Source organism: Cervus elaphus, chromosome 4, assembly GCF_910594005.1.
Source record: "Cervus elaphus chromosome 4, mCerEla1.1, whole genome shotgun sequence".
Taxonomy (NCBI): Eukaryota; Metazoa; Chordata; class Mammalia; order Artiodactyla; family Cervidae; genus Cervus; species Cervus elaphus.
Window position 1 is genome coordinate 48,981,844 of NC_057818.1, and position 117,123 is coordinate 49,098,966.

The 117,123-nt window shown below is 52.1% G+C and overlaps 3 protein-coding genes and 1 non-coding gene across 11 annotated transcripts; 3 read left to right on the top strand and 1 right to left on the bottom strand.

Annotated features, from left to right (window-relative positions):
- The first annotated feature begins 22,141 nt into the window (after positions 1–22,141).
- ACP7 (acid phosphatase 7, tartrate resistant (putative)) lies at positions 22,142–37,214 on the top strand. The gene is made up of 13 exons (XM_043894967.1): positions 22,142–22,312; positions 23,360–23,634; positions 27,602–27,802; positions 28,099–28,281; positions 29,384–29,507; positions 29,734–29,796; positions 29,902–30,016; positions 30,105–30,212; positions 30,303–30,360; positions 30,455–30,522; positions 30,645–30,716; positions 35,021–35,158; positions 36,574–37,214. The coding sequence occupies exons 2-13, from the start codon at positions 23,514–23,516 to the stop codon at positions 36,637–36,639; spliced, it is 1,317 nt and encodes a 438-aa protein (XP_043750902.1). The 5' UTR covers positions 22,142–22,312; positions 23,360–23,513; the 3' UTR covers positions 36,640–37,214.
- A 12,653-nt stretch (positions 37,215–49,867) lies between these two features.
- PAK4 (p21 (RAC1) activated kinase 4) lies at positions 49,868–97,607 on the top strand. 8 transcript variants are annotated; one of them, XM_043894958.1, is made up of 11 exons: positions 49,868–50,018; positions 81,865–81,968; positions 86,610–86,683; positions 88,264–88,521; positions 90,865–91,326; positions 91,509–91,946; positions 93,022–93,155; positions 93,360–93,486; positions 94,582–94,707; positions 95,974–96,108; positions 96,628–97,607. In XM_043894958.1, exons 4-11 carry the CDS (start codon positions 88,318–88,320, stop codon positions 96,781–96,783), a joined length of 1,782 nt encoding a protein of 593 aa, XP_043750893.1. In that variant the 5' UTR covers positions 49,868–50,018; positions 81,865–81,968; positions 86,610–86,683; positions 88,264–88,317; the 3' UTR covers positions 96,784–97,607. The 8 variants fall into 8 exon arrangements, with proteins under 8 accessions (XP_043750893.1, XP_043750891.1, XP_043750899.1 ...); XM_043894959.1 differs by lacking the exon at positions 49,868–50,018 and adding an exon at positions 78,314–78,531; XM_043894956.1 differs by lacking the exon at positions 81,865–81,968.
- A 12,082-nt stretch (positions 97,608–109,689) lies between these two features.
- On the bottom strand, positions 109,690–109,762 carry TRNAE-UUC. Its single transcript has one exon. It is a non-coding gene; the product is annotated as a tRNA-Glu (tRNA).
- Positions 109,763–112,048: 2,286 nt separating this feature from the next.
- NCCRP1 (NCCRP1, F-box associated domain containing) lies at positions 112,049–116,257 on the top strand. Its single transcript, XM_043895288.1, has 6 exons — positions 112,049–112,520; positions 113,458–113,520; positions 113,609–113,660; positions 114,462–114,557; positions 115,148–115,286; positions 115,420–116,257. The coding sequence occupies exons 1-6, from the start codon at positions 112,229–112,231 to the stop codon at positions 115,558–115,560; spliced, it is 783 nt and encodes a 260-aa protein (XP_043751223.1). The 5' UTR covers positions 112,049–112,228; the 3' UTR covers positions 115,561–116,257.
- The last annotated feature ends 866 nt before the right edge of the window (positions 116,258–117,123 follow it).

Genomic DNA, 117,123 nt, shown 5'->3' on the forward strand with positions numbered 1-117,123 from the left:
CTTGATTCACCCCAGATTTGAAAAAATGAAAAAGAAAGGAGAGGAAAGGAAGGAAGGAAAGGAGGGAGACAGGGAGGGAGAAAGGGTAGAGGAAAGGGAAAACATAATTTTGAGATTATTTAGGGAAATCTGAGATAGGCCAAATAGAAAGTACTATGAATTTAGGTGGGGTAATGGTAGTGAGGTTGAGCAGGAGAAGGATATGATTGTTAAAATTGTTAAAGGATGGACTTCCCTGGTGGTCCAGTGGTTGAGAATCTCCCTGCCAGTGCCGGGGACATGGGTTCAATCCCTGGTCTGGGAAGATTCCGCATGCCGCGGAGCAACTAAGCCCATGAGCCACAACTACTGAGACTGCAAGCCCTAGAGCCCGTGCTCCACAATAAGAGAAGCCACCAAATGAGAAGTCCGAGCACTGCAAACAGAGATCGACCCCGCTCGCTGCAACTAGAGAAAGCCCTCACACAGCAATGGAGACCCAGTACAGCCAAAAATAAATAATTTTTTTTTTAATTGCTAAACGATACAGGCCCAAGTTGCACTAGTGGTAAAGAACCCGCCTGCCAATGCAGGAGACATAGGAGATGTGAGTTCAATTCCTAGGTTGGGAAGATCCCTTGGAAGAGGGCATGGCAACCCAGTTTTCATGCTTGGAGAATCCCACAGACAGAGGAGCCTGGTGGGCTATGGTCCATTGGGTCGCACAGATTCGGACATGACTGAAGTGACTTAGTGTACGGGCTTAAGTATTTAAGATTGTTAAAAAACAAAACAAAATTCAACTGAGCAAATTTAAAAATCAAGTTGGCTTTATTCATCAATTTGTGAATCGGGCAGCATCCCATCTGGCAAACAGAAAGGAGCTCCAAAGAGCTAAACAAAACGGGAGGCTTTTAAAGGCAGAAGTGGGCAGGTACAGGAAAGAGAGATTACCTCGTCATTCTTTGAGGGATGGAAGGGGCTATCAGGTGGATTACCTCACCAGTGCTGACCAGGAGATTCCAGATTGACTGGTTACGACTGCATCTCTCTTGTAAAATTGAGGTATAGTTGACTTACAATGTTGTGTTAATTACTGCTGTTCAGCAAAGTGACTCAGTTATACCTACACATACATTCTTTTTCATATCCTTTTCCATTAGGGTTTTATACAATGGATTACGACTCAGCCATGAAAAAAAAAAATGAAATAATGCCATTTGCAGCAATGTGGATGTACCGTTGAGTTCTTTAAATGGCAAATAGAGTGCACCTGTTGTCTGTCTTCATTCCTGACAGCATTCCTGAGAATTCTGCCCCTAATGCTGATCCCTAACTGCATCATTGGGATCCCGTGGTAGCTCGGCTGGTAAAGAATCCACCTGCAATGCAGGAGACCCCAGTTCAATTCCTGAGTTGGGAAGATCCCCCAGAGAAGGGATAGGCTACCCACTCCAGTATTCTTGGGCTTCCCAGGTGGCTCAGACTTAAAGAATCCACCTCCAGTGTGGGAGACCCCAGTTCGATCCCTGGGTCAGGAAGATCCCCTGGAGGAGGGCATGGCAACCCACTCCAGTGTCCTTACTTGGAGAATCCCCATGGACCGAGGAGCCTCGTGGGCTACAGTCCATGGGGTCACAAAGAATCGGACACACCTGAGCACACACACAGCTGCATCGTTATCTTTTGAAGCTTAATCAGGCCTGACTCAGCATCCCACTACAGATCACTTAGTCCTCTTAATCTGCCTTTATGTTACAATAAGGATATCCTTATTTTAAAAAAGGTTTTGTACTTGGGTAGGTTATATTATCCAAAAATTTCATTTCAGGATAGGAAAGGGAGCATATAAAAATATTTCTTTTAACACTAATCTAGGGAATTCCCTGGCTTTCACTGCTGAGGAGCTGGATTCAATCCCTGGTTGGGGAATTAAGATCCACATGGCTTCTCCCCCTCCCCAAAATACCCCGAAATAGAACACAAATCTATGGTAATTAAAAAATCAGAAAAGCATTTACCTGGAGTGGGTGGGGTGGGTAGGTGGTGGATGGTGAGAGAAAGAACTGTAAAGGTGCACAAAAGAACTTTCTAGAGTGAAGGAAATGTTCTCTGCCTTGATCGGGCTGGTATGCAATTGTCAAAACTCATCAAACCGTGCACTTCAAGTGGGCGCATTTCATTGTAATTGCTATGTAAATTATACCTCACTCAAGTTGGATAAAACATAAATTTAGACATTGTACAGAAAAATTTTTTTTCTGTTTTTTAAAAAAATATTTATTTATTTATTTGTCTGCACCAAGTCTTAATTTCGACATGCAAGATCTTTGATCTTCCTCTTGGCATGTGGTATCTTTTTTCAGTTGCAGCTTGTGGGGTCTAGTTCCCTGATGAGGGATCGAACCTGGACCCCCTGCAATGAGGAGCATGAAGTCTTAGCCACTGAACCACCAGGGAAGTCCTTGTACTGAAAAAGTAGTAAATATATACTTGTTGCAGAAGGGAGGCATTGGATCTGCTAAGGCCTCGAAATTCATTAAGTGGATTTGGACAGGCATTTAAAAACAAAGGTACCTGGACCCCCTGCAATGAAATGTGAATACATTGCTTATTCTGAATTGTAATTACAAAAGTTTGAAAAACGCACCCTAAAATAGGAGCTGGATTTTCAAAATGATGGCCTGTCTTTCGGCACAGTACCTACTCAGGGCAAAGGTTTCACTGATGGTGGTGGATGAAAATCTGCGTTTCACATAGTTTTCTTGATCATTTCTGATTCTTTTTCAGCAACTTTACCACATGTAATTAGATCATCCTGGTTTTACCCAAGAAACTTGCTGGTCAGCAGCTGGTATTTGCAAGAGTCTTACATGTGGTAGTGTGAGTTCTAATCATGGAAATTACAGGGAAGTGGGGAAAGGGGTGATGAGGTTAGAAATATAAATTTTCATCTTTCATAACTAGGAGTTAATAGTTAATGTCTAAATTTGACCAATCCAGAATTAACACCAATAAAATAACACCAATAGGAAAAATACATATTGTATGTCACATGAAGGGCTAACTTTCCTAATATTGTGCAAATATTCCTGACTTAGCATGATCCAACCTACAATTTTCTTGGCTTTAAGATGATGTGAAAGTGATATGCATTCATTAAGTAGAAATTGCATTTTGAATTTTGATTGTTTCCCAGGCTAGTAATATGGAGTTTGATCCTTTCTGGTGATGCTAGGTGGGGCAGTGGGCCACAGTCCCCATGTTCTTGAAGGTAAACAACTGATACACTTACAACCATTCTGTCCCCAGACAACCATTCTGTTTTCTACTTTCAGTAGAGTATTCAACAAATTACATGAAATATTCAACACTTAGGGCTTCCCTGGTGGCCCCGTAGTTAAGAATCTGCCTGCCAATGCAGGAAATGCAGGTTCAGTCTCTGAGTCAGGAAGATGCCCTGGAGAAGGAAATGGCAACCACTCCAGTATTCTTGCCTGGGAAATCTCATGAACAGAAGAGAGTGGCAGGCTGCAGTCCATGGGGTCACAAAAGAGTCAGACATGACTTAGCAACTAAACAACTACAACAACAAATTCAACACTTTATTATGAAACAGGCTTTGTGGGAATTCCCTGGTGTTCCGGCGGTTAGGACTCCAAGCTTTCACCGCAGGAGGCACGGGTTTAATCCTTGGTCAGGGTACTAAGATCCTGCAATCTGTGCAGTGCAGCCAAAAAAAAAAGGCTTTGTGTTAGATAATTCTGCTCTACTATAGGCTAATGCAAGTATTCTGAGCACTTCTAAGGCAGGCTAGTTTAAGCTATGATGTTTGGTGGGTTAGGTGTATTAAATGCAATTTCGACTTACGATATTTTCAATTTATGATGGGTTTATTGGGATGTAACCCCATCATAAGTCAAAGAAGATCTAGATTTCTCACAAATCAATCAGGAAAAGAGCAGTCCCATAGTGGGGAAAATGCACAGAGAATATGAACAGATAGCTCCTAGGAAAGGAAATAAAAATGGCTCTTAAAAATATGAGAAGATTACAGCAAATTGGATGCAACTAGAGATGATCAAACTAAGTCAGACACAGAAAGACAAATCCATATGATATCACTTTGATGTGGAATCTAAAATATGGCACAAATAAACCTGTCTACAAAACAGAAACAGAAGCACAGACATAGAGATCAGACTTGTGGTTGCCAAGAGAGAGGGGGAGGAAGAGAGATGGGCTGGTAGTTTGGGCTTGGTAGATGCAAATTATCAATATTGCATTTAGAATGGATAAACAAGATCTCATGGCATAGCACAGGGAACTCTATCCAATCTCCTAGGATAAACCATAATGGAAAAGAATATTAAAAATGTTTATAAATGTATAACTGAGTCACTTTACTGTACAACAGAGATTGGCATAGCACTGTAAATCAACTCTACTTCAGTTTTAAAAATGATGAAGAAAAAATAGAAAATATATGTAGATACATGAGACATGACCTGAAGCAAAATAAATGCCAATTGAAACAACACAGACAACGCAATTACAGGTTATTGTACTAAGTGAATAAGGCCGAGAGACCAATACCTTATGACATCACTTATATGTGGAACCTAAAATAGGACACAAACGAACTTGTCCTAAAACAGAAACAGACTCACGGACACAGAGAACAGACCTGTGTCTGCCGGGGGGAGGGGGGTGGGGGAGGGAAGGACGGGGAGCGTGGCGTTAACAGATGTAAACTATTACATTTAGCGTGGATAAACAGCAAGGTTCTGCTGCATAGCATAGGGAACTATATCCACCATCCTGTGATAAACCATAATGGAAAAGAATATTTTAAAAAAAGAATGTCTATACGTGTGCAACTGTCACTTTGCTATACAACAGAGATGGGCACAACATTGTAAATCAACGATACTTCAATTTTAAAAATTAAAAAAAAAAACAACACCAACACTGAGATCCTTTTTAAATAAAGCACCTTGGTAAAGGACAAAAAGATTGGCAAAACCTAATATTGACAAGACTCTAGGGGAAAGGGCATGTGCTGTTGGTGAGAGTGTTGACTGGTATAATCTCTGTGGTGGACAGGTTTCAACATCTGTCAGAACTGGAAACTCACCTGTTTTTCCCTGAGAAATTCACGTGCAGGAGAATGGCACATGTGTAGGGTACAAAAAGATGTTTAACCAGGTCCTTCACCGCAATACATTTGAAAGAGAACAGCAGTTGTTGTTTAGTTGCTGAACAAGTGGTTGTTTAGTCGTTTGGTGTCCAGCTCTCTTGCTTTTTTGCGACTCCATGGACTATAGCCGGCCAGGCTCCTCTATTCATTCGATTTCCCTGGCAAGAATACTGGAGTGGATTGCCATTTCCTTCTCCAGGGAATCTTCTTGACCCAGGGATTGAACTCGCATTCCTGCATTGGCAGGTGGATTCTTTATCACTGAGGCACCAGGGAAGCCTGGCAAAAGATAGGGAACAGTCTAAATATCCCTCAGTAGGGGATTGGTTAAATCAGTCACCATACTCCTAACAAAGCATAATATGCAAGCATGAAAAAGGAATTTATCAGTAGCTCGCCATGGTCACCAATGACTTTCATGTTGCTAAACCCAAAGTTCAGTCCTTGGTCCACCAGCAGCATTTGACATGGTTGAGCACTTCATCCTTCCTTTTACCTTTGGCTTCCAGGATACTGTGTCTGTTGGCTCTCAGACTCTTGAGTTTCAGTCCTTGGTCCTCACCTCTTCCCACTGATGTTCACAGCCAGTTGCATGGCCTTAAACACCATTGATGAGCTGTTGGCTCCCACAGTTTTCTCCCCATGAACTCCAAACTCTATCCAATTGCCTGTTTAACATCTCCAATGGAATAAGAGGCATCTCCAGATTAACACATTAAAAAACAATTTCCTGATTTTCTTGCCCAGTTCTTTTGTCTCTTCCTTATCTCAGTGAAAGGCAACTGTCTTTGCAGTTGCTCAAGCCCAAAAGCCTCAGAGTTTTCCTTGATTCTTCAGTTTCTGTCTCATCCTCTATCCAATCTGACATCAAATTCTCTCAGCTCTACCCTCAAAATCTATCCAAAATATGAGCACATCTCACCACCTTCACTCCCCCTGAAACCTGGTCTTATTCACCCCTGTCTTTTGTCTGGACCATCTGAACAGCCTCCCCACTGGGTCTCCCTCCTTCTACTTGCCCCCTCTTTGTGTCAACCAGAGTTGATAAAAATAGGCCCTTCCCAGGATACATGCATGCTAAGTCACTTCAGTCACGTCCAACTCTTTATGACCCCATGGACTGTGTAGCTTACCAGGCTCCTCTGTCCATGGGATCTTCCAGGCAAGAATACTGGAGTAGATTGCCATTTCCTTCTCCAGGGGATCTTCCTGAATCCGGGATGGAACCTGCATCTCCTGCATTGGCAGGCTGATTCTTTACCACTGAGGCACCAGGGAAACATAGGATGTGTCACTGTAAAACTTCCGAACTCAGGACGGAAAGATTTAATAAGCTTTGGAAGGGTGGGAAGGTGACAGATGATGGTGATGGAGATGATGATGATATCAGTCAATTAAAATGGGAAGTTGAAGACATTTTCTCATGTGCAAGCTCTCAAAAATTTACATTCCTCATGAAGCTTCAGGATGAGCTCCACCAAAATGAGAACATCACCAGGAAGGAGGAAGAAATGGGATCCAAGACACAAGGAACCTGAGATAGGACAGAAGGGAGGAGAATTCCCAGGATGACGGAAGTCCCCAAATGGCAGCTAAGTATCGAGCTTAGACATCTTCCAGTCCAAATAGAACCATGTGACTCAAGGGACATTTGTGTTGATGAACCGTCACCACCAGCATGCCAATTGCCATTGTACTGTTTGCTTTGATTTTTAACCTGAAGAGAGAATGGCTGGCTGAAGGCAAACCATATTCTTATCTGTACTTGACTTGTTTCCATCATGATGGATATCTTGCTCTCCCTCAGTGATGGGATGTTGGGTCCACTGAGAATTCTCATTCCTCCCCCGATAAATGCACTGCAATGCTCCCGCACCTGAGAGCTTGTGGAAGGGCTGGGGCATTCTCGGAAGGCAAAAACACAGAGCTGACCGCATTTCAGCCCTAACAGCTACACACACTGATGGTTAGTCGTGTGCTTTCTAGGATGTATCGTGTCCTCGCCCACTGAATTCTTCAGAAGGGGTTTTCATAGACTCTCAGGAAGCTGACACCAGATTACAACCTGGACAGAGTTCAGCTCCTCTTCTCCACTTACGAGAGGCCAGTCTGCACTTTCCTTACACAGACAGGTGGTCCTTGCTCTCTCAATGTTTTTCAAAAAACTCAACTATACAGTGGAAAATTTAGATTAGATATACAGAGGGGGAAATTGGGTAAAATCCAACTAAAGTCTGTAGTCTCATTAATAATATTACACCAAAAGAAAGGTCTTACTTTTGACAAATGTACCATGGTTTTATAAGATGCTAACTTGAGGGGAAACTGGGAAAGGGGAATATGGGAACTGTTGTACTATATTTGCAACTTTTCTGTAAATCTAAAGTGATTTTAGGGCTTCCTTGGTAGCTCAGTGGTAGAGAATCTGCCTGCCAATGCAGGAGATGCTGGAGATAAGGGTTTGATCCCTGGGTTGGGAAGATCCCATGGAGTAGGAAATGGCAACCCACTCCAGTATTCTTGCCTGGAGAATCTCATGGACAGAAGAGCCTGGTGGGCTACAGTCCATGGGGTCGCAGAGTTGGACCCCATGCTGAGGATAACACAACACAGTAACAATACCTGACCGCAATCTACTATCACCAGTGACACTCCTAGTCAGGGTGAAGCCACACATCACAGGCATTCAATTCTGTGTTCGCAGGAAAAATCCTTCCTTTCGAAAGAAAGCCAAATCTCTAAAGGCTATTCCACTCAATAAGCATGTGTTTCATGATTTTGTTGTTCCTTCTCATAATATGACCGTTTTTCTCATAGTAAGTATGATCCTAACATATAATAATAAGGATTTGTAAGATACTGTGAATCCTGAATTCAAGCTAACTCTGTTCAATGGTCTTCGGTCATTATTCAGGGTTTTTTTTCTTTTTTTTAAGATGTAATTTTAGCTACACTGGGTCTTTCAGGCTTTCTCCAGTTGAGGCAACTGGAGGCTATTCTTCATTGCAGTGCACAGGCTTCTCATTGCAGTGGCCTCTCTTGTTGCGGAGCACAGGCTCTAGTGTGTGGGCTCAGTAGTTGTGGAACATGGGCTTAGTTGCTCTGTGGCATGCTAAATCTTCCTGGACCAGGGATCAAACCAGTGTCCCTGATGTTGCAAGGCAGATTCTTAACCCCTGAACCACCAGGGAAGCCCCTTAGTCAGAGTTTTTAAACTCAACGTGAGCTTTATTCAAATCACTATTCAGTGATCAACTCCAAAGTTTGCAAAAAAACAAAATGTCTCTGTGGTGGCTTACTCAGAGACAGGAAATTTATGCTTGGCTCTCCTCATTGGTGAAATGGGTATAATAAAATCCCTACCTCAACAGCCTTTTTAGAAAATTTCCTGAAGCATAGCTGATTTACAATGTTGCATTAGCTTCAGGTGTACGGCAAAGTGATTCAGTTACACATATACATATATTCATTCTTTTTCAGATTCTTTTCCCATGTAGGTTATTACAGAATATTGAGTAGAGTTTCCTGTGCTATACAGTAGGTCCTTGTTGGTTATCTATTTTATGTATAGTAATGTGTGTATGTTAATCCCAAGCTCCTAAATTTCACAGCCCTTTTTATAAGGATGTGTAAAGTGCTTAGAACGTTGTCCTGACACCCGCCGAGTGCTCCAGAAATGTTTTGTTTTTTACAGACATGTGAGAGTTTTTTTAAAAGCCAATTTTAAATAACATATGCTTTCAGCTCTTATATAGTGACTTTAGAATCCTCCCATCCCCTCAAAATGACTCTCATGGAAAATGTAGCCAAACAACAGGAGGACAAATAGTTGGGCAGATACTAATGAGAGCTCCATCTGTTGAGTTTACTCTGTCCCAGGCCTCCATTCTGGATCTTGCGGCACCATCGCTCCCATCCCAGGACTGGACAGCGTGAGGAGGTGCCACTGGCCTAGAGTTGAAACCTGAAATCCAGGATGTGATGGCTGATGTCTTGGGTAGAGGGATGAATTTGAGACCATGGAGTTCAGTGGCCAAGGCCCTGGAGGCAGAAGGCCCTGGGAATGAACCCCAGCTCTTTCCCTAAGTAAGTTGCTAGCTTACTTCTCTGAGCCTTGGCTTACTTTTCTGGAAAATGGGGATAGGGACTTACTTCCCTGATGGATAGGAACCTGCCTGCCAATGCAGGGGACACAGGTTTGATCCCTGGTCTGGGAAGATCTCACATGCCACGGGGCAGCTAAGCCCGCGAGCCACAACTGTACTGAGACTCATGTGCCTAGAGCCCATGCCCTGCACAAGAGAGGCCACCACGATGAGAAGCTCACACGCTGCAGAGAAGGGTAGCCCCCAGTCTCTGCAACTAGAGAAAGCCCATGCAAAGCAACCAAGACCCAGGGCAGTCAACAATAAATAAATAAAAGTTAAAATTTAATTTTAAAAAAAGAAAATGGGGATATGAGGAGAGCTGTGAAATTCACATAGTCACACTCGTGGGACCTGACACATAGTGAGTACCTAGCTGGCTGCGGCCATGATTACCAGGATGAAGCCCCAGGTGGGCGGGAGATGGAAGGCTCGCAGAGAAGGTGGAGGAGGCGGTTACCCTGTCTCTGTCCCAAGAAGCCTCCACATCCGAGCGGGTGAGTCACCCTTCCTTCCTGTGATCATCTGAGGTGGGGTGGCATCTCCGAGTAGATGAGCTGTGGCTTCGCCGTGCCCTTCACCTCTGATGGCTCTCAGGTCGCCTGACCCATGACGTCACAGACAGGATGAAGGCCAAAGGTCAGGGTGAGAGGAAATGGTTCCCTGCTCATCTCTTCCTTCCAATCTCTAATTCTTGGACTCATCACTTAGCAGGGTCCTCCTGGATGGGCGCTGGCCATGGTTACCCCAGGTGAGGAAGGTGGTGGAAATAAAGATTCAGTTCATGCTTTCAGTAGTCAATAGGATTCATTCAAGTATTCAATCATTTAACAAATCTTTATTGTGCACCTACTGTATGCCAGTCAGACAAAATCCCTGTCTTTTAAAAATAGATAATATTTCAGCTGTGTGGAATCTTTGTTGCAGTGCGCCTGCGGCATGTGGGACCTTAATTCCTCAACCGGGGATGGAAACTGTATCCCCTGCATTGCAAGGCAGACTCTTAACCACTAGACTACCAGGAAGGTCCCCAGTCCCTGCCTTTTTGAAGCTGACAGACTAGCGGAGAAGTTAGACAATAAACATAAGTAAATATTACAGACTGTTAGAAGGTGATGAAAGCATGTGAAAACATTGGGCAGGGTGGGCTTAGGACAGGGGTCAGCAAACTGTAGCACCCAAATACAATCTAGCCTGTCATTTGCTTTTGTACAGTTCCCAAGCTAAGGGTGGTTTTTATATCTTTTAATGTGGCTCAGAAGGTAAAGAATCTCCCTGCAATGCAAATCAAACCCAGGTTTGATCCCCATGTCAGGAAGATCCCCTGGAGAAGGAAATGGCAACCCACTCCAATATTCTTGCCTGGGAAATCCCGTGGACAGGGGAGCCTGGCGGGCTACAGTCCATGGGGTCGCACAGAGTCAGACACAACTGAATGACTAGCACTACAGCTACTAATGTTTGGGAAAATGAAATCAAGAGAATATTTTGTCACAACACTTAAATCAAATATAATCCACTACTTTTTTTTTTTTTTTTAAAGAGAATGTTTTTCTTTTTGGTTGTGCCTCTTGGCATGTGGAATCTTAATCTTAGTTCCCCAATCAGAGTTTGAACTTGCGCCCCCTGCATTGGAAGCTCAGAATCTTAACCACAGGACCGCCAGGGAAGTCCCTGTGATATATAATATTTGCATGAAATTCACGCTTCAATGTCCATGAATAAAATTTTATTGCAACATGGCCATGCCCGTTCAGTTACATATTGTCTGTGATTGCTTTTGTGTTATAACCAGAGTTGAGAAGCTATGACAGACAGCATACGGCTACTGAAGCCTAAACTATTTAATATCTTCCCAGGTGGCTCAGTGGTGAAGAATCTGCCTGCCAAGCAGGAGGCACGGGTTCTATCCCTGGGTCAGGAAGATCCCCTGGAGAAGAAAATGGCAACCCACTCCAGTATTCTTGCCTGGGAAATCCCATGGACAGCGGAGAACTGATGGGTTACAGTGCACGGGGTCGCAATAGTGTCGGACTTGAGTGAGCGACTAAATAACAACCACAACCACCTTTACCGAAAGTCTTCAGACCCCTGACTTAGGGGATTCGGGGTGATGTGTGGAGGTGGATTGTTATTTTCCATTAGAAAGTCAAGGAGCACCTCATTGATAAGGTGACATTTGGGTAAAGTCTGAAGGCAGGAGGGAGGGAGTTATGTTGTTCAGTCACTCAGTCCTGTCCAACTCTTTGCAACCCCATGGACTGCAACACGCCAGGCTTTCCTGTCCTTCACTGTCTCCCAGAGTTTGCTCAAACTCATGTCCATAGAGTCAGTGATGCCATTCAACCATCTCATCCTCTGTCATCCCCTTCTCCTCCTGCCTTCAATCTTTCCCAGCATCAGGGTCTTTTCCAATGAGTTGGCTTCACATCAGGTGGCCAAAGTATTGGAGCTTCAGCCTCAGTATCAGTCCTTCCAATGAATATTTAGGATTGACTGGTTTGATCTCCTTGCTGTCCAAGGGACTCTCAAGAGTCTTTTCCAGCATGTGGGCATCAGGAAAAAATGTTCAAGGCAGAGAGAGTAGCCAGTGCAAAGGCCCTGAGGTTAGAATGTGTCTGTTGTGCTCAAGGAGCAGGACAGAAGCCTCTGTATCTGGAGGAGACTGAGCCAGGGGTGAGCAGCAGGAGACGAGGGCAGATGGTGACTGGTGCAGACGGTGTGGGATGGGCCACAGGGATGGGCCACTCTCGGCAGGGGAGAACAGTGACCCGGCTCAGGGGTTAACAGGGACCCTGCAGTTCCATGAGGGGAAGACAGCACGGACAGGACAGAAGCATGGAGACCACAGATGGGGCTGCTAGGACAGTCCAGGAAGGAGCTTATGGGTAGCTGCTGGGGAAGGGAGGGAAGTGGGCAGACTCTGGATTAAACTGAGGGTGGCGTTGACAGTATTTCTCAATAGAGAATATCCTAACTGGGGAAAAGTCTCTCCTGAAAGCATTCACATTCCAGGCTATCACATCAGACACAGCATCTTAGTCCCAGCTTGACGATATACAGGCTGTATGATGTTGGGTAAATTGTTCAGTCTCTCTTAGCCTCGATTTCTCCATCTATAAAATGGGGCTAGAGGACTTCCCTAGTAGTCCAATGGTTAAGAATCCACCTCCAATGCAGGTGATACGGGTTTGATCCTTGGTTGGGGAACTAAGATCCCACATGCCATGGAGCAGCGAAGCTGAGGACCCAGCACAGCCAAAATGAAAATTTAAAATTTTTAAATGAGGTTAATAACCAGGGTGCAGTATCAATGAGATTGCTTATGCAAAGCACTCAGCGTGATGCTTGCACATGGGGAGTGCTCCATTTATATATGGCAGGTGTGATAATAAGGATCCCTCCCCAGGTGGGACCCCAAGACCTGTCTGCCCAGGTCCCTGTCCCTGAAGAGTATGCCACCCTCCTAGAAGGGAGCTGTCCGTCCATCAGTCACCTCCTCTGGATCCCATACGTCTCCTCTGCCTCCCATCAAGTCAGTGACCTGAAGGCCACACAGTGAGTTGCTAAGCTTTGCCAAACCTCAATTTTCCTATCTATAAAATGGGCCTCCTAGAGTCTGCATTACAGAGTATCAAATCATTACAGATCATCAAATGAGCTATTTCCTAGGCAGGGCGCCTGGCACACAGCGGTGCTCCTAGCAACTGCTGCTCTGTTTTCACCAAGATCATCAGTAGCAATAGCTACATGGATCTCCAACAAGTACTTTCCCAAAATTTATTATGAAAAATTTCAAACATACAAAAAATGTAAAAGAATTTTATAAGAAACCCACATATTCATCACCTAGATCTACCATTAACATTTTACTACTCTTGCTTTATTACACATCTATTGATTCATCTGACTACCTCCATCAGTCTACTTTATCTTTTATAATGAATTGTAAAATCCTGAAATATTTCTATTAGGATTTCTAAGGACTCTGTTTATGCCAAGCACTACTTTTGATACTGTTCTTAGTTCACTACAGCCACTCACTGGTCTAATTCTCAGCAATTCTCTAAAAACATGTCAAGTATGCAGTATGTTATCCCCATTTTACAGATGAGGACACGGAGGCACAGAGAGCCAAAGGACTTAGAGCTACTAGATGTGGAAGTTGGGTTTGAACCCTGGCCACCTGGCTCCAAAGACCTGGTTTTTCATCCATTAATGCCATTTCTCTTCTCTGCAGAACAGGTGAATTTCACCACACAACGAAATACCACACAGTCATTATAAAAGAATGTTTAGAAGAGTCCAGTAAAATAACATTGGTATGTCAGATGATCGTGATTCAACCCAGATCCAGTGTCTAAGAAAAAAGGCTCCAACGAGGGACACCCACTGTTACCAGCAGTAGCTTCAGGGTAAGTGAACACGGCGTGATTAAATGAAGCGCTTTGTTAATCGCTCAGCTACTATTAATTGAGTTCTTTCTTTGTGCCTCACCCTGTATTATAGGCTTTACATGCTGTATCTTTCCAAGCACTTATGACGTAGCCAAGGACTTCCCTTGTGGTCCAGTGCTTAAAACTTTGCCTTCCACTGTAGGGGGTATAGTTCCATCCCTGTTTGGGGAACTAAGACCCCACAAGGCTCAAGGCCAAAAAAAAAAACCCCCCACGAAACAGAAGCAATGTTCTTACACATTCAATAAAGACTTTAAAAATGGTCCACATCATGTACGTAGAGTCTATTATACAAAGTGAAGTAAGTCAGAAAGAGAAAAACAAATATCATATATTAATACATATATATGGAATCTAGACTGCTGAGAGTCCCTTGGACAGCAAGAAGATTGGCCAGTCAATCTTGAGGGAGATCAATCCCGAATATTCAGTGGAAGGACTGATGCTGAAGCTGAAGCTCCAGGATTTTGGCCACCTGATGTGAAGAGCCAACTCATTGGAAAAGTCACTGATGCTGGGAAAGACTGAGGGCAGGAGAAGAGGGTGTCAGAGGATGGCATGGCTGGATGGCATCACCAGTGGAATGGACATGAACTTGGGCAAACTTGGGGAGATGGTGAGGGACAGGGAGGCCTGGCGTGCCGCAGGCCACGGGGTTGCAAAGAGTTGGTTACAACTCGGGGAACGAACAACAACAACACGTAATCTAGAAAAATGGTACTAATGAACCTACCTGCAGGGCAGCGATGAAACGCAGATACAGTGAACAGACTTGTGGACACAGCGGAAGAAGGAGAAGACGGGACGAATTGGGAGAGCAGCGCTGAAACACACATATCACCTTATGTACCACAGCCAGCCAGTGGGAATGTGCTATGTGACAGGGAGCTCAAATCCGGTGCTCTGTGACAACGTAGGGGGCAGAGTGGGGTGGGAGGTGGGAAGGAAGCTCAAGAGGGAAGGGACATGTGTGTACCTATGGCTGATTCATGCTGATGTATGGCAGAAACCAACACAATATTGTAAAGCAATTCTCCTCCAATTAAAAATGAATTAAAATTTTAAAAACTGGCCCACATTAAAAAAAAAAAAATCTTAAAAAGGAAGTAGCCATTGCTGAACCCATTTTAGAGATTAGGACACTGAGACTAAGAGAAGAGTAAAACTAGCCCAAGGTTACCCAGCCGAGAAATGGCAAAACCAGGATTCAAATTCAGGTTTGTCAGCTGAATTTGAGCTGGTTATCCTTTTCTGGCTCTTTCTACTTTCTTATTTGTCAGTAATAAGATGATTTACTTTCATAAGGAAAGAATATTTTCGAAAGAAGTCCCCTTAAGAAAGCAGACTCGTTTATCTTTATTTTATTAGCCATGTGTATTAGTTTAAAAACATTAACAACCCTACCTCACACCATACACAGAAATCAGTACCAGATAGATTGCCACCCTAAATGTAATGCAAAATGATGAAGCTTTTGGAAAATAACAAGAGAATATCAATATGTTTCAGAGACATGGGGATATAGCTTTAATAGAATTTTAAAAAATCCATAAAGAAAAGATAGAGAAATTGAGTGGGGCTAAAGTTAAGACTTTCTGTCCATTAAAAAGTGCCATTAAGAGAGTAAAAAGATGTGATTTCCCAGGTGGTCCAGTGGTTAAGACTTCATGCTCCCAATGCAGTAGGCCCAGGTTTAGTCCCTGGTCAAGGAACTAGATACCACATGCCGCAACTAAGATCTGGAACAGCCAAAAAAAAAAAAAAAAAAACAAAAAATACAAAAATACAAAATACAAAAAATACAAAAAATAAAAAAATAATAATTAACAAAATATATTAAAAAAAAGAGAGAGTGTGTGTGTAAAAAGGCAAGCCAAAGTAGGAGATATTCAGGGATGTTAGTTATAGCTCATATAACTAACAAATGGCTGGTGTTCAAAACATGCAAAGAGCAAATTCATTTTAAAAACAAACAACCCACAGAAAATTGTGCAAGACACATGAACAAACACATCAAGATAAAGGATATCCACAAGATCAGTATGCAAATGAAAAGATGGTAAATTTTAATTGCTCATCAGGGAAATGCAAATTAAAACTATTGTGAGCTACCACTACAGCTCCACTAGAATGGCTAAAAATAAAACGCCTGACATGGCCAAGTATTGGCGAGGATGCAGAACAATGGAAATGCTCCAACATGGCTGGAGGGAGGAGAATAAATTATTACAACCACTTTGGAAAACTTTGGTAGTAATTCTCTATTATCTATCTATCTGTGTGTCTGTCTATCTCTCTCTCCCATGAGCCAGCTAGTCTACTCCTGGATTCATATACAAGATAAATGTGTACATATGTTCACAATATATTGTAAATGTACTAGAACAAAATATGTACTAGAATGTTAAGAACAAATACCATTTGTAAGAGACAAAAAATGGAAAGAACTCAAATTTCCATCCACAGTTAGTAAATAAATAAACTGTAGAGTATTCATAGGATGGAATGATACTTGACCACAAGAAGGAATGGACTGTATGTACAGACCCAATCTGGCTAAATTTTGCAGTCGTAATGTTGAGAGCTGGCTTAAAACTCAACATTCAGAAAACTAAGATTGTGGCATCCAGTCCCATCACTTCATGGCAAATAGATGGGGAAACAATGGAAACAGTGAGAGACTTTATTTTCTTGGGCTCCAAAATCACTCAAATGGTGACTGCAGCCATGAAATTAAAAGACACTTGCTCCTTGGAAGAAAAGCTATGACCAACCTAGACAGCATATTAAAAAGCAGAGACATTACTTTGTCAACAAAGGTTCGTCTAGTCAAAGCAATGGTTTTTCCAGTAGTCATGTGTGGATGTGAGAGTTGGACCATAAAGAAAACTGAGCACTGAAGAATTGATACTTTTGAACTGTGGTGTTAGAGAAGACTCTTGAGAGTCCCTTGGCCTGCAAGGAGACCCAACCAGTCCATCCTAAAGAAAATCAGTCCTGAATATTCATTGGAATGACTGATGGTGAAGCTGAAACTCCAATTCTTTGGTCACCTGATGTGAAGAATTGACTCAGTGTAAAAGACCCTGATGTTGGGAAAGACTGAAGGCAGGAGGAGAAGGGGACGACAGAGGATGAGATGGTTGGATGACATCACTGACTCGATGGACATGAATTTGAGCAAGTTTCGGGAGTTGGTGATGGACAGGGAAGCCTGGCGCGCTGCAGTCCATGGGATCACAGAGTCGGACACAACTGAGCAACTGAACTGAATGTTGAGAGAAAGAAGAGAGACACAAGAGTTCACGTGTATAGTTCTGTTTATGTCATGTGGGAAGCAGGCAAAATGAAAGAGGCATGAAGAGACACACTTGTGCGGTACCCTAAATCAGGTAGAAGTTAGTGAAGTGGGCACCTTCACGGGGAGGGAGAAAGCCGTGCCTGGGAGGAGGCTGGAGGGAATTTGTAGAAACCTGGGAAGATCTGTTTCCTCACCTGGGTGGTGGTTACACAAGTGTGTTTGTCATAATTCATTCAGTAGAACATTTATGTTTCACGTACTTTTTTTATGTATGTCATATTTTGCAATAAGATTGCAAAAGATTTTTTTTTAATTTGTTACTCACTTTATTAAGGATCACACTGCTGCAGTGAGGAAGACTCACGTGGTTTTTTAACTGAGACACTTCTGTTGTCTGCCAGGGGAGGAGATGGAGGCGAACATTTCCCTTCACCTACTTCTGCAGGGCCTTGAGTGACAGAGACGGGCTACCTTGTGGTCAGGGACACTGAACTGACATCTAGGAAGGCAGGACTCTTCAGGTAGAGGGTTTCGCTGCCCCCCTGATCTCTGGCCCAGGGAGTAGCGCCACAGTCATCCTATACGGGCACCCAGAGGGTACCAGCCTGCGGATCACTCTTCAAGGAGAGGTGACCCTCCCCAGGAAGAAATCCAGACTATTCTCTCCAGAGTCAAGTCCGTCATTCCCACTGAGCAGGCACAGGCACACCCAGCAGCCTGGGGGCTGGGGGTGAAGGATAAATAATTAAAAATGACTTTGAAAAGTAGGTTCGTCATAGCCTTACCTTACAAACTGGGCAGACTGCAAGTCTAGGGTATCATAGTAACTGGGAGGGATGTGTGTGGCACTGGTTCTGTGCTGGGCACGTTCTAAGTAGTTTATATCTATTACCTGATTTAATTGTCACACAACCCTCTAAGATGGCCACTATTAGTATCGCCGTTTAACAGATGGAGAAACTGAGGCACAGTGAGGTTCAATAATTTCCCTAAGCTGGTCAATGCTAGATCTAAACACCGGCCAACTCACCCCAGGGTAGATGTTCTGTTCACCACCACAAGATTATTCTCTCTAAGGAGAGAATCAGAAGTAGCAAAATGGGAGTCTATTTCTCAAAAGCACAAAAGTATCTAAAAAAAGAAACTAGAAATAATTCTATGGCTGTCCTGAGAGTAGGCAAGAGGCCTGAGTATGATCAGGACAGAGGAAAGGAGTCATAAGTGAGCTATGACCCCCTCATCAGCTACATCAGGGACCAAAAAGTACAATTCCAGTAGGGCTTTTTTCTTTTTTGGCTGCTCGGCTTGTGGGATCTTATTTCCCCCACCAGGGATGGAACCTGAGGCTCCCAGTGGTCAAAGTGAAGAGTCCTAACCTTTGGACTACCAAGGAAGTCCCCAGTGGGGTTTTTTTTTTTCCTTTCTTTTTTGGGGTTTTGGTTGTGGCGAGTGGGGGCTACTCTTGGTTGTGGTGTGTGGGTTTCTCATTGCAGGGGCTTCTCATGTTGTGGAGCACAGGCTCTAAGGGTACACAGGCTTTCGTAGTTGGGGCAAGTAGGCTCAAGAGTTGCGATTTATGGGCTCTAGAGCACAGGCTCAATAGCTGCGGCACGCTGGCTTAGTTGCTCCGTGGCCTGTGGGATCCTCCCAGAGCAGGGGTTGAACCCATGTCTCCTGCATTGGCAGGCGGACTCTTCACCACTGAGCCGCCAGAGAAACCCCCCAGTGAGGCTTTTTAACCTGACTCAGCGATGGAATTCAGGGGCCAGGTGAACTTGGACTGGAAAAACAACTTTGCTTTGACATCCCTTCAACTCAATGATCCTCAGCATGCGGTTTGGGAACAAAGCAATTTTCATAGGATATGTTTGTCCTTTCACTCTTTGGAAGCTACCTGACCTGTGATGACATCATCACTGTGATGGCTAATCAAACGTATGCATGTGTATTCTTTTTTTTTTTTTTAAACTAAAAGCTTTTAGACGGTTAGAAAACCCCATTATACAGTTACAGATGTAAGGCAAAATAGTCATTAAACCAAGTTAAAATCAAAATGAAAAGTCACACTATGTCCATAGTTACATCAGTCCATCTTAAGGTTGTTAGATGTCATCAGTTTAAGAAGAGGTATCACATGCGATTGTTGAAGTTATTTGCAGACTTAAGTCCTTTCCTTGAAGTGGAGATGTCCACCATGGAACGCCTTCCACTGATGAAGAGGGGAGTGCTCCGCAGACCCAGCAGTTAGACTGATTGTGGAATGCAGCATAGGAGTGAGCCCAGGACAGGAAGGCATTGTCTTGAGGATCAAACGGCAGACTCTGGAGTCAGCAGAAGTAGGCTCACATAGATTATCATAGATTATCAGGCCCATCTTGTCCTGAAGGATCCCAGACGAGCCCCCAAGATGAAAGGTTGTTGCTGAACGATAAGCTAAGACGCAGGATTCTTGGCCTCCGGAGGAGACGAATTCAATCCGGGGCCAGAGACGAGGCTGGATCGCTCAGAGCTTTTGTGTAATAAAGTTGTATTAAAGTATAAAGGAGATAGAGAAAGCTTCTGACATAGGCATCAGAAGGGGGCAAAAGAGTACCCATACATGTGTATTCTTGAGTTTCAAAAACTTCCTAGTTCTGGGAATCCCTGGAGGTCCAATGGTTAGGGCTCGGTGCTTTCACTACAGAGAGCCTGGCTTGGGAAACTAAGATCTCACCATCCTTGAGACATGGCCAAAAGGGAAAAAAAAGGAAAGAAAAGAGAAGAAAAAATTCTCAGTTTTATTTTCTTACATTCTTGTTATTGCTCAGTCGCTCAGTCGTGTCCAGCTCTTTTCGACCCCATGGATGGCAGCATGCCAGGCTTCCCTTTCCCGTACCATCTCCCGGAGTTTGATAGTGTTCCTGCCCACTGAGTCAGTGATGCCATCCAACCATCTCATCCTCTGTCCTCCCCTTCTCCTCCTGCCTTCAATCTTTCCCAGCATCAGGGTCTTTTCTAATGAGTCAGCTCTTCCCATCAGGTGGCCAAATACTGGAGCTTCAGCAGCAGTCCTTCCAATAAATATTCAGGGTTTCTTCCATGGTAAATATTAATAGATATAACCCCACATATAACAAAACTCTTTGGGGTCCTCAATAATTTTTAAGAGGGTTATTTACAAACTGCTGCTGTAATTGAAATTTACCAGGTGCTTCTAACATGGTGGGGGATTGGAAGGGCCAACCACAGGACACAGCAGATTTCTGGTTTTGTCATGAGAAGAAATTACAGATGTTTTTACACCCTATTATAGTCGTCCCTATTGTAATCGTCACAAGACTCAAACACCATCAATACACTCAACAAAACTTTTAAATTACTATAATTTTTGGACCTTGGAGTTTAATGCATTGATAAAGAAGTACATACATTACTATATCACATATACAAAAAATTTCCTGCATCTGTGTAACAGCATCCATTTCCTTTGTATCCTGTGTATTTTTTTTAAATGCATGTAAAAACATGATTCGGAGAAGGGCTTCACCAGCCTACCACAGGTGACTTTAGCAAAAATACTTCAGGTAGTGCTAGTGGTAGAGAACCCATCCACCAATGCAGGAGATGAAAGAGACACAGGTTTGATTCCTGGGTTGGGAAGATCCGTTGGAGGAGGAAATTGCAACCTGCTCCAGTATTCTTCACCTGGGAAATCCCACGGACTGAGAAGCCTGGTGGGCTACAGTCCATGGAGTCTCAAAGAGTCGGACACGACCAAGCACACACGCTCAAGAGGAAGTTAAAATTGCTAAGGGTAGGATTTCCCTGGTGGTCTACTGAATAGGACTCCACACATCGAATGAAGAGGGGGAGGGTTTGATCCCTGGATAGGAGAACTATTGGCACACAGGTCTTGCTGAGCGGCCAAAAAATTAAAAGCAAAAACAATTGCTGAGGGTGAGCAGGGTCTTGAGGTTATTCGAGTTTGACTAAAAGGGCTGCCTTTTTTTTTTTTTTTTTTAACATTTTTTACATTTTAGTAATGGAGACTCCAGGAGGTGGAGAAAAATCCAAGCAGTGCAAAAACCCATCTTGAACCACACCCCCAGTGTCGTTCTCAGAAAATGGTGTCCCCAGTCTGCAGACACATCTCTGCTTGAATTTACAAAGCCAAATTGTGGAGTCATTTTGTCAGCAGACGAGAAGAAACAAAGAAAACCTGGACCCTCTGACTTTTCCTGCTGCTCTGGGAAAATGAATGAATGAAAGTCGCTCAGTCGTTTGCGACCCCAGAGACTGCCCGCCAGGCTCCTCTGTCCATGGAATTCTCCAGGCAAGAATGCTGGAGTTGGGTAGCCATGCCCTTCTCCAGGGATCAAACTCAAGTCGCCCACATTGCAGGTGGATTATTTACCGTCTGAGCCAGGCTCTGGGAAAATACCCAAGGGTATCGTGGCAAACCACTCACAACCTTCAAACAGGTCACAAACCTTGTACAGAGAGAAGTCTCACTGTCTCCCACCTAGTTGGTTAGAGCTTAGTCGTGTCCGCCCCCCTGGACTGTAGCCTACCAGGTTCCTCTGCCCAAGGGATTCGACAGGCAAGAATACTGGAGTGGGTTGCCATGCTCTCCTGAAGGGGATCTTCTCCACTCAGGGATCAAACCCAGGTCTCTTCTCCTTCATTGCAGGTAGATTCTTAACCGTCTGAGCCACTAGGGAAGCAGGGTCCCACCTACATCCCAGGGCAAAGTTTCTGGAACTCACATATTAATAAGCATAAAAATAACAGTTGATTGTTATCCAGCCCTTACTCTGGGCCAGGCGCTGTTCTCAACATGCAATTTCATGTGTCAACTGGTTTAAACCTCACGATAGCCCCTAGTGTTGATACTGTTATCACCCTCATTTCACAGGCGAAGAAACCAGGTCCCCGCAAGGTTGAGTCACCAGCCAAGGTCGCCCAGCTCAGAAGCAGCAGTCTGTCGGTGGACTTCGATTTTCTGTTTTCAGCATGCGGAGGAGGGGCTGGGCGGCAGCTGCGAAGGAAGCTGCCGGGGAACTAAGCTTGGAGAGAGGAAGGAGGAAGGAACTGCCAAGGATACAAAGCCCGCGAGGAGGGAAAGGGGTGGGGAATCTCCCCACCCCAACCCAGGTCGCGGATGAAGGTGCCCGCACACCTGGGTACCTCGGGATCTGGAAAGGCCAGAGATGGGGACCAGAGTCTGCCCTGGGGGCTCCGCAGCTGTGGGGTGAGGCTCCTGGGGATGAGCACAGACTTACCAGTCCGGGCGCTCACCTGGTGGCCGGCTTGGAGGTGGCGGCAGTGGTTTACCAAACCTTCCTGGGTCCCCTTTCCTTCGCTCCGCCCTTGGTGGGGGGCGTGTGGGCGTGGGGCACCTGGGACCGGCCAGACCAGTGGGACGCGGGGCCCCAGCTGTCTGGGGAGGCTGTCACCTGGAGAAGGCAGGCTCTTCCGGGGCTGGGACAGCTAGCCGTGGGCGGTGGATGGCTCATAAATACCACCATCGCACTGGTTCCCCGAGACGCGCGCGCGTGCTGGGAGCTGGCGTCCCAGAGGGTGAGCCGGAGACCCGGAGGGAATCCCCAGCCCCAGGTTCCGGTCCCTGGATTGACAGTCCCCACCTGCCTCTGAGCTGGCAGCGAGGCCCTCCACGAGCAGGAGATCCGAACTGGAGCGGGAGGGGAAGGGCTGGGGAGAAGGAGGATGGGTATGCAAGCGCAGGGCCCGGAAATAGGGAGAAATTGGGGTCACTAACGGCAGGATGGGATGCTGAGATGGGGGCAGGGAGGATGGGGCTGCTCCAGGTGGAATGAAATGCTTGGGTGGTCCGGGGATGGAGTGGAGGTATCGGGGTCACAAAGATGGAAACGGAAGGTTGCAGGATGGAGGAGAGGACCGTGAGGTCTCTGAAGGCGGGGTGGAATGCTGGGGATGGGGTTGCCAAAGGCAATCTCCTACACTGAGAGCCCCGCCCCCAATCCCATCCCCAAACCTCTTGCACTGGGAGCGAGCGGTGGATAAGAGCGAGGGTTCTGCAGCCAGGACCCCTGGGTTGCAGTCTCTGCTCCCTCACACTTGAGCCGTGCCACTGAATCACTCCATTGCTCAACTTCCTCATCCATGATACGGGGCTGATGATCACAGAGGCCACCACACACAGGAATGTTGTCGGGCTCCCAGGAGTTCATCTATGCAAAGTGCTTAGCACCCAGTGAGGCTCAGAGGGCATTTGTCTTTCAGTCGTGAGTGATGCTTGCTTTTGTTTTCTCTCCAGCGTCTGGACAAGCACTCCCCGTGAAGACCTCCCTGCCATCCCTGCTGCCTCCCCCCCGCTGCTGGGATCCTCCTCCTTCCCCCACCCTCCCAGCCCCTCCTGCTGATGCCTGCAGGACCCATCCCCTTCCCCTGCTCCCCACCTTCCCTCTACTATGTGTTCCATTCGTCCCTGCTGGACCTGCTGCTGTCTGCTCCTCTTTTTCTCCCTGGAAGTCCAGGGGTCCCCAAAGCCTCCCAGCGCTGCCCCCGAGCAAGTCCACTTGTCCTACCCAGGTAAGTGTCTGTGACCTCTCCCTGGGCATTTCCCAGTGAGGACCAGTCGGTTTGGGGGCTCAGGTATTCCGCACTGATTCCCGAGGGAGTCTAGGCTGGTGGGTGTTCCTGAGCCTCAGTTGTCCACATCTGTTAAATGGGGATTATAAGCAGTAGGGTATGTGGCTGTGTGGGAGATGATTCTGGTTCTCAGCCTGTAGTAAGATTCTCCTTGGAGGACTGGTGGTGTCCTTACTCATTGTGTAACTGTTTGTTGTGTTGTCACAAAACTACCTCCTGGTCCTTGATCTTGGGGTGGAGGCGCAAGGGGTAATAAGACGCTGGACTCTGGACCCTCTGCACCCAGACTTCTGGGTTCTAACCCCAGCTTTGCTGCTTACCTGCCGTGTGACCTTGGGCGAGTGACTTAACCTCTCTGGCCTCAGCCTCCTCATTTGGACAGTGGGGTAATATTAGTGAGACCTCCCCGTGAAGAGTAAGTGAAATATTAACCTGTGAAGTGGCAAACGGGAACTTGGCATATGGCAGTGGTTCTCACATGTTTCTGTCTCAGGACACTTTGGCACAGCTGAAAAAATTATGAGAACCTCAGAGAGCTTTAGCTTATGTGACTTATATCCATAATAGTCGCCATATCAGAAACTAAAATGGAGGCATTTAAAAATATTGATTCAATCATTAAAAATGGACAATAGTAAACCTCTTCAGTGGTAAGGTAAATGACATTTTTCATGAAAAGTAACTACACTTTAAAAAAAGAAAAGCAATATAGTGAGAAAATTGGCATTGGCTTATTAAATCTTTTAAAGTCTCTTTAATGTCCTCTTCTATCTGCGACAGTGTCTCAGACTTTTCTTCTTTTTTTTGGATCCTTGACACTTTTAGGGTAGTTCCATTTATTTAGTTATTTATTCATTTATTTCTTTATTTGGCTGTGCTGGGTCTCCGCTGCTGCTCAGGCTTTTCTCCAGTCATGGCGAGGAGGCTGCCCTCTTGTTTCAGAACAGGGGCTCTAGGGCAGGTGTGGGCTCAGAAGCTGTGGTTGCCCGATGGCATGTGGAATCTTCCTGGACCAGGGATTGAATCCGCATCCCTTGCATTGGCTGGCGGATTCTTAACTACTGGATCACCAGGAAGTCCTAAGGTAGTTTCTTAAAGGTTAGCCACATTGAGAATCTGAAACCACATGAATGAAATGGCTTTGGCATTTGCTGGATAAGTAACCTTGGACAAGGCACTTTGCCTGGAGGCCTCTGTAAAATGGAACAAAAATAAAACCCATCTCACAGGGCTGCTGTGAAAACCCAGTGAGATCATAGCCATCCTTTGTTTGGCCTACACAATAATGATAATAATAATAAATATACTCTTAGAAGTGATTCAGATGGAAAACTCATTTAACCTCTTATTGACCTTAAGCTGTAGGTGCTATTGTTAGTTCCATCTTACAAAAGAGTAAACGGAAGCCCAAAGCAATGAAGAGTCTCACCTCAGGTCACACAGTCTGGGATTTGAACCCAGGCAGGCTGGCTTAAGAGCCTACCATATTTGGTCTTCAAACTAAATTTTGTACTAATTTTAGATACCATGAGATCTTACTAATACCAACAGTATTTCAGTCCACCAACAAGGGTGTACTTTAGCCTTCTTTCCTCATTTGCAACTTCTTTTTCCAACATTGTGAAACCAAGCTCCCTCTATCTACTATAGACTTACTCATTTTGTTCAGTGCCAGAGGAAGCATAAAGGGGTTGCTCTGTGGCATGTGGGGTCTTAGTTCCCTGACCAGAGATGAAACCTGAGTTCCCTGCATTGCAAGGCAGATTCTCAACCACTGGACCACCAGGGAGGTCCCTGTTTTTTTTATATACTTACAGCCCTTTGTTGGTGTTTCTATTCCGTATTGACTTCCCCCTACAACCTACGTGTGTGCTAAGTCACTTCAGTTGTGTCTGACTCATTGCAACCCTAGGAACTGTAGCCAGCCAGGCTCCTCTGTCCATGCGATTTCCCAGACAAGAATACTGGGGTGGGTTGCCATGCCCTCCTCCAGGGGGATCTTCCTGACCTCTTATGTTTCCTGCGTTGGCAGGGAACACTAGCGGCACCTGGGAAGCCCCCCTACAACCTAGCAAGGCTTTAATTTTTCATTTCTTGGGGTGTGTGAAGGAAATATGAAATAGGACTATAGCTCTAGGACTCAAGGTTTTAAGAAAAAGACAGACTCGAGAAGCATCCTACACCTGCATCCCGACTAACTACTCCGTTCCCATCCCCCTTTTTTCTACCCCTTCCCCATTCCAGCCCATGTGAGTAATACAGTTGTTCAGTGTCTGGTGTACTCTTCTTGTACAAATAAATGAGCAGATACTTGTGTATTTCCTTACACTCTCTTACATGAAGAGTAGCTGACTATAGGCACTCTTGTGTACATTGTTTCATTTAGCGTTGTGTCCTGGACTTCATTCTATACTGGTTCCTAGAGTTCATCCTCTTCCTTTCTGATAGCTGTGAAGTGCTCCGTGGTACGGATGTTACATAGCTCCTTAAGTCACGCTCCTATGTATGGGCACGTCTGTGGTTTCCATATTTTGCAGTTACAAACAGTGCTGCCATGGACAGCCTGTGCACGGGCCTTTTGCACACACGTTGCAGGAAAAGGAACCACCTGGTGGGCTTCCCAGGTGGCACTGATGGTAAAGAACCCGCCTGCCAACGCAGGAGACATGAGAGACTCCATTTCAATCCCTGGGTCGGGAAGATCCCCTAGAGAAGGGCATGGCAACCCACTCTGGTATTCTTGCCTGGAGAACCCCATGGGAGCCTGGTGGGCTACAGTCCATAGGGTCATAATGAGTCAGACACGACTGAAGCGACTTAGCACACGTGCACACACACCACATGGTATTTTTAAAACCTTGATTTTGTGGCTGATGGGTTTTGTTTGTTTGCAAATTGACTTTTTTGATCATGCCTTGTGGCATGAGAAATCTTAGTTCCCTCACCAGGGATTGAACCTTCGAACCCATGCCCCTGCATTGGAAGCAGGAGTTTTAACCACTGGACTGCAAGGGAAGTCCCTGGTTGCTGACATTCAAGAATTAGAAGCTATTACTTAAAAGTTTGTATGTGCTCTTGGGATATGAAAACCACCATATAAAGATTTGCTCTATCTCATTAGAACTGATTCAAATGAATTCTTTTTAATGGCTGAGTAATATTCCATGGTGTATATGTACCACAGCTTCCTTATCCTCTGCTGATGGACATCTAGGGCTGATTCATGTCAATGTATGACAAAAACCACTACAATATTGTAAAGTAATTAGCCTCCAACTAATAAAAATAAATGAAAAAAAAAATTTGCTCTAGAAGTTGACAGACTGGCTGGTACCGAGCCTGCTTCATGCACGGCGGCCACCTCTAGAGCTGAACAATGGCTTCCGCTCAAGACAGGGCAGGCTCTACGCTCGGCCACAGACTCCATCTCTCCCTGCTGCCTTCCTCCTCACAGCTGGCCCCTGTTCCCACATATATTACCTAACTGGCCTCCAGACATCTGAGTTTACAACCCCTAAACAGTGTCATGTGTAAAGTATGTGGCTCGTGCCTGCACACAGTAAGTAACACCATTTATAATCATATCCATTCACTCATGTAACCCTGACTGTACCAGACACTGTTTCAAGTGCTCTCCTCTTATTTATCCATCTAAGCCTCAAAGAACCCTATAGGGAAGATACTATTATTATTCCATTTTTACCAACAAGGAAACTGAGGCTCAGAGAGCTGCAGGAACTTGCCGAAGGAAAGCACAGCTTGGAAATGGTGAAGTAGGGATTGAACTTGGGAAGCTCCAGAACCTGTGTCCTTAACTCCTAAATGTTCAAGAGCCTCTCATTCTCTGCACATCCCTCCCCACCTCCACCCAGGCCTCACTGCCTACCTCCTTTGCCTCTCTCTCCAGGTGAGCCAGGCTCCATGACTGTAACCTGGACCACGTGGGTCCCAGTGCCCTCTGAAGTGCAGTATGGGCTGCAGCCTTCCGGGCCCCTGCCCTTCCAGGCTCGGGGCACCTTCAGCCCCTTTGTGGATGGGGGCATTCTCCGGCGGAAGCTCTACATGCACCGAGTCACCCTGCGGGGGCTGCTGCCAGGGGTCCAGTATGGTGAGAGGGGCCCTGGGGCCCAGGCGTTGAAGGGCGAATGGGAGGAGCAGTGGGAGGTGGGCTAACAGCTACTCAGGCGGGCTGGTACCCTCTCTGTTTACCTGCAAGCCTATTGTATGAGACCCTGGGATGCAAATGGAAGGCTGGAGACCTGGGGTGAGGTGGTCAGAAGGGGCGTGGGTTAGACCATTCAGTCCCCCCACCCGGTGAAGATGGATGGGGGTGGAGGAGACACCCTGGGGCGCTCACCCCAACCCCCAGCCCCTGCAGATGGTGACCCTTTCCTCTCCCCTCAGTTTACCGCTGCGGCAGCGCTCAGGGCTGGAGCCGTCGCTTCCGCTTCCGGGCCTTGAAGAAGGGGCCCCACTGGAGCCCGCGCCTGGCTGTGTTTGGGGACCTGGGGGCCGACAATCCGAGGGCCCTCCCCCGACTGCGCCGGGACACCCAGCAGGGCATGTACGACGCTGTTCTTCATGTGGGTGAGGAGGCATCGGCTAGGTATGGGGTGGGAGGTACGCCAGGACTGCAAGGGGCCGGGGGCGGGGCCAGCGTGGTTCCAAAGGGACGGGGGAGGAGACTGGCCTTGGAGACGACGTCGTGGTTAACCAGGCTCCCGGGTTAAAGTCAATCTGGCACTTAGAGCTACGTTCATTAGTTTTCTCCCCTGTGTTACTGCTCTAAGAGCGGGGACTAGGTTAGATTCGTCCAACTGTTGTGATGACGATACGGACTTCCCAGGGGGCGCTAGTGGTAAAGAACCTGCCTGCCAATGCAGGAAATGTAAGAGACACGGGTTCGATCCCTGGGTCAGGAAGATTCCCCTGGAGAAGGGCATGGCAACCCACTCCAGTATTCTTGCCTGGAGAATCCCATGGACAGAGGAGCCTGGCGGGCTACAGTCCATGGGTCACAAAGAGTTGAACACGACCGACGAGACTTAGCACACACGCACCATGATGAATAAGTCGGCATTGCCTGGCACGCTGTGGGTACAACAGAAGTGTTGGTTGTCATGATCATCTCTGCTGTGATCTGAGAGCCAGGAACCAGATGGGAGATGGAAACTGGGGCTATGATTCAAAGCTGTAGTAGGGGCAGGAAGCAGACTTCTGAGGTTTGATTCCTGGATCCTTAAGCTCAGCTCTGTGACCTTGAGTTAGCTCTCCACCCTCCGGGGCCTCGGTTTCCCCATCTGAAAAGGGGATGATAATAACATCCACCTCAGAGGGTGTTTTGAAGATTCGGGTGATCAAGCATCTGGGAAACCCTGCCTAGTACAAATCCAGTGCCAGAGCAGATCATGTCAGTCTCAATGTTGTCATTACTCTGGGAAGGGACGAGATGGGGGCTGGGGTGCTGGGGCACAGGAGACCAGCGAGGTCCTAGGTCCTGTGGGCGTGTCAGGGACCAGAGGCGAAGGAGATGGTTCCAAGTGCACCTGCACTTGGGTGTGAGGTAGGGATTGAAGATGCCTGAGCGGGAGGGGGAGCCAGGACTTGATCAACCAGGTCTCAGTTCTGGCGACAGCAGAACTGGGTCCTCATCCTCTCCTCCACCGCCCACCTCCCCACCCCCACCCAGGAGACTTCGCCTACAACATGGATCAGGACAATGCACGTGTCGGGGACAGGTTCATGAAACTCATCGAACCCGTGGCCGCCAGCCTGCCCTACATGACCTGCCCTGGGAATCACGAGGAACGCTAGTGAGGCCCGAGGGCTTTGGGGTGGGCGAGGGCCTGGCCGACAAAACCAGTCCTTCCTAGCGTCTCACCTTAGTCTCTCACGCTGCAGCAGCTCGTTGATGGACGTGAGAGGAGAGGAGATGAGGGCTGGGCCGGGAGCCAGGCTTGGCCTGGCGGTGGGAAGTGGTGGGGGTGGCGGGTGGGCACTCAGACCTTCCCTCCTACTCTTTTACTTCCTTTTATCCAGCAACTTCTCCAACTACAAAGCTCGCTTCAGCATGCCGGGGAACACTGAAGGCCTGTGGTACAGGTAATCTGGGGGGCAGGGGAGCAGGGACACCAGCCTCCCTCCCCTGAAGGATGGGGGATGCAGAGGAGACCCTCACCTCTGACCCCTGCCCTTTGACCCTTCCAGCTGGGATCTGGGACCCGCACACATCATCTCCTTCTCCACCGAGGTATATTTCTTCCTCCATTACGGCCGCCACCTGGTAGAGAGACAGTTTCACTGGCTGGAGAGCGACCTCCAGGTAACCTTTGGATGTCCCCTGGGATGTGCCTCCTCACCCCCTCCTCCACCACCGCCCCCCGCCCCTCACTCTGAGCCCTTCTCTGCAGAAAGCCAATAAGAACCGGGCAGTCCGGCCGTGGATCATCACCATGGGCCACCGGCCCATGTACTGCTCCAATGCTGATTTGGATGACTGTACTTGGCATGAAAGCAAGGTGAGCGCCCCCTCCCCAGGAGCCAGGTGCTGAGATCCAGGTGGGGGGCTGGCCTGAGTCACCCCTCCCCTCCTTGCTCATCTCGTTTAGGTTCGCAAAGGCCTCCGTGGCAAGTTCTACGGGTTGGAGGATCTTTTTTACAAATATGGTGAGTGACACCCCCCTCCACCCCAGGACTCTCCAGGCCCCGCCTCCCTTCGCTCCTGGATTCAGAGGCCTGAACCCCTCTTGCTTTGTCTCAGGGGTCGACCTGCAGCTGTGGGCCCATGAGCACTCGTATGAACGCCTGTGGCCGATTTACAACTACCAGGTGAGGGAAGCCCCCGGGGAGGGCTGAGACCCATGGAGCTGGTGGTGTCAGTGGACCTCTCAGTCAGATCCCCAGGGGCCTGGCCAGTGTGACGCACCCCCTCCACCTTGTCACTTCTCCAGGTACTTAATGGCAGCCAAGAGATGCCCTACACCCACCCTCGAGGCCCTGTCCACATCATCACAGGATCCGCTGTGAGCAGGGCAGGGTGGGGCGGGGTGGGATGTCACCTTTGACCTCTGATCTATTGAGGGTGGCACCTGTACCAGCTTGGTGTCTCCTCCTTTATACAGCTGGTATCTCTTAGAGGGTTAGATGTACCTAGTAGTGTGCCCGTTGCACAGATGAAGAAACAGAAGCTAAGAGTAAAATACTCCTTTGAAGTCACAGGTTCAGTAAGTGGCAGGGCAGGGGGTGCTTGCCCAGGTCTGCTGGTCGGATCCAGGGCAGAGGGCTTATTATTATTCTTATAACTGGACTCCAGACTTTATTCATGTTGCACCGTTGCACCAGCTTATCCCCCACTGTATTTGGTTATTGTGTCTCCTTGTGGCTCAGTCGCAGCCAACTCTTTGTGACCCCATGGATGGTAGCCCACCAGGCTCCTCTGTCAATGGAATTTTCCAGGCAAGAATACTGGAATGGGTTGCCATTTCCTTCTCCATTGTGTCTCCTTAGTCTCCTCCCATCTGTAACTATTCCTCCATCTTCCCTTGTCTTTCATTCTGGCCAGTTGTTTGTTTTTGTTTGGTTTTTCCCGAATGCCCCTGGATCTGGGTTTGTCTGATACTTTCTCAAGCCGAGATGCAGGTTATGCATTTGGGGCCAGACAGTCACAAGCAATGTTGTGTCCTCAGCACATCATACCGAGGGGTCCAGGTCCTCACAATGTCTCATTCCTGGAGGAGTTTCTCTGAATCACCTGTCTAAGGATGTTCTTCCACCATCAAGTTGCTGTATTTCCCTTTTTGGCTAATAAACATCTTGGGTGCTTTTAGACCCTGCAAAAGTTGTTTCTCCTCCAACTTTCACCCACTGTTTTCTTTTTTAAATTTGTTTGACTGTGCCAGGTCTTAATCGTGGCACATAGAATCTTTCTTTTCTTTTTCTTTTTTAGTTGCAGCACTTGGAATTTCTAGTTGCGGCATTTGAGCCCTTGGTTGTGGCATGTGAATCTAGTTCCCTGACCAGGGATCAAACTCAGGATCCCTGCATTGGGAGCTCAGAGTCTTAGCTACTGGACCACCAGGGAAGTCTCCACTTACTAATATTTGAATCCATCAGTGGGTCTTGCCTGCAACGTGATCACTGGGGCATTCGGCTGGGAATCGTCTATTTCCCTCATTCCTCCCTGATTTATTAATTAGCAACCTCCTGTGGGGAAGAGTTGTCCCTTCTGCCCCATTTAGTTGGTTGGTTAGTTATGGATTTGCACCAGTGTGGACTCATGGGGAGTTATTTCCTCCTGGGGGTCATAATCCAGTCCTCCTGATACTGATGCTCCTGTGTACACGCTCTCACTCTGGCCTCTGGGAGCTCTTCAGATCAGGTCCCACATCCTTTCAAAGTCCCTGTCATTTTGTGGGCTCTTTCTTACTTTTTGGTACCGCAAGGTGCTCCAGGACATCTTGCGTCCCCTCCACTCCCACCCCCAGCAGCCTTGGAATCAATCACTTCTGCAAGAAGTGAGGGCTTATTTTTTAAGCTGATTTTACAAATTAGTGGTCTTCCCAGTGGCCACATGTGGCTGTGAGAGTTGGACCATAAAGAAGGTGGAGCACCAGAGAATTGATGCCTTCGAACTGTGGTCCTGGAGAAGACTCTTGAGAGTCCCCTGGACTGCAAGGAGATCAAACCTGTCAATCTTAAGGGAAATCAGCCCTGAATACTTGTTGGAAGGACTGATGCTGAAGCTGAAGTTCCAGTATTTTGGTCATCTGATGCCAACAGCCGACTCATTGGAAAAGTCCCTGATGCTGGGAAAGATTGAGGGCAGAAGGTGAGGAGGGCATCAGAGGATGAGACAGCTGTATGGCATCAGCGATGCAGTGGACATGAACTTGGGCAAACTTCGGGAGATGGTGAGGGACAGGGAGACCTGGCGTGCTGCATTTCATGGGGTTGTAAAGAGTCGGACACGACTGGGTGACTAAGCAACAACGCATTAGTGATCCAAGGAAGAACTCATGATAAAAGTTCAGACAGTACAGAGGACAGGAGATGAAACCATCCATATCCTTCTTGCTAAGTCATTTCAGTCGTGTTCAACTCTTTGTGACCCCGTGGACTGTGGCCTGCCAGGCTCCTCTGTCCACAGGGATTCTCCAGGCAAGAATACTGGAGTGGGTGTCCTCCTCCAGGGGGTCTTCCAGACCCAAGGACCGAAGCCATGTCTCTTATGTCTCTTGCAGTGGCAGGCAAGTTCTTCACTGCTAAGTCCCACTCTCAATGGTTACGTCTCTTGGGTAGTATTTGGGAATATTTTCTGTGTATGCAAATTAGTCAGTGTCTCAATAGAGATGTATTACTACATCACCCACTTTTCATTTTTTTTGGCTACACTGGATTTTTGTTGCAGTGCCTGGGGCGGGGTGGCATTGCTCAGCATTGCAGCATGAAAGCTTTCTCTAGTTGCAGTGTCTAGGCTTCCCTAGTTGTGTCAGGTGGGCTTAGTTGCCCCACAGTATGTGGGATTTTAGTTCCCTGACCAGGGATCGAACCCACATCCCCTGCAATGGGAGGCAAATTCTTAAGCATTGGACCACCAGGGAAGTCCCATCACCCACTTTTTAAAAACATCTTGGATCATCCTTCATACCCTAGCAGTTCTCGGCCTTGATGCATGTTAGAATTACCTGGGGAGGTTTTAAATCTTTGATGCCCTGGCCCAACCCCAGGACAAACACCAGAAGCTGAGGGCTCGGTCTTGGCATTGTGAACATTTAACCATGCTTGTTTCAATCTCTACTTCTGTCTCTGTCTCTCTATTGATATGTGTGTGTGCATGCGTGTGTGTGTGTGTATGTGTGCGTACAACTTTACTATCATTTTCAGATCCAATGAAGAGTTCAGTTGCAGAAATGATGCCCCTTTATCCTTCCATCTGTGTTTCCTAAAAAAATTGAGGACATTCTCTTACATCAGTACAGTATAATAGATTCAAGTAGTTAACAATTGATAATATACCATCATCCAGTCTCATTCAAATTTAGCCAATTGTCCTATTCATGTCCTTTAAAGAGTTTTTTTTTTCTGGTCCAGGATCTAGTTTAAGATCATACGTTCTATTTTTGTGTCTTGTTTCTCTCCCCTCCTTTAATCAGAAACATCTCCCCTTCTTTCTGCATTCTTCAAGACTTTGAAACATTTGAAGAGTACAGCAACTTTGTTTGGTTGACTCTCAGTGTGGGTTTGATTAGATTGAAGTTACACATTTTTGATAAGAACACACAAAAGTGATACTGGTTTTGCCCGTGTGTGTGTTTTAATATTTACGTATTTGGCCTCGTCAGCTCTTAGTTGCCGCAGTCAGACCTTCGTTGCATCATGCAGGATCTTTTGTTACATGCTGTCTCTAGTTGTGATGTGTGGGCTCAGTTGCTTTGCAGCATGGGGCGGGGTGGGGGGGGGAGCTCTTAGTTCCATGACCAGGGATTGAACGTGCATCCACTGCATTGCTAGGCAGATTCCTAACCACTGGACCAGCAGGGAAGTCCCCAATACTATGTTCTTTTCAGTGTATCCTATGAGGAAGTACATGGTATCTCTTTAAGCCTCAGTTTACGCATCTCTTACACCATACTTATGATTTTCCCCTTTAAAGTTAACAAGTGTCTCCCGGAGCTACCTGGAGACTATGCAAATATCCTGCTATTCCTCATTCTTTCGCCGCTACTTTGACCATCCATTGATGGTTCTTGCTTCCATCAGTTACTACAGAGATGGCTGCAACATGGTGACTTTCTTTTTTTTTTTTTAAGCTCCCTCATCCTTCCTGCTCACATCACCTAGTTTTCTACTGCAAGGATAAACACTTCCTCTCTCCCAGGCAATGATGATTTTAAAAGCTTTCTTGGAGGGTCTAGTCTGCAGCGAGGGTTGAAAGCCACCGATTTCTTCTGTCCTGTGAATTGCATTTTCCTGTTAACAATACATCTTGGCCATCTTTCTATACTGCCCCTCTCTGTGATGGCTATGCTCTAATTTATTTAACTGACCCTTACTGATGGGCATTTGGCTGACTTCCAGCTCAGAGCTTTTACAGAAAATGCTTCAGTGGACAGTCTTGTGCAACCACGCACTGTTGTCTAAGTCCAAGATTCAGGACACAGAAAGCCTGACTGGGTCAAAACACTCAATTGTGTGCGTTACCAAGGTCAAGTCTTAACCAGCTTTGTCTTCCCTGGGGGTGGCAGGATCCCGCCTGGCAGGTCTTTTCTGCTCCCTGGTGGGTACTTCACCTGCCCCAGCCCTGGGGCTAAAAGACTCTTTCCAGCAGGGCTGTGAGGAGCTGCTCACCCCCTTCACCCTCTTCCCGCGGCCCTGGAGCGCCCTGCGTGTGAAAGAGTATGGGTACACACGGCTGCACATCCTCAATGGGACCCATGTCCACATCCAGCAGGTGTCTGATGACCAGGTCAGTGACAAGTGGCCCGATCACCTGCTTGAGAAAGCAGGCCCAGTGCGTTCTGGAGTCAAGTGGTTTAAAAAAAAAGTGAACTTGAGAGCTGGAGACCCTGGGTTCAAATCTTGCCTCTGCTACTTACCATCTGGATAACCTCAAGCAACTCTGAGCCACAGTTTTCCCATCTGCAAAATGGGGATGTTAGTAGTTTCTGCCCCAGAGGATTGAATGAGGGTTGAATGACTTATTATATAGAAAGTGCTCAGAATGGTTTCTAAAACATGGTCAGTTCTAAAGGGATTTATCAACATGAAGAAGGGGAAGAAAAAAGTAGGTGGTGGGAGGCAGGCAGAGGGAAACCAATATGATGTGTGTGCAACCCCACGGACTGTAGCCCGCCAGGCTCCTCTGTCCCTGGGGTTTCCCAGGCAAGAATTCTGGAGTAGGTTGCCATTTCCTACTTCGGGGGACCTTCCCGACCCAGGGATCAAACCCGAGTTTCTTGTGCCTCCTGCATTAGCAAGTGAAAACTTTACCACTTGTGCCACCTAGGAAACCCCATGGCTTAAGCTTAGGTAGACCCATATAATCATGGCTCACCTTTCTGTATTTTTGCCATTGTAGTTTTAAAATAGCACTAATAACTATGATTGATTAAACACCTATTGTGCACCAAACCCTGAGCTCAATGCTTTATATTTAGTCCCTTTAATCACCACAATAATACTGTGGGGCAAATTTTCTTTCCATTTTACAGCTAAGAGAACAGAGGCTCAGAGAGGGCAAGTAATTTTCCCAGGGTTGCACAGCCAGAGGTTGCAGAGCTGAGATGCGACCACAAAGACCATATTCTTTTTACAATAAATAGCTACCATTTATTGTGTGGCCCATACAGGGGCAGGCGCTTTTGTGTATTATCTGTTCAGTTCTCCCCACTTTTTATTGGGTTGGCCAAAAAGTTCATTTGGGATTTTTCTAAACATCTTAATGAAAACCACAAATGATCTTTCTGGCCAACCCAAACCCAGTAGAATATGGAAGTCAGGCTCAGAGTTGGATCATGTGCTGGAGGCCACAGAGGGTGGCTTTGCTGGAATATAAAGTGAATTCTGTCTCCCTCTGGGGTTTGTGCTCTAATAGTAACAGCCTACACTTACCCAGCCCTTGCCATGTGCCAGGCTCCCTTTTAAGCCTTTTCCAAATACCTCACTTAATTCTCACGGTATCTATGATGTGTATACTAGTACTATCATCCTCACTTTCCAGATGAGGAAAACTGAGGCTCAGAGAGGTCTAGCCACTTGTTCAAGGTCACACAGCTTATCAGCGACAGAGCTGGGATTTGAACCCAGGCCACTTGGCCCCAGAATCTGGGCTTTCAGCCCTCATTTCCTCCTCCTTTTTTTTTTTTTTTTTGTCCCTTGCAGGATGGGAAGATTGTGGACGACGTCTGGGTGGTAAGACCTCTGCTTGGCCGGATGATGTACCTCTAGGAATGGAGACAGCTCTCAGCAGGAACCCCGGACCTTGCTGCCAGGCCCGAGAGGGGAGTCAGGGCGGGCCTCGACTCCTCTGCCGTCCTTGGCACAATGTAGGGTGGATGCAGCCCCGAGAGAGCTGGAGCAGCCCTCACCTCCCAGAGAGCTGGGGGTCCCAGCCTGCTGGGTTGGGAGAGCAGGTGTATATACAGGCAGAGTGAAGCAAGACAGGTCATGGGTAGCACCACCCAGCCCTCCTGCGTACCAGTGACTCGGCGGAATGTTCACAGGGCCTCGGGAATAAAGAGGCTTATGGCTGTGTCTCCCTGGACTCTGAACTTCTGCTGGTGATGGCCCCCTCTGGGCTGTCTCCCCTTCTGCCCGCCTAGCAAAGGCCCTTACCAGCCCCAAGTCAGCAGGGTGGGCACAGCGGTCATGACAGCACTGTCCAGCAGGTGGCGCCGGCGACCTTCTCAGACCGGCCCTCTGTGCCAATGAGGGGCCTGGCTCCCACAGCCCAAGAGGAGCTAGCCAGTGTGGTCCGTGCCTCAGTCTCCCAGTCTGCCACCGAGTTATCCTGGAAGCGGGCAAGTGTTAACACTCCAAACTGCCAGCTGGGACAGCTGACAAACTTAGGAGCTCACGGACCTGCGGTTTTCCTCCCTTTGAAAATTTCCCCCTCCCTCTGTTTCCCTTCTACCTTTTGTGCAGTCAGTCGTTATTTATTGAGCGCCTGTTATGTGCCAGGACCTGTTCTCCATGCTGTGAACAGCACAGAGATGTCTGCCCTCATGGAGCTGAAATTCTATCCAGGGTGTCAGATAGCAAGCACAATAAATAAGTAAAACACATAACAGGGTAAATGGTGATCAAGCACACAGCAAAGGCAGGAAGGGGATGGAAAGTCATGGGAGGGGATGGCGGCAATTTTCACGAGGATGGTCAGGGAGACCTCGCTGAGAGGGTGATGTTTAGATCTGAAGGAGGAGTCACATGGGCAGAGCAGTCCAGGCAGAAGGACAGCCAGTGCAAAGGCCCTGGGGCAGAAACATATCAGAGCATCAGTGGAGAGGTCAGTGTGATAGAGCCAGAGAAAGAGGAAGAGTAGGGATGAGAACAGAGAAGTGACAAGGGCAGATCACATGGGACATTGTGGGTCACAAGGCGGTCTCTGTCCTTTATCCTGAGTGACGTGGAGACACAGGAGGGTTCTGAGCTGGTGATGGGCAGGACCTGACTCCAGAAGTCCTAGGCCAAGGCTGGGCTCCGGCCTCAAGGATGAGGGCTCTCCTGAGTGAAGCCAGTGGGTTCCCACCTCTGCAGGCTGATGGCGCATCGGTTTGTCCATTGTGTTCTGCAGTTTCAGCCTCCTCAGATCTTTTTCCCACCCAGCACCCACTCTGCCCAAGGCTCTTTGCAGTCTTTTTTTTTTTTTTAATATCTTGGCTCTATTTATTTATTTATCTTTATTTTAGTTTTTACTTGTTGGCTGCATGGCTTGTGGGATCTTAGTTCCCTGTTGTTGTTTAGTCGCTAAGTCGTGTCTGACTCTTTTGCAACCCCATGGACTAGCCCGGCAGGCTCTTCTGTCCATGGGATTTCCCAGGCAAGAATACTGGAGTGGGTTGCCATTTCCTTTCCAGGGGATCTTCCCCACCCAGGGATCGAACCCATATCTCCTGTATTGGCAGGTGGATAGTTCCCTGACCAGGGATAGAACCCACACCCTGGGCAGTGGAAGTATGGAGTCTCAACCCCTGGACGGCCAGGGAATCCCCTCCTTGCACTTTCTTGAGCACAAGCTCTCTCTGACTGTCGGCCCTCGGCCCTGCGCACTGGCTCTTCATCCTGTGAGTGCCCTCCCTCCGCTCATTCGGGGCTGCATCTGCTCAGCCTCAGGGGTCGGCCTTCCCCGACAACCCCAGCTAGAGGGGTCACGGTCACTCTCTGTCTCATCCTGTTTTACTTCATGTCCAACTCTTAGCATTCTGCCATTCTCTCATCAATTGATTGGCTACCTTGTTCATTGTCAGTTTGCCTCGCTGGGCTGGGGGCGGTCTATGAGGGTGGAGACCAAGGCCATCTTATTTATTCATGGGTCCCTTACCTCCACACTCACCTCCACCAATCCCTCCCAGACCCCTTCTCAGGGGTCTTCTCAGCCTTCTCAGGCTGAGTGGGGGCCCTGCCCCGTCTGGACTGTCACTGTCTGGGGGTGGGTCTGTCCCCCCACCCCCCCAGAATTGTCAACCCCACGAGGGCGAGGCTCAGGGCTCACTCCAGCACAGCCCAGCACTAGATACATTCTTGAGGTTAATAAATACTTGTGCCTTAATGAAGGCTGTCACATGTCAGGCTCCAGCCAGGCAATCCCAGGGACAGAGATGTAACAAAAGGGTGATCATACTTTGTGGGGTGTCCTTGGGATTAAATGAGGTTGAAAGCCTTGGTGTTGTCTCTGACTCCTCTTTTTCTCTCATCCCAGGTTTAATTAGGTAGTAAATGCTGTTGGCTTTTTTTTTTTTTTCTGACCGGTCAACATGTGGGATCTTAGTTCCCCGACCAGGGATTGAACCCACACACCACCACATTGGAAGCATGGTGTCTTCACCATTGGACCACCAGGCAAATCCCCTGGCTTTGACTTTTAAAATCTATCTAGAATTTGTTTTTTTCCTCCCACCTACAAGACTCCCACCCTTGTCCTGTCCCTTGTCCCCCACCTCCCGCCTGGTCTCCCCCACTTCCCCACCCCCACCATCCCCACTCCATAGTCTGTGGTCACTGGAGTTGGGGAGCCAGAGCCCTCCCCATGGCCCACCCCACTCAACCTACCGCCATCACCTCCCGGTCCTCAGCTCCCACCACTCACCCCTTGCCCACTCTGCTCCAGCCCCGTGCGTGCACGCATGCTGAGTCCCTTCAGGCGTGTCTGACTCTTTGCGATGCTATGGGCCATAGCCCACCAGGCTCCTCTGTCTGTGGGATTCTCCGACAAGAATACTGGAGTGGGTTGCCATGCCCTCCTCCAGCAGATCTTCCTGACCCAGGAATCAAACCCATGCCTCTTCTGTCTCCTGAATTGGCAGGCGAGTTCTTTACCACTAGCGCCACGTCGGAGGCTGGTCTCAAATATGTCAGGTCACCCTCTCACATTTGCACTGCTTATTCTCCCTGGGAGGCTGCCCCCAGGGATCTGCATGGCTCCATCCCTGCCCTCCTTCAGGTCTCTTCTCTAATCTCACCCTTTCGGTTCCTCTTGGACCAGCTTGTGAAAACCAGCATCCTCAGCCCCCTCCTCCCATCCCTTTTCCCTGCTTTCTTTTCTTTCTTTTTTGGCCACACCATGCAACTTGTGAGATCTCGGTTCCCTGACTAGGAACTGAACCCAGGCCACAGCAGTGAAATTCTGGAGTCCTAACCACTAGGCCACCAGAGAACTCTCCGTTTTATTTTCCTTCAGAGCACTCGGACATTGTGACCTACTCTATGGACAGATGTCTAATCATTTCTTCTTCTTTTTTTTAATATCTGTTTATCTATTTTTCTGTTCTGGGTCTTAGTTGTGCTATGTGTATCTAGTTCCCTGACCAGGAATCAAACCCAGGCCTCCTGCATTGGGAGAGCAGTCCTAGCCAGATCACCAAGTAAGACCCTAATCATTTATACTTTACCTCCTCCTTCAGAATGTGAGCTTCCAGGGTGCAGGGTTTTCTGCTGGTTCTGTTCACCCCTGTAGCCCCAGCACCTGATTCACAGTAGTTGCTCAACAAACATTGGTTGAAGGAAGGAAAGCAGGCAGGAAAAATACAGGCAAAATTCTATCATGGCACCTGATGCTGAGCGAGCAGGTGAATGACAGGAATGATAGTGATTTCGGTGAATCAGATAAAGTTGCTCAGCCCTAGGGGCTGCCACGGCTGGGTACGTAGGAGACAAGGCATGTATGGCTCATTGCAACACCTGTGACATGTGACCCACACAGGAAGTGACAGGTTGCAAGCCAGAGACCCTGAGGCTTCAAGGAGGCAAAGCTTGAGCAAGGCTCAAGCTACACAGATGCCTGCCTGGCAGGTGGGGGCAGAGAGGGAGGTGTAGGGAGGTTGAATGGGAAGGGGGCTGTGAGTGCTCCCAAAAAGAGCAGCAGGGCCTGGGAAGCTTCTGGGTTGTCTGGTTGTGGGGGGTGGGGCACTATGGAGAGATTCAAAGGAGGAAGCTGCAGGTCTCTAGATTCAGTCATTGACAAATGTTTTAATTAATAAAGTCCTGCATTGCTTAAATCAGCCAGACATGGTTTCTGTGGATGGCAAGAACCATGTGAGACTTCTCTGGTGGTCCAATAGTAAGGACTCCACACTTCCAATGCAGAGGGTGGGAGTTCAGTCCCTGGGCAGGGAAGTTCCACATGCCACATGGCATAGCCAAAAAAACAAAAACAAGAACAAAACCAAAAAACAACTATGCGCCTACTATGACCACGTGCTAGAGACACAGTGGTGGCCCTTGTGAAGCCTGACTTCTACTGGGGAGAGGGGTGTAGAGAAGAAATCATGAAAATCAAAATGCCATGACAGGATAGTTCCAGATGATGCTCAGCACTGTGAAGAAAATACACTGAAATTAAAGTGTGGGAATGGAATGAGTGCTTTAGATGTGGTGTCCAGGGAAGGCTTCTCTGGAGAGGAGACATTTGAGCCAAAGGACAGGGAGTCAGTCAAAGTAAAGACCTGGAAGAGTGATCCAGGCAGAGGGACCAGCAGGTGCAAAGGCCCTGAGGCAGGACTGAACCTGTGTGTTTGAGAAACAGCCACGAGTTTTATAATAATTAAATTTATTTATTTTTAATGGGAGGATAATTGTTCTACAATATTGTGTTAGTTTCTGCCAAACATCAACATGAATCAGCCATAGGTCTCCTCCCATCATGATGAGTTTTGACAGATGTGTATTCCCAATGAAACCACCCTCAAAATCAAGAATTAGAACATCTCTGCACCCCAAAGCATCCCCCATAGCTGCAGTTAATGCCTCCCTCTCTCTCTCAGCTTCAGGCAACAACTCATCTGTTCTTTGTCACTGTAGATCAGATTTGCTTTGCCTGGAATGCTCTGAGTGGAATTGTACACAGTTGGCTACAGTCCTGCATCCTTCAATTCAACCAACCATGGGTGGAAAATATCCAGAAAAAAAGTCCAGAAAGTTCCAAAAAGCAAACCTTGAATTTGCTGGATCCTGGCAGCTATTTCCATAGCATTTACAACTATTTACATAGTATTTACATTGTATTAGGTACTACAAGTAATCCAGGAATGATTTAAAGTATACATACCAGGGGACTACCCTAGTGGTCCCGTGGCTAAGACTCCACTCTCCCCATGCAGGAGGCCCAGGTTCAAACCCTGGTTGGGGGACTGGATCCCACAGGCCACAACTGAGACACAGCGCAGCCTAAATATAGTTTCCCAGATGGCTCAGTGGTAAAGAATCCCCCAGCAATGCCAGAGACACAGTTTCGATCCCTGAGTCAGGAAGATGCCCTGGAGGAGGAAATGGCAAGCCACTCCAGTATTGTTGCCTGGGAAATCCCATGGACAGAGGAGCCTGGTGGGCCTCAGTCCATGGGGTCATAAAGAGTTCTAAATAGAATTTTAAAAATAAGGTATACATACAGGAAAATGTATATAGATTATAATGCGAATAGTACACTGTTTTATAAAAGGGACTTGAACATCCACAGATTTGGGGATTTCCAGGGTTCCTGGAATCAATCCCCCACAGATCCAGAGAGAGGACTGTGGTATCTTTTGAGGCTGGCTGTTTTCACCCAGGCTAACACATTTGCAGTTCGTCCAAGCTGTCCTCCTTATCACGAATTCCTTTCTTTTCGTTGCTGAACCACGCAGTACATCTATGTTCAATGGAATGAATGTACTGCAGCATATTTATCTGTTTACCAGTTGATGGATGTTTGGGATTGTTCCCAGTTCGGGGTGATGATGAAAACTGCTCTGAACATTCCTGCACAAGTCATTGTGTGAATACATGTTTTCATTTCTCTTGATAAACACCTAGGAGTGGGATCACAGGAACCTGTGTCTTTCACAATCTTTTACGGCTGTCTGGATGCAACCTGTGACATATTTTGTGTTCTACTCAGCATCTTATTTTATGTTTATTATTTAATTGTTCGTGGGTTTATTATCTATCTCTAAAGCATTTGTTCTCTGAAAAAGAAGAAAAATGGTTAGGACCCTAGACCCTGCAACAAGGCTGCCTGTGTGACTTTGGAGAAGTTACTTAACTTCTCTGTGCTTCACTTTGCATGCTTGTAGAAAGAAAATAGCAATAGTGCATAGGGTTATTGTGGGGATTAAATGAAGTAGTATATGTGAAGGGTTTAGCACAGGGCCAGCTATACAGATAATTCTCCATAAGTGTTTTCAGTTATCATTATGCTTGGCACGCAGATGGCAACGAATATACTTACTGAATGAATCTGAGCCGTCTTTAAGAGCATCAGCTTTGAAGTCAGACATCCTGTCTAAAATTCCACCAAAGCTGCTTACAAGTGGTGGAACTTTGTCCCACTTCCTACCCTACCTCCATGTCTCAGTTTTCTAAGTCTGTTAAGAGGGGCTAAGGATCCCATCCTACAGATATGTGGTAAGGATTAGAGAAGATGATAAAGAGTCTACAGGGCATCTGGCATAGCAAGCAGTGAAAAAAACTAGAAGCAACTTAAATGTGCAAGAATAGGGGAACTGTTCAGTACAGTATGATACATCAACAATTAACAAACAATAGTGAGGGACTTCCCTGGTGGTTTAATGGCTAAGAGTCCAAGCTCCCAATGCAGAGGACCCAGGTTCAATCCTTGGCCAAGGAACTAGATTGCCCATGCCACAACTGAGAGTTCATAGGCTCTAACTATAGATTCCCCATGCCAAAACAAGGGTCGAAGATGCTGCATCCCACACGCAGGTGCAGTCAAATACATAAATAAAAATAAATATTGTTAAAATGATGATAAAAAATTCCTTTTATAACCTCAGTGAAAGTTGCTCAGTCATGTCTGACTCCTTGCGACCCCATATAGTCCATGGAATTTTCCAGGCCAGAATACTGGAGTGGATAGCCATTCCCTTCTCCAGGGGATCTTCCCAACCCAGGGATCAAACCCAGGTCTCCCGCATTGAAGGCAGATTCTTTACCAGCTGAGCCACAAGGGAAGCCCAATAAGACTGGAGTGGGTAGCCTACCCCTTCTCCAGGGGATCTTCCTGACCCAAAAATTGAGGCGGGGTCTCCTGCATAGCAGGCGGATTCTTTACCAGCTGAGCTACCAGGGAAGCAGCACGGCTTTTAACCTCATGGCTTGTAGTATCTTAGTTCCCCAACCAGGGATTGGACCTGCACCCTTGTCAGTGAAAGCACGGAGTCCTAATGACTCCATAGCCAGGGAATTCCCCCAAAATTATTTCTAAAATAACACTAAAGACGAATATCTTCACCTATACACCTTTGTGTATACATTTTCCTTTAATAATTACTAGAAGTAAAATTGCTGTTTGTCGTTGTGTAGTCACTAAGTCGTGTCTGACTCTTTTGTGACCCCGTGGACTGTAGCCCACCAGGCTCCACTGTCCATGGGATTCTCCCGGCAAGAATACTGGAGTAGGTTGCCATTTCTTTCTCCAGGGGATCTTCCTGACCCAGGGACTGAACCTGAGTCTGCTGCATTGGCAGGCAGGTTCCTTACCACTTATTAAGCCTCTGGATGAATATTGTCAAAACCTGTCCAGGATCATAGTTCTACATGTGGGCTATGAGAGTGGTTGTTATATTCTCATCAGCATTGATTATAATATTAAATAAATATTTTTGTGAGAGACCAAAAAAGATCTTTTTAAGAGTCTGATGTCCATTTTTATTAATTTCTTGTTCACCAATTCCGTTTTTCCTTATTGTCTGTAGTTTCAAATTTTTGTTCACATTCTTTGCTTACTTTTCTGTTGTATATTCACCTTTCTTGTTGATTTGTAAATGCTCTTTACATATAAAGGGTAGAAAACTTTGTTTGCCATCTATATATTGTCACTAATCTTTTTTCCTTTGATGTACTGAAATTTATCACTTTCATGAGGCCAAATCCGCTTCACTCTTCTCCTCTGTTTTGATCTCTTGGAGGGTCACCTCCTCACTAACCCCTCCAGGAGTCCTCTACTGGGGTCTGATTTCCCCTCTGAGGACACTGAAGTAGGGGAACCTGATTGCCCATCCTGGGGAAACCCTAGGAGTAGATCCGCCACTGGGCTTGTTCCAGGGCTCTGATTGCTAATGGGATCCCCAACTAAGTTGTAAGAGGGATTCCCCACATATGGGTTCTAGAACCTGACAGTCTTCAGTGTGGGCAAAGGCTGGATATATGTATAACTGAATCAGTTTGCCGTATACCTGAAACTAACACAACATTGTAAACCAATGCTGAGCTCTTCTGCGCTTAGTAGCTCAGTTGTGTCCGACTCTCTGCAACCCCATGGACTCTAGCCCGACAGACTCCTCTGTCCATGGGGATTCTCCAGGCAAGAATACTAGAGTGGGCTGAAATGCCCTCCTCCAGGGTATCTTCCCAACCCAGGGATCGAACCCAGGTCTCCCCCATGGCAGGTGGATTCTTTACCATCTGAGCCACCAGGGAAGCCCAAACCAACTATAGTCCATTATAAAATAATTTTTTTAAAAAAAGGCAAAGGTTGCACCTGGCCATCCTCCCGTCACTGTGACTTAAATAAAGTGCCATCATCTCAGCTACTAGACTTGTTGTTTTTTTTTTGGCTTGTAGGATCTTAGTTCCTCAACCAGGGATTAGATCGAACTTGGGCCCCATGCACTAGAAGCACAGAGTCCTAACCATTGAACCGCCAGGGAATTTCCAATACTTGGTATTAAACATGGAGACCCAGTAAGGCATAAAGATTTCAAAAGAGCAGAAGAACAGGAATGTTTAATGCTGGTGAGGATATTTAAAGAGGGTATTCCCTCTGAGTGCTGGTGGAAGTGTTAATTGGATGGAAAACTCAACATTCAAAAAAATTAAGATCATGGCATCCAGTCCCATCATTTCATGAAAAATAGATGAGAAAACAATGGAAACAGTGACAGACTTTATTTTCTTGTGCTCCAAAATCACTGTGGATGGTGACAGCAGCCATAAATTAAAAGACACTTGCTCCTTGGAAGAAAAGCTATGACAAAGCTAGACAGTGTATTAAAAAGTAGAAACATCACTTTGCCGACAAAGATTCGCATAGTCAAAGCTATAATTTTTCCAGTAGTTATGTACAGATGTGAGAGTTGGACCATAAAGAAGGCTGAGCGCCAAAGAATTCAGTTCAGTCACTCAGTCATGTCTGACTCTTTGCAACCCCATGGACTGCAGCACGCCAGGCCTCCCTGTCCATCACCAACTCCCGGAGGTTGCTCAAACTCAGGTCCATTGAGTCAGTGATGCCATCCAACCATCTCACCCTCTGTCATTTCCTTCTTCTCCTGCCTTCAATCTTTCCCAGCATCAGGGTCTTTTTCAATGAGTCAGTTGACCAAAGTATGGGAGTTTCAGCTTCAGCATCAGTCCTTCCAATGAATATTCAGGACTGATTTCCTTTAGGATTGACTGGTTGGATCTCCTTGCAGTCCAAGGGACTCTCAAGAGTCTTCTCCAATACCACAGTTCAGAAGCATCAGTTCTTCGGTGCTCAGCTTTCTTTATAGTCCAACTCACATCCATACATGACTACTGGAAAAACCATAGCTTTGATTACACAGACTTTTTTTGGCAAAGTAATGTCTCTGCTTTTTTGAACATGCTGTTTGGGTTGGTCATATCTTTTCTCCCAAGGAGCAAGTGTTTTTTAATTTCATGGCTGCAATCATCATCTGCAGTGATTCTGGGGCCCCCCAAAATAGTATCTCACTGTTTCCATTGTTTCCTTATCTATTTGCCATGAAGTGATGGCACCAGATGCCATGATCTTAGTTTTTTGAATATTGAGTTTTAAGTGAACGTTTTCACTCTCCTCTTTCACTTTCATCAAGAGGACAAAGAATTGATGCTTTCCAATTGTGTGTTGGAGATGACTCTTGAGAATCCCTTGGATAGCAAGGAGATCAAACCAGTCAATCCTAAAGGAAATCAATCCTGAATATTCATTGGAAGGACTGATGTTGAAGCTGAAGCTCCAATACTTTGGCCACCTGATGTGAAGAGACAGCTCATTGAAAAAGACCCAGATGCTGGGAAAGATTGAAGGCAGGAGGAGAAGGAAATGACAGAGGGTGAGATGGTTGGATGGCATTACCGACTCAATGGACATGAAGCTGAGCAAACTCTGGGAGATGGTGAAGGACAGGGAAGCCTGGCATGCTATAGTCCATGGGGTCACAAAGAACTGGACACGCTGAGCGACTGAACTGAACAGAACTACAGCACAACTTGCAATGTGTGTCCCAGGCCATACAGAGGCAGCAGAGGGCAGTTAGTGAGAGCCTTGCCTGGGAGTTAAAGCTGGAGATGAGCCCGGTGTGTGATTTTGAGCAAATGAAGTTACTTCTCTAAGCCTCAGTTTCCTCCTCTGCAAAGCAGATATAATCACAGTCCCTGCTGTTTAAATTACACAGCTTAGCATCGTGCATGGTGCATAGAAATGTTTGAGGCATGGGAACTGCTGCTATTATTATATCTTAAAGATGTACATTTCCTTTGACCCAGCAGATGCATTTGTGCTGATCTATTCAAAGGAAATAATTAGAGACGTGCACAAACGTTTAGCTGCTTGGATTTGGGGTGGGGGGGTATTTATAATAGCAAAATATTTATCACAGTTTAGATGTTCAATGAATGGTTCAAACGAATTAGAGTTCATTGACAGAATGGCATCTTATGCAGCCATTAAAACAAAGAACATTAAAATGTTCTTGAAGAATATTTAATGACATGGAAAGATACCAGTGGTATTTATAGTCTTGTTTTGTTTTTTTTTTTTTTTATAGTCTTGTTTTAAAAAGATACAAAATTATTTATAAATGTGTTTCTGATTCTGTTTTATTTTTTATTTTATCTTTTTTTTTTTTTAACTGATTCTGTTTTAAAAGGTAGGTGAATGTACAGGGCTTCCCAGGTGGTTCAGTGGTAAAGAATCCACCTGCCAATGTGGGAGATGCAGGAGACAAGGGTTTGATCCCTGAGTCTGGAAGATCCCCTGGAGAAGGAAATGGCAACCCACTCACTCCAGTATTCTTGCCTAGAGAATCCCACGGACAAAGGAGCCTGGCAGGTTACAGTCCGTAGGGTCGCAAAGAGTTGGACGTGACTGAGAAGGCACACTGAAAGTACAGAAGAAAAAAAGAAATTATGCATCATTCATTCACTGCTTTTGCAAATATTAATTAAATGCCTACTCTGTAAGACACTGTGCTGGGGAAAGGGATATGCACTAAACATTTAAGAGTACTTCTGCAGAGGTGGATTTACAACTCATCCAACCATCCATTCAACAAATGGGCATGCACAGTGAACAAAACAAAACTCCATGCTCTCATGGAGAGACATGCCAGCAAGGCAGATGACCAAAAAACGATAACTATGATTGCTAATTCTGTGTATTAGATAGTATGTTAGAAGGTGATCTGAGCAACAGAAAATAAAAGCAGACAAGGTAAGGAGTTTAGTAGCATGAGAGAGGAGTGTTTGTTGCATTAGTCAGGGTGGGCTGGAACAGTTCTCCTGATAAGGTGACATTTGAGTAAACCTTGAAGGAGAGAAGGGAGGAAGAAGCCATGAGGGTACCTCTGTTAAGTGTTAATGTGTTAGTTGCTCAGTCCTGTCCAACTCTTTGCTACCCCATGAACTGTAGCCTGCCAGGCTTCTCAGTCCATGGAATTCTCCAGGAAAGAATATTGGAGTGGGTTGCCATTTCCTCCTCCAGGGGATCTTCCTGACCCAAGAATCGAACCCAGGTCTCCCTCATTGCAGGCAGATTCTTTACTGTCTCAGACACCAGGTGATCCCAAATGAATATGGGATCTTCCCAACCCAGGGATTGAAACCATGTCTCTCATGTCTTCTGCGCTGGCAGGAAGGTTCTTTACCATTGGTGCCACCTGGGAAGCCCCATATGCATTGAGTGCTTACTAAATTCCAGGTACCAGCAAGCACCTTGCATGCATTATCATACTGATTTTCCCCATTTTGAAATGAGGGTACCTGGGGGAAGTCTATTCCAGAAAAAAGGAATAATCAATGTAATGACCTTGAAGTGGGAGAGCACCTGAGTTTTTTGCGGGGAGGGGGAAGGGCAAACCCACTGACTGGGCTTCCCTGGTGGCTCAGACGACAAAGAAACTGCCTGCAGTGTTCGAGACCCGGGTTCGATCGCTGGGTTGGGAAGATCCCCTGGAGAAGGGACTGGCAACCCACTCCATTATTCTTGTTGGAGAATTCCATGGACAGAGAAGCCTGGCAGGCTACATTCTATGGAGCCGCAGAGTCGGACACAACTGAGAGACTAACACACACACAAACTCATTGGCTAGAACCCAATGAGTGAAATCACAGAAAAAGATGTCCGAGTTTAGTTTATGGGTTTTGTTTTGTTTTGTTTTGTTTTTAAACAAATGCCTGCTAAAAACAAACAAAAAACTTACCAAAAGGATTTAGATCGAACAGTGTCTTGGTTCAGGGTAAAGTTCTCGGGCTCAGACCGACAGATGTCGTTCAAAACTCATTATTTACTTTCTGTGATCCCCAAGCAGCTAGTTTGCCCCCTCTAAACCTCAATTTATCTGTAAAATGGGCGTTAATATATAATACGGTTGTACTGAGCATTCAGCAAGAAATTTCACTTGGCGGGGTGTCTGACACATAGTACATGCTTCAGAGCCGTTTCTGGCCATCATTACCCACTACTGGCTTCCACTCCCTAATTCCTTTGGGTGGAAGGTGGGATGCAGTTACAAGAGAATAGTCATTTTCCCCTTTAAGAATCCAAGTGGGCTTGGAGCCAGCCTACCCGCACCCTTTCCAAATTTTCCAATCCCGGCTTGGCATTTTCCGCCCGAAGGTCTCCGATTGGACAACATGCACCAATCAGAGGCTGGAGCGGGCGCTGCCAGGCGTCCAGCTCCGCCCCTGAGCCGGCCCTGCCCCCTGCCGGGTCAGCCCCGTTGCTATGGGGACTGGTGGGCGGCGAGGGGGGAAAGCCCCGGATGTTCGTTGGGGATTCAACATGGCGGCGGCAGTGGCCGTGGCGGCGGCGGCGCCAGAGAGCTGAGGGCAGCGGGAGGGCGCCGAGTTCCGGGCCGAGCGGCCAGGCCGCGAGCGACTGCGGTGCCGAGCCGGTAGGATAAGCTGTCTGGCCAGGGGGTTGGTGTGCGCTGGGCAGTGCGGTGGGAGAGCGTTTACGCGAGTAGGGGGCGGGGCCGCTGGGGTCAAAGTTCACTCATGGAGGGAAGGGTCGCGTCCAGGGGGTCGCGGGTCAACGCTGAGCGGGAGGGAGTTATAGAGGAGGTCAGAGGTCAAACTAACGAAGGGGGCGTGGCGAGGGGGGCGCAAAATTCAAAGTTTGAAGCGGGAGCTCGTTGGAGGGGCACAGGGTGAATGTCAAAAAGGAGGGGGTCAAAATTAATAATTTGATAGGAGGATGTGCCCACGAGGGTCAGAGGTCACAGCCATGGGGGCCGCGGATTGGAGATTTAAGGCAGCAGCCAGTGAAGCAAATGAATGAGATTTGGCTTGGGGGGCATCTTTATGGGATCAGCGGTGGAACGTGACCAAATTGGAGAAAGATCACAGATGATGGTCCCAAGGGTCAAAAGTTAAAACCCAAATGGGGCATATTGCTGGAGGGGAGGGATAGGACACTCAAGAAAGAGGTCAAGGTGCTTTCTGATGGGGGAGAAGGACCCCCCCCCCCCCCCCCGCCCCCAGATAATGAAAAGAATAGCAAACACTCATAAAGCACTTACTGTGTGTCAGGCCCTGTTCTGAACGCTTTCCATGTATTTAATCCTGACCACAACCTTTTGGGCTTGGTGCCATTATTAAGAGGCTTAGTGTTTTGCCCAGGGCTGCCTAATGAGTTAGTTTTGCAGCTGAGATTTGAACTCTGGAGTCCTGGGCTCAGAGTTCTATGCTCTACTGACTCTCAAATACTCATTATGTTGGTTAATACTTAATGAGTCCTGAGGCTGTACTCAGCACCCTGTGGGCCTAGTCTTACTATAGCACAATCTAGATAGACCCACTTTACAGCCAGGAGAATGAGGCACGGAGAGCTTCTGCTAAGTAATGAAGGAAGATTCCCTGCTGGATCTGAATAATTCCAGAGCTCCGGCCTCCGGTCGCCACACAGTAAACTGCTGGAGGTCTGTTCCTGGAAGCAGGGAGCTGGGCAAGGCTGGGCCACTCCTTGGGCAGGAATAGATTGTCTCTTTGGCCTCCGTGGAAGGGTGTGATCTGGGAGGAGAGGTTCCCCTGGGCCTATGGGAAGCGGTGTTTATGGGTGGCCCAGAGCCCAAGTGAGTCTGGCAGGCTCCTGGCTAGGGAGGGTGTCCTTGGGTGGTACTCTGTACAAAGTTGGGTGTTCTCTGTACTTAAAACCGCAACCTCTCATCATGGTCCTCAGTCGCTCCCACCTCTTTTTCTGCTGCTCTCCCCATCCCTCCGGGAGGTCCAACCACGCTGGCCTCTTTGCTGTTCTTCAGCTCTGTAGACTAATGCCTGTCTCCAGGTCTTTGACCTTCCTGTTCCCTCTGCCTGGAATCCCTTCTCTGCTCTGTACCCTCTCACTCACCAGTCGCTCACAGCTTGACCGGGACCACCCTGCCCCCAGCACTCTTTATCTCCTTCACTCTGTCCTTAACTTATTTATCAGAGCGCAGTTGATCTGCCTCCTGCTAGAAGGTGGGCCCCTCACAGGCAGGAATTTTCCCATGTTCTTTCCCTGAATTCCCCCAGGGTTGGTGGCGATTGAATGTTAGGCATGGTGCTGGGTCTGCAGCAGTGGATGGGACAGCGGGGATCCCCTGGCTCCCAGGGGCCCTCAGTGTCCCTTGGTGGAAGTGGACTGGGACCAGACCCTTAGCCAGTGAGACATGGCTACATCTCGCCCAGGGTAATGTGGCCTGCGAAAACATGCTCGGGGATGAGGAAAATGCCCCAACTCTGGGCCCCAGCCTGGGCCGGAGACTCGGAAAGTCCCCTGGGCAAGCTCTGAAGGATGGGTAGGAAGAATGGGAAAGGCTGTGCCAAGCAGAAGGAGAGGCGTGAGTGGAGGTCAGGGGTGCAGAATTGGGGGCTTGTGGGCAGCATGGCGCCTGAGTGAGACCCCGAGGGTTCCCGGCTCAGAGCGGGGCTGGCAGTGAAGCAGGGCTGGCAGTGAAGCAGAGGTGGGTGAGTGGCCGCCCCGTGTGTGTGGAGCTCCCAGGCAGTCCTGGGGAGCGGTTCAGAGAGGGGATGCTGGGACAAGGATGCCTGGCTCACACCCAGCTGCATCACTCACAGGCTGTGTGATCATGGGCAAGTCGCTTAACTTTTCTGGGCCTCAATTTCCCCCTGTGCAAAATGGGCATAATGATAGTGGCTACCTCAGACCTGCTGTGAGGATGTGGCGTGTAAAGAGCCTGGCCCAAGGCCTGGCACATGGTAGGTGTTGTGTCAGCACTAGTCTTCAGGCCATTGCTGCTACTGCTGCCTGGGGAGGGCCTCAGAGGTGGTGGTCAGGCCCTCTCCTCCTGCCTCCTGGCTTGCTCTGGCAGGGTCACCGGGTGGGCACGTGGCCAGGGAGCCCTACCAGTCCTTGCAGTGGCATTTCTCGCGTCATCTCAGGGCTCTGCACAGATACAGGGGGGACTTTGGCGCTGGACACCCACATTTGGGCTCCCTCCCCATCACGTACCAGCCATGGGACCTTGGGCAAGTGATGTCTTGTTTGCCAGTTTTGTTCCTATGATACATTTTAGACTAGTGGGAAAAGTAGAGCTTCAATATAGCAAAACACCCACGCTTCCAGTGTCCAGCCTGGGACCATGGATACAGTTACAGGCCCCTGTTCTCTGCCCCGCCTTCCTGATGGTAGCCACGGGGCTGGATTTGGCGTCCAGCCTTCCATCGCAGGTTTTCCTACTGTTACTACCCTCAGAGGGATTCGCAAACGACAGAGTAATAGCTCTCAACCCTGGCTCCACGCTGCAGTCACTTGGAGAGCTTTCCAGAATGCTGCTGCCCCAGCCCCCTGCCCCCTCCCAGACTCTGGCCTGGGTGCCCTTGGTCTGGGGCGGGGCTAGCCTCAGCACGTGGTTGTAATGGCCGGCCGGGGTTGTCCACTGTTGCACAGGTCGTTATAAATGGCACCACGGGAAACAGCCTGCTGCTGCGTCTCTGCGTCAGTGTGGCTGTTTCTCCGTGTGGACGAGTGTGGATCTAGAGCAGGTTGTTCATTTCCCCTTTGTGTGTTTCTTTTTGTGATGGTGCCGCACCAGAGTTACCCATTCACGTTTTGGTGGCTGTTCAGGTGGTTCCCGTTGGGACTGTAACAAACAGTGCTGCCGTGAACATTCTAGAGCGTGTTTCCTTGTGTACTGCAGCCAGAGTCTCTCTTGGGCATATGCCTCACAGTGGAAACGCTGGACCTTCCAAATTACTCTGTTCAGCATTTGTACCAGTGTGCTTTCCAGCAGTGCCTGATGGTTCCCTCGGCTCCATGCTGCTTCGGGCAAGCTTGCAGTCCTGGCTGAAACAGTTTACTCAGCCGTGAGGTGGTGGGTTTTACGACACCTGCACCCCTTCCCCAGTCTGGCTGCAAACAGGGGTGCAGTTCATGTGATGAGCTTAGCTGGGGTCTGACACCTGTTGAACCCCCACACCCAGAGGAGAAGGCAGGCCGGGGAAGGCTTTGACCTGTGCCCTCCAGGGCATCCAGGACAGTGGCTATAACTTTGACCCACCTCTCCTAGGGGATCATCTCCCAGGGCTAGCCTTTGGAAAGGGAAAAATACTGACTTAAACCTCCTCAGGAAGGAGGCAAAGAGAAAGGAAGTGCCACTCAGAAGGGGATGAGCAAAACCTGGTTACACTGCTCATCGGTCCCCGTGTCCAAGCCCTGCCCTCAGGGGTCACAGGACCGTGAAGGGGACAGACCTGGCCCCAGACGGTAGCGTCCCAGAGAGGTCAGGCTGGGTAGGGATGCTCAAGCAGAATGGTCAGGGCTGGGACGAGGTAGGGGCTGAGGGAACCCGGAGGTGGCTCCTCACTCCACCTGGGAGCCAGCAAGGGCTTTCTGGAGAAGGGAGACGTCTGACTGACGAGAGGAAGCCAGGCCCAGGAAGAGCTGGGAAGAACAGAGCAGGTAGGGGTACGGACAGTGCGAAGGGCCCGCGGTCCAAAGATGGGCTGTTCGGGTCCCACCAGAGGGGCCAAGGACATGGGGAGGTCTGGCAGATAGGATACAGCAGGCAGGGGTCGACGGGCTGAGACAAGGAGTGTGGATTTCTTTCTGTGTGTGATGGGAGTCATCACAGGGCTTTAAGCAACATCTGCGTTCCCTTTTATAAAGATTGCTCAGGCTGCCATGTGGGGAACAGATCAGCGAGGGCGGGCGGGGGAGAGGGATAGTCCATGCCGGGGAGGGTGGGTAGCACGAGGCTGGTGGAGATGGAGAAGGGTCCTGAGTGCTGGCCAAGGTTTCGAGTCCTTTACCCGTATGAACCCATTTGATCTTCACAACAACCTACAGGTAGGTACCGCTGTGTGTGGGTGTATTTGCTCAGTCATGTCCGTGCAGTCCCGTGGACTGTAACCGGCCAGGTTCCTCTTTCCGTGGAATTCCCCAGGCAAGAATGGGAGTGGGTTGCCATTTCCTCCTCCAGGGGATCTTCCCAACCCAGGGATCAAACCCATGTCTCTACATCTCTTGCATTGGCAGGCAGGTTCTTTACCACTGTGCCACGTGGGAAGCCCCGTAGGGGCTGTAAATGTAAACCCCATTTACAGATGAGAGAATTGAGCCCCAGAGAGGTGTGTGACCTGGCTGGGGACACAAGCAGACAGGTGGCAGAGGCAGGCCTTGAACTCCAGGCCTCCGAGCTCCAGAGTCACTGCTTGTTTTCACAATGGCCCTGCAGTGATCTGGAAGTGGTCTTGATAAGGGCAGGCTACTTCCTGTTCTTAACCCAGGTTCCTGTTTGGACAGAAACTCTTCAGGGGGCAGCCTGGGTAGTTTCTGAGCCCTGGGTCCGCGCCTCCCTCAGGACCTCCCACAGCTCCTTCCCCTTCTGGTCCACTGCGTCACCCCTCCTTGTCCTGCTGGCTCCCAGTGAGCCAGACTTCCTGGCCAGACACCGGTCGGGGTGTCCCCAGCAGCTGTTTCTCCCATCACCCCAGCCAGGCAGCCACAGATGCTGCCAGCAGGAAGCGGTCTCCTTCCAAGTCATGGCCAGGGAAATGGGACCCTTCCCAGGCCAGCCACCCATCTGGGGCTGGGGCTTATTGTCTCACAGCTGCCGTGGCCCACAGGAAGGTTGAGGGGGAGGCAAGGAGGGTCAGAAGGGGAGCTTTCCCAGGTCCCCGGGGAGCCAGCTACAGCAGATGTATCAGAAGCCACCACTCACCGCTGCCGGTGTCACAGGGCCCTCTGGTCCCCGCCTGCCCTTCCCCAGGGTGCCAGGTGCTCTGCTGGTGCCGGGTGCTCCATCCTCGGAGCAGTGGCAGCTTCCCTGCCAGGGCCACACATTCCGGGCATCTCACAGCCCGACCCCCTAGCGGGGACCCCTGGGGAAAGGCAGGGCCGCCCTGGGCGTCTCCTCCCTCACGTGGTGCTCATGGTGTTGCTTCAGTCATGTCCGACTCTTTGAGGTCACAGGGACTCTAGGGATTCTTCAGGCAAGAATACTGGAGTGGGTTGCCATTTCCTTCTCTAGGAGAATCTTCCCGACCCAGGGATGGAACCCACATATCTTGCATCTCCTGCATTGCAAGCGGGTTCTTTACAGCTGAGCCTCTGGGGAAGCCCTCCTCAGCTGTTCAGTGAGCTATTGGGAGGGTTGGAGGAGACTGATGTCGGTGTGCCTGCATGTTGCCTGGCTCACAGTAAGCTCATCGGATGTGCCCCTTTCTGGGCTGCAGCCTCCTCTTCACCTGCTCCCAGCCCCTCAGGACACTGCATGAGCCCCCAGCTCCCAAGTACTAAGAGCTAGATGTGTCCTTTATAAGCATCTCGCAGCAGCTCAGCCCGGAGCCCTGAGGAAGGGGTGTTATTAACCTCATTTCTCTTTTCCTGCATTTCAATTTTAAGAAGGCCCATCTTTGCCCCAGCAGCATGTATAATCTGTTCACAGTTGAGAAACCGCACACAGTACAGAAGGGTGTGCAGCCGTAGGTCTCTTTCCCACCCCGGTGTTCGGCCCCTTCCCAGAGACAGCCTTGTTCCGGTTTCTCTTCTTTCTTGGACATTTGTTCCTGCACGTGTTCTCTGCCACTTTTGTTTTGCTCACATGGAGCTGACTTTTCACGTTTGTATTCTGTCCTGCTCCTTGCACTTTTCACTCAAGTTCTGTGTCAGGAGGTCAGGGGCGTCCTTGCACTGTGTACGGCTGGAGCAGGTTCCATGGTGTGATGTCTTCCTGCACATGCGTGTGAGCTGTGCACCCCTCTGGAGGTGCTCGGGGTCTGAGACGTGTGCCCGGTAGCCCTGCGGTCGTGTCCCGGTCTGCCAAGAGCCCGTGCCTGTGCGCACCCCCACCCCCAGTGCCCGGGGCGCCAGCGTCTGTCTCCTCCCATGCTCGCCCTGCAGACGGGCGTCAGCAGGTGTTTTGACCTCGGCCAGTCAGACAGGTGCCAAACGGTCCTTACTGTGGTTCTGATTTTAACATGAGCAAAGGGGAGCATCCTTGTTGAAAGCCATTTGGACTTCCTTTCCTGTCTATGTGTGATACTTTGCTTTCCTGAAAAAGAAGAAATGGAGGCATAGGCTAGACAGCCTACAGCGTGTGAGAGGCAAATGTAGGACTCGAACCCAGGCCTGCCCTCCCCAGCCTGGAGCGCTTAACCTGTCTGATGTAGTGGAGATTGAGAGCACAGACTCTGGAACCAAGTTCGCCACTCTTGGCTGTGTGATCCCAGACAAGTCACTTCACCTCTCTGTGCCTCCGTGTCCTCATCTGTAAAATGGGAATGATAACTATACCTCCTTTATGGGGTTGTTCTGAGGGTATAGATGCCTACTCATCAGGCAGAATGCATAGTCAATGTTCAAAGACTGTTAGCTGCTAGTGTTAGTCCTCATAGTATTTCTCTATGTTACTGGTATTAGCAGGTACCATTCTACGTGTTTTGAGTAAATGAACTTATCCCATCCTCCTAGCAACTCCAAGATTAGATATTTGGCGGGGGTGGGGGTGGGGGTGTTGTATTGGGGGGGGGTGTTGTTTTTTGTTTTGGCTGTGCTGAGTGGCGTGTGGTACCTTAAGTTCCATGACCTGGAGCCGAGCTTGCACCCCCTGCAGTGCAAACTCAGAGTCTTAACCACTGGGTCACCAGGGAAGTCCTAGGTGTACACGTTCTTGAGTGAAGTGAGTGAAAGTCACTCAGTCATGTCCGACTCTTTATGACCCCATGGACTATACAGTCTATGGAATTCTTCAGGCCAGAATACTGGAGTGGGTAGCCTTTCCCTTCTTCAGGGGATCTTCCTAAGCCAAGGATCCAAACCAGGTCTCCCGCATTGCAAGCGGATTCTTTACCAGCTGAGCCACAAGAGAAGCCTAAGAATACTGGAGTGGGTAGCCTATCCCTTCTCCAGTGGATCTTCGCGACCCAGGTTGCAGACAGATTCTTTACCAACTGAGCTATCAGGAAAACCCCGTGTTCTTCTCTCCCTTTTAAAAGGGGGAAATTGAGATCCCAGGAGACCAGCCTGGTGTCAGTCAGCAGGGCTGGGGCTTGGCCCGGGCTCCTAACCACTGGGGGGCACTCCCTGAGCCGGGGGATTAGAAGGCTGTCCCTCCCGCCCGTCTGCCCCGCCCCCACTCGGGGCTGGCTGCAGCGGAGCTCGGAGGGCACACCTTGGCAGGTGGGGGCGCTAGGCAGGGGCCCCACGGAGAGAGCCTCCCTCCCCCGCCCTCTGCTCCCCTCCGCCAGCCCCAGCCCGGCCCTGGAAACTCCTGATAAAGCGGCATTGTGTGGCAGTTTCGGGCTGGCTTCCCCCAGCGGGTTTCAGCCACTCCCACCCTACGGGAAGCGGCCTGGGCCGCCTCCCCTCCCCCGCCCCTCCTCACAGTGCTGGGAATGGGGAGGAAGTAGGACCGCGAGAGGGCCGGGCTCCCGCCGTCCCGAGGTGAGGACCCCCCCCCCCCCCTCATCAAGCCCTCAGCGCACGCGCGCTCTCTTTCTGGTGCTTGCTTTCTCCCTAGGGACCCCTCCTCTGCTGCGCCCAGCGCCTCCACAGCCCCCTTCTCCCTCCTCCCAGCCTTCAGCAGAAGCCTGGCCCCGGGTCGCTGTGTGTATGTGTTTTAGGTACCTTGATAATGCCACCTCTTTTTCCACCTTTAATAATTGTGAAGCTTAACATACCTACAGAGAAGTGTATCAGCTCACGTCAGTCTAACAGGTAATTACAGGGGGAGCAGCATTTCCCCACACCTGCGCGGAGGCTGAGAACACCCAGCCCAGGGCCCCCCTGTTGACCACAACCCCAGTAGCGGCCATCTCCCTGACTTTGGGGGTCACCGGCTCCCTGCTTGTCTGGCGGTTTCACCAGGTGTGCCTCCCGAGTCCTAGCCTGCCCCCTTGCCTGCTGGGGCCCTTCAGGTGAACGGACTCCTCCAGCACGCCCTCATCTGGTCTCCCTCATCCTGAGTCTGTGAGGCCCATGGCTGTGGTCGCGGGTGTGGGTGGTCTGTTGGCTGTGCGGTGCTCTAACTAACTTACTGCTCTGCTCCCACTGCCCCGGTGTCCACGTGCTCTTTGAACATGTCTGCCAGGATGCCTGTGCCCACACTTCCCCAGGGGTCACGTCCAGGGTGCAGTGCTCGGGTGGGGGGGTGGTTGTGTCTCGGCACCTTTAGCAGACCCCGCCACGCAGCTGTCCCAAGAGGGGGTAACCGCGCCCGCGCTGCACAGCCTCCCTCCCCAACACGGGGCCTGTCAGACTCTGTAACTGACCTTGGAACATTTTATATTCTCATCTCCTGCAGAAGCTTCTTATCGCCAAGATGAATCCTCTTGTCCTTTTCTCCTCCCCGGGGTTCCTGTCCGTGCTGGCTCTTACCCATCCCACCTCTTATGCTCGCCTCTGGGCTCTTGAGACCCACAGTGAACACAGCAGGCTCCCTCACTGGGCTCGGTCTGGCAGGGGACTCTGTATGGACCAAGAGAGACACGGAAAATAGACCAGACTCCAGGCCCCATCTTCTGCCAGCGGCCCTGCCTCGTTCACGGGCGCCCCATCCACCCTCCTGGTCGGGCTGGGAATCTGATGTCATCCTGACTCCTCTTGGCCTCTTCCTCCACATCCAGGATGTCCAGAAAGCCTGCTCGTCTACCTTCAGGTTAGAACCTGGGGCCTCCCAGTCTTTGTCGTCACCCCATAGTTCCAACCACCCTCAACTCCAGCCTCAACTGTGGGGGCAGCCAGAGGGAGCCCGGGTCAGATCCCGTCCCTGTCCTGCGGAGAACCCCTTCCCTGGCTTCATCTCTTTTGGGGAGCAGCCTTCGAGGTCCCACACGATCCTGGCCCAGCTTCGCTGCTCGCCTTCACGCGTCTACTGCTGCCCTGTCGCTGGAACATCCAGGCCGAGTCCCGCCGCAGGCTCTCTGTTCGCTGCCCCCCAGGTCTGCGGGAGCCTTGTCACTCTCTCCCCGCCTCCCCTGCTTGGTTTCCCTGGTCCACTCACCGACCCTGCTGTTCCAGTGTGACTGCGCGTGTTGGGTGGTGTCCTCCTCACCCACCCACCCCCGTGACTTAGCTTCACGGCAGGGGTACGGGGCAGGGCCAGGCAGGCGGCTTACTGTGTCCCTTGCTGTATCCTCAGGGCTTGACTTTTACTAGTCGCTCCCTAAGCACTGGTGGGCTGAATGTAACGAATGTTACAACCGAAACAAGTGGAGGATGTCTTTGCCAGGGTGTATGTTGGGCGGGGGGTAGTTCCCCCCAGGTGAGGATTACAGAGCAGGCTTTCCTGAGGAGGAATTGCCACTTGGAGGATGAACTCAGGGAGGTGGAGGGTCATGGGTTCGAGGCTGAGGGAGCTGCCTGTGCAGACGTCCTAGGCGGGAGAGCGCAAGGCACCTTTGAGGAACTGAAAGAAGACTGGCGTTTGGTTCTGTCTACTCTGGAATTGAATCTTGACAGCCGCTTGGGCCTCTCGGTGTCCCAGTTTCTTCCTCTCTAGAACCGAGGCTCCTCTGGGTGTCCCAGGGCATCTCTGAGGTTCTGCTCCTAACATACTTATCCTCGGGCCTGGCAGAGAAATAGGAATGTGATTGGTTTATTATCTTTTTTCCAACAAATACTCAGGAGTGCATGGCTCTTTGTGGCCTCCAGGGACACTGTGCTGATAAACAAACCCAGTTGGAGCCTGACTCTTGGACTCGCAGCCTTCTGGCCACACCCCTGACACATCCCAACTGCAGCTCGGAGGCAGGAGAAGGCCTGAAATGACCTTGAGCCTGGGGAGTCCTTATTCCTGAGGCTGATTAATAGGGAGAACTGATTGAGGGCTCGCACGTGCCAGGCCCAGGGCCTGTACAGAACTCCCACGCTGCTTCTCCTCAGTCCTTCCCGGAAGGATTCGACCCATTTCAGAGATGAGGGAGGTGAGGGCCGCGCCAGAGGTGAGTGCTGGGCCCATCCTGCCCACTGGTGCCGAGCTGACGTGGTGGTGTCTCCTCCCGGGGCCAGGGCAGCCTTTGCTGTGCTCTGTGAACATCTGAGTGCGCATCTGGAGCACCCCTCTGTGAAGGGCCCATTCCAGCCACTTGCCTCTTTCTCCTCCGGGCTGTCTGCATTTTCATTTTGAACTTCTGTGAGTTAAGTCTTAATTAAAGAGTCTGGACGAGAACCTGTGTTTCTAAGATGGTCCTCCTTACCTTCTCTTGTTTGGTGGCCTATCTTTTCACTTTCTTTAAATTGTGTCTTTTGATGAAGCTTTTACTTTTACTATAGTCAGATTTATCACCTACTTCCTTTATAGTTTTATAGTTCTACTTTTCACATTTAGTCTCTCATTGTTCTGGAATTTGTGTGTGTGTGCGTGCACGCGTGTGTGTGGTGTGAGGTAGTCACCCAGTTTCACATTTTCCACCTGGATCCCCATATACCATTATGACAACAGGCTGTAGCTTCTCCTCTGCCACCTGGGTCATAGATTCATGTCTCTGTAAGTGGGTCTGTTTCTGGGTGCTCTCATTCTTTCTTGTACACAGTTTGTCTATTCCTGCATCAATACCCCGATATCCTAATTCGTATAGTTGTCTTTTTTCTTAATATTTTCATTTAAATTGCCACGCCAGGTCTCAATTGTGGCGCAAGAGATCTTCAGTCTCTGTAGCAGCAGGCAGGATCTTCAGTTGGGCCCCCTGCATTGGGAGAGCAGAGTCCTAGCTACTGGACCACCAGGCAAGTCTCAATAGTTGATAATAAGCCTTGATGGTGTGGAGAGCAAGCCCTCCCACGCACGCATCCTTCTTCCCAAGTGTCTCGGCTATTTGACTTTTTGTAACGCCACTTAGATGTGAGACAAGCCTCATGCCCCACAAACAGACATGACGTTGAGTCTCCCGGTCCATGAACGTGGTCTGTCTCTCACTTTATCTAGGTCTCCTCTGATGTCTCTCAGCAAAGGGTCACACGTCTCCAGCTGGGCCTTGCCCACCTCTTGCTGGGTTTATTCCGGGCACTTGGTGACGTGGCAGGGGGAGCCCGTGGCCGCCGGCATCTTGCTCCCAGGGCTCGGCCTGGCTGGGTGAGGCCCTCAGAGCAGAGGCAGGAGCCTGGCTCCCCTGTGCTCTGCTTCCTCCCAGGCACCGCCCCTGGGCCCTGGCAGAGGGCGGGCAGCCTGCCCGGAGAGGAGGTTGTAATTTTCCTGAATGATTTCAAGGGCTAATTAAAGGTTTTCCTTGACTAATCAGCTTACGGTTTAATTATCAGGAAACAGGCTCAGGGATGCAGGAAGCAGCTCGCTGGGGTCTCCTCACAGCATGGCTAGGGGGAGCCAGGGCCGGGCCCCTACCCCCGGGGCGGTGGCGGGATATGGGGATAGCTGAGGACCCCCGGAGGCCGGCCGCGGTTCTCCAGTCCTGCGAGGGAACCGGGTGCAGGGCAGCCGATGCCTATGGTTGAGGTCTGAGTGCGTCCCTTCCCGGCTCCAGACCCTTCCGTGGTCCCCACTGCCGGGCACAGTCCCGCCGCTGGGGGGCTAGGCCCTGACCCCCTCTGCGTGCCTCCTGCGCTTCAGCCTGGCTGGTCTGTCTTTACTGCTCTCACCTCAGTTACCCTTTGGGTCTCAGCCTAAAGGTCACCACCTCTGGGCAGCCTTCTCAGGCCACTCCTGCGTCCAGAGCAGGTGATAAACTCTGCCCGCCACATGCCGCTGTCAGCATCACTCACCCCGCCACCGATAAGGGCTCCACCCCTGGGCTGCGCCCTGTGGTCCTTGGGTCACCGGGGACCCAAGAGGAGAAGGGGGCTCAGGACGGGCGCCCTGAGGAGAGGGCTGGGAGTGGGCTTCAGGCCAGGAGGACCGGGCGGTTGCCAAGGCCTTGTGGGGGCAGGGGGCGGTTGACAGCCTGGCCAGTGACCTGGCCAAGGATGGGCTCTTGGCAGTTTGCGAAGGGGGAGGGGACCTGGGGATGGCCGTGCCAGGCCTGGCTTCATTCCTCGCATTCCTCAGCCGGCCCCAGACTCCCGGTGGGCAAGGTGGGGGAGGGTGGGCAGGCAGAGAGGGGCCTCCTGGGCGGCGTGCCCTGCCCCTCCCCCTCCTTCTCCTTTCCGCCCCTACCCCGCCCCCCATCAGTCTGTCTCACTTTATACCACCCCCTTGAGGACTCAGTCCTGGGACTCTGTGTCCAGGCTCCCCCCCGCCCTCACCTCCTGGTCGTTAGGGTTAGCTGGTACAGGTGTGCATCACCAACTCAGTGGACGTGAGTCTGCGCCAGCTCCCCGAGATGCTGAAGGACAGGGAGGCCTGGCGCGCTGCAGTCCACGGGGCACAAAGAGTCGGACAGCACTGAGCGACTGAACAGCAAAAGGTCAGACCACTTGAATCTGAATCTCTGGCTGTGGGGCCTGAGCATTGGGTTTTGTGTTTTTTGGTGTTTTTTTTTTAAGTTCCCTGGGCGACTGTAGTGTGATTCTGAACCGAGATGAGAGCCACTGGCTTACAGAAACGATAGAAATCACGTATTAGCTTTCAGTGTTTGGACACTTTTCTAGGCTTCTGACGTGGCGTGATTAAGTCGTGTCACCCCCACAGCCTCACTACAAGAAGATGTGACTGTTATTCCCACGTTACTGACAAGGGAGCTGAGGCCCGGAGGAGGCGTCGGGGCCTCTTCATCCCTGGACCCGCCAGCCCCTCTGGGCAGCTGACTGTCCCCACCCCCTCCTGTCTTTCTCTCCCCGAGTCTCTGCCTGTCTCTCCTCTCCTCCTCTCCCTCACTTTCTGCTCCCCCCACTCCCCTGCAGAGGCTTGCCTGGCTTCCCTGTTTGCAGGCAGGATCCTGCCGAAGCCACAGAGGGGAGATGGTTTCTGCAGACCCAGGATGAGAGGGGTGCTGGTATCCCCGCACGCCAGCCGCCCTGGCTGCTCATGGCACCTGGAGGGGGAGGGGGTGGGGGGCAGGGCATGCATCCCCCTGCTTGGGGGGCGCCCTGCAGTCTTGCCGGGAGGAGCACCCAGGCTGGTGGACCCCCCAAATCCTGTGAGCCCCCAAATCTGATGTCATCCGTTGCCAGTTACCATTTCAGGCTCCCATGAGTGGCTGATGGTTTAATTTCAGGACAGGTTTGTGCTCAGATGTGACTGTTGCAGCGCAGGAGCCATTATGATTCATTCGATGGGAGTGAGGGGAGCTGAGAGTCCAGGAGCCCCCGTGCGCCCCTGCTCCCCAAGGGCTCCCTGGCCTCCTCTCCCCCACCCCCTCCGGGCAAGGAATGGGCATCCAGCTCCCCTGCTGGCCTCACCCAGCTCCCCCAGCCTCCTCTGTGACCTGGGGCCAGGCCCTGAGCCCCAGGTGTCTCTGCACTGGTTCCCGTCTAGAGCGACTCTCAGCCCAGGTCTGCCATCATCATGTCATTATAGTTACTACTGCCGCGATGTCTGTTACAGTTATTAGAGGCCGGATATGTGTTTGGATTTAGTAATTAAGGTTCACAGGGTGAGCGACCCATGAATTCTTCACTGTTCTGACTAGGTCATATTCCCTTTTGCAAAATGTTTAAAACCTCTGTATGATGGAAGTGGCCACACGTTCTTCTGAACAATGGCCTGCCGCCCTCCTCACGGCCCCGCCCCAGCTTCAGCAGTTATCTGTCACCACAGGGCTTTTTTGTCTGTACCCCACCCCCACCTCCCTGATTCTTTGGAGGCAGTTCTTTTTTTTTTTTTTTTTGAGGCAGTTCTTAAACATCGTATACTGCAACCATAAATATCTCAGATTTTTTGCATATAAGAGATAAGGAGTCTTTAAACACACCCACACACACGTGATACCATGGTCACAGGAGAAAAAGAACCAATACTTTCTTAATAGCCTTGCATTTCCCCAACTGTCTCACCATCGTTTTTTCCAATGTGTGTGTTTGACTTGGCATCCGGACAAGGTCTGCTCTGCGTTTGGTCGACAGGTCCCTGAAGTCTTCTGTCGTCTGTAGGCGCTTTCCTGTGCCCGCTGATTGGGTCATTGATCTATCAAAAACCCTGATCCTCTGTCCTCTGGAGTTTCCCACGGTCCGGATCTCACCGAGGCATCCTCGTGGTATCATTTCACGTGTTCCTCTGTCCCTTGTGCTTCCTGTATGTTGGGCCTTAGGTTTAGAGGCGCGATTGGATTCTGGTTCCGCCACTTCATAGATGGTGCTCTGTAGGAACATCAGGCCAACCTTCATGTCTGGGTGACTATTTTAAAGTAATTTCTTTTTTTTTTTTTTGCAAGTGAGTGGATTGAAATGGAAATTCTTAAGTCGCTCTTAGTAAGGCTGGTATGCAGTACAGCAGAACGTGGCAGGAGGGAACCGAAGGTCTGAGGTTCAGAACGACTGGGGTCTGGGAGCAAAGGGCTGTGTATGAGCCCCTGGCTTCCAGTGAGCCTTCTTCACGAACCGTAGCTGTGGGCTCCTGCTCTTCTGGGACCAGAGGCCCCCAGCTGAGAGCCATCCCTCACCCCCACCCTCATTCTTCACCCTCCCCTGATGCTTATCTTTAGGGGCTCCTGCCCCAACTCTGCCCTTGGCCAGCTGGGCCCCCCGGGAAGCTTTCCCGTCCCCCCACCTGCTTCCTCCCCCTTAACATAACGTGATGGGGCAGGGCGACTGCACCTCCGGGAGGGCTGTGGTCAGGAGGCCTGGACTCCAGAAGCGGCTGTTCTTCTGCATTTAGTGTAGACTCTCTCTGACCTCAGCCACGCCACTCTCCCCTCACACCCTCCCTCCCTTCCTGCCACACAGGCCTCCTGGACCAGCCTCAGGCATTCTGGAACATGCCAGACAGGCTTCAGTCCTCAGGCCTTTGCAGTTGTGGTTCCTTCTACCCTGAAAGCATTTCCCTAGGTTCCCCACGTGGCTCCCTCACTTCCCCTGCTCCTGCTCAGGGACACCTACCCCCCTAGACACCCTGTCCCCCACACATACACCGTGTTCTGTCCCCTCTCCCTCATGTCATGTACTTTTTTGTTTACTTTTATGTTATCTTATCTCCCTCACTCACTAGCATGTCATCTCCGGGAAGAAGGGACTGTCTTATTCGCTGTGTCCCCAGTTCCTAACACAATGCCTGGCATAGAATTGTTGAGTGCGTGACCGAACGAGAGCGTAAACATGGTTAAGTGAGTGGACTCTGGCCTGGGTCAGACCTGCCATGGAATCCTGCTTCTTTTTGTTTTTTTAATTTATTTTTAACTGAAGAATAATTGCTTTACAACATTGTGTTGGTTTCTGTGTGTGTGTTAGTCGCTCAGTCGTGTCCGACTCTTTGCAACCCCATGGACTGCAGCCCGCCAGGCTCCTCTGACTGTGGCATTCTCCAGGCAAGAATTCCCTCCTCCAGGGGGATCTTGCTGACCCAGGGAACCGGGGTCTCCTGCATTGTAGGTGGATTCTCGACCATCTGAGCCACCAGGGAAGCCCTGGTTTCTGCCATACATCAACATGAATCGGTCGTAGATATACGTACGTCCCTTCCCTCTTGAACCTCCCACCCCATCCCACCACTCTCGGTTGTCACAGAGCACCGGTGTGAGCGCCCTGTGTCATACAACAAATCCCCGCTGTCTGTTTTACATGTGGTGATGTCTGTATCTGTGCTGCTCTGTCAATTCATCCCCCTCTCTCCTTCCCCCACTGTGTCCCCAAGTCTGTTCTTAGTGTCTGTATCTCCCTTGCTGCCCTGCACATAGGTTCATCAGTACCATCTTTCTAGACTCCATATATACATCTTAATGTACAATATTTGTTTTTCTCTTTCTGACTTCAGACAGGGAGTCCTGGTTCTCCTACATGCTGTGTGACCTTGGGCTGGCCCCTCCCCTCTCTGAGCCTCACTTTCCTCCTCCGCAACACGGGGGTGTTCCCAGCACCCTGCTCACTGCCTTGTTTTGCACTACGGTGGTGCCCGCGTACATTAGACTTTGCAGCTGGCCTCAGCGGCATCCCGTGTCTCCAGTCCAGGGCACAGGTGAGCCAGCCAGGGCTGTCCCTCCTCTGGGGACTCTACCACATCTTAACTAACTCCTTCCACTCTGGGTGACTGACTGAGGCACCCGGGGCAGGCCAGGGCAGGGATACCATGGATGGATCTGTCCCAGTCGCCAGAAAGACTCCACGGGAAGTGTCATCCAGGCAGGATACCAGAGTGCTGGGGACGTGGCGAGAACTGGGTGTTAGGGCCGAACCTGAGTCCGGCTGCCTCCAGGCCTTTGTCTCCTTTGCAGGAAACAGGCCCAGAGTTGCGAGGGACCAAGGAAAGCCCCTGCTCTGATCACAGGACCAGTTACAACGTTGCAGGGGAGAGAGAATGTGTGTGTGTGTGTGTGTGTGTGTGTGTGTGTGTGTTAGAGACAGATGGACAGAGAGAGAGCGAAAGAGACTGTGTGTGGACGAATGTGTGTGTGTGTGTGTGTGTGTGTGTGTTAGAGACAGATGGACAGAGAGAGAGCGAAAGAGACTGTGTGTGGACACCAGCAGGTATGGAGGAAGCTTCCAGCTCTCAGAATTGCTACCACTTGTGTTTTCTGCACCGGAGTAGAAAATATGACACATGTACAGAAAACTATATAGAACCTCCCTTTTCAGTCTAGTGAGTTATTATAAAGCACATGCCCCTTCTAAGGACCGCCCAGATCAAGAAGACCAGCACTGCCAGCACCCTGAAAGCCCCCTCCTTCGTGTGCTCTTCCCAGCATTATCAAATAAATTCTACCCTCTTTTCTTCCTTTCAGTCGCGGCCTCTCTGTTTGTGAATTATGAAAGATTTTAGTTGCCTTCAAGAGATAGAGAGCCACCTGATGGCCTCCCTTGGACGTGTTGCCCAACTAAGAGAGGAAACACACTTGCCGCAGTTAGAGTCCCCGGGGTCCCCTTCCGCAGGTACCCCGGCCTCGCTGTGATTCCTCGTTGCTTCCCTGGACAGTATCCCATATCGTATCGTGCTGCAGGTTTGAAAACTGGATGTAAATGGTTCCCTGCTCAGCTGCAGCTTGCTCTCAGTATTGTGCTCTGGAGACTTCTCTAGCGATGAAGTCGCCTGCCGGTAGGAATGCTCCGAAGCACGTGTCAGAGGGAAGCCCCTCCCCACAGCCAGATGAAAGCAGCCCTGCCCTGGGGGAGCCGCAGGAGGGCGCTTGGGGGCTCCTCTTGGCTCCCCACCCTCCCCCCTCCCCCGCCCCACTCCTGAGTTTGACACCACTGCAGGAGACATAAGAGACTCAGGTTTGATCCCTGGGCTGGGAAGATCCCCTGGAGGAGGGCATGGTGACCCACTCCAGTGTTCCTGCCTGGAGACTCCCATGGGCAGAGAAGCCTGGCGGGCTGCAGTTCATGGGGTCACAGAGACTTGGCACACACAGGCACGCGTCCAGTGAAGGTGGGCACTCCTCTCCATGGAGGGCACTGCCGGCTTCCCAGGCTGATAAATGGGATTCAGTTACGGGCCCTTGACATGGAAGAGGCCTTCCCGGATGCCTGTTAGGTGGGAAGGGGGTTCTGGTACCATTCTGGGTGTGTCAGTTTCACAGAAGGGGCCTTCCGTGGAGCAGGGTGAGACCCCCCCCGACGTGGGAATGGACTGGGGACTAGGGAGGAGGAAGCAGAGTCTCTTCCCCTGCCCCCCCCCCCCCCCCCCGCCCCTTGGCTTCCCCCTTCAGCTGGTCTCATCCAGCCTTTCCTGGAGAAACCTTGTGCATAGTGATCGTATCAAAAGCTCTGATCTGGAGGCGTGGGTTTGCGTCCCAGCTCTGCGACCTGCTAGCTGGGTGACCGTGGGCTCGTAGCTCCTCCCTCATCCCTCCTCCACCACCACCTCCGGCGGCCTCAGTTTCCCCATTTGTAATATGGGGTTGTTATGAAGGTTATTTTATCCGTGTAAAGCTCTCAAAACAGACCTAGCACATAGAGATCTCTTAACAAGTGTTAGCTGTCAGTGTGATTGTCAGTGCCTCTCACTCTTGCTCTTCGTAGAAAATCAGTGCGCTGCTCCTCTGACCTGTCTCCCCACCAAGACCCTGCCCTCACGTCTAGTGATAGAAACAGACACGGCACCAGGCAGTGACAGCCCCAGAGTGACCTTGAGGAAAGCACAGGCCCCAGTGTCATGGCTTGGGTGGGGGAAGCCCCGAGGACTGAGACAAGCCCTGGCTCCAGCCTGGGAAACCAGGGAAGGCTTCCTGGAGGAGGAGACGTCGGAGCTGAGGGCTGTAAGAGGAGTCCGTGTTTGGAAGCCTGTGTGTTCAAAGGGAAATGAATAGCATGTTCTAAGGTGGGAAAGGGCCTGGCATTTTTAATAAATTATTAGTAGTCATGTATGGATGTGAAAGTCGGACCATAAAGAAGGCTGAGCGCCGAAAAATTGATGCTTTCGAACTGTGTTGCAAAGAAGACTTCTTGAGAGTCCCTTGGACAGCAAGGATATCAAATCAGTCAGTCCTAAAGGAAATCAACCCTGAATATTCATTGGAAGGATTGAATGCTGAAGCTGAAGCTCCAATACTTTGGCCAGCTGATGTGAAGAGCCAGCTCATTGGAAAAGACCCTAATGATGGGAAAGACTGAGGGCAAGAGAAGGGGGTGACAGAGGATAAGATGGTTGGATGGCATCACTGACTCAATGGACATGAGTTTGAGCAAACTCCAGGAAATGATGAAGGACAGGAAAGCCTGGCATGCTGCAGTCCATGGTGTCACAAAGAGTCAGACATGATTTAGAGACTGAACGACAATATTAGTATTTTTCATGAAGCTTTTCATTTTGAGATCATTGTGCTTTAATCTGGAGGTGTGAGAAATAACACAGGGAGAGCCCCTGTACCCTTTAGCCAGCTCCCTCCAATAGTAACATTTTGCAAAATTAGAATCAGTACAAGATCACAACCAGGATGTTGTCATAGATACAGTCAGGATGGAGAACACTCCATCACAAGGATCCCCCATGCACTTTTTATAGCCATATCCCACCCCTGCTCTGTCCCTCACCCAAGGCAGCCACTCATCTATTTGTTCCCCATTTTTATAATTCTGTCATTTCAACAGTATTATGTAAATAAGATGGTACTGTACATAACCTTTGGGGGTTAGCATTTTTTTCACTCAGCGTAATTCTCTGGAGATTCATCCAGGTTGTTGCCTGTGTCAATAGTTTGTTCCTTTTTCTTGCTAAGTAGTGGATGTGCCATAGTTTATTGAACCATTCACCCACTGAGGGACATCTGGGGTGTTTCCAGTTTTTGGCTGTTAGAAATGAAGCTGCTGTTAACAATCTCATACAGGTTTTTGTGTGAATGTAAATTTTCATTTTTTCTGGGACAGAGACCCAGAAGTGCAGCTGCTGGTGTGTAGGTGGATGCGAGTTTAAAGAAACTGCCAAACATGGTTGTACAACTTGACATCCCCACCAGCAGTGAATGGGCGATCGATTTCTCTGCATCCTTGCCAGCATTTGGTGTTATCACTATTTTTTATTTTAGCTATTCTAATGAGCATGTAATGATAATTCTCTGTGGCTTTAGTTTGCATTTCTCTAATGGCTAATGCTGTCAGACATCCTTTCATGAGCCTATCTGCCATCTGTGTATCCTCACTGGTGAATCATCCTCATGTCTTCTGCCCATTTGCTAATTTCATTGTTTGGGTTTTTTTACTGTTGAGCATTGAGAATCCTTTATGTCTTTGAAATATTAGTCCTTTGTGAGGTGTGTGGTTTGCAAATATTTTCCCCCAGTCTGTTACTTTTTATATTCTTTACATGGACTTTTGCAGACCAGAAGTTCTTAATTAAAAAAAAAAAATTTTGTTATTATTTTTTAAATTTTGGCTGCTCTGGGTCTTCGTTGAAGCACACAGGCTTTTCTCTAGTATGGGACACAGGGGTTTCTCCCATCCAAGTACTAACCAGGCCCGACCCTGCTTAGCTTCCGAGACCAGATGAGATCGGGTGCATGCAGGGTGGTATGGCCTTAGACTAGGGGCTTCTCTACTTGTAGGCTTCTCTTTGTAAAACATAGGCTCTAGAGCGCAAGGCTCAGTAGTTGTGACATGTGGCCTCTAGTTGTGGTGGTTGGGCTTAATTGCCCCACAGCGTATAGGATCTTAGTTCCCCAACCAGGGATCGAACCCATGTTCCCTTCACTGGAAGGCGGATTCTTAACCACTGGACCACCGGGAAAATCCACCAGAAGTTTTTAATTTTGATGAGTTCTACTTTATTAATTTTTCCTTTTATGGGTCATGCTTTTGGTATCCAGTCTAAGAAGTCTGTGCTTAGCCCTAGATCTTGAAGATGTGTTGGTTTGTTTTCTAAAAGCTTTGTTAAGGTTTGTGTAAGTGCAAAGTTCAGATGGAGGTTCATTTTTTTAGCATATGGTTGTCCCATTGTTCCAGTACTGTTTGCTGAAAATGCTGTTTTTCCTCCATTGAATTGCTTATAGTTCTTTGTCAAAAATAAGTTACAACAATGAAATACAGCTTCACACCTACCAGGATGGCTATTATCTAAAAAAAAAAAAAGAAAGAAAACTAACATGTTGGTGAGGAGATAGAGAAATTGGAGCCCTCATGGATTGCTATTGGAGATGCAAAATGGTGCAGCTGCTGTGGGAAACAGTTTGGTCGTTTCTCAAAAGGTTAAATATAGAGCTACCATATGACCCAGCAATTCGACTCCTAGAAACATATCCAAAGAATTGAAAGCAGAGACTTGAACAGATATTTGTATACTTTAATGTTCATAGTTGCTTTATTCACAATAGCTTAAAAGTGGAAACAACCCAGGTGTCCAGCAGATGAATGGATAAACAAAATTTGGTGTATGCATCCAGTGGAATATTATTCAGCCATAAAAAGGAATGGGATTTACATGCATTTTTACGTGTAAATTTACATGCATTTTTACATGGGGTTTACATTCCAAATGTATGTTAACTCCTACGAAATGAATGGACCTTGAAACATTATGCTTAGTGAAATAAGCCACACATAGGAAAGATATTGTGAGTCCACCTATATATTCCACATAGAACAGGCAGATTCACAGAGAAAGAAAGTAGAATAGGGGTTACCAGGGGCTGGGGGGAAGGTGGGAGTGGTGAGCTAGCATTCATGGGTACAGAGTCTTTGCTGGGGATGATGAAAAGGTTTGGAGCATGAGTCATGGTGGTGGTTATACGACATTGTGAATGTATTCAATGCCACTGTAGTTTATATTTTAGGATTAAGGTTGGTTAAAGTCATAGATAGATATGTAATAGTAACTGTCATGTCTGACTCTTTGCTACCCTAAGGACTGTAGCCAGCCAGGCTCCTCTGTCCATGGTATTCTCTGGGCAAGAATAGTGGAGTGGGTAGCCATTTTCTTCTCCAGGGATCTTCCTGACCCAGGGATCAAACCTGGGTCTCCTGCATTGCAGGCAGATTCTTTATCGTCTGAGCCACCAGGGAAGTCATTATGTATACTGTATAGGCGGCAGTGACCAAAACCATCCCCAAGGAAAAGAAATGCAAGAAGGCAAAGTGGTTGTCTGGGGAGGCCTTACAAATAGCTGAAAAAAAGAAGAGAAGCTAAAACCAAAGGAGAAAGGGAAAGATACACCAAACTGAATGCAGAATTCCAGAGACTCGCAAGGAGAGATAAGAAAGCCTTCTTAGTGATTAGTGCAAAAAAATTTTGCAAAACAATACAATGGGAAAAACTAGAGATCTCTTCAAAAAAATTAGAGATACCAAGGGAGCATTTCTTGCAAAGATGGGCACAATAAAGGATAGAAACAGTATGGACCTAACAGAAGCAGAAGATATTAAGAAGAGGTGGCAAGAATACACAGAACTATACAAAAAAGATCTTAATGACCTGGATAACCATGATAGTCACTTACCTAGAGCCAGACATCCTAGAGTGTGAAGTCAGGTGGACCTTATAGTAAGTACTACTACAAACAAAGCTAGTGGAGGTTATGGAATTCCAGCTGAGCTATTTCAGGTCCTCAAAGATGATGCTGTTAAAGTGCTGAGCTCAATATGTCAGCAAATTTGGAAAACTCAGCAGTGGCCACAGGATTGGAAAAGGTCAGTTTTCAGTCCAATCCCAAAGAGGGGCAGTGCCAAAGAATGTTTCAACTACCATACAATTGTGCTCATTTCACATGCTAGCAAGGTAATGCTCAAAATCCTTCAAGTTAGGCTTTAGCAGTGTGTGAACCGAGAAATTCCAGATGTACGAGCTGGGTTTAGAAAAGGCAGAGGAACCAGAGATCAGATTGCCGACACCCATTGGATCATAGAGTATGTATGTGCTCAGTCACTCAGTCGTGTCTGACTCTTTGCGACCCCGCGGACTGGAGCCCGCCAGGCTCCTCTGTCCATGGGGATTCTTCAGGCAAGAATACTTGAGTGGGTTGCCATGCCCTCCTCCATGGGATCTTCCCAACCCAGGGATTGAACCCAGGTCTCCCACATTGTGGGTGGCTTCTTCACTGTCTAAGCCACCAGGGAAGCCCTTGGATCATAGAGAAAGCAAGGGAAATGCAGAAAAACATCTACTTCTGCCTCATTGACTACGCTAAAGCCTTTGACTGTGTGGATCACAACAAACTGGAAAATTCTTAAAGAGATGGAAATACCAGACCACCTTACTTGTCTCCTGAGAAACCTGTATGCGGGTCAAGAAGCCAAAGTTAAAGCTGGACATGGAACAATGGAGTGGTTCAAAATTGAAAAAGGAGTACGACACGGCTGTATGTTGTTACCCTGCTTATTTAACTTATGTATAACATCATGCGAAATGCCAGGCTGGATGAATCACAAGCTGGAATCAAGATTGCTGGGAGAAATATCAACAGCCTCAGATATGCAGATGATACCACTCTAATGGCAGAAAGCGAAGAGGAACATAAGAGCCTCTTGATAAGGGTGAAAGAGGAGAGTGAAAAAGCTGGCTTAAAACTCAGCATTCAAAAAATTAAAATCACGGTATCTGGTCCATCACTTCATGGCAAATAGATGGGGAAAAGTGGAAACAGTGATAGATTTTATTTTCTTGGGCTCCAAAATCACTGCGGATAATGACTGCAGCCATGAAATTAGAAGACGCTTGCTCCTTGGAAAGAAAGCTATGATAAACCTAGACAGTGTATTAAAAAGCAGAGACATCACTTTGCTGACAAAGGTCCATATAGTCAAAGCTATGGTTTATCCAGTAGTCATGGATAGATGTGAGAGTTGGACCATCGAAGAATTGATGCTTTCAAATTGTGGTGCTGGAGAAGATTCTTGAGAGTCCCTTGGACTGCAGGGAGATCAAACCACTGAATCCTAAAGGAAATCAGTCCTGAATATTCATTAGAAGGACTGTTGTGAAGTTGAAGTTCCACTACTTTGGCCACCTGATTCAAAGAGCCAACTCATCAGAAAAGATGCTAATACTGAGAAAGATTGAAGGCAGGAGGAGAGGGGAGTGACAGAGGATGAACTGGTTGGATAGCATCACCACTCAACGCACATGAGTTTGAGCAAACTCTGGGGAATAGTGAAGGACAGGAAGGCCTGGCGTGCTGCAGTCCATGGGGTCACAAAAAGTTGGACACAACTTAGCAACTGAAGAACAGACAAGGTGTATTTTACCACAATGAAAAAAAAAATCAGTGTTTTAAAAACCAGTTGAGTGTATTTGTTTGGGTCTTTGGATTCTCTGTTCCATTCACTGACCTCTGTGTTTTTTCCCCACTGTGTTGATTACTGTGGTTGTACCCCAGGCCTGACAATCTGTGGAAGTGAGTCTTCGGGCTTTATTCATCTCTTTCACAAATGAGTAGTTCTGAGGCCTGGCATTTTTGGAGCCGCTCTGATGCACCCTTGTGTGAAAGACGGCAGTGTGACCTACCAACTTTCAGAGTCACCCTTGGCGCCTGCCTTGCCCTCGGCCCCCACATCTGACTCATCGACAGGAGTTGCATGTTGTGGGCAGACACTCCTCTGGTCTGGAGCCCTCCCTCCATTCCAGGCCGTGGCCGCCTTCACCAGTTGCCCAGAGCAGTGCTTCGGTCTCGTCACCTGTCCCCACATCCACTCGGGCCCCCTTCCTCCCGTCCTCAAACACAGCAGCCAGAGTTATGTCTTCCAGATGCGGGCCATCCTCAGCGCTTGCCTTGGCTCCCCTGGTGGCCTGGCTCCTGCCCTGCCCCACTGTGCTCCCATCCCTCCAGCCCCTGCTCAGCTGGAATTTCACGTTTCACTGGGCGGTCCAGGACTGTGAGCCCCAGGGGGCAGGGACCATGCTGCACCCCTGCCCCAGCCTGGACGGCACATGCTGGACACGTGTTCTGTTCCTGTTGACAAAATACAGGAAGGAATGCGAGATGGAACCCATGATTGGGGATGGTGGTGGAGAGATGAGGCTGGAGAGGTGGGAAGAGCTGGTGTAGGTTTACACAAGGTCTTGACAGAAAAACAGAAAAATAGGCAAAGGCTTTTTTTTTTTTTTGGCCACGCTGTGTGGCATGTGGAAATTTAGTTCCCCAACCAGGGATTGAACCCCCTGTAGTGGAAGTGTGGAGTCTTAACCACTGGACTACCAGGGAAGTCCCAAAATCAACCTTTTTTTCTTTTTTCTTTTTTTCATTTTTGTCTACGTCATGCGGCATGTAGGAGGCAAAGGCTTTGAAGAGACTGTTAGCAGAAAAGGAGTTCTGGTAACTTTTACAGATTTAAAAGGATGCTCAATTACTAAGTGCATGCGTGTCAGTCACTAAATTCTGTCTGACTCTTTGTGACCCATGAACTGTAGTCTACCAGACTCTTCTGTCCATGGGATATCCCAGGCAAGAATATTGGAGTAGGTTGCCGTTTCCTTCTCCAGGGGTTCTTCCCGACTCAGGGATCGAACCCTAGTCTCTCACGTTGGCAGGCAGATTCTTCCCAGGTGCTGAGCCATCTGGGAAGCCGGCAATTACTAAGTACCAAGAGGCGAATGTAAACAAGGCCAAGAGGGGCCAGACTTCACCTGTCTGAGTGGGGAAGATGGCAGGGTGTGACAGCTCCCTGGGCATGAGGCCAAGGGAAGGGCTGAGTGCAGCAGCTTGGCGGTGCTGCGCTTTGCCCAGCAGTCCTTCTGGTAGGCCCTTGGCCCAGAGACATGCTGGCACACCTGTGGAGTGACTCCCGCCCGTGGTTTTCACCGCTGCACCATGTGTAAGAGCAAATGACTGGAAGCCACTGACCTGGCCCCGTGGGGACTGGCTCGAGGCATTGTGGCCCTTCCACGCAGCTGCTGAAGCAGCAGGACTGTGCTTTGCAGAGAGGGAAGCCTGCAAAGATCATTAGACATAGCTATTTTTTTTTTTTCATTTAAAATCACAGTTAGCCTACATGTGGAAAGCGCATAAAGTTGAAATGTACAGTATGACCAATTACTTTAAGGGGAAGACCCACATTAACCCCTTCCTCCAGTTGAAGTAACAGATGGTGCCAAACGCCGCTCCCCCCACACCCCGCCCCGGTCCCTGGAGGCAGCCTCTTCCCTGACTTTTGAGGCAGTCGCTCCCTCCCTTTTCTCTTTGGTTTTGCTCCCTCTGTGTGCATCCCTAAGAAGCATATTTCATTTTACCTGGTTTTGAACTAGCATGTGTTGGGTTTTGTTTTGCTGCTTCTGCTTAATGTCATTTTTGATACCTGTCCACACATGGCTGTGGTTCACTCGTTCTCACCGTCGGGTGCTCTTGTGTGGGGCTAGTGGATCACACGGTTCATTATCCGCCTGCTGTGGGCGAGCATTCGTGTTGTTTCCAGTCTCTCGCCGATTCAGACGGCCGTGTGCGCCTCCCCATGTGTGTCCCTAGGGGCGGATCCGGGAGAGCACTTGCCAGGTCCCCAGCATGTCTTCACCTCCACTGGACACTGCCAAATGCCTCCTGGTGCCCGTGGTGCAGAGGAGCCAAGGAACGGTCTTGAGAAAAGCACAGTGCAGTTGTGTGTGTGGTGTGCTGCTGTTTATGATTTTTTTTTTTTTAAGTTCAAAAGCACCTGTGTGTGCATGTGCATGTGTGCACATACACACACACACAGGTATGCATAGGCTCTCAGAAAACAACAGAATCTCTAGTAGAGGTGACTCCACGGCTGAGCTGGGGCAAAGCAGGAGAGCGCCAACCCGTCAATGTTTACCCTTCGGTGCTACTGACTTTTGAACTATGTTCCATATTATAAAGAGACAGAGACTGAGACAGAGAGAAGGGAGAGAAGGGGAGGGGAGAGATGAAGCCTAAATATGGCAGAACTTGACGGTTGAGAATCTGAGTGATGGATCTTATGCGGGTTTGTTAGTTTAGTCTATCTTTTGGAGTATGTTTTAAAGCTTTTATTTTGAAGATCTGTTCTGGTATGAGAGATTCTTTTTCTTTTTTCTCCCTTTGGCTGTGCCGGGTATTTAGCTGTAGCATGCAGGCTTTTAGTTTCGATACGCAGTCTCTAGTTCCCTAACCAGGAATCGAACCAGTGTCCCCCTGCATTGGGAGGATGGAGTCTTAACCACTGGACCACCAGGGAAGTCCCTGTGAGAGGTTCTTGAATGGACCTCTCCTTGCCCCTGAGGCCTGTCCCCAGGAGGACCCCTTGTCTCCAGTGAGACTTCCTTTTGGAGGAGGGGTGCTCCCCTCCTTCCCCCCCCTCCCCTGTCCCTTCCCGTGGGACCTAGTTTCCCTGGCTGGTCAGACCTACCCAGTCCTGACCGCCTCCCTCACCAGAGCCCAAACCAGCCGGTCCGGTTTGGGGACCCGCCCCATTTGGCTCCTGTCTGGGTGGCTGCCTGACAGGTGCTCCACTGTGCCGGGGGAGGGGGTAGCCTGGGACCTGGGGAGGGGGCCCCGAGACCTGCCCTGCGGTGGCCCCAGGCTCAGCTGGAAGCCCCTGGCTTAGTGAGCAGGTGGTGAACAGAAGGGGTAGATGGGGTTTCCAGGCCAGTCAGGCCTCCTGGTCCACGTGACAAGATGGCCTGATAAAGTACCCGCCCACTTAGGGCAGTGGTTAGCTAAAAGGACTTCATGCGTGCTAGGAGCACGCCCCGGCCCAGAGGAAGTTCTCCAGAAAGTCAGGCTACTTATTTTCAGAAGGGTTAATTACATCCCGGCCAGCCAGCCAGCATGGCACACAGAAGTCCCGGCCCTCTCCACTTTCTCTCTCCCCATTGCCATGGTCCCCGTCTTCCAGCCCCCCTCACACCTAGACATGGCAGTGGCGGCAGGGGTTTCACCGTGATCTCCCCTGGGGAGCCTGCAAGTCAAGTTCCTCCTGATGGGCAAGGGGGGCTGAGCAGGAGCGCCCTGGGCACTGTGCCCTCTGGAGCTCTTGCTGGAATCGCAGCCTGGGTGTCAGGGGACACAGCAAGCCCCAGATCTCCCGCCACCCTTCTCATCAGAGAGGCCGCTCATGCCCCATCACCCTGTCCCGCCCCACAGCCCTGGCCAGTGTTTCACACCTAACTGGCCTGGCAGCCCCTCTCAGACGTGCAGCCCTGGGCTGTGTAGCCCCTGCTCCCCTGGCACCTCGCCTGGCCAGGACGTGAGACGGGGGCGTGCCTGTGTGGTGGGAGACCGATCCTGCCCCTGCCGGAGCAAGGGCAGTGGTTGGGTCCCCTCCCTCCACGGGGACAGTTGTGGGCCACGTGGCCCAGGCTTTCCAGGCTCAGCCCCGCCTCCCGCCGCCCCGCCCTCCGCCCTACCCGTCCCCGGGGTTAGAGCCACAGCCAAGCTCAACTCCTGCCAGGGCAGGGCCGAGTTGCCAGCCGCTGCCAGGGCGGCTGGGGCGCAGAGCCCAGCCGGCTCTCCTTGGTGGGCCAGGGGAACCCCTTGATCCCGGCTCCCGGCTCGGTTTCAGCTGGGAGCCCCCTGTCTGCTGGCCTGCCCCACTGCCGGCAGCCCAGGCCCGAGGGAGGGCCAAGGATGGTGGAGGTGAGCTGGCCCCGGCCTCAGGGAGGAGGGGGAGGGCAGTCACCTGAGCACATGCTGGCGAGGGGCCACACCTTTCTCGGGGCCGGGGGCGGGGTCGCCGTGTGTGTTTCTGCCTCGGAGACGGCAGGTGTCTGTCTGCTGGGACTTAGCGTAGGTCTCAGCACAGGTTCCCCCTCCACACACACACCCCCGGAGCGTCTCTGGGAGCGTGTTCTTGGGGTCTGGTTTGCGTGGAGGTGGTTCCGAGGGGTCACTGGGTGACCACGGACTTGGTGGTGTGTATGCCTGGGTCTGTGGTAGGTCTTGTTACCCACTGTGTGTGGATCCCGTGGTCTCCCTCTGTATCAGGAGGGCTCCTAGGTGGGTGGGGTCTTGGGGTCTGCCTTCCTAGGTGAGTCCAGCCATCACGCAGTGTCTGGGATTGTGTGTGTGCATGTGTGTGAGTGTGTTTGTAGGTGACAGCTTCCCCCAGGATCCTTGTATGCGTCTCTGGGTCTCTCCGGAGCCCTTGTATCTTTGGAATGTATGGCTCTTTACACTGTTTGTGAAGGGACTTCTGGGTCCTTAACTTCTTGGGGTCTCGACCGTGGGTCCCCAGTGTTGCGACCCTCTGTTCTCAGGGCTTCCTCTGAGCCAGGGTCCTCTTAAGACTGTCCCCACCTTCTCCCACTCTGACGGCCGCACAGTTGGCTCCGGCCACCTGCTGGGCCCGCGTTCCGAGGCCGGAGCTGAGGCTCAGGGCGGGCTGGCCCTTCCTGTGCCCAGGCTCCCGCTGTCCCGTCTCGGGGCTTTGCCGTGTGACCAGAGTGTGTGTCCTGTGGTGTGGGGTTGTGTGGCTGGATGCCCTTCCTGGCGTCTGTGTCAGCTTATGTGCGCTGGGGAGCGACCTCATGTGCTCTGTATCTTGCGGGCTGGGGTGTCTGTGTGGGAGGGGGAAGGACTGAGGTTAGGGGGGCCGGGGAGGCCTCTGGAGCCCCTTTTCTGCCTCCCGCCCCCTCCCTCCTTCCTGCCCCCCCTCGGGGGAGGAATGAATGAAGTCTTGATCTGGTTTCTCCAGTCTTGGGGGCTTGCACACACTCAGGTTTGTTACGGCATCCATTCCCCTCCCCGGGGCTGAGGGGCTCCAACAGAGCCCTTGGTGTCTGTGCCCCGTGGAGCCTGACCGGGGGACAGGGGGCCACCCCTGGGGCTGCCACAGGAGCTGCCTGGCCCCCCGGGGGGCTCGGAGCACCACAGGGTAAGGGAAGCACCGTCTGGTCATTCAGCCACATTCTCTGAGCTGTGCCCCGACCTGTGCTGGGCAGGGTGGCCGAGATGGCCCCAGGGCCTGTCCTCCGGGGGGACACAGTCTAGCGGGAGAGGCAGACCTGCCCTCAGAACATAATGAGGGCCCGTTACGCTCCCCCGTCCCAGCCCTGGAGAAGGAAAGTCTTAACAGAGACAGTAGCACTGGCACACCTGCTCTGGGGATCCTCTTTCCTTCATCTCTTCCTTTGTTGGCTCGGAAACAACAGCAGCGCTGATAACCGCAGCCAGCCTGTAGTAGTAAGGACCCACTTGGCGCCAGGCACTGTTCTGAACGCTTTGCCAGATCATCTCTTTCGATCATTCAAACACCCTCTGGGGATAGAGGGACCATCATGACCCTCAGTTTGCAGACAAGGACACGGGGGCCCAGAGTCACGAGCTCTCGGCCCACAGCCTGACGGTGGTGGAGCGGCCACAAGCCTGGGTGTCTGCTCTTCCTCACCAGCTACCCTTGAAGTCCTTGTCAGCAGAGGCCTTCGGTGTGGCCGGAACACAGAGCAGGCTGCCCCTCGCTCCCCGCACAGCCGACTCCAGGCCCTGCTCCCCCAGGCCAAGGTGGCCCCGGATCTGTGTCTTTTTGTGGGATTTCACCCCTCATGGGAACTCACGAGTCTCTGGCAGCATACCCCCTGTGTGATGTGCCTCTGGCCGAGATTTACTGCCACTTGCTCAAATTCCCCGCCTAGGCTGCGTGGTGGGAGGGCCTGGGAGAGTGGGCTCACAGCCGGGCACCTCTTGTGTTTGGAACAAACGCCAGGTTATTTGCTAAATAGCCAGACTCAGACTCTAAAGAGGCCCAGTTCCTTTGCAGGCGTCAAGGTCAGACTCCCAGGCGGTGTGGACAGGGCTGGGGGACTCCTGTCTCACCCTCTGCCCTGCTCCTCCTGGGGTCCAGCCTCATCACCGCGGCAGTGGCATCACTGAGTCACAGCACAGCTGTTAGCGATGCCTGCTGTGTGCCAGGCCCCCTGGCTGCCAGGGGTTCAGCGAGAACAAGACAGAGGCCCCTGTTCTTGGGGAGCCACCGCTCCTCTGCTGGGGGGCAGGGGCCGGAGGCAGGACCTGTGGTCAGCCGGTGTATAAAATGCCGGATGGTAATAAATGCCACGAAGAAGTATAAAGCTGGGGTGCAGATTTTGTCAGGGGGTCAGGGAATGTGCTTGCACTGACCTGATGGTCGAGGAAAGGTGAGCCGTGCGGCTGTGGGCCGAGGGAGCAGTGGGTACCAAGGCCCTGAGGCTGGAGCAAGCTCTGTGTGTCCTGGACTGGGAAGGGGCTCGTGTGGGGAGGAGGTGAGGCCCCAGGGTGGGCGGGACCCTGCTCCGTCCTAGTGGGGAGTCTTACCCCCCGGTGGAGGGTTTTGTTTAACCTTTCTTCAGATTCCCTCCTAACCACGTGGCTTTCCTGATCTTGGTTCTGGTCATCCGAGGCCGAATTGTCTCTTGTAAGTGTTCTCGTCCCGTAAACCTCTAGGTCCTGCATCTGGAGCAGAAGTTTAGGCAGGAGCCGGGGTTGCTGGGAGGCAGGAGGCTAAGGGGGCAGCGACAGGTCTTCTCCAGGGCGGGCAGAGTGGACACTTTGGTGCCCCAGCGCTGGGCAGCCCTGTCAGGGACTTCCCATCTCTGGGCTTCAGTTTCCTAGTTTGGGAAACAGGAGAGGAGAGGTCTCTCCACCCGCCCACCCAGGAACCGCCTGGAGGGTTTAGCATGGTCAGAGTCAGCGCTGAAACACGTGTGTCCCTTCCACCCACCCAGTAACCACACAGGGCAGAACCCTGTTGCTGGGATCCAGCGGTAACAGCTGGAACACGTTTCCTGCCCACTCCGAGCCACCAACTTAGTGGGGAGACAACTGACACGCCTGTGAGCATGTGACACGTTAGGTGATGCTAAGGGGCGGGAGAGAACGGACTGGGTGCCAGGCTCTGGGGGATGCGGCAATGGGCAAGACCAGACCAGGCCCCCAACCCCGAAAAGCTCACGCTCCAGCTGCTACAGAAGCTGCCCACTCCTCCCGCCTCCACAGGCCCCACGTGTCCCGCCCACCCTCTTCTCCTGCTGGCCTCACGCGTCCTCCTCCTCCGGGCCTCCCCGCTCCTGCCCTGCTCACAGCCCTCCTGCGGCTCTCAGGTAAGAGCTGAGTCCTCCCCGTGGCCCTCCTCCCTCACCCCGCGCCCCCCCGCCCCGCCCGCCCCGGCCACTCGGTCTCCACTCTGCTCTCTGGCCTCCAGACCTTCGCGCTGGCTGTTCTCGCAGCCGGGGTCCTCCTCCCCCGGGGCCCCGCTCCTCTCCCCACCCAGGTCCCTGCTCTAACATCACCTCCTCTGCGAGGCCCTCCCTGACCGCTGCACTGAAGGTCCCCACGTCCCCTCACCCTCCACACCCAGCTGACCCCTGCTCTTTCTCTCCTCAGCACTCACCATCTGACTCACTAGCTGGCTTTCTGGTGTATCTTGCCGTGAGCCATCTCCTTTCCCCTCAAATGTGAGCTTGGCAAGGGCAGGGACATCCCCGGCTCCCCTGGCCTCTGCTGAGGGCCCTGCCCCGGGCCTGGCAGAGCTCAGCTGTCACCCGACAAGGATGATGGCGGGTGGGTGTGATGGGCCCTTTGTGGGGAGAGCAGGTGTCTACCAAGGAGAGGGCTTGGGCACATGTCCGTCCCAAAGCTTGAGGCAGGGTCTGGGGACAGGGTACCTGAGGATTCCCTGCAAGGACTAGGCAGGAGGAGAATGGGGGGCCGGGCACGTGGATGGGCAGCAAGGGCTGAGCAGAGGTGTGAGGGGGAATGGTGTGGGGCCTCAGGGGGCCGTGAGAGCCTGCGGGGGCTGCCAAGGTGAGCCAGACCCCCCTCCAGCGTCAGAGCACAGCGCAGGGAGGCAGGCAGCCAAGGGGCTTCTGGAGCCAGGGGGTGCAGATGATGGCAGGAGGGTGAGGGGGCCGGTGAGCGCCTTTCCATCGCCCGCTTCCTGCTCGAGTGACTAGGAAAGGGTGGCCGTGGCCCCTGCCGCGTCCTCTGCTCGGGCCCCAGGGCCCTGGCCGAGTCAGCACCCCCCATTGCCCGGTGGGGTGGGGGCAGTTTTATTCAGGGCTGCAGGCAGGGCAAGAGGAAAGGAAGCCTGCGCACACACGCACACGTGTACACACGCACTTCCGAGCGCGGTCACACTCGCGACCTGGCTTCTCCCCGGGCACGCGTTTCCTTGGTGTGGGGAGCTGCAGCGTGGTGCCGTTTTTTCTCATGGAAGGTCAGCGGGCAGAGCCTGGGAGCGCAGGGGGTGACTGGAAAATGGGAAGGTTTTGCTCGGACAGGTTGGAAACTGCCCATCCCACATGTGAAATCACTCACAAGTTTGTTTTTTTTTTTTTTTAATTGAACATTTTAGAGTAGGATAAACGTGTGTCTGCATTGGGGGAGCAAACTGAGCTTTGGGCGTCTCTGCCCGGGCCGGTGGCTGCAAGCTGCGCCCCATCCTCCCGTGTTCCACGTCTTCACCCTCCGCCTCTGGGTTCCAGGCCTTTCTCCGCCAGAGAGAGACCCTGGGCAGAGCCTGAGGTGTCTGAGCAGGGGTGCCCTGTAGCGTGTTCAGGTGAATGTGTTCATTCACCAGATGTTCCTCAACTGCCTGCCACGCCGCGCTGTAGGCATTGGGGTACAGTGGGGAGCTCGACAGAGATCAGGCCCTGCTCCCCTGGAGGAGCTGACATTCTCGTAGGAGCAGACACCAAAGAATCACCCACACACACAGAGTTACGTGGTGAGTGCAGTGGGGAAGAATAAAGCCGGGAGGGCACTGAAGGCGTGAGGACAGGAGCAGGGACATTCATGCGTAGACTTGGGTGGAGACAGAGAGGGAGGGAGGGAGCTATGTGGAGATCAGTGAGAAGAGAGTTGGTGGGGGCCAGCTGCCAGAACAAAGGCCCTGAAGCGGGGCATGTCCAGGGTGTGAAGAACAGTGAAGAGGCCGAGGTGGCTGGGGCAGAGGGGGCCAGGGGGCCTGTGGGAGGAGAGCTGACTGGCCGATCATGCAAGACCTCCTGGGCCACGGGCCAGAGTTTAAGGATGTTGACTCTGTGGTGGAGCAACTGTCTTCCATGCCCACCTCTGCTTGGTGACCGTAGCAAGAGGTTTCACCTTTGTGAGCCTCAGTTTCCACATCTGCGCAATGGAAGTGAGGTCAGCCACTCCACAGAAGTCCTGGGGAGGCAGTGAGCTCAGCATCGGCGTCTCTGCAGGCTCAGGGTCCCCCACAGTGGTGGAGGTGGTGGTGTGAGTCATGGGGCTGAGCCGCAGTAAACCACATTTGGTGGCCGGCACTGGCTCCTGGACTGCTTTTCTCGCTGCAGACGGACGTGCCGAAGGCCTGTGGAATAGGCAGGGGAGGAGCCCCGGGGGTGGAGAGTGGCGGTGGTGGGTCCTGTTTATGCTGCCTCCCACCTACCGCTGGGGGCCTGGGCAGGTAGGAGGAGGAGGGACCCTCTCCGCCAGGACGGGGCAGGGCAGGAGAGAAAAAGCAATGTGGACAGAGGAAGGGGAAGGAGGGAGGAAGGGACAGAGACCAGGGACAGTCTTGGAGCTGATGACGATAATGACACAGAAGCACACCCACAGCACAGGCGAGTCTCCAACTGCCTGGGTTCAAATCCTAGGGTTCCCCTCGCTGGGCCTCAGTCTTCCTACCTGTGAATTGGGGGTGATGGGCATGCCTGTCTCCCAGGTTAGGGGCGAGGGTGGAATGCGATTAGATACAGAGCAGGCCCCGGGCACATATGTGTCTCCAGAGATGCGGCTGCTGTCATTCCGAGAACTGGCAGGGCCCGGGCTCAGGTTAGACCAGCCTGGTGTCTTGAGTCCACTCTGCGTCCCAAGCTGTGTGTGACCTGGGCCAGCGGGTGCCCGCTCTGTGCCTTATCTTCCTTGTCTGTGACACAAGGCCCAAGTTGGCCCCTTCCTCCGGGGTCAGGCCTGCAGATTCCGGGTCAAGTGCTTAGCAGAGGGGCCGGCAGGACCGGTGCTGCTGTCACGGTGACTGATGTCTACCATCCGCTCTCTTGTTGTGCGCGCCAGCCCTGGGGCCAGGCCATCGTGCTGGGTTCTCTGTGACTGCTTGCAGTACCTGGAAGCAGGTACTGTCTCGGTCCTCTTTTAATAGAAGAGGAAACTGAGGCACAGAGCTGCTGGCCCAGGGCCACGCGGCATGCTTCCACCGTGGGTTGGCTCAGCCTCCCAGCAGAGCCTGCCTCCGGGCTCTGGGCCGTCTGACTCCTGAGTTCTGGGCTTGCCTGGGAACCCAGCGCCCACTCCTTGACACCCCGCTGCTCCTGGCCAGGCCCCTCCCTTCACATGTAGCAGTTCCTCTCTTTCCCCTCTGTGGCCCCTGTAAAGTCAGGAGCTTGGGGACTGATGGAGGGGTCAGGGAGCCAGCGGTGAGAGCTGCCCTGGGGTGGGGCTCCCGCCTGGCCACTATAAACACGGCCAGTTCCTCTGTTTGTCCTGCCCTCTGTGCAGCGCCCAGAGGGAAGGGGTGGCCCCAGGCAAATATCCGGAGGTGTGCCCCTCTCTCCCCATCCTCTGCAGTCACCCGCCGCGGGGGGCGGGGGCTGGGGGGCCTGGGGGCTCACGGGTGAGCATTCTGGTTTGGCTGCCCCCTCTAACAGGCTGCCTCCTGCCCACCCCATCTGGATGCTAAGCTCCTCCCTCTCCCGGATTTAGTGAGGGGTCATGCGGCTAATCCTGTCCTGCAGAGGGCTCGGAGCTGACTTGGGGCCCGCAGGCTGCGGGCTGGGGGGCAGGGATGGGCAGGCAGAGTGGGAGAGGCTGAGGTGAGGAGTGAGGCTGGGCCTGAAGCCAGGCGGGGGCAAATCTGGGCAGACAATGAGGAGGCAGTGGGACCAAGGCGGGCAGGTGAGGGGGGCGCACGTCTGGGCAGATGGGGGAGAGTCGGGGTGTAGGGGCCAGGAGAGGAGCTGGAGCTGCAAGAGAGGTGAGGGCAGAGAAGCCTGGAGGGAGAACGGGGTCGATCAGGGTCCCCGAGGCCTGGGAGGGTGGAATGGACAGTGTTCTGGGGGCTGGAATGGGGGAGCTGCATTGAAGGGGCTCCCAGCTTGGTGGGGGTAGAGGAGGGGCTGGGGCAGAGGGCGCCCCCACCCTGGCCAGGTCTGTTTCCCTGGCGGAGCCCCCTGCTGGCCAGGAGGCCCAGGCCAGTTGAGACAGGTTGGCTGCTTGGGTCCCCACCCGCCTACCACTGGGCTCCCGCCACCAAACCGGTTCTCCTGGACGGCTGCCCACCGACAGTCCCACCTCTGGGCTGGGGATGGCGGCCTCTCCGCCCTCACGCCCTGCTCCCGCGGGAAAGAAGCCGGAAGGACGACCAGGGGCCGCCGGGGCCGCATCGCGGATCCGCTCACGAGCGTCCTCACCGGGTCACGAGACTGACCACACTGGGGCCAGCCCCGCCCGGGCACCGTGCCAGGTGCTAAGGAGCCAGCCCTGAGCCAGACAGAAATCCCCACCCAGCACACTTCCCCTTGTCCTTCGGGTCTTAGTTCACACGAGCCCGTTGCTGGGAAGCCTCCCGTATCCCCACCCCGCCATCCCTCCAGGCTGGGTCTGGCCCTCTGTGACCCCAGCCCCGACCATTCTGGGCCATCAGAGGCTGTCTGGGTCACCACTCTGTCCCTCACACCGACCAGCACAAGGCTGGGCACAAAGAAGTAAGTTGCTGATGGATGGGTGGATGAGTAAGCAAAGGATGTTTTCTTCCCACTTTACAGATGAGTGACCCGAAGCCCCAAGAGGAGACATCACCCGCCCAAGGGTGCTTCTAGCACAGCCAGCAACGAAGCAGGTCTGTGGGGCTCCCGGGGCGCGTGTGTGGGACCAGGGCTGGGGGCACAGCACCTGGGCCCTGACACGGCCGGGAGTCATCCTCATCGTCAGAAGAGCAGACGCCGACTGGGTCCTCCCTCCATGCTCTGCACCGAGCCCTGCTCAGTAATTAACTCATTAATCCTCCCGGCAGCCCCACAGGGGTCAAGCCGAGGCACAGACAGGCTAAGTCACTTGCCCAGGGTCACACAGTAGGTGGCAGAGAGAGATTTGTACTCTGGCCATCTGGGTTCCCTGCCCTTCATGTCTCTGGCCCCCGCCGTGGGACTCCACCATTCCGCGTGTCCCCTTCAGCCCCTTTGGTTTTTAAATTCAGCTTTCATAGGTTCAGGAAGACCCCCTGGAGAAGGGCATGGGTACCCACTCCAGTATTCTTGCCTGGAGAATTCCATGGACAGAGGAGCCTGGCGGGCTGCAGTCCACGGGGTCACAAAGGGTTGGACTGAGCGACTTTCACTTTCATTGAGCGTTTACTGCTGCTGTGCTGGTACTGTTGTGAGTACCGGCCTGGAGGCCACAGGCCCTAAAGACGGGGGCAGTTTAATCTATTAGGATCCTTCAGTAAGTGGGTCTTGCCCCACTCTGTGAGGAACTTGCCTCCTCCAAGCCTCAGTCTCCTCATCTGTAAAGTGGGAGTGTATTAGTGAGGCTGCCTAGGAGCCACGTATCGGACAGGGACTTGGTAACCATGTGTTGAACCAGTAACCAGAGGTGTGTGCTGTTTCCAGCCCACAGTCCAGGCTGAGAAAGCAGGCACAGAAGTGGCAGGCCTTAGGCACCAGTCACAGAGCACATACTGTGTGTTGGGCGTGGGGCTGAGACACCAGGAAACTGGGCAGATGAGACCGGGCCCATATCACTGAGAGTCGTGATGGGCGTTGTAAACACTGAACTATAAGCACAAGACTGTGTGTGTTAGTCACCCAGTCGAGTTCAATTCTTTGTGACCCCATGGACTGTAGCCCACCAAGCTCCTCTGTCCGTGGAATTCTCCAGGCAGGTACACTGGGGCAGGTAGCCGTTCCCTTCTGCAGGGCATCTGCCTGACCCAGGGATCGAACCCAGGTGCCCCGCATTACGGGCAGATTCTTTACCATCTGAGCCACCAGGGGGGCCCAAACATAAAACTGAGCAGCAGTTTCCAGAAGTTAAACATGCTGTGAGCTGGGATGGAAGGATGGGGGTCCTGGGGCAAACATTCAGGAGAGGAGTCACCAGTGACTGGCTCCTGAAGCGGGAGGGAGTCAGGTGTCAGGCCCCACAGAGGGAACCGCCATGGCAGAGGCCCTGAGGTTCGGAAGCCAGTGTGAGCCAGAAGAGCTGAGGGCAGAGAAGTCCTTCACAGGGAGTGCTCGCCTTTCTACCTGAGTGGGGTGGGGCCGCCAGCGGGCTCCGAGCCAGGGGCCTGACTCGAGTGTTCACAGGGTCCGTCGGCAGCAGGTGGGGTACAGGCTGTGGAAAGGGTGGGGGAGTGGGGAGGAAGGAGGATGGAGGATGGAGGAGAAGCAGCAGGTTCTGGCGAGCCGCCCCCTTCCGCAGGCCTGCCGGCCGGAGCCCCAGCCTACACCCTCTCCACGCGGAGAGCCTGGCGCCATGTTCGGGAAGAAGAAGAAGCGGGTCGAGATCTCGGCGCCGTCTAACTTCGAGCACCGCGTGCACACGGGCTTCGACCAGCATGAGCAGAAGTTCACAGGGCTGCCCCGCCAGTGGCAGAGCCTGATCGAGGAGTCGGCTCGCCGGCCCAAGCCCCTCATCGACCCTGCCTGCATCACCTCCATCCAGCCTGGGGCCCCCAAGGTATGCCGGCACCCACCACTGCCTCTCCTGACCTGCGCCGACCCCCATGGGGTGACCCCAGCCCTCAGCCCCACACTTGACCCTCCCTTGCTGACCACCAAACAGACACACCCCAACCACACCCCCCATCCTCACCTCACCCATCCACCACTGATCCCTCACCTGGCACCAGCACCAACCCACCTTCCCTTCCTGAGAAGCCCCCGCCGACCTTGACCCTCTGACGGTCCCCCACGCCAGCCCCAAGTCGTTCATCTGTCCTGAGCCCTGTGCTTCTGTCCCCAGGACCACAGACTCGTCCTGGGTCTTGACAGGCCTCCCATCGCAGGCAGAGGGGCAGACCAGTTCCCACGTGGTGACCGCCCCAGTGGTCAGGGCTGGGCCAGGAAAGGCCGGAGGGGCCGTCTGACCCAGCCCCAGGGTCCAGGCCAGTTTCCTGGAGTCAGGGTCACCTGAGCTGAGCCCTGAGGGCGGAGGCCAAGGAGGAGTCATTCAGGCAGATGGTGGAGGGCCAGGGCTTGTGGTGGAGGAAGCAGCCCGCGTGAAGCATCGGGGGCGGAGAGAGGGGGCGGTTTGTTTTTTCCCTGACATCTTAAGCAAACAGTGCCGAGCTGGGATTTGAATCGAGGTCCATTTCTAAGGCCCATGCCCTTAACCCCATTCCTGCCTCCATAGTCTTGGCCCCCGGGCGTGGCCTGTGGTGAGGCTGGTCTGGGGGCAGGGGTGTGGCCCCCGCAGCCTGCGAAGCCGGCCTCGGAGCACAGACTTTACCCGAAGGGCAGTGGGAACCAGGAAGGGCAGCCTGGGTTGTTCCAAGGGGTGGGGGTGGGTGGCTGGTCAGCAGGCCCGGGGCTGATTCATGCTCGCTGGTGCCCAGCCCTGCCCAGCCCAGCCTGGCGGGAGGAGCCCCAGGCCAACGCTTTCCTCCAGGGTCTCCCACTGAGGTGTTTGTGCGCCCCAGGCAGGGGACTTGGGATCCTTTGAATTCTTTGCCACTACCTAGAAAAGCAAGACTTTACATCCAAGTCTCTGTTTCTGCCTTCTGGTGAATCGGCCGGGGCCACTGGAGAGGCAGCCGCCTGCGCAGGCAGAGTGCCGGCTCTTCTGGGCCCGCTGGCCCCACCCGGCCCACCTCGGTCCCACCCGCTGCCAGGCTCTGTGTCTGCATGCCTGCTGGTTATGCCCTCATTCAGGCACTTCGTAAAAATCCTCCCCAAACCCCCAGGGATTCCTGACCTCTTACTCCAGCACCAAAGCCTGAGCAGGTGTCTGTCTCCCTTGTTTCACTGGGCGCCTGGGGCAAGACCAGGCTGCCCTACTAGCAGCCAGGGTCCAGGAGAGGCAGGGAGCAGGGGCTGCAGGCCACGGACAGCCGTACACAGGCATCACGTCCGCTGGTTCTAAGTGCTCTAGAGAAGAGGAAAGCAAGAGAGCGGAATAGGGAGGGTTCGAGGCTGGCACTTTAGACCACAGAAAATCAAGGGGGGTCTGCAGCAGAGATCTGAAGGGGGCCGTGCACTGGGGAGGGGAGCCCCGAGCAGGCAGAGGTGAGGATGTTTCCAGCAGAGTGAGCAGCCAGTGCCTGAGGTTGGGGTATGCCTGGTGTGTTTGAGGAGCAGTTAAGAGGCCCCGTGTGCCTGGAGCTGGTGGGTGAGGGCCCCTAGGGGGAGCCCTGGAGGCAGTGACCTGGATCAGGGCGGTGGCCCTGGCAGGCAGTGTGCGTCTGGGACACACTTTATGTTCGCATTCCCCTGTACCAGCCCTTGGGCCCTCCTGCTCTCTGCTCCAGGCCCAGACCTTTCTCACTTTACCTTCCCCACCCTCAGCCTCCATGGGAGCAGAGAGCGTGTTTGCGGCTCACAACCCTGCCAGGCTGCAGGCAAGGAAGTGCCAAGCTGGGCCCTGGCCCCCGCATCCTGTAATTTGCAGCTTTCCAGGGCTTATTATGGGCTGGCGTGGCCTCTGCCCTCCTTCCCCTCCACCCCGTAGGGCAGGGACCGCCCCTGCCCCCCAAGCCTGGAGAACAAGGAAGAGCAGGGGGTGCTTCTCCGAGGGGCATCCTGGGAACCTGTGCTCCCAGCCCGGGGGCAACAACTCGATGGGGGGGGGGGCGGGGCAGCTCCCTCCTGCCCTGCAGAGGCTCGGTGCTGGGGGAGGGGCCGTGGGGGCCTCCCGGGCCTGCCCCCACCCTCCCAGCCCACCATCACCCCATGGCATTTCTTCATTGCGTCTCTGTCTTGTCTCTGTGCGTGTTGTGTTGTCCTGTCCGCCTGTGTTGGATGCCCGTCCTGTGTCCCCCTCCTCCTTGCCCGGCCCCCACCCTGCCATTGCCCTGGACCCCAGACCATCGTGCGGGGCAGCAAAGGCGCCAAGGATGGGGCCCTCACGCTGCTGCTCGACGAGTTCGAGAACATGTCGGTGACACGCTCCAACTCCCTGCGGAGAGACAGCCCGCCGCCACCCGCCCGTGCCCGCCAGGAAAACGGGATGCCCGCGGAGCAGGCCACCATGGCCAGAGGGGGCCCAGAGAAGGCGGGCGGCCAAGGCCGGGGGGCCGGTCACGGCGAGGCGGGTGGCGGCAGTGGTGACAGGCGGCGGGCAGGGCCGGACAAGAGGCCCAAGTCTTCCAGGGAGGGCTCAGGAGGGCCCCAGGAGTCCTCCCGGGACAAGCGCCCCCTCTCTGGGCCTGACGTCGGCACCCCCCACCAACCCGCCAGTCTAGCCAGCGGGGCAAAAGTGGCGGCTGGCCGGCCCTTTAACACGTACCCGCGGGCCGACACGGACCACCCATCCCGGGGCACCCAGGTAACCACTCCCCCACCCCAGGACCCCTGACCGTCGCCTTGCCCACCCTGTTCCCGCCAACCAACTCCAGCCCGCCCCAGCCCACTGTCCATCTCCATCTTGACTGCCATATGTCTGTCCCACAGCCGGGGTCCCTGTCCCCCAGCCCCTCCCCTGACAGCCGCTTCTCTTTTCTGTTGCAGGGGGAGCCTCACAACATGGCCCCCAACGGGCCATCGGTGGGGGGCCTGGCCGTCCCTCAGTCCTCCTCCTCCCGGCCCCCTGCCCGAGCCCACGGCGCCCCCAGCCCTGGAGTGCTGGGCCCCCACGCCTCTGAGCCCCAGCTGGCCCCTCCAGCCCGCGCCCTCGCCGCCCCCGCCGTGCCCCCCGCCCCCGGGCCCCCCGGCCCCCGCTCACCACAGCGGGAACCCCAGCGAGTGTCCCACGAGCAGTTCCGGGCTGCCCTGCAGCTGGTGGTGGACCCCGGCGACCCCCGCTCCTACCTGGACAACTTCATCAAGATCGGTGAGGGCTCCACCGGCATCGTGTGCATCGCCACCGTGCGCAGCTCCGGCAGGCTGGTGGCCGTCAAGAAGATGGACCTGCGCAAGCAGCAGCGGCGAGAGCTGCTCTTCAACGAGGTGGGCCTGCCGTCCCGCTCCCCCTGGGGCTCCCGCCTCCCCCCAGAGCTCCCTGCCCCCCCTGCTCCTCCTGGGGTCCCCCTGCTCCCCCCAGGGCTCCCCCACCTGCCCCATTCCTCCCGGGCTCCCCGCCTCCCCACCTGCCCCCCCCAGCTGTCCCACTCCTCCCGGGGCTCCCCTACCCCATGGTTTAGGGGGCATGCAGGGCTGAGAACCGGGAGAGGCCCTGTGGGGCTTGGGGTTTGCCAGGCATGGGTTCTGAGCCTAGCTCCTGTCTTCACTCCTCACGCCTCCCCAGGCTGTCTCCTTTGTCCCCACGATACCCACTGCCATGCCATCCTGTCCTGACCAGGCCAGGCCCCAAGCCTCAGCTCCAGGCCCTGAGCCCCACTGACCCTCTGCGTGCCTTCCAGCCCCTCACCACCAAGTCCCATGCTGGCCTCACAGTGTTGACCCCACACCTGCCTCTCCTGGTTCCCCATCTCAGAGAGGCCCCACCACCCCTGTCCCCAGGCGAGGGCCCTGAAGCTCCCCACTCCCACCCCAGCCCCTCAGGCCTGAGCCTGTCACCCTTCCCCCAGGCAGCGGCCTGCCGGAGCTGCGCACAATGAGCATCGTGTCCCCCACCTCCAGGCTTTGCCTTGCTAGGCCTTCCTGCCCCTGGAGTCTAACCCCCACCCCCGCCTTGTGTCTGAGCTGCCTGCTCATCCTTCCGGTCTCAGCCCTGTGCTTAATGCTCTCATCCCAGCGCCCTCTCCCAGTGCCAGCCTGGCCATCAGGGCCACTCGCAGACCCACTCAGGGCTGGTCAGAGATCAACATCAGCAGTGTGAGGTGTGCATGGGGTGGGAGCACCTTGGAATAGAATACAGATGTCAGGCCCCTCGCTGCCTTGTGGGTCTCTGGGCTTCGGCAGTGGGAGGACAGTCCCTGGACTGGACCCCGATAAGCAGAAGTGGCAGGTGGAACTGGACCTGCAGTTTGGCAGGGCCCCCACCCAGGCCGAGAGGGAGGGCTCTGGCAGCAGGGGCTGGTGGTCCTCCCTCTGTGGTGCCAACCCCGCCTCCCGCGTGCAGGTGGTGATCATGAGGGACTACCAGCATGAGAACGTGGTGGAGATGTACAACAGCTACCTGGTCGGGGACGAGCTCTGGGTGGTGATGGAGTTCCTGGAGGGAGGCGCCCTCACCGACATCGTCACGCACACCAGGTCAGTCGGGCAGCTGGACGCCGAGGCACCCAGCCTGCTGGGTCCCCAGAGTGCCCCCAGACCTCTCCCGTGACAGGACTGCTCTCCGCCCGACCCTTGGGGCGGGGCCACATCTCAGAACCAACCCGCTGTCCCCATCAGACCCCAGGGCAGGGCCCTGTCTGCCCCCCTCACCCCCTGCTCCCCACCTGCCTGCCCTCCCAGGATGAACGAGGAGCAGATCGCCGCCGTGTGCCTGGCCGTGCTGCAGGCCCTGTCCGTGCTCCACGCCCAGGGGGTCATCCACCGGGACATCAAGAGTGACTCCATCCTGCTGACCCACGACGGCAGGGTGAGCAGTGGTGGGGTGGCTTGGCCTCCCCTGACTTCTGCCCAGCTCTCCCCCTACAGGTAGGGTGGGCCCAACCCCCAGTTCAGACCTTTGAGAGGCAGTACGTGTATTCCTTCCTTGTGCATCAGTCCAGAGTCAGGGGTCCAGGTGAGTGGGGGGCTCTGCCATCATCAGCCCCAGCCACTGAGAACTGGAGTCTAGCCCTGGACCCAGAGAGGGGAGACTGCATCTGGGTGGCCAGCCACAGCTCTCAGCCGTGTGAGAACCTACTCCTGGCCTGGCATCCAGGACTGGGCCGTGGACTCTTGGTCCTGTCTTCTGGACCAAAGCTCCGAGTTTGCAGTCCATGGATGAGCCTCATGGTCCCAGAGCGTGCATTCATATTCCAAGAGTGGGTGTGATTTTTCAGTGGGGGAGGGCCCTTGACTTTCACCAGATTCTGGTGATCTGCCTGCCCTCCCCCAGGAAAGTTAAGTCAGTTCACAGAGGCAGGGGGGTCGGGGGAAGGCTTTGCTTCCCAGAGAGTCTCGGTACGGGTCATAAACACTTGAAGATTCTACAGACGTGTTTGGGGGACACAGGTGAGCACAGAACTGTATGTGCAGTGTGAGCATGCTCTCTGGAGGGTCCATTGACATCCTCAGGAGTCTGAATAGGGCCCATAGTTCCCAAGAAGTTCTTGGGAATCCTTGGTTCTGGGGAGGTGGTTGTTGCAGAGGGACAGGCAGCATCGCTCTCACCCCCTGCCAACTGAAGACATGCCGCCTGCCGGGAAGCCAGGGCCCAGGGCACGGCATTGGGAGCCAGCCCCGGTCCGAATCCCTGCCCAGCCTCTGGTACCCATGGGACTCAGGCTGCCTCCCCCAGGAGCCTCAGCACAGACCCTGTCAAGGAGGCAGATGTGTGATTTCGGGCAGCTGACACAGCTGAGGGCCCCAGCCAGGAGACGGCAGAGTTCCACCGAGGTCAGGCTCTAACCTCTGGGTGGCATGTAGAAACCCAGTGTGTCAGAGGCTGAGGAATTAAACAGACGACCGCCTCTGCTCACTCTGCCCTGCCAGCACCTCTGATCCCCACTTTTGCGCCCTGTTCCAGGTGAAGCTGTCAGACTTCGGGTTCTGCGCCCAGGTGAGCAAGGAGGTGCCACGGAGGAAGTCCCTGGTGGGCACGCCCTACTGGATGGCCCCGGAGCTCATCTCCCGCCTGCCCTATGGGCCAGAGGTGAGCCAGAGGCGGCCTGTCGCCCTACTGTCAGCACTGGTTTATGCTGTCGCAGTCCAGAACAGCCAGAGTGTTGGGGTGAGGGGGCTTGGTCGCCAGGGACAGACTTGCCTGCATGCACTCCTCGCCGACTAGGTTCTAGTTCGGAGCCAGCGCTTGGCAATGGGAACAGGAGGCTGGGCAGAAGCGGCCCCAGCCCTGCCTGCCAGCCTGGGGCAGAGGCTTCAAACTCGCTGAAGCGCTCTGAAGATACTCTTGCAAGCATTTTTTTAAAAAGAGTTCTCATGTGAGTCTGAGTTTGATCCCCTGTTGGGAATCCAAGTGATCTGGCCACAAGGAGGCCACATTCCCTCGTGGCAACAGTCAGGTGCTGAGGAGCAGGGGGACCTTCATCTGGTCACAGCCCCACCCATCTGTGTTGGCTACACTGACCTGCTTCACTCCCTGCCATTCCCTGCCTGGCCCTGAGGTCTTCCAGCTATGGCCTGTGGCTCTGACGACAGTCAGTCGATAAGACTTGACCCAGGCCAGGGTGCCGTGGAAGCGTAGCTTGGGGAACCGCAGGCAGGAGTGGGGTCACATTGGGAGGGGAGGCCGGTAGGAGATGCTGAGGGACCATCTCCACCAGGACTACCTGTGACAAAACCTTCTCAAGACGGATTTAGCAAAGTGGAAAAGAGTGGGTTCCCTAGGACTGGGAAGTTCGGCGGGGGCACAGGCTTCACGCCCAGCTGTCTGTGCGCAGTGTCCCTTCCGGCTCTGATTGTCCCCGAGTAGTCCTCACTCAGGCAGGTGCCGCCCCCATCAGAGCCGAAATGACCCTGGCAACTCCAGGACGCATCTCCCTGCCTGTGAGCACTGTTCTCCTGACTGTCTTGCTTAAAGTCTCAGGGTTGACTGTGATTGGCTCAGCTTGGGTCACATGTCCGTTCCTGACCCAATTACTGTTTGCTCACTCTGCTGATTAAGACAGCTTGATCATGCACCGTGGACTGAAGTAGTGAGGAGGGGGTTCTCCAGAGGAATCCAGGGGCAGGGGGAGGGGGTAGCAAAAAGAAGGGGATGGATGCAGGGTGGGCAGAACCCTTCAGAGGGTTCCATGGGTGAGGAGTGCATAGGGTCTGGCAGGCTGGGTATCAGTGTTCAGGGCCCCAAAACTCCAGAGTGAAGAGGCAAAGATGGAAGCAGGGCCACCGGTCTGTGGGTGTCCCCCAAGCGCTGGCCACTCCCGCACAGCTCAGCCCTGCTGCCCTGCCCCCACCACAGGTGGACATCTGGTCTCTGGGGGTGATGGTGATCGAGATGGTGGATGGGGAGCCCCCTTACTTCAATGAGCCACCCCTCAAAGCCATGAAGATGATCCGGGACAACCTGCCGCCCCGACTGAAGAACCTGCACAAGGTGGGCCCCCCCACAGGCAGTGGGTGTGGGGGAGACCACACATGGGTGGGGGGAGGGCACCACCCAGCCCCGAGCCCACGGACAGCTCGGGGTGTGGGCAGGACGAGGCTGTTGATGGCTCTAAGGAGGTGCTTACTGCGTGTTGAGTCACTCCCACGTCCCCCAGGCCTTGAGTGTCTGTGTGGACGGTGCCCTCAGCCCCTCAGAGCTTGTGCTCAGGCTGGCTGGCATGCACCGTAGTGAGGTCCAGCAGAGGGGCCTTCCTGGTGGGGAAATTGCCTGGTGAAAAAGAGGTACCTCCAGGGCCCAGCTGTTGGCAGCTCCTGCCGAATTATGAAAGTGGGGAGGCGGTGAGCCCCTGGGGCCAAGCTGTAGATGCTGAGGGCCTCTCTGCCCCTCCCTGGGCAGTAAATGCCATCGGCCATTGGCCAGGAAGAAACCAGGGGCCTGACGGCAGGAGGCCTGACAGCAAGGGAGCAGTGGAACCGCTCACCAACCCTCCCATCCCCCTCCCGACAGGTGTCACCGTCCCTGAAGGGCTTCCTGGACCGCCTGCTGGTGCGTGACCCGGCCCAGCGGGCCACAGCGGCCGAGCTGCTCAAACACCCGTTCCTGGCCAAAGCGGGCCCGCCCGCCAGCATCGTGCCCCTCATGCGTCAAAACCGCACCCGATGAGGCCCGGTGCCACCCCCACCCCTGAACCAAAGAGCCCCCTGGGTCACCCCTGCCCGGCCAGAGGCCAGTGGGGGGCCGGCCCCCACTCCTCCCAGCCCCGGAGACACTCCGTGTGGCGCCACCCTCCTTGCCGGGGGGTGTGCGGGACCCTACTACTGAACTCCGGTTTTGATTTTGTGACTTTGAAAGAAACACAGGGACTCGTGGGAGCAAGTGAGGCTCCCAAGACCCCCGCCCCACCCTCTGGGACAGGCCCATCCCCGGGGTTTTCCTGTTTCCAGGAAGGGCAGGCGGCCTCCCATCACTGGAAATCTGCCGTGGGGGCCGCTGGGGGTGGAGACAACACTACGAAAGGTGTGCATGTGTGTGTGTGTGCGTGTGCGCGCGTGTGTGTGCATGTGGAAGGTCCAGTTCCGGTGTCCTCCAGCCTGCAAGTGGGGGTGTCTGAGACCTTGCCTGACACGCAGCCCCTCCCCCCGAGCCATTGCAGGGGTCGATCATGAATGTCTGAAGAGTGGCCTTTTCCCTCGCCCCGCACCCCTCTGTGTGGCTGGACCTGGGATCCAGGGGGCGGGGCTTCCCACCCACCCCCAGCCTCTGCAGAACATGACTACTGCACCTGGACAGCCTCCTCTTTTCTAGAAGTCTATTTATATTGCCATTTTATAACACTCTAGCCCCCATCTGGGGACAGATGGTCCTTGGCCCGCGGGGTGGCTCCGGGGACAGAACCACCGCTTGAAGAATCCGGTTCCTGGCCCCTCAGCGCAGCCCCGCCCTCCCCTCCCTCAAGTTAGTTTTACAATTAAAACGTTTTCTTGTTTTGTGTGTGTGCAGTGTGTAGAACTTCCCCCCCAACCCCCAACCCCCAGCCTACTGGTTGGGGAGAGCTGGTGGGGTGGGGCTCTAGGCTTGGGGGCAGGCTTGGCCGACCCCAGGATTACAGACCCACTATGGGCCAGGGCCATGTCTCTGGCAAGGAGTGGGGGGGAATTCCAGCCCAGCAGCCAGTAACACGCCTTCTCATGGGGACCCGATCGACGACCCCAGGCCTGTAAAGGCAGCCAGTTGACCAGTCCACATGCCAGGATGACCAGCTTGCCATGTCTGCGATTTGCTGGAAACATAACAGTTGGGTGGAGCGTGTTCAGTGGAGAACTGATCCTTGGGAGCTGATGTTAGGAAACTGGTCAGCAGGCAGATGGGCTTTGGGGGGATCGGCTACCACAGAGGGACCCAGCGCTGCCAGCCTCAGAAACACTCCATTGACTGAGTCCTTCCCTCCAGGCTGAGGCTGGGGAGGTGGGGGCTGAGCCTGGGTCTCAGGAGGAAAGCCGGCTGCCAGGTGACACTGCTGCTTCTGCATCCTGGGCAGTGACTGCCCCAGGCTGGGGTGGGCTTTGCGCACACCCTCTCCAGCACCTGGGAGAGCAAGGAGGGAACCCCCCACCCAGAGCCCTCCAGGCATCAGTTACACCAGGGACCTGAAGCTGGTGTGTGGGCAGAAAGTGTGGAGAAGACCCAGAGCATCCGGCTTAGTCCTGTCTCGCCCCCACTGTCAGCGCCTGCCCCCTTAGCACCCCTCTCCACAGGCCCTGAGTCCCCCGAGAATCAGGGCTCTGTTTCTGTGACCGCCTGGCTGAACACATGCATCACAGACAGACAGACAGGTTTAAAACAGCAGTACAGCCAACTACTGCTGTATACGAGTGTGTTTGAGGCCTGGGTGAGATGGATACATTTTCTGTGGGGGAAAAATATATATATGCCAAAATTGATGTGGGGAGCACAAGAAAAGACTGAAATACGCCCTCCACAGCCACCCCCTGACAACACACACACACACACACACACACACACAGCTTCAAACTGGAGTGCTTTTACAAATGAATTCCACCCGACAGATGGGTCAGGTAATTCCCACCTTATACAAGTTGTTACGGAAAATAGAAAAAAGGATAGCTCCGGGCTCCTTACAGAGGCTGCTACGCCCGTGAGCCAAGAGCCAGATAAGGCCGGTGGAGAGGATAGCTGTCTCTTCCTCAAGGTCCCGTTTGATGAGCTCACGGGATACCCAGAGAGCTTTAGGTTCAGGGACGGGAATCATTTGCCCAACCATTGCGTGATGGGGGCAGCTCTGCATGGTTCCATGAAGACGCCACTGTTATTGTCACCTTCAGTCACCATCACTGCTGTTTCAAGAAGTCTTGGGTGGTGTGAGGGCATCTCCTCCTCCAGACCTCCCTCCAGGTACCACGCAGACAGGGTGCCCAGGGTATCAGTCAGCCTCTCCAGTTGTTTCCAGTGGGGTCCGGGAGCAGGGAGGGGCAGGGCTTAATCCAAGGGGTTGGTTTCCAAAGCACTGGGAAGACCAGAGGACCCAGCCGTGCAGTGGTCAGTTGCTCCATTGTGTTGCTCTTTGTGACCCCATGGACTGTAGCCCCCCAGGCTCCTCTGTCCATGGTATTGTCCGTACAAGAATACTGAAGCAGGTTGCCATTTCCTCCTCCAGGGGATCTTCCCAACCCAGAGATCGAACCTGCATCTCCTGCATTGCAGGCAGATTCTTTACCGCTGAGCCAGTGACCCAACCAGCAGTTATTAAAGGCGGGAGGCCACCGCCTCCTGGAGGCTGGAGTAACAAAGGAGTCAGTGGCAGGACCAGAATCCCAGAATGGGTCAGCTGTGGCTGGAACGGGGTTACTCTCCCCACTTCCGCCTTCTGCTCCCACTCCAGTGCCTCCTACCACCAGGACCTCACTGATGTCCACTGGCAAGGGAGTTCTACAAGGAGTTTTCAGACTTCCGGCCTCTACAGTACAAGGGAGCTCTCAGAAGCGCAAGTGGGGCAGAGTAGCAGCGGACACGTCCCTCCCAGCCACGTGGCCTGGAGGACTCTCTCTGTCCACAAGTTACTGACCAGGCACCGAGTGAACGTTACCTCCGCTGCAGCAGGGGGCGCTCCGGGTGCGGGTCTGAACTGCAGACGCCCAGGAAGGGGCGTCAGGGATGTACTCACCTGTGGGTCAGACGTGTGTTTACACCGACCCAAAATGAGTGATTGAAACAAGTCGGACCGGTGGCTCTCAAAGTGTAGTTGCTGGGCCAGCACCATCCCTGGGAACTTGCTGGAAATGCAAATTGCTAGGCCCCACGCCAGGCTGAATCAGAGACTCTGGGTGGCGCCAGCAATCTGTATTTTAACAAGCTTTCCAGGGGACGCGGATGCCCACTCAAGTTTGAGAACCACTGAGATCCACAGTTGCTCTCGGTAAAAGGCCGAGGAGCGTGGGACGCAGCCCTGCTCACTCAGCAGGGTCCCAGCCTCCTTCCACCTTGCGGCTCCTCCATCCTAGGATTGCGGCCCCTCCCACGTGAATAGGGGGGCACGCCCCTTCCCTTTAAGGACGTAACCCAAAGATTTCCCCGTGGCCCCTTTGGCCTGAGTTAGTCACGCGGCCACGCTCAGCAACAATGGAGGTTGGGAAATGTAGTCTTTATTCTGGGCGGCTGTGCGTCTAAAACTTCTATCACTACAAGATCTTGCAGTTCACTAGATGCGCCAGGCTTCACCCCAGAACACTCAGAGGCAGACCCAAGTGTACCCAAGAGCAAACGGATGGGAGGTGGGGGGAATAGATTGCTTAATAACGGTATTGAGGAAATTGGTTCATCTTATAGCAACCCGCTCCATTGTTCTTGCCTGGAGAATCCCAGGGACGGGAGAGCCTGGTGGGCTGCCGTCTGTGGGGTTGCACAGAGTTGGACACGACTGAAGCGACTTAGCAGCAGCAGCAGCATGAAAAAAAACTGACTCCTTACCAAATACAACTGAGGTCGGTACAGTGCAGGGCAGTAGCCGCTATTCACATGTGCTTATTTACTTTTTAAATTGAAATAAAATTAAGTATTTAGTCTCTCTGTTGCATTACCCACATTTCACACATTCAGTTGCTGCTTCTGGCCAGCGGCTGAGAATTACACATTAGAGATGCGAAAACTATTACCTTAGTTTGTCCGACAGTGTTTCTCTAGCTGGATTAAACATCACCATGAAAGGTCAACTATAAAGTTGATGGAGGAAAATAATTGATAACCTAGGGGCAGAGAAGGACTTCTGAAAACCCCAAAGGAATAAATTACGAAGGAGAAAAATATTAATTTGCTTATGCCAAAATTAATTTTGTTCAAGGAAGGGCATAATGGGCAAATGTACTGGGTTTCAGAATGGGAGAAAATATTTGCAAATCCTAACATCTTTAAGATATATATTTTTTTTAAACAAGAAAAAGAGCATTCCTTACAGAAAAATGGGCACACACAATGGTATAAACAAGCAACTAAGAAAAAAAGTTCCAAAAACCAACAAGGATGTGCACAGGTGCTCAAACTCATTAGTAATCAGAGAAACACAAATTCCAGGGACTTCCTTGGTGGGCCAGTGGCTAAGACTCTGAGCTCAGAATGCAGGGGGTCCAGGTCAGGAAATTGTTAATATATCCTGCGTGCTGCAAGTAACTTTCCATGCCGCAACAGAAAAAAGAGCCCACTAATGCAACTAAAGATCATATATGCTGTAATGAAGACAGATCTCAAGTGCTGCAACTAAGACCCAGTGCCACAAATAAATTAATAATAAACATTTACTTTTTTTTTAAAAAAAAAAGCAAATTTTAACAATGAGCTGTCATTTTAACACTATGAATCTGGTAAAAATTAGTCTGTTTTAGTCAAATGAAGTGCTCCAAGTGCGAATCGCCTAACAATTCCACTCTTGGGTGACTTCCCAAAGAAATTCTCTCTTGAGACCATGAAGAGGCGTGCCCAAGGATGTTCACAGCAGCAGTCTTTATGTGGGAGCTGAGAAGAGCCAGGGCCCACCTGTGCCCACAGGAAGAAGCCAAGCCAACCAAGTCTGCAGATCAAAAATTGTAGATATAAAATAGTCCTGGCTTCCCAGGTGGCTCAGTGGTAACGAACCCGCCTGCCAATGCAGGAGACTCAGGTTTGATCCCTGGGTCAGGAAGATCCCCTGAAGAAGGATATGACAACTCACTCCAGTATTCTTGCCTGGGAAATGCCACAAATAGAGGAACCTGGTGGGCTAAAGTCCATGGGATCCCAAAAGATTTGGACATGACTAAATAGCAACATTTTGCAAGACCAAAAAAGAGACTTGTTCACACAATAGAATGACTCCCATGAGAAGAATGGGAAAAGAAGGGGCATAAAAGAAGGAATGAAAGAACAGGAGAGGGGTCTTGTAAGGAATAAAGGCCTTGAAAGCCACGATGAAGGTCTGTTTTGTAAGCGAAGGGCAACCCCCTTTGGTGTGGGTTGGGGTCTGGTTACAGGTATTTAAAACGAGAATTATCCAGGAGATTCTAACATGCAGCCAGGAATGAGGATGGCAGTTTATCTGCCGCAGTAAGTCATTGCTGACCTCAAACCTCGTGTCTGACTCCCGCCATGTCCCACAGGGGGAAGAGCTAAGGAATCATCCCACACCTCCCCCCATTTCACAGAGGAGGAGACTGAGGTCACATGGCCTACAGGGGCCAGACCTAAAGCCGTGAGTCCCTCATTGGCTTTCTTCTTTAAAAAATTTTTTTTTGTTTATTTATGGCTGTGCTGGGTTTTTCTTGCTGCCCTGACTTTTCTCTAGTTGCATTGAACAGGGGCTGCTCTCCAGTTGCAGTGTGCAGGCTTCTTATTGTGGTGGCTTCTCTTGCTTCGGAGCAGAGTTCTAGGGCCCATGGGCTTCAGCAGTTGTGGCTGCCGGGCTCTAGGGCTCAGGCGCAATAGTTGTGGCACGTGGGTTTAGTTGCTCCTCGGCATGTGGGATCTTCCCGGACTAGGGATCGAACCCCTGTCTCCTGCGTTAGCCGTGGATTTTTTACCACTGAGCCACCAAGGACGCCCTCATTGACTTTCTGAGCCAGGCCTCAGGCTGGGCGGAGAGGCTGCAACAGTGAGCAGGACAGATCTGCTCCTGGACGCTCCAGCTCTGACACCCCAGGGCCAGACAAGTGACATGGAGCAGGGGGAGGAAGTGGCCACACACAGGTCCCTTTGAAGGTCAGTGACTTCTCAGGGCTCCACAGCCTTGCAAAAGTTTGATCTGATGATGCCAAATGTTCTGATTTTCCTCAAGAAATCCCCATGTTCATGTGAAAGTCCTTGAATCTCAAAGGTAGGCCACTAAATAAAAACATTTAACAGTATCATGTGGGCCAAGCAAAATTGAGGGAATGGTTTGCATTCATCAAAACCTTACTGTGTCCGGCACTTTGCTGAGTTCCTAGTGTTACCTCATTTGACCCTGTAGAGGCTTGAATAGTGTTCCCCTCTTCCCCCACCACCCCAAAAAAGAAAAAAACCAGATACATCCCCATGGAACCTGTACGTGTGACCTTATTTGGAAAAGGGGTCTTTGAGATGTGATTAAGGGCCTTGAGGTGAGATCCTCCTGGCTTATCTGGGTGGGCCCTAAAACCAGTGACAAATGTCCTCATAAGAAAAAAAAAAGGGAAATTCGAGACACCCATGAAGGCCTCGTGAAGACAGGCAGAGATTAGAGTCCTACGGCCGTGAGTAAAACCACACCAGCAGCCTCTGGAAGCTGAAAGAGGCAAAAAAAAATCTCCTCCTAAAGCTCCAGAGGGAGCAAGTCCTTGCTGACACCTTAATTTCAGACTCTCTGCTTCCAGAGCCATGAGAGAATACATTTATGCTGTTTCAAGCCACCCAGTGTGTGGCAATTCATAATGGCAACCCCAATCCTCCTGGGGCTTCCCCAGTGGCTCAGGCAGTAAAGAATCCACCTGCATTAAAGGAGATCCAGGTTTGATCCCTGGGTCAGGAAGATCCCCTGGAGAAGGGAATGGCAACCCACTCCAGTATTCTTGCATGGAGAACTCCATGGACAGAGGAGCCAGGTGGGCTATAATCCTTGGGGTCGCCAAGAGTCAGATACAACTGAGCGACTAACTCTCCAGGCTCACCAACCTTCCTAGCAGCCCTCTGAGGAAGTACCTTCCTTGTCCTGTTTTATAGCTGGGACGCTGTGGAACAGAGACTCTGAGTCACCAGCCTGAGGTCACACAGCAAGAAAGTGGTCAAGGCATTGTTCAAAACCATCACCATGCCACAGCCTCCTGAAGACTGAGAATCTCTCACTACTGCACCTGAGGGACCACAGGTCTGAGCAGGAAAGGGTCAGCCTCTGTCTTCTGGGGTTGCAATCAACCAAACTAGGCCAGACCCCAAAAAAGAGACTCCAGAAGAGAGATGGCTTTCTTGGAAAACTGAGAGGTACTGGGCCTGGGCAGGGGACAGACGGGGCAGCAAACAGGGTCCTGACCTGTCACTTGGGGGTTGGGGACACGCTCACAGCCTTTTCCATGTTGACCAAAGGTATCTGCAGAAGTCTGGGGACCACTGGGTTAGGCAGAGTTAAATTCTCTCTTCCTTTCTTCCCCTCTCCCTCTCTTCTCTACACCTTTATCCCCAACTTTCTATCTCTATCTTTCTTATTCTGCCATTTAATCATATTGAGTATTTGAACAGGTAACAGAAGCCCATGGTACAAAATATAAAAGATTCCAAAGGGACTAAATTACAAAGTCAACCTTCCTTCCTCCGCATGCCCCGCCCCCGGGTCCCTGTCCCCCGAGGCAGCCACTGAGACGAGTTTCTTGCATCTCCTTCCAGAAATGTATGTGCGTACCTAGAAATACCTACATGCGCATACTGGTTTATGTTCTACTTTGCACAAATGTTCACATAATGTGCACATCTTTCTACACCTTGCTCTGTTGCAACCTAACGATATATTCTGGTGGTCGGTCCCAGGTGGGGTACACAAACAAACATCACCCATGGTAATGGCTCAGTAGTATTCCGTGGTGCATGTGAACCCTGATTTCACTGGAACAGCCTCTGCTGATGGACGTTCAGGAAGCTTGAGGTGGTTTGCTGTCCTCAGCAATGCCACAGGAGAGACTTCGCATGTACTTTCTACCTGGCAAATCTATCTTGCCCCCTCCCCTGCCTGCCCTTGGACTCCCACCTGCCCGCTGCCCCCAAGTGAGGCCTTCTGGATATCTCTGACCTTCTGGATCCTTCCCTGGATCTGGTCAACTCCATTCCAGTCTCCATAAGCATCTCTGTTGTCTGTCTCTCTGCTTCGGCCTCTCTAGATTTCTCTCTTTGCTTCTGTCTCCGTCTTCATCTCTGTCTCTGTTTCCCTCCTTACCAGCTCCCCTTGTCTTCCTCTTTATCTCCCTCTGTCCCATCTTGTTTCCCTCCTGTTATCCCCCAACTCATCCTGCCTCTCTGTCGCCCCCTACAAGGTGAAGCTGGCTCAACATATATCCCCACCTCAGAGCCCAGTGGTTTATCCCTGGGGATGTGGTACCCAACCTGGCACATCTTTCTCCCACCCTCATGCCTCTCTTGACCTGGCTGGGCTCTCCCATCCTCTGCAGTCCTGGTGGAGAAGCCACCATCTGCTCGTCCAAGCCCTGGTGCCCTGGTGCCCGCTCTCCACCCTTTCTTTCTCTGTACCAGCAGGATTGGACCCTGGGCCAAGTTGGCACTCCTGGGGATGATACTGGTTTTTCATCAGGAGTCATGGGAAGCGAGACTGAGGCAGGTTGGATGTGGCTTCTGGGCTGGACAGAGCCTCGTCCTCCTGTTGGGGACCTGGCCTTCTTGCCCTCCCTGCTCAACAAACAGAGCACCCAGTCTGTGTCAAACCTGAACTGGGGACAAATAACAAACAAACCCCCACCCAAGGCCCTGCCCTGGTGAGGCTGACATTCTTACTGGGTGACAGAGTTCATGACCAAGTGAACATACCCACATACTCATAGGTATTTAAAGACCACATGAAGTTCAAGAAAGAAAGAATGGGGTGTGGTGACAGAGGAGAGCAGGGGGTAGGAAATTGACCTGGTGGGGGAGCGCCCAAACTGCTTCATATGAACCAATAGGGAACAATCACTGAGATGCATTGTTAGAATAAAGGAAGAGGGGTGTGTGCCTTATGAAGAGATGACATTTGAATGAAGAGGAAGTCTTCGGTGGAGACATGGAGTGGAAGACCTTGTAGGCCGAAGGCAAGGCATATGCAAAGGTCCTGAGGTGGGAAGGAAGTTGACGAGTCAAGGACCAGCAAAATTACGGGACTCACGGTGGGTGAGCAGGAAAGCATGGACCACCTCACATAACACTGTGGGGAGGAGATAGATAGACCCATTTTACAGATGAGAAGCTAAGCTTTGGAAAGAAGGGAAGTCCTTCGCCCAAGAACACACAGGGTAAGGATGAGGACTGCTGAACTCAGGCAGCCTTCTGCTCCTCACCACTAGGACAGTGGTTCTTAGTGAGGGATCCCAGACCAGCAGCACAGCATCACCTCTTGGGTCCACCCCAGAACCACCGAATCAGACACTGGAGGTGGGGGGCTTCGCTAGAGGTCCAGTGGTGGAGACTCCACAGTTCCACTGCAGGGGCCATGGGTTCCATCCCTGGTTGGGGAGCTAGGATCCCATATGTCGCGGAGCAACTGAGCCCACAAACTCCAGAGCCTGCGCCACAACCAAGACCCGATGCAGCCAAATAAACAATTTTTTTTTTTTTTAAGGAGTGAGACATAAGGAAATGAGAGCGAAGGAAGGCCATGTGACCACGGAGGCAGAGACTGGAGTGATTTGACCACAAGCCAAGGCATGCTGGCGCCACCGGGAGCTGGGAGATGCGAGAAAGGCATCCTTCCTAGACCCTCTGAGGGGTTGCCGCCTGCCAACTTGATTTCAGACTTTTGGCTTTTAGCACCATTAGAGAATAAATCTGTTCTGTAAGCCACCACACATGTGCTAATTTGCTGCGGCAGCCCTAAGAGATGAATCCACTGTTTGATGGGGCAGACGGAGCAGCAGACTCCAGCTCGACTTCCCACCGCAGAAGACAGAGCCCACCCAGGCTTCCCCCTGACCACTTTCGAGAACTCAGAATCTTCTTATGTGTGGAATTCAGAGATGCTGGGGTGTAACGAAAGGGACAGAGATGGGGATGAGGTAAACTGGGACCAACTCGACGACTTAGAAATGGGGCTGCAAACCAGAATCTGGGGGAGCGGGGAGAGTCTGAGGAGCTGGGAAGGGTTTCAGGAGAGCAGAGAAGACTCACCAGATGGCTGGTGAGAAGGATCAAGATGCATAAGGAGCTTGGGCCCTAACCTGGGCCACCCTTGCAGGGGATGCAGACTCTGGGGCCAGACGGCAGAGGTTCAAATCCCAGCTCTGCCACTTTCTGGCTGTGTGACCTTGGGTAAGACACTTCACCTCTCTGTGCCACAGGTTCTTCATCTGTAAAGTTGGTTTAATGATACCTACCTTCCAGGGTGCACTTGATTTCATAGACATAGAGCACATAGTGCCAGGCACACAGTAACCGCTACATTATTGCTATTATTGTTGTTGTTTTTATCATCTCATTCTGTCCCTCAGGTGTTGACATGGTGATGCCTCTCAGATTTGTGTCTCAGCCCTGATACCTGTCTTTGAACTCTGCCTTGTGCATCCAGATGCCCCTACCCCCAATATTGCCCCTTTGGATGTCCAGTACTGACATCTGGGGCTTCCCAGTGGCTCAGTGGAAAAGAATCCTCCTACCAATGCAGGAGACGTGGGTTTGTGTAGCAACCCACTCTAGTATCCTTGCCTGGGAAATCCCAAAGACAGAGAAGCCTGGTGGGCTACAGGCCACAGGGTCATAATAGAGTTGGACACGACTTAGTGACTAAGCAACAACAATAACTGACATCTGAGACAGAATACTGCTTCCTGCTTCCTCCTCACTGTCAATCCTGTTCTGACCTCATCTTCCCCTCTCTGCAAATGGTACCACCTTCTTCTGCCCATTGCTCAACCCTCAAGGCCAATCAAGCCTTTCCTCTCTGTCAAATCAACAAAGATACTCAATCTGTCCTCGACCCGTCAGTCACTCCATGGCGCCACTCTGGTCCTGTCCACCCCCAGCTCCTTCTTTATTGTTTCCCTGCACCCTCTGCCCTCACTCAGCTAGAGATCAGTTCATCCCTTCCCAGCTGAAACTTTCCCCACAGTTTCACTGTGAATTTATTACACTTCGATAAATCCTACAGAGCTGCCCCCCCAATGCTCTATCTGATCTCATCTCCCCTGTGCCCCCTCCATTGCAGCCACACTGGCCTCCCTCTTGTTCCCCAAACCCCCCACTCCTGGTCCTGCCTTAGGGCCTTTACACTTGCTGTTGCCTCCTTTTCAGGTCTTTGCTTAAATGCCACCTCCTCCAAGAAGTCTTCCCTGACCACCTCAGCTAAAACGGGCTCCCTACCCGCTCCTTTTCCCTGTCATTACAACCTTTTTCACCATCAAAGCATTTAGTGCTGCTTGTTAATTAGTTACTTATTGAGGGAATTCTCTGGTGGTTCAGTGGTTAGGACCCCGTGCTGACATTGCTGAGAGTGCAGGTTCAATCCGTGGTCAGGAAACTAAGAACCCACAAGCCCAATGACTCAGTCACTAAAAAAAAAGAAAGAAAAAAAATTCCTAAATCGTTGAAGTCCATCCCTCCTCCCACAAGGAAGCCACACAGGGATAGGAAGCTGTTCTTCTACCATTATATCACCAACACAGAGGGCTTGGCCACAGTGGATGTTTAATAAGTACTTATTGAGAGAATAAAAGTTAGTAGCCTATGAGGCCCACTATTCTACATCTTGCCTTTTTCACCCAATAGACTTGTGGCTAGTGGTAAAGAATCTGCCTGCCAATGCAGGAGAAGCAAGAGACACTGGTTTGATCACTGGGTCAGGCAGATCCCCTGGAGGCGGAAACGGCAACCTACTCCAGTATTCTTGCCTGGGAGATCCCATTGTCAGAGGAGCCTGGCAGGATACAGTCCATGGGATTGCAAACAGTCAGACGTGACTGAGCAACCAAGTGAGAGGAGGGGGAGGTTTGTTGCTATTTCCTTGTCTATATGTCAGGACTGCCGGTATCCTTTTGGCTTTTTTTCTTACTGGGATATAATTTACATACAAGAAAACACACCCATTAATTTTTTTAAATTTTATTATTTTTGGCTGAACGCAGGATCTTAGTTCCCCAACCAGGGATCGAACCTTTGCCCCCTGCATTGCAGCGTGAAGTTTTAACCACTGGACCACCAGGAAAGTCCCTAAACCCTTTTTTTCTTTCAGTTGCACTGGGTCTTTGTTGCGGTGCTCAGGCTTTCCATTGCAGTGGCTTCTCTTGTTGCGGAGCAGGATCTCTAGAGCACGGACTTAGTATTTGTGGTGCTTAGGCTTAGTTACTCCCAGACATGTGGGATCTTCTCAGACCAGGGTTGGAACCCATGTCCCCTGCATTGGCAGGCGGATTCCTAACCATTGGACCACCAGGGAAGTCACCCCCCACACACACCCATTCTAAAGACACAGTTTGATGAATTTTGGCAAGTGTATACTCCCGTATAACTACCACAATTAAGATAAAGCTTTTTTCTCACCCCAGAAAGGCCACCCCTCTGCCCTACAGCCCAGACAACCACCAACCTGCTTTCTTTGCTTCTAGATCACTGTTTCAGAGCTTGAGTACCCCCACTGGGACCTTTGCTGATCGGAAGATGAAGAAAGGAGACATTGGAGATCTAATGTTGAAAGACATTTGGCTCTGTATGGCTCCCAGATCGCTCAGATTTAAGTAAAAATATTTCTCATAGTATGGGGTGATAGGGTGGGTGTTTCTAAAATTCCAGATTCTGGGTCCACAGGGACTGAATTAGACTTCTGGGAGTAAGGTTTGAAAATACATTTTTTTTTCTTTTGGCCATGCCATGACACATGTGGGATCTTAGTTCCCTGACCAGGGATCGAACCCATGCCCCCTGCATTGAAAGTGCAGAATCTTAACCACTGGACTACCAGGGAAGCCTGAAAATACATGTTTAAAATAAGTTTCCTGGGTGAATCTAGTGAGCCCTAAAGTTTGGGGATCATTTGATATGAGGATATGGGTGAGACAGAAGGGCATTCTGGGTAGAAAGAACTTTCAGAGCAAAATCCCTGAGATGGGAGAGAACAGGGACCAGAAATCCAGGGCCTTGAGTGCTGGCAGAGAGCTGGGATTTTTCTCCTGAGGGCACTGGGGAGCCATGGCAGGTTTAAGTAGGGGAGTGATTACTTGTGTTTAACCTTTCATAAGACCCCTTTGACTGTGGCCCGTGTGTGTGTGTGTGTGTGTGTGTGTAAGGGAAGGGGCTGAGGACCCCAGGAGTGAGATAATGTGGACACCAAGGCAGGAGCGGGGCAGACAGAGGAGGGGTGTTGATCCTCATTCTACCGATTTCCTGCCTTTTTTTTTTTTTTTGGTCTCTGGCTCTGAGCCAATCCCTGCCCTGGATTCTGACCTGGGGACAGCTCTGACTCCACTAGACTCCTCCTCCTGACTCTATCCGTTCCTCCTCCTCCGATGAAGACAGGCAGGCGGCCAGGCCTGGGTGTGGGTCTGTGCGCTTGCGGTGGTGGTGCTAGTGTCTCCTGTGACGCGTGGATCATGGGCTCTGCAAGCATTTGGAAACCTCTTGAGGACTTCTGGGTGAGCAGGGATACTGCACATAAGTCAGCTTGTCCCCTTCTGTGGGTCCTTCCTCCCCCCAGGGCCCTGGCTAATTCCCAGCTTTCCCAGGATAGGTCACATCACCTCTTTTGCCGCTCAGTTCCCCAGTCAGTCCATGGAGGAACTATTACCCGTCCCCACCTCCCAGGATTGTTGTAAGACTTAATGAGTTAAAGGCAGACACTCAGAAAATGTAACTATGTTCTCGCATCTGTTTCTGTGTGAGCCACTGTCTCTGGGGGCAATTTGAACCTGCTTCCCTGTGTATCACATGAGACTCCGTGTCCAATTTGCCACGTAGCAGCTGTGCAACCTTGGGTGAGTTACTAGACCTCTCTGAGTCTCAGTAACTGAGACTTCTACTCTCGGTTACGGAGACTTCTACAAAAGTAAGAGTCTGCAAAATGGGTATGACAATAGTACCTATTTCCTATGGAAGATATGAGATTGAATTAATTACTCCACCTAAAGAATTTAGAACAATGCCTGGCACACAGGCATTAATTACACGAGCATCATCATTTGGGTGTGAGCTCCAGGCTGTGCGGCTGCAGAATGTGTCTGTCAGCATCTTGCGGGAATCTGGGGCGGGAAGCATATGGGGTTATCTGGGGTGGTATGGGACCAGGCCTGTGAGGGAGTCCTCTGTTTTTTCATCTGTGAAATGGGGATAACAACAGCTCCCTACTCTTGGCGTGCAAGCTGGATGCTGGGGTGCATGCGGCTGGCACGCAACTCCACATTCATTCACTTTTATCTTTTCTTTACGTATAAAATGCCCGTAATAGTAGCACCTACGTTGTTAGAGGATGAAATGAACTTGTAAAAGCTTAGGACACATCTAGCAAGCAGAAAGCACCCACTGTGGCACTTGTTACGGTAACTTATGTGGCACTGAGCCTGTGCTTACCTGGGCGGGCTGTGGGATGTGGCAAGGGCAGGATGTGGCCGTGGGCATCTGGCCCTACAGGTTCCTCCGCCACCCCACTTCCTCCGCGCCCCGACCTCCTGCCCCCGCCATCGCTCCAGCCCTGACTCCAAACTCCCTATGACCTCCCAGGGAGGAGGTTTGGCCAGCCTGCACCACCTGCCCCAACCCCAGGAAGAGATGCAAGGCACCCTGATACCCAAGAGGGGTTACTACCTTCCTTCCTGACACTATCTCACTGTCTCCCTCGGGTCCCCCATCTCTGTGACTCCCCATCTCTAGCTCAGGGTCTCTCTGGGTCTCTCTCTGTCTGCACCGCCCCCCCCCCCCCCCCGCCACTATGCTTCTGGGACAAGAAATATCAGGTCCCAAGTTTGTGTCCCAAGTGGGGGCAAAGGAGGAACAAGCAGAGGCGGGACTCCCCTCCCACCCCCACTCCTTACGGCATGCCCAGCTGACTGGGAGGTTGCTGGGGGAGAGGGGGGCTTCATTAATTAAGCTCTCCTCCAGCCACGCGGGATGTTAATGAGGTGGATGCGCCTCATTAGCGAGCCGAGCCCTGGCATTAGCGCCTTGGTCACACCCCTCTCCAGGGCTGATGTCTGGGGAAACTGGAGCAGGAGGCTTGTGAAACGTAGCTGGGCTGGGACCCGGACTTCTTCAGGCTGGGAGAAGGAGGGGCTGGGACCTGGGCTCCCGAGCCCGAGGGAGGAGGGCCTGGGGACCCGGATCCTTCCCCCAACACACCCCTCTACTTAAAGGCCAGCCGAGGCGCTCCGCCCTCTCCCGCCCCGGGTTCACCCCGAACCCTGCGGAGGAGCCGGGACAGTCAGTCACCCAGACCCGAGCGATGGAGGAGGTGCGGGAAGGACCGGAGCTCGGCGGCGGGATCGAGGAACCCGCGAGCCCCCAGGAGCCGGCGTCGCCGCCCCCGCCCCCGTCGCCGCCTTCGCCCGCGGCCCCCGAGACCCCCGGGCTCCCCGCGCCCGAGTCGCCAACCGAGGCCCACGCGCGGCAGCTGCTGCTGCAGGAGTGGGCGCCGCCGAGGGGGAGTCTGGAGCTGCCCCCGCGCCTCACCTGGAAGCTGCTGTTCCTGCGGCGGCCGCTCTACCGCAACCTGCTGCGCTCGCCCAACCCCGAAGGTGCGGGGCCCTGGTCCGCTCGAGGCTGCAGCAGCCGGGAGGCCGCCACGCCTCCGTCTCCTTCGCGTGGACTCGCTCACCTAGACCGTCGGTCTCGTCTTCTCTTTGTCTGTCTCTTTGTCTCTCTTGCTCTGTTTCCCGTCTCTGTCTCTTGAAGTCTCCCTCTGTGTTTTGATTCCTCTGCATCCTTCTCTGGGGCTTCCCCGGTGGCACAGCGGTAAAGAATCCACCTGCACTGTAGGAGATGCAGGAGACGCGGGTTCGATCCCTGGGTCGGGGAGATCCCCTGGAGGAGGGCATGGCAACCCACTCCAGGATTCTTGCCTGGAGAATCCCATGGACAGAGGAGCCTAGCGGGCTCCAGTCCATGGGGTCGCAAAGAAAATGACACGCCTGAGCGACAGCAGCCATGCATTCTAGCACTTCCTTCTCTGTCCCCTTTTCTCTCAGCATGTCTCTTTGTCTCACTTGCATCTCTGTCTCTTTCTACATCTTGTGTCTCTATGTCTCACAGGGTCTGTCTCACCCTATATCTCTCCCTCCCTCCTCCCATGTTCAGTTGCTCAGTCATTCCGACTCTTTGCGACCCCATGGACTGTGGCACGCCAGGCCTCCCTGTCCTTCACTATCTCCCGGAGCTATCTCCCTCCTCCCATATTCTCTCTCTTACCCTTGGTTCCTCTCTCTCTTTTTCCCTCTGTTCTTCCCCTATCGACACAATGCCCTCCCCCTCCGAGCACTGGCCCTCTGACCCCAGGACATTCTCAGGGCTCTCCCAGGGCCCTGACTCACTCCCCGCTGCCTGGCTGGTCTGGTCTGGCAGGCGGGGCACTGATTCCCGTCCTTCCAGCCGAGTCCAGCGGGCAGGGAGCGGGGAGCCTGCAGGAAGGAGGGCAGCTTCAGCCCGCCTGAGGCTCCGCTTCCCTGCGCGTTTCAGGCATCAACATTTATGAGCCAGCTCCCCCTACCGGTCCCACCCAGCAACCCCTGGAGGCTCTGGGTAAGTGCCCGGAGGCTAGCCGCATGCTGTGGAGGGGGTGGCCCTGGAGAAGGGGCACGTTCTAATCCTTTACTCCTCTACCCGCCAGGCAATTTCCGCGGCTGGCACATCAGGACTGAGAAACTCCAACAGAACCTCAGGTGAGTGGCCGGGACACACGTGGCCTGCATTTGATTCCCTCTTCCGGCCTCCCTCGCTGTGGGACCTGGAAAAGCTGTCTTTACCTCTCTGGGCCCTTGCCTCCTGCTCTGTAAATGGGATGGATCATAAAAGCATGCCCATAAAACACACGGCATAGGGTCTGGCTAGCTTGCACGTAGTAGGTGTTCCATTTTGTGCTTAGTCACTCAGTTCGTGTCCAACTCTTTGCGACCCCATGGATGGAGCCCACCAGGCTCCTCTGTTCATGGAATTCTCCAGGCAGGAATACTGGAGTGGGTTGCCATTCCCTTCCTCCAGGGGATCTTCCTGACCCAGGAATCCAACCCGGGTCTCCAGCATTGCGGGGGGATTCTTTACTGCCTGAGCCACCAGGGAAGCCTAGCAGTTAACACTGTTCCTATACTCAGCCTCTTTCTGTGGGAACGAGAGAGTCACCTAGGCCACCAGCTGTCTGCCTTTAAACCGGGCCCCCTTTCTGCATAGTGGGTGGGATGCCACAACTCAGGGGCTCTGAGTCACAGGCACTTGGGTTCAGCTCCGCCACGTCTTTGCTGCTCGATCTTGGTAAGTCACTTCCCTGTCTGCACTGCGGTTTCCCCATCTGCAACATCGGGTTCAGAGAAGCTCATAGGAACCGAGGCTGTGAGGTGCTAAGTGGGTGCTCAGCCCCCGTAGGCCAGCGCCTTTGACGTGTTTAGGAGGGTGCGACGGTCAGGGTGCCCCGCTTCTGGGGGCCCAGCTGACCAGACAGCCTCCCTCCCCCGTGCCCTCTCTCCCAGCTGGACGGTGAAGCAGCAGTGCGTGGACCTTCTGGCCGAGGGCTTGTGGGAGGAGCTCCTGGACGATGAGCAGCCGCGTATCACGGTCATGGACTGGTGCGTGCCTCCGCCCCGCCCGCCCGCCCAGCCAGGCTCCCCAAAGCACATGCCTCGCCCCGTGCTCCCCGAGAGCCTCCTGCCACTGCGGGACCCAGCCCTTTCCATCTCTCTGGCCCCTTTGCTCTGAATCGTTCTGTCCTTGAAATGCTCCAGCCCAGAGCCTCTTCTTTCTTCCTTGGATGTTGGTCACCCTCTTTTCTTGAGATGGATTCCCCCCTCTATTTGGCTGCGTCTCACAGCTTGAGGGATCTCAGTTCCTCAACCAGGGATTGAACTCAGGCCACGGGGAGCCTTCCCTGACCACTCCCAAGCTGGGTCAGATGCATTATGCTCCAGTACCCCGAATGTCCCCTATCCCAGCCCTGACCATGCCTGGTTGACGCTTCTTAATGACCTGTCCACCTCCCCCACTGGACCATTATGAATTCCATGAGAGCAGGGCGAGAAGTTGTCTTGGTCACTGCCGTGTCACAAGCAGCACCCAGCCCCGGTGCACATAGTGAGTGCCAGTGGGTGTGTGTGTGGAACAGCAATCGTACCAGGAGTGGGGGCTGTGGTGGCAGCTGAAGGCCTGCCCCCGACCCCAGGTTCGAGGACAGCCGACTGGACGCGTGTGTGTATGAGCTGCACGTCTGGCTGCTGGCCGCTGACCGCAGCACAGTCATCGCCCAGCACCACGTGGCCCCCCGCACCTCTGGGAGAGGCCCTCCCGGCCACTGGGTCCAGGTGAGACGCCCTACCCTGGCCACCACCCCCATATACACTTTCGTGTCCCAAGACCTCACAGAGGGAGAAGGGAGGAGAGCAGGGTTTATGGGTCCCCAATAAGAACTTCTTCCTGACCCTGGTGCCACCCCAGGTGTCCCACGTATTCCGCCAGTACGGCCCCGGCGTCCGCTTTGTCCACTTCCTGCACAAGACCAAGAACCGGATGGAGCGTGGTGGGCTGCGGCGGACTAGGGTGACCGACTCTTCTGTGTCCGTGCAATTCCGGGAGTGATTGGCTGACCCTGGGTCCCTCCTGACCTCTTATATGATGATACAAGATACCAACCCCTCAGCAACTTCTTATTCCCTTATCACTTCTGATATCTTAGCATCTCTCTGATCCCCTAGCAGCTCCTGAAGCCTTAGAAGTCCCTAACCCTTAGTACCTCCTGACCCTGAGGCTCCACCATGTTCCCTGAGCATCCCCCTTCCCCCTTTATACCCTCCTGTCCCCTTGGCTGCTCCTGGATCACATACTACCTCCTATGCCCTGTAATCCTGCCTGGCCCCTGGCTTCTCAGTTGCATCTTCACACATCTTTGAATGTCTGTCTTGCTGGCATCTTTGCTGCACTCTGCATGAGGGCAGTGGCCACTTCTTCCTGAGTCAGTGCTTGACAAGATAATAGGGGCTCAATAAACCTTTGTTGGCTGAATGAATAAATACATGTGCCCAAGGAATGCTGTCTCCCTGGTGTTTGCTCCTTAGAACTTCACCGAGTTCACGTCCCACTTGCATGTCCTCTAATCCTTGATCTCCAGCGCCTCCCTTGACCTCTGATCTCTTATGTTCCAAATTTATGGCCTCATAGCATCTCTACTGGAGAAGGCAATGGCAACCCACTCCAGTACTCTTGCCTGGAAAATCCCATGGACGGAGGAGCCTGGTGGGCTGCAGTCCATGGGGTTGCTAAGAGTCGGATACGACTGAGCCGCTTCACTTTCACTTTTCACTTTCATGCATTGGAGAAGGAAATGGCAGCCCACTCCAGTGTTCTTGCCTTGAGAATCCCAGGGACGGCGGAGCCTGGTGGGCTGCCGTCTGTGGGGTCACACAGAGTCGGACACGACTGAAGCGACTTAGCAGCAGCAGCAGCATCTCCACTTACTCTTCTCCCATGTCTCCTAACTCTCGCAATGTCCCCAGATTTCCTTTCTCCCCCCAATCCCATGTTATCATCCCCCAGAGCTATCCCTCTACTTCTCCTCCTCCCAAGACCCCTCATTGCTCTTCTCTTACTCCTCCAGATCCCCCAAACCCAGGTACTCATCAAGGGTCCTTATCCTTAGGAGTCGTAAATTGCAAATTTGAATTTTCACAAATATGCAGATTAGAATGAAAGTGTTCTCCATGTGTTGGAACCTGGGGCGTTAAATGTATTTCACAACCCATGAGTACTGGGCTGTGGGCAGATCACAAAACAGACCCTGGATCTACATGGGGCAGAGTCCTTGAAGGCCTCTTACCATCCTACGTATGAATCCTGAGAGAGTCTTGAGGTCCCTGGCAGGCCTGAACACCTGGTGTGGGGAGGGGGGACTCAGAAAGTGGCTATCCACCAAAAAGTGTGGAAAGCGTTTCAGTTTAACAATCAGCCAGCAGTGTGACTTCTCTGGTGGTCCTGTGGCTAAGACTCTGAGCTCCCAAGGCAGGAGGCCCAGGTTCCATCCTTGTTTGGGGAACTAGATCCCACGTGCCACAACTAAGACCCAGTGTGCATGCTCAGTCATGTCCGACTCTTTGCAGCCCTCCAGGTTCCTCTGTCCATGGAATTTTCCAGGCAAGAATACTGGGA

Bases quoted from the DNA above. Each gene is read 5' to 3' on its own strand.
- PAK4 (XM_043894958.1), top strand. From the start codon at position 88,318: ATGTTCGGGAAGAAGAAGAAGCGGGTCGAGATCTCGGCGCCGTCTAAC. The intron at 88,522-90,864 runs GTATGCCGGCAC...CCTGGACCCCAG, and splicing joins TCCAGCCTGGGGCCCCCAAG to ACCATCGTGCGGGGCAGCAA. The intron at 91,947-93,021 runs GTGGGCCTGCCG...TCCCGCGTGCAG, and splicing joins GAGAGCTGCTCTTCAACGAG to GTGGTGATCATGAGGGACTA.
- NCCRP1 (XM_043895288.1), top strand. From the start codon at position 112,229: ATGGAGGAGGTGCGGGAAGGACCGGAGCTCGGCGGCGGGATCGAGGAA. The intron at 112,521-113,457 runs GTGCGGGGCCCT...TGCGCGTTTCAG, and splicing joins GCGCTCGCCCAACCCCGAAG to GCATCAACATTTATGAGCCA. The intron at 113,661-114,461 runs GTGAGTGGCCGG...CCTCTCTCCCAG, and splicing joins AAACTCCAACAGAACCTCAG to CTGGACGGTGAAGCAGCAGT.
- ACP7 (XM_043894967.1), top strand. From the start codon at position 23,514: ATGTGTTCCATTCGTCCCTGCTGGACCTGCTGCTGTCTGCTCCTCTTT. The intron at 23,635-27,601 runs GTAAGTGTCTGT...CTCTCTCTCCAG, and splicing joins AGTCCACTTGTCCTACCCAG to GTGAGCCAGGCTCCATGACT. The intron at 35,159-36,573 runs GTCAGTGACAAG...TGTCCCTTGCAG, and splicing joins AGCAGGTGTCTGATGACCAG to GATGGGAAGATTGTGGACGA.